At 31.9% G+C, this 144,179-nt stretch overlaps 1 protein-coding gene and 1 long non-coding RNA gene across 6 annotated transcripts; both read left to right on the forward strand.

The window, feature by feature from the left end:
- Positions 1-34,880: 34,880 nt before the first annotated feature.
- Positions 34,881-96,496, forward strand: LOC114332477 (uncharacterized MFS-type transporter C09D4.1-like). Of its 5 annotated transcripts, none has more exons than XM_050652306.1 (9): positions 34,881-35,120; positions 67,976-68,149; positions 80,263-80,365; positions 84,330-84,558; positions 87,532-87,669; positions 88,592-88,800; positions 89,636-89,742; positions 91,421-91,531; positions 95,860-96,496. In XM_050652306.1, the coding sequence occupies exons 2-9, from the start codon at positions 67,998-68,000 to the stop codon at positions 96,152-96,154; spliced, it is 1,344 nt and encodes a 447-aa protein (XP_050508263.1). In that variant the 5' UTR covers positions 34,881-35,120; positions 67,976-67,997; the 3' UTR covers positions 96,155-96,496. The 5 variants fall into 5 exon arrangements, with proteins under 5 accessions (XP_050508263.1, XP_050508264.1, XP_050508267.1 ...); XM_050652307.1 differs by having other exon boundaries at positions 34,888-35,029; XM_050652310.1 differs by lacking the exon at positions 34,881-35,120 and adding an exon at positions 36,630-36,637.
- A 6,956-nt stretch (positions 96,497-103,452) lies between these two features.
- Positions 103,453-104,452, forward strand: LOC126885649 (uncharacterized). The gene is made up of 2 exons (XR_007698414.1): positions 103,453-103,875; positions 103,964-104,452. It is a non-coding gene; the product is annotated as an uncharacterized LOC126885649 (long non-coding RNA).
- The last annotated feature ends 39,727 nt before the right edge of the window (positions 104,453-144,179 follow it).

A 144,179-nucleotide genomic window follows, 5' to 3' on the forward strand; every position in this document is an offset into this window, starting at 1 on the left:
ACCCTAGGTTGATGGAAGAGCGAACAAATTGGAAAAAAGTTGTACAGTCAGCCAAGACCCACCCAGTGGCGGCCGGTCAGGGTCGACAGGGTCGGCAGTGCCGACCCACACATTTATTGATGTTATAGATTTTTAATATTCAATTTAATCAGAGTTTATATAATTTTTTGTATCTGTGAAATAAAAAAAATCTGTCAGATAATACAGACTAAATTTTATTAGTGGTTTTTAAAAGGATTCGACCAATCCGAGCGTTAAGTGATCCATGCGTATAAGAGACTTTTTAAAAAATGAATGATCCGAGCCATGCCATCCATCTGACTGTGCCGGCCGGCTAGCCGACCCTAGTTCATCCCTAGCGTGACGATTTACACGTAAAACTCAACGAAGTAACAAGTCGATGAGCAAGCGAACATACATTTCTGTCCGTAGGCAGATACGGCAGGCAATGGTAGGTACGGCAAATAAAGATCTGCCGAGGTTTCATTTCGAGGCATCATCAGAAATTGTAAATAATAATCACGCCGTTTTACGTCGTTGAATTGATATTGTAATTTTTTTAAGTTGTCAGGAATTATCATTTATTTATAGATATATAATATATAATATCGTATAATCGTTATATATGATATAATTATAGATAACTAATAAAATTGTTTAAGAAATACGATTTGGAATTTTCTAATTTACTACTTTCTGATTCTAAGATATTTACGGCACATCTAAAACAGTACAGAATGAACTAATAAAAAATATAATCAATTAGTTACATTTTGAATAACGTTATTGGATCTGAGATTCAGAAAACAATTTGCTTTTCGCTAGAAGTAGATGAAACTTCTGATTATCATGTCATTCACAATAATTATCAATTGTTATCCGATACGCGTTACGTGATAATGAGAAGTTTTTAGGTTTTACAGACGTGAGTAAAAGCAATAAGGCAGAATATTCTTTTGGTGTTTTAAATAACAGATTAAAATTTTTTGATATCAAAAATAAATTGGTAGGGCAAACGGCCTCCAGGCAAACGTTAAAACTATTGCACCACAAGCTCTATTTACTCACTGTCATGGAAATAGAATGACTTTAGTTTTGCAGGATGCGTGTAAAAAAATTAAAGAATATCGTCTTTTCTTGCCAGTTAAGCTCGCCCGGACTACTGTTTTAGGACAATTTGTTTCGAAAAAAAAAAAAAATGCAAACAGTTTGTCAGACGCGATCAAATTTTAAACCTCGGTTAGTTTTCACTGTAGTAGATTTTCGTGAGCAGCTTTTGGAAGTTTTTTTAAATTTATTATCGAAGGCGACGATTTTGAAAGGTGTGATGTAATATCTCGATCCATGAAACAATCGGTTTGAGAACTTTTTAAATGATTACTCTTTTAATATTCTTTTAAATATTTTTAAGAAAGTGTTTGCCCAAACCGATTTGATATTCATTATTGTTCGAAATCAGTCAACTGACATTATTCCAAAGATAGAATAAGAAAACTGGTGCAAAATCTCAGAGATTTTCGTAATGATAGTAGTTTTCAATATATACGCAGTGACGTTTTGGGTTCGCTTGATATTTCCGAACCACCCAAAAAAGACACAGGCATGATACATATCTCGAAAAACGAGTATATTTTGAAATTTTGGATACCTACTATGTATTATGCAAATAGATACTCGTTTTTCGAGTTTTGAAGATTCGCAAATTTTTTACCTCTTTGACGATTCAAAATTTAAAAGTTAAATTCGCCAAAGAATTGTTAAGATATTTATTATTACAAATTTTTTAAGAATTACGCTGTTCCAAATATTTTCAGAAAGTTGGATAAGTTACAAAATATGTGTTATTTTATATAGTAAGTACTGAAATTCATTACAACAAACTGATCATCTTATTACCACCAACTTCTGCTTTAAATGAACGGTATTTCTCTTGTCTCAAAAGAATCAAAACATATTGTCGAAACACCATGAAACAAGAGATAATGTCAAGTAAACCAAACAAAAAAATCTCCTATGATGATTTAAGCCTTTTAATTAGATGGTATACCTATATGAGGAGACAAAAAGACCTTGCCGACCCTGTCTCTAAGGCCACGAGCCGCCACTGGACCCACCCAGTGTTTTGTTGCGGTAGTAGCGTAGTACTTCTTTTTTAATATGTAGTAGTTCGTAGTTCATTTTCATATAATTTTTAATTTTTCTGTTGTCTGATTCAGTACCATTTTATAGAGAATATGTTACAAATATTTGTATCTTTTATTGATCTTCCTTGTATAAATCAAAAGTGATTGGCCATTTATAGAATTTTGACAAAACGGTTTTTATAATCTATAGTCCTCCTCTGCACAAACTGGCTTCACTTTTGATTACAGACCCAACCAATTTTTACCATAGGTAACAAGATGTAGGTACCTACACAGTATAGGAGGAATGTACCTACTTGTAATTACAATAGAAAACTATTATCAAGAAGAACAATAAATAAACCAGCCTCTTGAGATTCCTTTAAATCTTTTGTTTAAAATCGACCCTCGGCATTATCAGTACATACCTATTACTCATTTCTAATCCGCTTTCCTGAAAGAAGGAACAATCAAGCTTTCAAGAGGTATTTGCATTATATTCGTTGTAAAATGATAATTTTCTTTGTCTATTATTTAAATAGTACTTGAAATTGGAAAAATATAAAGATAAAAATCAAAAAGCTGGGGTTTTACTGCACGTGACTTCAAGCCTCTATGGATATTTGGTTATTTAAATATATTTGTAAAACTCAAATTGTTTCTTTTGCCTAAAACACTACTCGGAAATAATGCTGCTGTTTTTAACATTAAAAACATTTTAACGATAGCTATATAGATACACCATTTCGGAGTTTCTCTTTAAAAAATAAACTGGATCTAGTATCTAGTAATTTCTTAAAAAGAAGGAACTTGCTGAAAGAAACAGTTAAAGGCGAAATTAGACGGTTCAACCGAATTGAATCACTTTGGTTGAATGGAGCAGAAATGAAAGCAATGCTATTGTTCAAATCACTAATGTTCAAAACTTAATTAAACAAATTAGCGATTTAATAGCATTTCCACGACAATCTCGGTTTTTATAACCCTTTAAACTCCTCTTTCATAATCCCATAGTTCCATTGATATGTAATAATCGTTCAACACATTCATTTCTCGTTCAACTGCGTTGAAGATTGAACACTAAAAGTGAAAATATTGAGCATGTTCAATTCTTTCAACGACAACATTCAATGACAGAATGGTTCACTTTTATTATAAGGCATTTCATTATTTATTTTATTTTTATTTCATCATTTTCATTATAAGGCATTTCATTATTTCATTATAAGGCAGTTGATGGAAAAATACAGGGGTAAAGAAACAAACGCTCATATGGTATTCATTGATCATGAGAAAGCATATGATAGAGTTCCTCGAGAGATTCTGTGGTAGGCACTCAATAAGAAAGGAGTCCCTGGTGAATATGTAAAGATTGTGAGGGATATGTATGAGGGAGTAACGACTAGTGTTAGGACAGCTGTGGGAGAAACTGATAAATTTCATGTAGAAGTAGGATTGCACCAAGGCTCTGTGCTTAATCCGTATTATTCTCATTAGTTTTGGACCAGATAACAGCGAAACTACAGGGTAACATTCCATGGTGCTTAATGTATGCTGATGATGTCGTGTTAGTAGGAAATAGTGAAAGAGACTTGGAACAAAAACTGGAACAGTGGAGGCAAGCTCTGGAGGAAAAAGATTTAAAACTTATTAGGACAAAAACAGAGTATTTGGAATGTTCATTTAAAGATGGTGTTACTACAAATAAAATGGTATCTTTGGATGGTGAACTGATTGTAAAAAGCAATAGTTTTAAGTACCTGGGATCGGTATTACAGAATAATGGAGAAATAGATAGAGATACATGCAGTAGAATTAGGGCTGGATGGATGAAGTGGAAAGAAGCGAGTGGTGTGTTGTGTGACAGAAAAATTCCTATGAAGCTGAAGGGAAAATTCTATAAAACAGCCATAAGACCGGCTATGATGTACGGAACTAAATGTTGGGAAGTGAAGAAGAAAGAAGAACAACGAATGCATGTGGCGGAAATGAGAATGCTTAGATGGATGAATGGAGTGACAAAGAAGGATAAAATTAAAAATGAGTATATTAGGGGAAGTCTAGGTGTGGCACCAATTGATGCCAAAATGAGAGAGCATAGGTTAAGATGGTTTGGTCATGTTCAACGTCGAGACGTTAATCACCCAATACGAAGAATAGCTGAAGTGCAGATTCCTGGAAGGAGTAGGAGAGGAAGACGTGGGGGGAGACGATTAGGCAGGACATGTTGGTAAAGGGGAATAGTGTTGATATGACCCAAGATAGAATTGTATGGAGAAATGCAATTAGGGAAGCCGACCCCGCATAGGGATAAGGCAAAGAGAATGATGATGATGAATGATTCACTTTTATGTTTACATAGAACAATTTAGTTGCTTCATCCAAATTGAAAGGCAAAAGTGAACCGTGTAATTTCGCCTTTAGGCGAAGGTTAGGGGCCAAATCTGCTGAATACGGTAGATGCTCCAACAATTCGAACTTTAATTCATGGATTTTAGCCATTAAATGGTCATTATGACACGGTGCATTATCCTTACGAAAAAGGATTTTGTCTTCTGCAAAACGGGTCTTTTTTAACGATTTTTTCCTTCAGTTTGTCCAAAATGTTACAATAATAATCAGAATTTATTGTTTACCAGTTTGCAAGTACTCCACAAACAAAATTCTTCTCGCATCAAAAAAAATGATGCTAACACCTTCTTGGCCGATTTCTGGACGCGAACTCTTGTGCTTCTACTAAATCTCTTTCAGTCACTCGATAATTTTCCATCATTAGAGTTGCACAAGTTTGACTTGAATGTTTGAACTTGACTTGAGTTTGACTTACTGTCAAGTCAATCGCAGGAGCGTCATTTGAAATTTTGTTTGGGGGGGGGGCAAGCACTATATATACAATACATTATATATGATGTTATGATGAATATTGATGTATTTTTTGTAAATATCAGTCATTTTCAGGGCCAGGGGGTGGGGCAAATGCCCCCCTACACGCCCACATGACGCCCCTGAGTCAATCCTTCCGATAAATGATTCAAGTCAAGTCAAACTGGTCAATCGTACAGGTTTGAAAATTCAAACTGTTTGTCAAACTAGTTTGAAAAATAAAAATTCACAAGGAAGAAATTCCTGTAGCTTAGGGGCGGTTTCTCCATTGGTTCACTTGTGCAGTGAACACCCAATCAAATTTCATTAAAACACATATTTTTAAAAATCTCATAAATATCATTAAAATATTTTTTCTTAAATCTCATAAATATCATAGTATCATTAAAATATAACTGTATTTATTAATCTCATAATTTACTTGCACAACACCGCTACGCTAGATGCACGTGGTAAGTGCAGAATTCAAATTGAACCCAGCCACTATACAGTAACCCTATAGAAGAACGAGAGCTCTTAAATCCGTGAACCAGTGATTCTCCTATCTTAAAACATTGACGATTTGTGCACTGCACACAGAGACCGGGGCAGAGCGTTTCGATTCACAGTTTGGCATTTTCTGTTGTGGGATTTTATTAAATATAATATTGGTAGGTAGTTTTTTTAGGATGGAGCCTTATTCAGTGAAGTTTATAAAAGAAAATGCAAATAGTTTTGAAAATCGACTTCTTATAAAAAGAATGGACTAACTTGGCCGGAGATAAACTTGGTACAAGAATGTGCAATAAGAAACAAAAAGTTTAAACATCGCTTTAAAGTTGAACAATATAGAAAAACTTCGTGATTATGTGGGTGTGATAAACTACATTCTTTATTTTGTTTTCCATGTTTAGTATTTTCAAAGAATAAAACTATAATTTCAATCTCGGTCTTTGGATGCCGTTAAAATAAATGGATTTTTAAACAGTTTTGACAAAGCCATTTCAATATTCGTAACTTCTACCTCCACCTTCACCACCGAAGAAGCGCCATCATTCAGTAGGTATCATATTCTGCACAAAACAAAAAAAGTGTGTGACATCCTGACTAATCGGGTCAAAGATAGGTTTCATTTTACAGAACATCTTTTGGCGAGGCCCCAAAAATTTTTCGCCTGCAGCGCTTATTCACCGTTTGTATAATTACATTCTTTAATTGAACACCCTCCTTAAATTACCACGAGCTGCCACTGCGTGTAGCTGGCTTTATACCATTAAATTACAAGTAAAATTTAATAAAAAATGTTTGTCCTGGTAAAAGGTATATTAGTTTAAAAAGCCCCTTAGGGCTACAAACATATAAACAAAACGTTTTCGCTCTGTAACAAGAGCATCATCAGTGTTACAAGCACATGGTGAGTCACCCAAAAATACAAAGGTTGAAACCTTTTACAAATAGACTAAAAGTCTTATATAAATATAAACATCCTAAAATCCAATTGATGGATAAAATTCCTATGGATATCCATAGGATTCTGCGTTTAAATTTTTCAAAAATACAGGATTCGAAAAAAATGAATATCTACATTTAAGCGAGCTCGCAAACCAAACGCAACACATACGATAAAATACATACGTAAAATGTTGCACATTTATTTCATAATAGCGTACATCTGTTTATACTCAACAGAGATAACGTCGCATGCACACATTTTATATAATGTAGAATACAGGAGCGTGCTATAATTTTGGAACTTCAGTAAGTATATCAAATATCAGTATTTGAAATGTCTTCAAGCGAAGAAGACGTTATTGTAGCTTGGCAATTTTTAAGAAGACGTCAGAGAAAAAAAAAATGGGTTCAGCATGTTCATGCTACACTATTGTTGTTAATATTTTTGGATAATCCTCTGCAACGACTCTATTTACCTCCCAAGGGTAATACTCTGATGAATTTTGACTTGAGGTTGAACATATTAACTTATTTACTTTTAGGACATAATATGCAAATCGAACAGGTCGATTTTTAAAACAATCATAGTATATTCGTGTGACAGTCATAACTAAGATTTTTTTGAATCGGAAAGTACATCATGTAACACCTCATTTAAAAGCTTTTAAAATACTGATTACAAAAATATACAATACTTGCGCAAAATTTCGGTCCAATACTTTTTAAATGGATTCATTTTTTTTAATCCTGAGAAAACTAATAAGAATTTTTGAAAAATTTAAACGTGCATGCACTCGTAATTAGTGACTAGTTCAAGCGTCAACTACAGCCCCTTCAAAAATAAGCACTTCCAACCGGTGAAACTTACCATATAAACAATAATATAAGTATACACGAGTAAAGCAACTTATGAAGTGGTAATGATTAATTTCACTGAGGATGCTAATTAGGGATTAATTTTCACAATTTTTTTACCAAAAAAGGAAGGGACCAAAGTTATTTTTGCTTACTTTTGCTACTAAAACAAAATTAAAGTTTTTTTTAAACAATTTAAAAAAGTTTTAATGAGTTCTTCCCAAAAAGTGCTTTATTTTTTGGTTATTTCACGTTGAAATATTCAATTTGAAATTTGGCGAGTATCAATGTATTTTTCATTACTTATAACTCTTATTTTACTAGGTAATCTCATACCTAAACCATTTTTTTCACTTTTTTATGGGATATATTTTTGCTAAGAGTGTTTTTTTTTTTCGATAAAATACTTACTTTTTGAGTTAGTTGCAAGAAACCGTCTGAAAATGTGTTTTTTATGAACATATTTACTCGCAAATAACTCGAAAATTTTAACTTAGTGAAAAAAATGCTATAAAACAAAAGTTGCTTAGAATTAGTTAGTTTATCCATTTCCGGTCTTATTTTGAGCGTATATTTTTTCACTCTCGAGAAGGGATGAAGCTGGGCCCCCATGCTACCTACATAATATGTATATGCCAAATTTCATGCCAATTTAAGCGGATCTTTAAAATTCATAGGTTTTGCATTATTTTACCGTCAGCGAACGGACTATCAATTGCCCATAAACTTTAAAAATATCACTTAGAAAGAAATATGAAAATAAACATGGAGAACATAAAGATAATGGTCATGGGAAATGAGGATACTCAAGTAAATATAGAGATAAATAACCAAAAACTAGAACAAGTAACAACATATACATACATACCTAGGTATGAAAATAGAAAATGGAGGAAGATCAGAAGAAGAAGTCAACGAAAGGATAACCATGACTCCAGAATGTACTACAGCTTAAACAGAGCATTCATTGGAAAGAAAGAAGTAAGCAGCAGGACGAAGATGGGGGTATATAAAATGATCTTCAGGCCGATTCTCACCTATACTACTGAGAGCTGGGTTCGAGAGACACAATCATCGAAAAATAGAATAAAGTCAATGGACATGAAGTACCCATGAAAAGTAAAAGGAATTACAAGACGCGATAGAATAAGAAACAGCATTGTAACAGAAGAACTACAAGTCGAACCAAAAACACAAATACTAGATAAGAACAAGCTTAAATCCTTTTGGCTTTTGTGTAGAATGAACGACAATAGACAAGTAAAACGCGTATGGGAGGCAAAACTACACAAAATAAGAGAGGAAAACGGAGACCAAAGAAAACCTGGAACGATGAAGTGGTAAGGATTCTGAAGAAGAAAAATACAACTTCGACTGAAGCAAAACGAAGGTCCAAGAATAAGCAAGAGTGGAGACGATTTGTATATGATATAATTGATATAGATGCATGAAATGTATTTTTCGAACACCTTAAGAAAGGTTTAGATATAGATTATATATATAAAATTATTTATACTACTTGGACTAAATAAAAAAGGGATTTGTGTACCAATTTAACAAATTTAAATTATACTAGAAAAAATTGATTTGTCAAAAAACTGTAAATATTAATATATAAACATTATATAGATAAGTCAACAAGCATGTCTATGCTTTTAAGACTTTTTTAAGTTTATTATGTAAGTAAACAAATTATTGTAAAAAATTGACCTATAATTGACCAATAAACCTATTATATCAACAATTATAATGCCCTATTATCCCTCTTATTGTACGCCCTCAATCCCAAATACACACATCTGGGCCTTTGGCACACAGCACACTCTACTGCCCTTTTTTGAGAATCCGATCCCGAACGAGCTTTTAAAGAATTCTAGGTAGTTTAAGTGCATTGAAGACATAAATTAACCGCAGATATTTATTAGACCATGCTGTATTGTTGGTCCCGTTAGGTAAATTATTCGGATTCGTTTTCTTTTGCACAAACTTACTGAAAAAGACGTCCTCATAATAAATCCACAGGGTGCCGGGAGGTGCCGCGGTCGGAAAATAGTTAAAACAATTTTTTTTAAACAAATTCAAAAAATCAATTTTTTCACTTCGTAAATTTTTTATATTCTTTGGGTCATTATGGACAAAAAAGGTCTCTTGTGATTTTTCTCTAAAATTGATTGTTTTCGAGTTATACGCGATTTAAAATTTGAAAAACGCCAAAATCACTTCTTCTCCTTTTAGTTTCTTGGCCTCCACTTCTTAGGTACTTGGCCAGTTCTCGTATTTAGACTGCAATTGGAAGGGAATACTCTTTTCAAGGGGTCTGGATTTTTCCATATTCCCTTCGTTAAATTCATTGTATTATGATTGTCAAATAACTATTTTATATTTTAATTTGATTGATCGTTCTTAAGATTTGGTCATTAATATTATGTAGACAATTTTATATTGAAATGGGGGTTGGACTTCCTGTATTAACAAGTTCCTGATACAGGTCAAGTTGATTTATTTTGTAACATATTCAGTAACATATGAGTTATACGTTTGTCCACATTCACAAAAAGGAGTATCACTACAATTGATTTTAAACCAATAATGATCTGGTATGAGGCATTGACCCAAACGCATTCTAATAATTGATGTCAAGTGCCTTCGATCCCCAAATGTGAATTTGTGGAACCAAGGGTTTGTAGAAAAATCACTTTATTTTAAACTGTTTTGTCCATTCAACTTTAAACTCATTTACAATTTTGTGTTTAATAAAAGGTAAAAAGTGAAATTTATATATTTCAATGTCTGCAGAAATGTTTAAAGTCTTGACTATATTTGCCAATTTATCAGCCTCTGTATTCCCCTTTACTCCAGTATGGCCTGGAATCAAAGCTAACATTAAGATATAGCTAAGCTAAGATATATATAACGCCAAAATGACCATTTTCAAGGCTTAATGACTCGGTTATAAATTATTATTATGAAAGTCAAAAAGTGACTAAATAAAAGTTTAAATCCCCCCCCTCCTCCCTACATGATCTTGCAGAAATTTGTGTCATTAATGTATTACTAAGCTGTTATTTTTAATTAGTCAGCGCTAATAGCGTATTGAGGCGGCCGTCAATGTGAGTGGGAAAGAGATGCACCATTCCGGCAACCAATGGTGCATCTTACTCGCACTCACATTGACGGCCGCCTCCATACGTTGTTAGCGCTAATAGTTAAAAATAACAGTTTAGTAATAAATTATTGACACAAATTCCTTCAGGATCATGTAGGGGGTGCTTTAAACTTTGATTTAGTCTTTTTCTGACTTTCATAATAATAATTCCTAACAGAGTTAAAGCCTTGAAAATGACCATTTTCGCGTTTTTCAAATTTTAAATCGCGTATAACTCGACAACAATTAATTTTAGAGAAAATTCATAAGAGACCCTTTTTGCTCATAATATTCCAAAGAATCTAAAAAAAATTGGTACGAAGTGAAAAAATTGATTTTTTGAATTTGTTTAAAAAAAAATGTTTAAACAATTTTCCGACCGCGGCACCTCCCGGCACTCTGTTTATTTGTTATAAGGACCTCTTTTTAAGAAAAACGTTTGTGCAAAAAAAATGATCGGAATAATTTACCTAACGGGGGCGACGATACAGTCTGGACTATATGGGATGTTGCCTGTTACAAATATCGTTCGGATATCGCTTTTGGTATGAGAGCTTCCTAAACCACATTGAAAATTTTGACAGGCGACATTTTGCACCTTTCCCCTTAACGAGAACTCGGAATAACAAAGCTTTATTCCTGTTCGAAAGTCAAACTATCCGTGTAGATTAATTTCTTCATATTACAAGTTGTAAGACTCCTGTTTAGTAATTCCCAAGTTCTTTATATCTTGAATGTACTAATCTAGTTACTGGTTAGTTTTTTTAAGTGAAACTTTTTATTAAATATAATATATTAGATTATTAACCTGGTACATTCCAGGTCAAATCACTCAGACAAAAACTTTTGGATCTCAGATTTGTCTGAAACTTAGTGTATAGCTTCTGCTTAATTCTTCTTTTTTTCTCTCAAAATACCATTTTAAGCAATTTTACAGTGATTTGGTATTTATTTAAACAAATTTGCATTTTTTATTGTAAAATATCAATAGAAAAAATAATGTGTTAGTAGTAGGGACTCAAAAATTCAATATAACGCATTATAACAAGTTATTTTAATTAAAAACAAGTTTTTGATCCAATTTTTGACGGCACAAAAAAATTATAATAAAAGAAATTATAGAAAATCATATTTTCAACAATTTCAGTCCTTAATCTTTTTGTCGAAAAGTTAAAAATGGCGGAGATATTGAGCAAAAACGGTTCTTCTTTAAAATCAAGGTGGCGGCTAACGTAACGGCGGAATTCATTCGCGATTTTAAATTTACATTACTATTGACCTCCTAAAGATTAAAAAAATAGAATCTTGCTTGGATAGCTCGGCATGCAAGATCAAATGCTAACCCGACTGGACTATATATAATTTTGACTCTGATATTGCATGTAACTTTTCTGGTATTGTAAAACTAGATAAATTCTTCGAACCACTTAAAGTCCTGTGTTTTGGCTATAGACCAGGGCGCATCTGTAAAAATATTAGTACCTTTGGACGTTGAGAGGTGACTAAAATTTTTTTGCAGAAATTGCTTGAAAATAACTCAAATAATAATATTTGAGTTATCCTCCCTCTCAAAAAGGTCCGGAACATTGTTTAAATAATCAAAATGTCAAAAAATGAAGGAAAAATTCGATTTTTTTCTTCGTTTTTTTGATTATAACTTTAAAATTATTCATTTTCGAGAAAAGTTGTACTGACATAAAAGTTGGAGTAGAATTAGTTAAAAGTTTAAAAAGTAGTCACCCTTGTTGCAAAATAGCAATAATTGCGAAAAAACCATACAAAAACAAGTATTCGCATTTTACGTTTTTCAACCATTTATGCTACACTTAGGACCTTCATATTTCACCCAGAAAAACTTTATGATACATTAAAACAACACTGTAAATTTCATTAGGATTGGTTCAATAGATTTTGCAAAATAAATTTTTAATAAATTTTGCAATCCAGCTTTCGCAAAAAAATTTATTTTTTCAAAATGTTACAGGACTGAAAATAAAGCAGATAGCAAGTTGAATTTTTTTTGCTTATAGAAGTGTACTGTACCTTTCATTTGCAATTTGAAAAACTAGTTTGCTCTGATTGGGCATTCCAATGACCTTTGATAATGATTGATACATTTTAATTTTTATTACGTTTCGATATAAATAAATAAATTTGTTTATTGCAAAATAAAAACACATACCCTGTCCTTTGAAATAACACTTTTTTTAGCAAAAACTTTCTTTGTTCATATATTTTAACTTAGAGAATAAAAGTTTATTATTGATTGGAAGAAATTTTGGTGGAAATCAACTTGTGTGAATCGAACACCGCTGTCCTGCGCGTAGCACCAAAAATTAATGTTTATTTAAAAAATTTTGTGACGCCGTGGTAATTAATCGATTTTAATTTTGCAAATTGCAAATGAAAGGTACAGTACACTTCTATAAGCAAAAAAATTCAACTTGATATCTGCTTTATTTTCAGTCCTGCAACATTAAAAAAAATGAAATTTTTTGCGAAAGCTGGATTTCAAAATTTATTTTGCAATATCTATTAAACCGATCTTAATGAAATTTACAGCGTTGTTTTACTATATCATAAATTTTTCCTGGGTAAAATATAAAAGTCCTAAGTGTAGCATAAATGGTTGAAAAACGTAAAATGCGAATACTTGTTTTTCTATATTGTAGGAAACAATATAGAAAATTGTGCAATTCTATATTGTAGGAAATTTAATTATGAAACTTTTATGTCAGTACAACTTTTCTCAGAAATGAATAATTTTAAAGTTATAATCAAAAAACCAATAAAAAAATCGAATTGTTCCTTCATATTTTGACATTTTGATTATTTAAACAATGTTCCGGACCTTTTTGAGAGGGAGGATAACTCAAATGTTATTATTTGAGTTATTTTCAAGCAATTTCTGCAAAAAAAATTTGAGTCACCTCTCAACGTCCATCTCAAAACAGATGCGCCCTGGATTACAATGAGATTATTTTATTTTTGACTGATAAGTTTCTAAAGAGAAGAAATTAAAATACCTTTTAAAATTTAATAATTATGATGTAGGTACCCGGTACCCCCTCAACCCCTCAACCCATTTCATGGACCTTTCAGAAACTACTTCCGGTGCGTGCACCGCGGTGGTTTAATCTCCCTTGTCGCCACTGTTATTTGTCACAAACATTACAGTATTACAATGAAAAATGACGATTTAAGAATTTGTAGTAATTGCAGAATAATGGGTCGTAAAAAAAATATGGCGAGATGAGTAGGTACCTATTATTATTGTAAACAAATGATTTTCGATGCAGACATAAAAATATGTAGATTCAATAAAAACGTTGTTTATGTACTAAATGAATAATTATTCGCACATAAACATTATATTATTGTATAATATAAAATATAAATAATAATAAGTGTCTTATAGTAGGGGAGCATTGGATGCAGTTACTAATAAAGCGTCATGGGGACCTATTGGGTTGTAAATATTAGGTTCTGAAACCATAAAAAGTTAAGTTAAGTCTTCCATTTTAGTGGATATTTTCCATTTTTTTAATTTTCCATTTCCAAAAATCGTTATTTCCGATTATTATAATCGGTATAATAGCGCTGTCTATCCATAATTCGAAAAAATGTTTGTAATAAAAGTCGCTTATATTTACGTAAGGAATGCAAATCTGCAATAAAAAATGGGGGTTCCTACTTAAGCTTTTAAAGTGACCCCCTACTTCACCTCCGAGGGGGAGACTCATGTTTGGTGTCATTCGATATATTTTTGAAAAATATTGAACACGTATTTTTCAGTGTATATTAATTTCGCGAAATATTTTTCGAATTATACACTGTACTTTCTGTACTTAACTTACCTTGTCTTAATCTGACGTTTTCGAGTATTTCTAAGGATATATTATTTTTACGGACTACCCGCAATGCACGCCCCTGTATTAAGAGTCCATATTGTACATTTACAGGGTACAAGGTTTCTCTCTGTGTGATTTTCTGACGCGCTCGAGTAACTGCAAAAATCCGCGCTTGGGCTCCCCTACCATTATTTGTATTTTGTTTGTTATCTTTCTACAGGATTATCAGCATCCAAAACAAGAGCAAGACATATTCGTTTAATTTTTAAATGTCTTACAAAACAAACATCACGTTTGTTGTTAAATAATTAAGGTGACACCGATTACAAGTGCACTAGTTTCAATAACGCGTTGTCAGCTATTCAATATTATTCTTAATTCACGGCCAAGCCGAGTCAGCATTAAAAACATCAACACTTTTCTAGTTTATTTATAGATACAAAATAACATCGCGGATCATTCTTTTATAATTCTTTTATCAATTATCATTCGTGATTCAGATTATTATTAGACAGTTAGACCTCAAACGCACCAACTAGTTACTGTGGTATTAAGAGTTGGTAAATAAATAAGTATTCAGCAAGTAGTGTCTACTTCATCAACCCCTATCATAGGGGGTAACTACCCCCATTAACCTAGGATGTTCCTGAGGGTGGAATACCACTATATCTTATTCATTGAGTATAGGTATATAAACAATTAAACCAATATTTTTGATGATACTTTTACAGCTCATTAATAATAGGTAGGGTTTATTTATTTTTTATTATTTATTTATTTCCGAATAGCTATGATGATTGTCGACCTCCCAGGCAGAGATGGCACGATTTATTTTTTAACTTTGAATGATATAAAAAACGAAAGGTTTTGTTAAATAAATGAATAAATATTTTTTCTTACTATTATATAACTCAGATAGTATAAATATGTATTGACATTTTCATCAAAATTATAAATGTGTAAATTAAGACACTATTTACAAGGCTCAAGATCTCAATTAAAATTTAAATATTCCTTTGCTGAAATTACGACTTTTTATTATTTTATCCTTGGAGTAAAAATGGAAAATATTAATAATATATGTATAGTGCGGGCGTTTGAGTTGGAATAAATTCATTTTCTCGAGAATGGGCGATTCTGAAGATAAATTCCGAAATAGGTCGATTTTTATTTTTAAATTGTAATTTTTTGGCATATATCTATATCATACTAGTGAAGTCGCCCATCTGGGCGTGATGACGTAATCGATGATTTTTTTAAACGAGAATAGGAGTTGTGTGATAGCTCATTCGAAAGGTTATTCAATTCTCTATTCACTAATATAAACATTAACAAAATTATTTGTACAGGTTTATACCTTGCTAGTGCGCACGGGATGAAATTATTTAATTAGTAAAAAAAAATAAAAAACCTTATTTTGTAAAAGGTATGTGTATTTAAAATCCCTAAAAAGGGCTGTATCACAAAACGTTTTCGTAATCAATATTCCATCATCAGTGTTATCACAGGTTTACATGCTTTAAGCCACCAAAATGTACGGGTAAAAACCCTTAAATTGATTTTAAACAGTTGGGGTTACATTATGTTATCTGATTTTGAAGGATGTTACAAATATTTCCGGATTAACCCCTGGAATCACATGACATCAACATGGTAAAAATATTCTGTTACGCAGACGACGCAATATTGATAGTTCAAGATAAAGATAGTCTGCAAAGATTAGTCCACAGATTTAACATAAGAGCAAAAGAATTTAATATGATAATTTTAAATTTTATCTCAGAAAACTAAAACAATAGTAATCAGTAAAGAACAAATCAGATGTAAAATAGAAATTTATGGTATCAGTATTGAACAAGTAGTGGAAATAAAAAACCTTGGAATTATATTGGCAAACTATACGGAGACCTGGACAAAGAAGTGAGAAATCAAGTATAAAAAGTAAATAGATTGGCAGGATGTCTCAATAACACTATATGGCGAAATCGACATATTAACATTGAGATGAAGTCAAGAATTTATAAAGCCAGTGTAGGGGGCGTTCAAGTATTACGTAACGCGATCTTTGAAGATTTTTGACCCCCCTCCCCCCTATGTAACGCACCTTAATAGGGCGTTCAAGTAGTACGTAAGTAACGCAATTTTTGAAGATTTTTGACCCCCCCTCCCACAACCTGCGTTACGTAATACTTGAACGGCCCCTAAGGCCGATGTCAGATTATGCGTTTTGACCGGATGCGTTTCCGCCGCATCCGGTGAAAACGCATAGTGTGACAGATCGGTCCGGTTGCGTTGGAAACGGATGCGTTTTGAGTCATCGGTATGCGCTTACAAACTGCACCAGACTAAACGCATAATGTGTGACAGGTAGGTCCGGTTGCGTTGGAAACGGATGCGTTTTCACCGCATCCGGTCAAAACGCATAATGTGGCATTGGCCTTAGACGAATAATGACATAATATGCATTAGAAACAAGACCCGATACAGCCACAACACAAAGACTACTAGAGACGACAGAAATGAGAGTCAGAGCTTATTTTACAAAGTCAGGCCTGACGCACTATGGGCCATTCCAAGAACATACGCCTGTTTTGGATTACTTCTACAACGAATATTTTACTGTGCAACATAAGAAGTACGAAAGTAAATGGCGCTAATAATTATTCCAATAAACAACAATGTAATTTTCAATTTACTTTCGTTCTTCTTATTTTGCACAGTAAAATATTCGTTGTAGAAGTAATCCAAAACAGGCGTATGTTCGTGGAATAGGGTATACACAATTTTCGGGCCCCTAAATATAACTTAATAATAATAGTAACTTTTTTAAATGAATATTAATTATTAAACAGAAATATGGTTACACCAGAAATTAAAATTTTTATTAAGAATATTATTAAAATTTACATTTAAACAATTAAACATTGTTTAATTGTCAAAGATGATATACTTTGTTGATTTAGAGAATTTCTTAAATACGACTTTATTTTTTTACAGCACAGAGAAAGAAAACAAAACGCTTATTCCTCAAGATGCTAACCACGGGTGGTGAATGGCTAATTTTGGTCTTACTTTATATTCTTGATGGTGCTTAAAACGAAAATGAAGTATATTTTGAATTTTAAGTGGGGGGAAAATTGTCTAAAAATAAAAAAAAAAGAAATTACGTTTTTGTGCGTTTAACTCGCTACAACTCTGTTCAGTTTTAATATTTTTTTCTGAAATTTTATAGAAAAAATGGTGCCACTTTTAATTTTAAGAAAAACGCAATATCATTTTTTTTATTTTTCGGGTAAAATTGCGATTTTGACAATTTTCCTCCACTTAAAATTCAATAGTATAGGTAAACTTCATTTTCGATTTCAGCACCATCAAAAACGTAAAGTAGGACAAAAATTAGCCATTCACCACCCGTGGTCAGTATCTCGAGAAATAAGCGTTATTTTGGAGGGTGTATAACGTCGGTATTAAAAGTTGCACCATTTTTTATCTATTTGATTTTGATCTAAAACTCCCCAGAAAATTTCTTTGTACTATATATTTTAACATAAACCTGATTAAAAAGCTACATTTCAAATTTTGTCACTCAACTTTTGCTATTTAACTTTGCAATTCATGAACCTGCTCCTTTTCATTTAAAAAGTTTTTATTAGATTTAGACTGAAGACATGCAATGTGTCCCACAGCCTTCAAAAAGGTGAAAAATAATATACTAAAAAAATTTCAGAAAAAAATATTAAAACCGAGCAGAGTTGTAGCTAGTTAAACGCAAAAAAAACGTGATTTCTTTTTTAATTTTTAGAGTAAAATTGCATTTTTGATAATGTTCCACCACTTAAAATTCAAAATAAACCTCATAAATAAACATAAAGTACGACCAAAATTAGCCATTCACCACACCGTGGTCAGTAGGTACCATGTCATTTTGGGGGTGCCTGCCGCTCGCCTATTCCCCTGAAGCGTTGCTAAATGGTAGAGTTAAATACATTTTAAGCAAGGTTTCTACATTTTGTACAAGGTCGATGTGGTGTTATTTTCAATCAAAAAGCTCATCATAATTTGCGGATTTTGTAAGATATTAGATGTGCTGGAAAGTTCTTTAAGGTTGATCTGAACCCCCCCAAAAATAAACTACACATTCAAAAAATTTGAAAAAAATTGAGAAGGTATATGTGATCACTAGAAGTATTTTGACAAATTTTGAGCAAACTTCATGTTTTCGTTTTCGAAAAAACTCAAAAAAACTCCTTTTTTTCAAGTATAAAGCGGGAAAACTAAACATACAATTTTGTTAATTTTCTTACAGCATAAAGATATAATCCTAGGAAATACTTATGAATTTTTTTAAAATTTTTGAATATACAGTTTTGCCACAGTAGGAAAAAATAATATGTTTCGGCTTACAATAAAGCTACCGGTAAGAAATTGGATAACATTTCAATAACAACATATATAAAACTGTAACAATGGAAAATATTTCCAATAAAATGTTGAATATTTTTTCCTAAACATATGAAAAATCTCGTTAAACAAGAATTATATCTTGAATTGCCGCTAAGAATTTGTGCCGCCATGACATTGCGCCATCTACACCATCGGTAATATTTATGTTCGATAGATAGCAGTGCCTTCTGCTTCAATCGCGTCACACACTAACAGCGTTGCCATATCAATTACTTTGTACAACAAAATGTTTTAATGTTAGTAGGTAATATAAGCCTACTACTATAACGTCTATTTATAACGCATCAACGTGACCTTCTGAAATTAATTTAACTACTTTTGTTGAAATATTTTCAGTCCCCTTGGCCGTATTAGATTTTGATATATTTAGGGCCGGTATTTTCTGTTTCGATTAAACCCGAGTTGGCAATTGGCATTTTAATGTTTTTAAGTACCATAAAGTTGTCTTTTTTCTTTGTATTTCTTCACGTATCTCTGAAGCTTTGTATTTGACTATATTTTAAATTGGAATTGGAGCATAGTCTTCATTTGTCAAATAGTGTTTCTAATAACTACCATCCATGGTATTTCTCTTTTGTCGCACTTTTATGTTTATTAAAGATTTTAATTGAAATTATTACTTTATTTTTAAAATTTTCATTGTTCATTACTTTTTGCATTTGTGGTGAGCTAAATTTAGGAGAAAACAATTGGACGATATGTAAATAGATATGAAGTAAGCGTAAATAACCACTTCTAAAATTAATTGAGGAGAGGTTAAAAATATTTTCACCTTCACATTAAAAATAAAAAAAGGATCAATATACAAGGAATAATAGGTAACAATCAATTTTAAAAATCTTACATCTATATTGATTTATTCTCTGTACAAAAACAACAGAAATAAATAAATATTAGCGAAGACAAAAGAAAAAATGTGTTGTCACTTAATAATAGGTATGTTAAATAAACGTATTGATTAGGCTGATGGAAGTAGAACTTAGAACTTATATATGGAGCTAATCTGGATCGGTATAAATTAAATGAGAAAGAAAAAAAATCTAATAAACAGTTTCTTTAAGAGCAGGAAGAGAAAGAGTATGGAATATTAGAAAATGAAAACGGCGCGGCAGAATAATCATCGATAAAAAAGTAAAAAGAGGAAACGCGATAACGATATCTGGAACAATTGTTTTATCTGATAAGAAACGAAGAAGAGCCAGAAATTGCTATCAAAATAAAAATTATAGTAAATAAAGCAGTGTGGATTGTTTCTGTGTTTAAAAAAGGTTATGGGTTTTTATGAGCTTCTCCGGACGGGTCAGTAGGTGACAATAATATTGTGGAAGTTAAGTGACTGTATTCATCCCGAGAATATTCATCTCTAGAGGCAGCCGAATCCATAAAAACATGTAGCTTGTTAAGTAAATGTCCCTAAAGAAAACAATAACTTCTTCTTTAGCCTGTTTGCATCCACTCCTGGACAAAGGCCTCCCATGAGTTCTTCACTCTTCTCTGTTTTGTGCTATTTGGTACCAGTTTCTCCCCACTTTTGCTTTGGAGTCATCTAGCCATCGTTTTTGTGGTCTTCCTCTGCTACGACTATGCTCGCGTGGTCTCCAATCTAAAATGTTTCTCGTCCACCTTTAGTTGTTTTGTCGTGGCACGTGTCCTATCAGTGGCGGATCCAGGGGGGCGATGGGGGCGATCGGTCCCAACTCTCAACCCAAGTGATTTATTTTTGAAGTTATACTTCTTTAGGCGCGATTTCATTGAGGGTGAAATTTTATTAATCTGCGCGTATGCGCACACAGGCAGTATGGAGTTCGTTACTAAATGTTTTAATTTATGTATTTATCAGTCCTGAAAAGGTGTGGAAAGAATATATTAGTGTTTTTAAATATATTTTTCTACAAACGTGTTAAAAATACAATTTATAGCACTCCATAGGAGCGTTAAAAATGCTACTTTAAAGCACCGGTGCTTTTAAAATTTTAAGGCACTGCAGTTAAAAGTGAATTGTCAAATTGTGAAACGTCAAAATATTTATATTTCATTATTAACATTAATAGATATTAATAATACAACTTGCGCAATTTGAAAAAGGTGGGTGGTTTAAAAGGCTTTTTAAAATTTAATTTAAACTGTATTGCATTTTTAACACGTTTGTAGAAAAAAACTATTAAAATTTGTTAGAATATACAAAAATAAAAGTAGATGTTATTCTGATTTACGTATTGACAGTATAGGCAGTTTTGATGTAATGTCAAGAAAAATATAAAAATGGAATGTCAGTCAAGTTCAAGTAAAAGTTTTTGTAGGTATTGTCCTGTAATTGAGAATGAATAAATTATAATTGTTCATATATAAGACGTTTGTAGAAAAAATATTGTATGATATAGGTACGTGTTAAAAAGTACATTTTTAAGGCACTCATGTGAATTGCAGAATGAGCGAAGCGAATCTTTCACACGAAACTTTCACATACGTGCCTTAAAATTGTACTTTTAACATTTATATCATAAATAACTATTATTACAATTTTTGTGTATTTGGACTTGTCTACCTCGGGAATAAGATAATAAGTAATATGTCTGTTTGTCACTATGTCTGAGAAATCTTGTAGCCTGGATAATTAAAAGGGTATAGCTCAGCGGTAGAGCGTTCGACTGGAGATCAAGAGGACCCCGGTTCGAATCCTGGTGTTTTCTAATCTTTTTTTAATTTTTGGTATTGTTTTAATAAAACTGTTTGGAAAGTAGTAAGTAAAAATTAATTTAATCTTTAAATAAAATACAAATAAACTGTCCGAAAGTATATTTATTTCATTGAAATCATATTTAGAAGTATAACTTCTTACGTGCGTACAAAGTACACACACATTTTTTTTATTATAATATAAAGATTATAAAAACATTAATTTATTTTTTCAAATGGATAATTATACATGTTTTAAAATTACAATATTATATGAATTATGAATTACATATAAATATATTTTATTAGTATGGGACTTGGCCAAAACGGGCCAGTGACGCCAGTGTATTTTGAAATGAGTAATTTATAATCCTTATAAATTAAGAAATAAAAATAATCACAATAAGCATAGGTATTTAAAAAAAATATATGTAATCCTATATTCTGTGAACGCATACTATCTCCACGTATAATTATAAAATTGTTTGCAGATAACTGATTGCAGTGTATTTTGGTTATCGATGCAAATAACATCTCTAATACTGATTCGTGCAGATCTTAGTTTGTATGTACATTGTTAGCGTGATTAATAGTATTTTGAGTTTATTCTTCTTTTTTTATATCAATATAGTTTGTGATTTACGAAGAGTTATAAGATGTCAAGGAAACGATCAACGAAAGGAATCAGAAGCTTCTACCGAGAACTTAAAAAGTAAAAAATTGAAATGTCGCAATATAATTGATTATTTTTTTTAAATCAACGTAATTTGGGTGATAATATTAATAGTAATGATGATAATAAATATGTACAAGGTACATCTTATCAGATAGATCATACTATGAGACCCACTGATCTTGGATCAAATTTAAGTTCTGAGAGAATTCAAAACAAGTCATGCGATTTTTCAGTGTGCCCGATACAAATCAACGATGATGCAGTAAATACCAATTCTACTTTCGAGAGGTTTATGGAAAAATGTATGTCTAAAAAGGGTCGTTTTCACGCTACGTCTTATTGTACGTTTTGTGTGTCATGCAAAACGTACGACCAAACATACGTTTTGTCAAGTGTATAGATACATATTAACGTTTTTCAAACAATGTGTTCAATCTTCGCAACAAAACAATTTTGCCAAGGATTTTAACTGCCTCCAAGGTAGTTTGACCTCCATCTCTAATCATCTCTTTTGTTATTCCGTCGTCTCTATATTTTCCATTTTTCATTTGATTTAGCATTTATAACTTCCTCGTTAGTAATAAACGATACCATAATAATAACGTTAGTAATAAACTATACCATTTATACTACAGCCAACGATCAAATGTGTAATTTGGAACAGAAGTGTCAGAAGAAATGGAGATAAGGAGAGGGGCCAGGCAAGGTTACATACTGTCGCCGTTATTGTTTAGTGCTTATTCTGAAGAAATCACACAAGAAGCTTTGGTAAACGAGACAGTCGGCATAAAAGTGAATGGAAATTTAATTAATAACATTAGGCATGCCGACGATACAGTCATAATATCAGACAACTTGGAAGACTTAGAAATAATAATGAACAAAATATTAAGATATATGTAGTGGAGAATACGGACTCTCTCTTAACATCAAAAAACCCAAATTTATGAAAAATAGCAAGAACAACAATACAAATGAAATATTAACTATAGACGGCCAGCAGTCTGAGAGAGTAAAAAAATATACTTACTTGTGAACGATAATCACAGAAAATAACGATTAGACTGCAGAAATAAGAGAGAGAATTGAAAAAGCACGTGCCAACTTCGTGAAAATAAAAAAGATTTTATGCAACAAAGATCTGATACTGGCCCTCAGAATAAGGCTAATTAAATGTTATGTACACAGTGTGCTTTGCTATGGAGCTGAATCATTGACATTAAATCGAAATGCAATAAATCGACGGCTCTCTTAGCAAGACAGAGACGAACTAGTTTTGGTGTGAAATAGTTTTCAGTATTTTTTTCTGTTAACAGTCATTTTTAATATCTTTATTATAACCTTTTGGGTCTTATTCTGCGGTATCTCATGAAACTGATTACGCAAAAAGATCTCATGGGAATATTTTTCCCAAGAAACGCGAGGTTTTCGCCTTGCTTAAACATATTTTGCTGAATTTAAAATCAAAATCCTATTATTACATCTACAGATGCATATGAAATATGCATCTACATCCATGGTCGTCGTCCACATGTTTACAAAAAACATATTGTTTCCATAAACTATAAGCGCTAAAACAAATTTAGCAATTTCCCTATTCTACTTTGCAAAATTCATATAGTGTCACACTTGATTATACATTTGACGCACTGTTCGTCAACGTATTAAAATTTTTATGTGTATAAACAAAATTTGTGCAATGCAATACATTTTTACTTTGTCGACAGTGAATGGAAGAGGTCGTAAAATTTTATTACCATCTGTGTGAGATAAGATGAATGCCTGACTAACTGGAATATTTAGTTACCGAGAAACATAATATGTAATTAGTCTATGTTGTGAGGCCGCTTCCGTCTGAAAAAGAATCTGATTTGGTTTCTTTGCGGATTCCTATTCAAAAATGTCCCCTTTAAATAAATCAGAAGGGTGCCGGCGAAATTTTTGGGCAGAAATTGTTTAAAAAATGTTTCTAAACAAATTCACAATATTACCATTTTTTGTCCAGGAAAATATTTTTTCTTGTTTTTTGGGTCATTCTAAGCAAGAAATATATGTCATTTTTCTCAAAAGTTGATAGTTTTCGAGTTAGAGGTGAATTAAAATCTGAAAAATGCGAAAATACACATTTTCGAGGCGTAAAAACTCATATTTAAATTATTATATTTAAGGTTGGCAAGTCCTTAAAGTAAAGTTTAAACATTCATTTTTGAAATTCTGAGTAGTAATCGGGTCTAACTTCAATTTAGACGGTTGTTTTTTAATTGTTAATTATGCGCGTCCATCCGATTTTAATGCCAATGCGGCAGGCTCTATTTCAACCATCTCCTATTTTGCCCTGTAATTTTTTAGGTTTTTTGTCTCCTTCTAAACAAAAAAGATATCTTCTCATTTTTCTGAGAAGTTAACAGTTTTCGAGTTACAAGGGATTTAAAATCTGAAAATTGCGAGAATACACATCGTTTGCTGAGAACATTAGTGACGTAACTTCAAAAACGTAGTTTGTAGCGCCGTAACTGTATCATGTATGGATATTGCACGGAGAATATAATATTATGTTTTAATGTAATACCGCCACATGTTGCGAGTTCTAGGGGTATTTTACAGAAACGTTTGCACAATATTCCGAAGTATGGGAGAGTTGTAGAAGGAAGTAATAGGACAATGAATTTATGTTTTTATTTAACTATAAACAAATTAAGGAGAAGAGCATGCAAAATATTTTTATGAATACCCTTAATATTGGAAATCGATTTCTTCGGAAATCGAAAGATAATAGAGGAAATCATCAAAAACTCACGATAGACGAGAAACTTAAGGAAACCGTCGTAAGAAAACACATAAATAGCTTTGAGCGCGTAGAGTCTCACTATTTAAGAGCTCAAACTCGTAGAGAATTCCTTGATGGATCATTAACCTTAGCTCAGATGTATAGATACTACAAAGAGTAACGAGAAGAAAAGCAGTTGCCATCTGTCAAAACATGTACATATGAAACATTTTCTAACACAGAATGTAATATCTCTTTTTTTAAACCGACGAAAGATCAGCGCGCAACTTATGAGGTGTATAAACAACGCAATCAAGAAGAAAAATACAACGGCCAAGAACAATACACACGTCACATTCGTAGTAAAGAAAGAAGCCGAGAAGAAAAAGCAAAAGATATTACAAAGCCTACATAAAAAATAATAAACTCATAGTAGCTTGCTTCGATTTGCAAGCAGTATTACCTACGCATTGCGGAGATATTTCTCTCCATTTTTTTATAAGTCCTGCCTCAATTGCTTTAATTTTACGATTTTCGAAGTAGCATCGCAAACGGTTCCTGCTTTTTTGGCACGAAGCCACTGCTATGCGAGGAGCAAATTAAATTGCAACATGCCTCTCTAGCTATTGGAATGAAATGGACGCTGAAGACTTTTTTGACTTCAAGTACCTTTCAAAAATTTTTGGACAAAAATTCACCAAAAATTCGGATAACGAGAAAGTAATATGGAATAATATACAAATTCTTAAAGTAGAAACGTGTTTTCCTACAAAAGTTTTTAACAAAACTAACTTTGACTATACAACCTATAAAACTATTGACCTTTCTACTCGACGTTTTTCTGATAATAATAATATTTTAGAGCAATATAACTTAAAACCAGCCTACGAAAAGCCTCCTACTGTAGAAGAGAAAACAAAAGAGCATTTACTGGAACTATGCAAAAAAATCTTATTGCAAATGTACACCAATCATTTTATTTCAATTTGTTGAGTTAATTTCTTGTAAGTGATTTTTAATAATATACAATTATAATTATTAGATTTATCTAGTAAACTACCATTTATAACTTTGTCTGTTTTTTCATTGTTAATCTGTATAACCATAACAGTAGCAGTTATGGTTAATGAGTTATTTAAAAAGATAATGCAATACGAATACCGCCATATCTTACAAATATTTATAACGGTTAAATATTACTTGTTTTTGAAAAAAGATATCCATTCGTGTGCTATTGAATTACTAATATTCTAATATTCAATTACTTGTCTTAAAATATCTATTTTGTAGAAGAAGAAACCCGCAGTTGTATCGGTATTGAATGGGATGTGCGATATATTAAGATAAATGATCTTTTAAGCTTCGAAAATGCGTATTATCGCATTTTTCAGATTTTAAATCGCCCCTAACTCGAAAACTATCAACTTTTGAGAAAAATGACAAGATACCTTTCTTTCCAATTTCTGGCCAAAAATTTCGCCCTCAGATTTCCTTCCGCAAAGAAACCGAAACATAATTTTCTTTCAGACGGGAGCGGCCTCATAACATGGACTAAATGTTTCTTGCTATTAACATTGTTATTAGGCGTTGATAAAATTACTGTTTAAACAATTTGGCATCATAGCCAATTGAGCCGATGGGTGTAACGATAAAAAAGTGTTCAGGTTTCTACATATTACTGAGTCATCATGTAGAAATCTACAATTAAGTTGAAAATGTTACCACAATGGCATGCTACAGTAGAGCCATCTCTAGGATCAGAAAGAAATTAATTGAGGGTTCATATCAACCTTAAGATGTGTGATTTCTTCCACTAAATCATCAACATCGACATGGTTCTCATATTCGGTAATAGTTTTCAAGACTACTGTTTCACTAATGCCTGTGAACAATATGTGAAAAATATCATTTACAGAATGATAAGCATCTTTTCGTATAGATACTTACGCAATTAAAGTATCACAAAGGGGTAACAAACTTTTGGTTTTAAAATTTTCATGTCCTTTTATAAAAATTTATCAGAACGGTTTATGGTTTATGAATATAACTCTTATTGTTATCATTTATCATTTCCTATTCGCAAAATGAAAGAAAGAAATGAAATTTATTTTGTTATTGCAATAAAAAAAATTTTTTGGTGATTTTTCGGGCCCCAATAAAATGCGGGCCCGAGGCAGGTGCCTCAAGGGCCTAGTGATAAAATAGGCCCTGATGAGAGTACTGAGAAGAATTACAGGAAATACGCTGAGAGATCGAAAAAGGAGTGAAGACATTAGAAAACAATGTAACGTACAGTGTATAAACGAATGGACACTAAATAGAAAAAAGAATAGAATAACCACATACACAAAATGGGGGGAGGGAGACACGTACACGTGTGATGAAAATAGCAAGAGATAAATCGGAGTGAAAATCTTCCATAGAGGTATCAACCCCCCAAATGAACAAGCAGAATTGCTTATAAAAAGGAAGAAGAAGAAGAAGATAGACAGATGATATTATAGGGAGATTCTTTCCCAATATGCATCACTACTACGGGAATGTCACCCTCTACACTTGAGCTTCAATTACACAAAACTGGTACTACTTCACAGACACTCCTGTGTATAACCTGATCAAATCTTGAAATTTATGAAGCATTTTAAATTTCCAATAAAAATAAAACGCTTGTTTTTGTTTTACTTTATATGTATTACCACATTATTATACCTCTAAGCGATAACACGGATGTTCAAAATCACTTCTCACTTGTCAGCTTAGTAAGAATATTAACCAGTTTTACGCAAAGGGCGCCAACGTATCGCCATTCTTAAACACCATTAGCCCTTTTTACGATGTCTGCTAAGACCATAAAAAATTACCTTGATCGATGTTTAGCTGTTATCGGGCTACTTGGCTAAAAGCTCACTTGAAAATGGCGTCACCAACAATAAAAATACATATAAAAGAGAAGATACAAAATTTAGAAGTTAAATCCAAATAAAATTAAAGTGGCTGTAAAATAAAAACTCTAGGTTTGGATTTTCATAAAACAATGATTTCTTTTCAGACTGTTTTTAAATAATATCTTAATTATTTTTGTAGTGATGTGGAAATGTAAATATGTTGGGATTTTTGAGAGCAGCAATTTGTAACTTGAAGTTTTAGAACACCTTCGAAAAACAGATGAGCAGTTAAATTTCGAAAAGTAATCAACAGACAATGTTATTACTGAGTGATATATGCACAAAAACACAATTTTTTTCAAAATATATCTTTATATTTCACCTTGGCAGAACATAATATCAATTGCTGAGGTAATCGTTTGATATGCTTCAGGCATTGCAGAGAGTAACTACTGTCATACAACTACACTATCTTTACTATGTTACTTGACCTCCCTCACTTTTAAATTTCCAAACAGTTGGACTGAAGGGCGGAGGTAAATTCCTCACCAACCAGTAAAAACATATAATCCGACAGGTATTTTCCTCACCAAATTTAAAGGTTCCTATTAATCCGGTAGGTATTTTCCTCACCAACTGACTCAGGTAATAAAATAAAAATATAGGTTTAATTTAAGAATGTCTATTATGAAAGCATCCGAAATCCGAATACAAGACATTAATTTCCTTACATTATAATAATAGTTTATAATATAGATAATATGCAAGACGTATAAATTATTATTTAATATTTACTGTAATAAGACAGACACTTTACAAAATCCATTCTAGTCATTTGATTAGACTGATATCTTATTAATAAATTTACTACATTTTTCAATTTCAGTTTAACTTGTTTATCTTTGATAGGTTTTGCAATATGCAAACTTTAAATTTTAACATACGTAACTACCTGAAACACTTTAATTTTTTCAAAGAAAAATATATGGATGGATGCGTATTACAAAACGATAAATTAAAATGCGAATGAAAAGATTCGCAAGCATTCGTAATACGAATAACAGAAGAATTTGCCTCTGTCCACAAATATGGGGAGAATATGTCATTTTCGTCTATATAAGTTTCAACTAAATAATCAACATATCAATCTTAAATTTCATTTCCTGGTTTGCATGACATTAAATCAAACACAAAACAATCTGATACGTCTTCTGGTTTTATATGTAAGGCCAAAAGTATGTTGAGCCACTTGCCTCTTTCAGGATAATTTTTATATTCTGATATTAAATCAAGAGACCAAGATATTTCTATACCAAGCTTAGTGTAGGTGAAATTTATAATCATGTATTTTAGTGTTCGGACACATTTCAATGATTGCATTCCTTTTCAAAATCTTCAAAAATTTTACTAACATTAACTCAATTTTGAGAGCTTTAAAAATTTCTGATTTTAACAAATAGAAAATATTGTTGTAAATTTCTGTTTTTTTGTTTGGCAGTAAACAGTATAATAAAGAAATATAATGCTCATTAATTAGCCCACGAATAATGAATAATTGCAATGTGCCATCCATATAATAAAATTCAATGTGGCTAAAAGTCTTATATTTGTTTCACAACTAAATACAATTATCCTACTTTTGACACAGTTTATAAAGAGAAAATTTTCCCTCTTGGTTGTTTTTTGAGCACACTCCGTCACAAATTCTTGAACCTCATCAATATTGGAAGGAAGTCGACCAGGCATCATTTTTCGTCGATAATTATATATTTTTTCTTATGTAATTGACAACAATCGTAGTAATTGTTTCAGACAAATTAGCTGCAGCTGCAAGTGCTTGGCGTATAATTTTTGCTGGTTTTTCAATTCTCTTCTGCTTTACGTTTACAATAGTTAGAAACAATTTTTCGATCTAACTTCTGACAATCTGGTTCATGATTATGTTGTCGGCTACTTCTAGATATTGTAAATGTTGCACCAATAGTAAAAAATTTCGCAACAAGTTGTTTTATCCTCCAGAACACTTCTTCACTTCTTAAAACTTTCACTTTATAAAAACTAAAATTTTCAAATACCAATACCGCGTAAGGTTTACCGCGATCACTTTCAACATGCCATTTTTGTCAAAATTCCAATTGTTACTAAAAATAAAATACTATAATTAATTAATTAATTATTCTAATTATAGGTACTTACTGTAATTTAATAGTAGATAAATAATTCAATTGAATGCCTTTTAGTAAAAGCTACCTGAAATAACTGAAATAACCATTTTGGTTTTGGTGAGGAAAATACCTGTGGGATTATGACATACCCTTATAAACGCAGGCAAAAGATTATTTTGGTGAGGAAATTACACCCGCGGAAAATTATATGCTCTAAAATAAATTATTGTTTTCTAATTCCTAGAAATCATTACGTACACCGACTAAGCCCCAGGTAGACACGGGACTCAATTTACCCATCTTCGGGACTCAACTCGGCTATTAGAAATACGGCTTATAAATTCTGGGACTCAACTAGGTTTCTCCGGTCGTATTAATTACGCACTATTTACTTCCTTTTTTGTAGCGATTCCATTTTTACGTCCTATCAAATTTGAATGATAAACGGGATATCCCAAAACTCCGTGAATCTTAATTTTTAATTAACCATTAGTCAGTAGAACCTTGAATTCTCGTTATGTAATAGATAAATAATTGAATTCAAATGTTATGCGAAGATATTAGGCCAGGCATCGAATACAAATATAATAACTTATGGTCGGATTTCAATAGAAGCCTAGCCTTTTAGATTTTATTAGATTTTATACCTTATGCCTTTAAGCGTACTGAAAGATGAAGTTAAGGGGATGGGTACGAACTTCCGGCTTCAATGCTATTTAAATGGGATTCATTTTTTTCGAATCCTGAGAAAACTAATAAGTATTTTTGAAAAATTTATAATATATGTATAACTCAGAATGAAAGAGTACGTTATTATCGAGGGCCGAAAGTCCCTGAAAATTTCTATAATGTTTATTTTATAAGTTACAGGGGTGAAAAACTGAGAAAAAATTTAGTGTGATTTTTAATGTCAAATATCTCATTCAAAAGAAACTTTTTATTCATTCTATGGGACTTTCGGCCCTCGGTAATAAAGTAATCTTTCATCCTGCGTTTAAATTTTTCAAAAATAGTTATTAGGTTTCTCAGGATTCGCAAAAAAGATTACATTTAAAATACATTGAAAATTTTGACAGGCGTCAAAATTTTGCATTTTGTTCCTTTCCTCTTAAGGAGAATAAAATGTGTGAAAACTCTGGGGTTTTATAGGGCTTTATGACCTAAACATGTAATTTTAATAGACCAGTGTCCGTGATTTTCCCCTTCATGCCATTTGAAAGTTTGTTAGTATTCACGATAATCAACCTGCAAAGAAGGCATAAAGGGGGTCCCGGTGAATTCGTAACTATTTTAATCCCCCATCCTAATTACAGGCCAATTGGTAACTCTGGCCCTCAGCTAATTTTTCGGTAACCAATCAACTACCGGTGAATTTGTAACTAAATAAAGGTATAATTTTTTAGACTTGAAATAAACATATGGAAAATCTCGTTGCTTTTAAATTATCAGATGGATTTAAATAATTTATCATTGCTAAACATCTAAATATTGAACTTACAATTACTTGATAAAAACCAAGTTCGTGTAGAGCTATACCTATTTGATTTAAATAATATTTATAACACATGTTAATGAAACACTATAATATTGTTTTAATTATTTTATTAAGATATTTCCATTTTTGCTATTTTTTATAGGTACATAATATAATACAAATATAATGTTTTTAAGCAAACCAAGAAACATTCGGTTTAGATTTAAGGTATTAGATTTAATCAATGGTTTCGAATTCACCTGAAGAACGTGTCGAGTTGGCAGGTCAGGTAATAGAAAAGTTACGAATTTGCCGGTGTACATTTTGATTTGAAAATTTTTGTCATTAAAAGTTACGAGTTGGCGCGTGTCCCATAAAGGTACCTAGGTCGTGAAAACGAAAATTTTAAACTTTAAACTTCAAAAAGGGAGAGAAAACGCACCCAAAAACTATAGGGGAATAACACTGCTTAACAGACTCTCAAAGTATTTACAAAAACTATGCTGGAAGAAATCGCCAAAACTATAACCATACGGGAAGAATAACAAGGTTTCCGAAAATATAGATCTACCTACCATTGATGCAATATTTCTTATGAGACAGATAGCGGAGAAATTAATAAAATTTAATAAACCTGCATATATGTGTTTCGTCGATATGACCAAGGCTTTTGACATAGTGCTATTAAAGGACGTGTTAGAAATAATGGGAGAAAAGGGCTTAACCACAGGCAAATTAACCTAGTACACGACATTAACAAACAATGTAAAACAAAAATAATAAGAGTAGGACATTTGACAACAGAAGACATGATATATCAAGGCGATTCACTGAGCCCTTTCATATTTCATTTATTAACGGACAAAATAATAGAAAACCTTCCCAGAACAGCTTTATTTAAGATGGGTAACACATTCTTTAGAGTCGTTTGCTACGCTGACGATGCTGTCCCTATCGCCGATTCTGAAGAAAATCCTTAAAGGCTACTGCATACTGCATGCATTTAATATTACAGCTAAAGAACTAAATATGCTCATCAACACCGCGAAGACTAAGTGCCTAATAATTTCCAAAGATCCGATAAGAAGCAAATTGGAAATTGACTTCAAACTGTGGAACAGGAGTGAAATTAATCACTTCAAATATCTTGGTGCGGAAATAACAAGCTATGGAAATCTCTCAAAAGAGGTCATATGGTCATACGAAAGAAATCATATGGAAGAACAATTAATATCTAAATACTGAGAGCAAGGTCAAAATATTTGAAACAACAATAAGTCCTATTATAACAAATGCGGCAGAAACAAGACCAGACACAAATAGAACGTTACAAATGATGAGAACAGTTGAAATGAGAACACTAAGAAGTATACAAGGCAAAACTCTAAGTGACAGAATAAGAAGTAAAGACACCAGACAAAACTGTGGAATACAGGACATAGGAAGGTGGGTCAGACAGAGACGAAGATATTGGAACAAACATATAAATTGAGGACAGCAGACTCGTTAAAAGCGCAAAAACGACTAACCCAGTAGGTAAAAGACCACAGGGTGGACCACCAAAACGATAGCGAGAATGCTGGACCTCATCGTCCGGGGAAGACTTGATGGAAATGAACAGGCAGTAGCCTACTATCATGATCGATCATGCTAAAAAGAAGAAGAAAAAGACAAATAAAAAATAATCCATTTAAAAAGCACTTGAGCCGAAATTTTGCGCCTACGCCCTTAAACACCAACTTCATTAATTCAAACAATCATTCATACATAAAGAATGCAGTGGCGGCTCGTACCACTTTAAGAAGGTAGTGCCAGAACTCGGGCAGCCGCCAAAATTTTTAGTGACGGATTCACGATATTGTCAAAAAAGGTATACTGACAACAAAAACTAAAAAAAATATGCGCGGATACTTTTATCTTATGTATTTTAAGTTTATTGATCCAAGGTGCCAAGCAATTGTCCAACATTGATCAAAACAGTTCCGTAAATTAATTAATAATAAAAACCTCTTAACCTACTACCAGCATTTACTGCTGATAGTGATAGTGCTTGAAAATTGTTATTACGATTTAGTCTCTATTTACCAATTTATAAAAATAATACTATTTCATTATTCACACACATGCACACATTTTTGTAATGTCATTTTTAAAGTTTACGATATATGAAGTTCATTCTTCTATTTTTTGGTTGCAAAGTTTTCAATGACTTTATAATTAAAATTATCAATACAATTTACAAAATGCTTTCCTGCAGATAGCATACCTAAAGTACTATGTTTTAACATCGAAAAACAGCGTTCTGCTTCAGATGTTGATATAGGAATGGTAACTAAAATACTTAAAAGTTTAATAGTTTCTTCAAATGTGCTTTTTAAACCTTCCCTCTACAATAAAACCGATAGCGAAACAGCCCCTGAGGTAGTACTTAATTCGTCTCGCTAATACAGTACTTACTTCTAATTCAGTTTTAAACCGAGTTTTGCTTAAAAATTAAAATTGTCTCCATGTTTCATTAAGAAATGATTCGAAAAACTGATGCTTATAAGCAGAAAACTTCTCCTACATAAATAAATTAGAAGCAACTAAATGTCCGGAGAAGGTAGATCTTTGAAAGATCTGGTACTTTGAATAATATGAACCTTTAAGTCGTTGTCTAATTCGGCGCTAAAATTGACCAGCTCCTTAAATATGCCTCTATTTTCTGAATTTTCTTTTTCGTCGTGACCTCTTAAAGCTAACTCAAAAGCTCCACAACACCTTATAACATTTACAGTTTTTTTTTCTATCGAAAAACCACCAAAAAATTTTTTAAGATACTAATCTTCTTTGTCAATTAATAAATTAAACTTAAGAAATAATCAAAATATTTTCAAAATACCCACGATCAGGATGCACTAAAAGTTTAATTATAAATACAAAAACTTTTTAACAGAAAATATACATAATAAAAGCGACAAACCAGCACGTAAAGGAACTCAAAATAAATAGACCTGGCATCATACCCTCGTGCCTGGCACAGAGATTCTAATTTTAAGGTATACTAATAGTCCAATATAGCTCTTTCTCTGTTACTTACATAGAATGCTCGTAAAATCTTTCTCTCTTTAGTCGTGCCAGTACTGACTTCGGCATGAAGGAGATTCTCCTGTCGAATACTCTCCGCCGTCGCGTCGGCAGGGATTGTATTACGCCCATAGTTGCTATATTTTATATAATTTATGAAGATCAAAAGAAATACACACAAAAAAAGTTAACAGGAATTAAAAAGTTTTGAAGATAAAAAATATGTTTCTGCATAGTTAGCAAGGTAGTGCCATGGCTCTAAGGCACTACCTCACACGGGCCGCCACTCAAAGAATGTGACAGAATTTTGTTACTGGTTCATATTCGGTACTACTTACTACTACCACTACCGGTCTATTCGGCTATACATCCGGTATTTTCTATCTATTCCAGCGCTGATTTTAAAGTAACTCCGATAAGATAAAAAATCGCAGTCTACTAAAACTGGTAAAGGTTTTGGTATTTCATATACTGGAGAATCCGATCACATATATCATAAAATCGTGACCATGAACGGAGCGCGGTACTAACTTGCTTTGGATGTCATTAATTGCCTTATTTACAACAGGTACTTGCAGCAGTTGAAAAATAGACACGTTTCTGTAGTTTGTTTATAATATTTTTGTTTGTGCACTATGAACTAAAACGACGGATCATTTGTAAGTACCTAGTTAATAATTGGTTATATTGTATTTTTTAATTTGACTTTTATTTGCTATGTTGCTAAATATTGATAAACAACATTCCTCACAAATTACTTTTTTGTACTAAAAAAGGTATAATTTTACTGTCCGACGAATAGGTACATTTTTCTAAAGAAATAATTACTGATCAACTAAGGATCAATTTAGGTACTTATTTTGTGTCTTTTTATTTCATGTAGTTATATGTTTCTCCTTTAAGTGCTTTATTTTCATTCAATGGTGGCTATAATTATTACTGTAGTATGAACTTTATCCACTGCTTTGCTTGAACTTCATACCATCATGAGGAAGATTTTTTAGAAAGAAATAAGTCCCTGGACCGCAGATGTCCTTCCTGAATTTTTCTTTTATTATACGTTTTAAGAGTTCGTACTTTATCACTTCTTAATAAGTGACCAAATACTACTATTTTTCAATATTATATGGTAAGTAAGACTCTCAGTTTTTTATTTATTCTGAAAAGAAAATCCAGATGTCGTATCTGTACTTCTAATGATTCTATTCTTCTTCTTCTATGGCACTACAGCCACAGCCCAAATTGAGCCTTGGCCTCCTTTATTTTTTGCCTCCACCCTTGCTTGTCTGTGGCTGCTCTTCTCCATACATGGACTCCTAAAAGGACTTGTGTGTCTCTGTTTACTGTGTCTTCCCAGCGCTTTCTTGGTTTTCCAACCGGCCTCTTTCCCTGCATTCTAGCTTTCGGTGTTCATTTTAGTAGCCTATCCTCTCCCACTAATAATAATATCGTATGGCATTTTTGCCGGGGAGATCCTTTCGGACAGTTCCGGCGCCATTTACATCTTTAACCCTGTTTTAAGTAACTAGTGCCGATGTACACTAGCCCAGGGGGACCGACGGCTTAACGTGCTCTCCGAGGCACGGTGAGACGGCTCGTGTCATTATTGGAAATGAAAATGGTTTGTCTTTGGCAGGGCTCGAACCCACGTGCACTGGCGCCAGCGATTATGCCGTTACTCCACTGCCACTCACATCCCCTCCCACTAATGATTCTATACTCGATATAAAAACGCACGATAGCACTGCTCAAAACAGAAAAATCATACATATCCCCAGACCTTCTTGTCTCAGTTTTGTAGCTTCTTTTTCTTCTAGTTCCATGACAGTTATCGACCGTTGGATATCATATTGGCTACCATATTCGCTATCGTGGCTTTATTGACAGCAGCTCTAAATAACGATGTAGTCGATTTTCGGTACCATGATTTTTCAGCCATGATGTTTTTCTTCCATCAAAACCATGTTTCCCATGGATATTTCCCTGAATAATCAAATGAATGGAGTTCGGTACTAACTTGCTTTGGCCTTTACATTAATTGCCTTATTTACAACAGGTACTTACCTTATTTGATTGTGACTGATAAACAGAGCAGTTGAAAGATAGACACGTTTCTGTAGTTTGTTTATAATATTTGTTTGTGCACTATGAACTAAAACGACGCGACGGATTCTTTGTAAGTACCTACTCAATAATTATTAGTTTTATTGTATTTTTTAAATTGACTTTTATTTGCTAAGTTGCTAATTATTATTGAATAACATTCCTCCCAAATTACCTATTTCTACTAAAAAGGTATAATTTTGTATACATTTGTAAAGACATAATTACTGATCAACTAAGGATCAATTTACTTATTTTGGTTGTCTTGTTACGTTTCTCCTTTAAGTGCTGTATTCTCATTCAATATTGGCTATAATTATTACTGTAGTATGAACTGTATCCACTGCTTGAACTTCATACCATCGACTAAGATATTTTAGAAAGAAATAAGTCACTGGACGCTGGTGTCTTTCCTCAATTTTTCCTTGTATTATACGTATACGTTTTAACGGTTCCTAATTATCTGGCAAAAGTACTACTGTTTTTCAATATTTTATGGTAAGTAAAACTTACAGTTTTTTTATTTACCCTAAAATGGAAATCCTGTGCATTCAATGATTTTATAGGGACTCGATTTAAAAATGAGCGATAACACCATTTTTATGACAGAAGATTTATCATTATCAACAAGACCTTTCATTCCTAATGGAATGTTTGTCGCTCTTACTTAGAGCTCTTTGATTATTTTTTTCTTCTTTTTCTTCTTCTTCTTAGCCGTTTATCGTCCATTTTTCGACATAGACCTCTCTTAATTCCTTCCATATCTCTATATCGTGAGCAACATACTTCCTATTATTGACTATTTTGTATATCTGAACAAGTTATTGTCCTTCATAGTTTATCTATGGTATCTCAAGTTTTTGGTTGATATTTGTCATATCAGCGATATTTGCTCAGGCACTTCTTTTCTTTTCTTTTCTTTTCTTATTTTTGCTATTCAATATTACTTATAAGTATATTCAAATTATTGAACTCTTTCAAAAGTGTAGTTTTGTATCTTGATTTCTATCGTCTTGTTATCTTCTCCTCTAGAGCTATATAATTTGATACTTTGTTTTTCCTTAGTTAATTTCTAGACCTCCTTTCCGTGCTTGATTTACCAAGATTGCTAATGCTTCTTCTAATCTTTCCTTATCTCTTCCCATAATAATTATGCTACTATTTCTATTAGTAGTTGACTCCAGTTCTTTTAATTCCGCCGTCCTTGATTGTTCCTTCTACCACTATGTTGAATTAGGCCGATCAGGGAACACAAAATTTTACGAAAACCTCCAAAAAAATAAAGGAAGGATGAAAATTTTGAGAATAGGTAGCTGAAATTGTCTATTATTATATAAGAAAAAGTTTACAATTCTACACCTCCTCCATTTTACAAAAATTGGGAAATACGGAGTGAAAAATTTTTTCTCGGGAATGAAAAAATATACGTTCAAACTAGCCCCGGAATTGGATAAAATGACTAATTCTAAGCAACTTCTGTTCTTATAGCCACTTTACACCATGCAACTAATTGCGCAATTAATTGCACAATTTCTTGCAGCAATAGAAATTGCATCGTGTCATACGCGAATTGCACAGAAAAGCTGCAACTCCTTGCTGCAAGAATAAGTTGCAGCTAAATAGAACATGTCCTATTTTTCATGCAATTTTTTCTGCAATTTGGTTATATTTTTAGTAACTTTTAAGGCTACAGTGTTTGTTTTTACTTTTCTGCTGTCAACAAATAAAAGATTTTGATGACATTGAACTTCTGTCATCTTAAATTTCAAACCAAACAATTTATTAACAAAACTAGAGGAACTTTTTACCAATTTCAAGCTTCACAGATAATATTATTCAGGTGAATAACTTTAATTATGCAACATAGGGATTAAAAAAAACTATTTTATTTCTTACAACTTGTTTCCTTTTGTAAATGAATAAATTTACATACTTGGATTAGGTATTAATTGATTTTGTTATACTTAATACATAATATTATAATTTTCTCAAATTATAATCTAACATCTTTAATCTAATATCTGATAATTCTACTCAAAAAATTACATTTAATTTGTAAAAACAAACATAACCTAAAATTTATGCTATTTTGTCAAAGTTTCTGTCTATTTCATTTGCACCGTGTAATCACTTTATTGCAGAAAGTTAGTTGCAACTTATTGCACAAGTTCTTGCGCAAGAAATTGTGCAATTAATTGCGCAATTACTTGCATCCTGTAAAGTGGCTATTAGATGTTCTAAAACATAATGAGAATGTTAAAAAAAAACTAACATGGAGATCAACTTAAATGAACTTAGATACAAATAAGTATAAAACGTACATAGATAAAAATTATCCCAAAAATTATTTTCTATTATATTTTTTTACACTGGGGTGCAAAATTAACCGGACACCTTCAAAATGGGTCATTTTTGATGTCTCGAATTTCGTAAACCTGTTGTCCGATTTAAGTGATATTTTAATATGTTATAGCATTATTCTTTAACAATATCGCTGTAGTAATATTGTTGCTAAACAGGTAAATTTTCATTATATACCGGGCAGGGCCGGCCCGTCCATATAGGCGAACTAGGCGGCCGCCTAGGGCGCAAAATCCGCCTAGGGCGCAAAATTAGGGACGTAGTACTTTCTCATGTAGTAGTTGTGTAACTCGCAGAGACAGAAAAATCACTGGGTAATGAAAGGTGAAGGATATTTTATTTTAGTTGTCTTATAAAATAAGAAAACGCAAAACTATAACTTAACGTTAACATTAATTACTCGTTTTGGCAACCTCGCTGAGCGTAAGCCTACTTAGTGGCGCAGTGGTCGCGGCAACCCCACACTCTTCACTTCAGTCAAGCCAGCAGTCATAGCGTGAACAGAATAAGAGTACTAGTCTGTCATTAGGGCGCTGCGTGTTATGCATTTTCACTTTTCAGTTTAGTGTAGTAGTGCAGTGTTGTTGACTTTGTTTGTGCATTGATTGACAGTAGTAGTAGTTGTTAATTTACGATAACAAAACTGCAAAAGGAAGTTTGAATTAACAAGTAAGTAGCTTATACTCTTCATATTTATAATTTTTTTCAGTCATCATATCATATAGGCCATTGTCATATTGTTGTTGTATATAGGCCTAAATCAAATCAAAATTGAGATTGTTTAATTATCATAACTTAAAGAAAACCCCTTGTGAACACTTGCCTCTGTTTCGCCTACGATGCCGATGTGATTGATTAGGAACTGGCTGCTGAGTGCTGGTCATGCTGGCTGCTGTTCTGGGATTTGGGCGAACTGAGTGGTTGTTTAATTTATTTAATATTACACAATATGAATGTTGAATGAATTATTAGTTTTGAAATCCACCTGGACATTTCTAATTTTGCTTCCAAATATTTATCAAAACAAATTATTTTTTGTTGAAAACAGTATAACTTGACTTTTTAAGCAAGAATGACCATTGGATTTTTTTGTAAAATTTTTTAACTTCTAATTTCTATCAAATTGATTTCAAAATTAGGCCTACTTTAAATGTATTTATAAATAATATTAAAATAATAGGCTATTAATGTAATTTTATTTAAGAGAAGTCCTTGCTTCTTGGGGGTGTAATCCTAATTTCATATCTTGAGTAAAGACATTCAAAATTTTTTCATTTTTTCAAAATGAAGTTAGCTTAATCCAATCATTGTTTTCTTTCCAGATATGATGTCAGGAAAACACTCGGGCTCTTGGTTTAAGAAAAGAAGACAGGAAAGAGAGGAGTCAGCAAAAAAAGCTAAAGGGTCTTTTGAAAAATATTTAATTAAACCAAATGACACAACTCTTAGGGAGGAAAGTTATAATGAATCACCTTCCACCTCTGGAAAAACCAACCAGCTCCTACCTCAAGAATATGCTACAGAGAAAACAGATACTGAATCACCTTCTACTTCTGGGGGAATCATCCAGATCCAACCTCAAGAATGTCCTAGGAGGATAACAGCTATTGAACCGCCATCTACTTCTGCAGAAAACAACGAACGTCAACTGCAAGAATTTCAAAATAATTTCGTTGAAATGGACGTTGACGTTACAGATAATGCAGTGGAATTACTGCCGGAAAATTCAATCTCACCCAAAGTTACGCTTGATTATGCTGATCCAGCGTCTTGGGACACTCTAAATATTAATCGCCAAACTTTACGAACCATTTTAGTAGAGCATGGACCTGACCAAGTAAAAGGAAAATTTCCGAAGGGTGTGAATAACAGAAAATTTTCTGACTTTCATTATAGAAGGAGGCTTCCAAATGGTGAATATGTGTACCGAGACTATCTTCAATACTCAAAATCTACCGACAAAGTTTTCTGTTTTTGTTGTAAGGTGTTTGGCGGCATAAATGTCTCTTCTTCATTAGGCAAAAGTGGTTGTAATGACTGGCACAATATGTCGGCCCTCCTTGAAACGCACGAAACATCAAATGATCACCTTCAAAACTTTGAAAAATGGAAAACACTGAAAAAAGCACTTAAAAAAAATTTAACTGTTGACAATGTTTATGAACAAAAAATAAAACAAGAGGAAATTTACTGGCAGAAAATTCTAGAACGGCTGTTTGCTCTCGTCAAAACTCTTGGGTCCCAAAACTTGTCATTTCGCGGCACGACAGAAAAATTAGATGTTAATGACAACGGAAATTTTTTAAAATTTATTGAATATTTGGCCATGTTTGACCCAATAATGAATGAGCATCTAAGAAAAATCAAAAGTGATGTCAACAGGCACACTCATTACTTAGGGAAAAATATACAAAATGAGATGATTCAAACTTTAGCTAATGCAATAAATGCAGATATATTGTCCTCAGTACATACGGCTAAATATTTTTCTATTATTTTAGACTGCACACCAGATGTTAGTCACGTAGAGCAAATGACAATTATTATTCGATTTGTTGAACTACCAAAGTCATCTCTGGCATCCTCAACAGAAGTATCTAGTTATCATCAAGTACTTGTAAAAGAACACTTTTTGGGATTTGTGCCTCTCACTGAAAGTACCAGTGGTGAGTATATGACGGAAGTAGTTTTAGAAAAGTTAAAAGAGATTTCTTTGCCTGTAGAGAATATTCGTGGGCAAGGTTATGACAACGGAAGCAACATGAGAGGAAAAGAAAGTGGAGTTCAAAAGAGAATTTTAGATGTCAACCCACGTGCATTTTATGTTCCATGCTGCTCACACACTTTGAACCTTGTTGTGAACGATGCAGCTTCGTGCTGTGTAGAGGTTACTACTTTTTTCGATGTGGTTCAACGAACATATGTGTTTTTTTCGGCATCAACTCGACGATGGGATGTTTTGCGCCGTCATGTTCCAGCTTTGACATTAAAACCCTTAAGTGATACAAGATGGTCCAGTCGAATTGATGCACTAACGCCTCTGCGGTACCACTTGTCTCATGTGTGTGATGCTTTGGAGGAGATTTCTGAGGACACTTCTCTAAAAGGATCAAGTGGCAGTATTGCGAAGGTAGAAGCACTTGGATTACTTAAACACCTCTCAGACTTCAAGTTTATTGTTGCCCTTGTTACATGGCACAATATTTTATTTCAGGTAAACCTAACCAGTAAGATACTACAAGAAAAGGATTTGAGTCTCCAGAAAGCAGTTAGTCACCTGAAAAAAACCGAAGAGTTTTTGGTTACAGCCAGAAGTGATGTACAGTTTCAGAGAGTTCTGGTTGATGCTAAGGAAGTAGCAGAAGAAGTTGGAATAGAACCAATTTTTGAGAGGGAGAAGGTCCGAATAAGAAAAAAGAAGAAAATGTTTGATTATGAATCAACAGATGAATCAGCAAATGTTGCCAGTGACCCGTCAGAAAGTTTCAAGATTCAATTTTATTTTGCTCTTTTAGACACGGCTGCTAATGCGGTAAAAGAAAGATTTTCCCAGTTAAATACAGTATCTGGTGTCTTTGGATTTTTATACAACATTACTGATCTTAAAAACAAGACTACATCTGAGGTTAAGTCGATGTGCAACAACTTAGAAAAATCATTAGGAATTCAAAAAGATGGACGTTTAATTGAATCTGATATTGATGCTGTAGGACTGTGTTCTGAATTGAAAGCAATTTCTCATCATCTCATCGACTCTATATCAAGCCCTGAAGAAGTCCTAAACTACATTTACCAACACAACCTTGAGAATGGATTTCCTAACATATGTGTAGCACTTCGTATTTTGCTTACGATGCCACTTTCTGTAGCTAGTGCAGAACGGAGTTTTTCCAAACTTAAATTAATTAAAACCTATCTCCGCAGTACAATGTGCCAGGAGAGACTTGTAGGTCTGGCGACAATATCTATTGAAAGTGAGAGAGCAAGACAAGTAGACTTAAAAGTTCTCATTCAAGAATTTGCTAAGCAGAAAGCAAGAAAAGTGCCCTTAGGACTTTAGTTTTTAGCCAAGAAATACTGTTAATTTCTAATCTGTATTTAAAAGTGACTTTCAGTCCGAAGTTAATAGAACAGTAATCCAATAGCAAACAATATTGCAATATGTTAGTCAGTGTATTGTTTAAGACAGTGTTATAAAAGATTTGTAGACTAACTTTGAGTCTCCGTTTTTTATGATGAAAATTATATGTACAGAATTCAACTTTGACCCATTAAACCCATATGCCTTTGGTTAAAGTACGTCTTATGTAATTACATTTGCTTTTTATGAAATTAAAGTTTGTGTTATGTAAAATAGCAGTTATTTTATTTATATATCCCAGTCATTAATCAAAGGTTTATTAAATTAAATTAAATTATTAACATAACACAGAGTTGAAATACCGTGTCCCGGTAAAGTGCTAGTTGAACTTTTTCAACTGTAATGAGGGCGCAAAATTTGTTTTCGCCTAGGGCGCCGCAAACCCTAGGGCCGGCCCTGATACCGGGTGTACCAATGAAACTGTGTTTTTTCTCAAACTTCGCATTACTCTGTGCAATATTCTAGCATGTATAAAATACTCAAATTAAAACCCAACCATAGCCTCATGTTTTCTTAACATTGTGTTGTTGGATTCATTCGCTTGTGTTGGACCATAATAAAGTTAGGCACTTTAACAATTAGCCATGTTTTTCATCAATACAGGATGGTTCTAAATAAGTGTGGCAAACTTCAATAGGTAATTCTACATAAAAAATAACGACAGTTTGCTTTATAAACCTATGTTCGCTAATGCTTCGTTTCTGAGATAGAGGGTGTTGAAATTTTTCTTACAAATTGACGATTTATTTATTGCTTTAAAAACGGTTGAGATATGCAAATTAAATTTGGTGGGCTTTAAGACGTAGTTATTGTAAATTTTTTACTATACAAGTAAGAATTTATTATTCACCATTGGCGCGCATGCGGGTAATATAGGCCGTCATATTACCCGTATGCGCGCCAATGGTGAATATTAAATTCTTAATTGTATGTCAAGAAATGTGCAATAACTACGTCTTAAAACCCACAAAATTTCATTTGCATATCTCAACCGGTTTTAAAGCAATAAATAAATCGTCAGTTTGTAAGAAAAATTTCAACACCCCCTATCTCGGAAACGAAGCATTTGCGGACATACCGTTTATAAAGCAAACTGTCATTATTGTTTCATGTAAAATTACCCCTTGAAGTTTGCCATACTTATTTAAAAACACCCTGTATTGATGAAAAACATGGCTAATTGTTAAAGTGCCTAACTTTTTTACGGTTTAACATAAGCGAATGAATCAAACAACACAATGTTAAGAAAACATGAGGCTATGGTTGGGTTTGAATTTGAGTATTTTTAACATGCTAGAATATTAAACAGGGTGATCCGAAGTTTGAGAAAAAAACACAGTTTCATTGGTACACCCGGTATATAATGAAAATTTACCTGTTTAGCAACACTATTATTACAGCGATATTGTTAAAGAATAAATATAATATATTAAAAAATCACTTAAATCGGACAACAGGTTTAGGAAATTCGAGACATCAAAAATGACCCATTTTGAAGGTGTCCGGTTATCTATCGTATGTAATGCTATCGTATGTATTTTTTTTTTGTATTCAATCAAAATTTCCATGTACGAATTATAAAAAACTTGTTTGTTACAATGAGTATGATAATTATGCAAAAAGATAACATTTTAGTCCCATATGGTTTAACAAGTATTCATCAATAATAATAATTATAGTCAAAAAAATTATATCGTACAATGATACAATAAAAAGATAATTATGTATAAATGTCAATATCGGTTTTAGTATACGTGGTGTGACAAAAAAGTACTTAATAAATTAATCAGTTGAGCTATTTGGTTTCAGAATATGTGGTTTAATTTATCACTTACTTTTTAATACATCCTGTATATTAGATTTAATTTTCAATTACTACTAATTGTATGAAATTTTAATGGGAATCATATTTGCAGTATCATCAAAAACAATTCTTAAGACAAATTGTTAAATTTTTTGTTTGTTAAATTTTATTTGCAAAGATTATATTATGCGTCATAGTCATAATATTAAATTATATAATATGAATCATACATTAACATAAAAAATTTGCGATCCACATAAACAGCTCATCAGTTTCAGAAAAAATCAATAAGTCAATAAAACGTCACAGAAAACGAAAAATTACTAATAGTCCTGTCGCCAGGGGGAGGGTACAACGGCCTCCTTTATTCAGATGGACTTACCCAAGTCTTTTTTATGTATTTTGACCCATAAAATACGAATTTTTTGGGTATCAGTTGATCCGGATGTCGATAAGATTGTTATAAACAAAGAACTTGAGGAATTACATAACAGCGATTTCTCGCAAAACAAAACAAGTTTTTGTATTTTTTGGGTCATTCTAAGCAAAAAATGTTGTGACAAGATTTTTCGTAGGATGCATAGTTTTCGAGATAAACGCGGTTGAACTTTAAAAAAATCGAAAAATTGCAATTTTTGAACCCGAATAACTTTTGATTAAAGAAGAAAATAGCAATTCTGCTTGCCGCATTTGAAAGTTCAAGTCAAATTATATCGGTTTTAATCATTATTTGTATTGCTAAAAATTTATTTTTTATTGTTAAAGAAAGCAATAAACACATAGTGTTTGAGTGATGTTTTCAATTATTTTCCATTTAAAATCGAACGAGTAAGTAGAGTAGGTACAAGTGCAAGCGAGGCAATTTCTACGTAGCATGCATTAAAACGCATGTATTGTCCACGTTTCGTTTTGTTTAGCAATAAAAAATAAATTTTTAGCAATGCAAATAATCAAAACCGATATAATTTGACTTAAACTTTCAAATACGGTAAGCAGAATTGCTATTTTCGTTTTTAATCGAATAGACAAGGCGAAAACGGCCGCCTAATACGTGCATGGCGCTTATTATTTTTACTTAAAAATAACAGCTTAATGATAAAATAATGACAAAAATTTCTTCAGATCTTGTAGGGCGGGCTTTAAACTTTTATTTGATCACTTTCTGACTTTCATAATAATAACTTAACCGAGTCATTAAGCCTTAAAAATAGTCTTTTTTGGTTTTTTTCAATTTGAAATTACTTATAACTCAAAAACAAGCAATTTTAGAGAAAAATTATAAGAGACCTTTTTTGTCCAGAATGGTCCAAAAAACCAAAAAAATATGTCCGGGCCAAAAACACTGATTTTTTGCAATTTGATTAAAAAAAATAAAAAAAATAATTGGACCACTTTTCACGTGGGCGACTTCTTGAACCTTATTCTGGGATGTCTCACGAATATGATTATGCAAAACAATCTCATGGGAATATTTTCTCCAACGAACCCGCCGGTTTCGCTTTGTCTAAAAAGTTATCCAAGTTCAATAATTGCAATTTTTCGATTTTTTTAAAATTCAACCTCGTTATCTCGAAAACTATGCATCCTACGAAAAAACTTGTAAGAACATTTTTTGCTTAGAATAGCCCAAAAAATACAAAAAAATGTTTTGTTTTGCGAGAAATCGCTGTTATGTAATTCCTCAAGTTCTTTGTTTATAACAATCTTATCGACATCCGGATCAACTGTTACCCAAACAATTCGTGTTCTACGGGTCAAAATACATAAAGAAACTTGGGTAAGTCTATCTGAATAAAGGAGGCCGTTGTACCCCACTGGCGACAGGACTATAACATATCGGGATTATTACTAACATATCAGAAAAGCAATTAAATCGCAATTGATTGTAATGAGAATTACATTTAAAATTTTTTTAAAAATATTTAAATTCTTTTGTAAAAGGTATATTTATAAAAAATCCCTAAAATGTGCTACATTACAAAACGTTTTCGGAATAATAATTCCATCATCAGTGCCTATTACAGGTCAAAGTACATTGTGTCACCAAGATATTTGGTAAAAACACTTTAAATGTTATAAAGTTTTAAATTGATTACAATTATGTTATTAAAATAGATGTGATGTTTAATATATTTCTGGATTTAACTTTAGGCATCATGGGCCTCTCCCCACGAAGATTACAATGTCTAGCTAGAGGATACAACTTCACGTAACGGACTTCCGACTTCAGTTGCCATGAAGTCCGTTATGTGAGGTTGTATAATATTCTGAACATTGCAACCCGCGTGGGGTGAGTCTTGTGAATCCAGGAATATTTTAAACATTACGTCTATTTTAATAACATAATGTAAAAAATTTAAAACTATAACATTTAAAGCGTTATTATAATACCTACATATTTTGGTGGCTCAGGCATGTATTTTAACCTGAAATAAGCACTGATGATGGAATTACTATTCCGAAAACTTTCTGTAATGTAACCCTTTTTAGGATTTTTTTTATAAATATACCTTTTACAAAGGAATTTACTATTTTTTGTGAGTTATGTATGGTGTACAGCCAGCTACAGAAATTTATTTCCCTCGTGTGTTTTTTAATTACATTTTACATTTTGCTTTGACGATTCTATATCCAATGTGAAAAACGTTTTCAAAAAGTTCAAATCGAAAAAAAAATTTCGATATTAGTTACAACTGGGGATATTAATGTTATCATTTTGACAATGCTCAAAATTTGGGTTGGCGCTCCGGTTTATTGGATTTATTGGCTACGCAACCACCGCAACATTTGTTGATAGTATGGGAAAATTATCGAAAAAAATGCCATTTTTGGGAAAAGTTATTTACCAGCTATTTTATTGCTAAAATCGAATCTTAAGATTGCATATATTAGTCATATGGGTATGACAAGTCCGCAGAAAGTGTGCCATTTTATTTATAAACAAATTAGCACTCCTCTTCTTTTTTTAATTAGTGCTCTGTAACTCCTAAGATTTTTCCTTTAAACCAAAAACAGTCAAATAAAAATTCACCGTAATTTAGTTCTGCACAAAGTTATTTTTTTTCCGATTTCCTTCAACAATAATTTTACTCTGAAAATCCGAGTTTTCTCAAAAAAATCTGCAATTCTCAATTAAAATTTTAGGGAAGTAATTATTTATCAATATAAATTGATGACATGAAAGATTTTTTATAGTAGATTATATATCAGGAGGCCGGCGACAATCTAACCAATAGTTTAGCAATAATTAAAATGTTAATTAAAAAATTTCGGCCGAAATAATAACCAGAAAGATTATGATATACCAGAATAACTATGATTTTCGTATGAAAAAAGCACTATACCTATTCAACGTACCTACTTTACAGAATTGAAATTGGACTATTTGAGCGGTCTCAGGAATGTTATAAAGAAACAATTTTTTGGCTTATAAACAAATAGAATATCTCGTAGAAAATATTAAATTAAATTAAATTAAGGTGATACGGTAGCGATCAACAGGTAGCTAAAACGCGTTCCCAGATTGCGGCTGTAATTTTGAATATTTTTTCGAGATATTTGGCACACGTATTCGTAATATAATAAAGAATGGCGGTACAGAGCCCAATTTGAAAAATATATTAATATGTGGAAATTACCCTGTAATTAAATACAATATTAAAAAAACGAGCCTGTACCGCCATTAAGAAGAACAAAAAAATACACTTTCTTCAAATAAACTTTTTTATCCGATGCCTAGATTTTGTGTCATTTTGGAACTACTAATGAAATAAAAAATTTTAGTAGTTTCAAAATGACACAAAATCTAGGCATCGGATAAAAAAGTTTATTTGAAGAAATTGTATTTTTTTGTTCTTCTTAATGGCGGTACAGGCTCGTTTTTTTAATATTGTATTTAATTACGGAGTAATTTCCACATATTAATATATTTTTCAAATTGGGCTCTGTACCGCCATTCTTTATTATATTAGGAATACGTGTGCGGAATATCTCGAAAAAATATTCAAAATTACAGCCGCAATCTTGGAACGCGTTTCCGCTACCTGTTGATCGCTACTGTTTCCTCTTAAGTTAACGCTGTTGAAAAGGGCACGGCTTCTGTGGCCTTTTCGAAGAAATAACAATTGAATTGCGAGGAGTGGTTCCAGGTAAAACCGGTCAAATTTGACCGGCATTTGCGACAGAGTTATTAACAACAGGATTTAAATCTTTGAACCATTACCTTTTTATTCCGGTCCACTTTGTACATACAAATTTTCATATCTTCAAGTCACTCATAACAAAAAAGATTTATGTCACCAAGTTGTTTAATTATTGATAAACAATTACTTCCCTAAAATTTTAGTTGAAAATTAAAGATTTTGTTTGGAAAACTCGATTTTCTCGAGAAAATTTTCCGCCGAAGGAAATCGGAAAAAAATATCTATGTGCAGAATTAAATTACAGTGAATTTTTATGTGAATGTTTTTGGTTTAACGTTAAAATCTTCTGAGTTACAGAGCAATAATTGAAAAAAAGATTTCGGAGCGCTAATTTGTTTATAAACCAAATAGCACACTTTCTGAGGACTTTGCATAGCTATATTACTAATATATGAAATCTTAAGATTTGATTCCAGCATGTTCAGCAATAAAATAGCTGGTACATAATTTTCCTTGTTTTATACTAATTTTCCCAGATTATTACCTTACGTATTTCATTGTGTTGATAATTCACGTTGTGGAAATTCTCAATTATTGAAGTTATACTTTTTTAGGCGCGATTGAGATTGAGGGTGAATTTATATTGATCTGCGCGCATGCGCACACCGACAGTATGGTATTAGTCGTTATACGGGCTCTGATTGGGTGTTGAAATGATCTGTCAATAATAAATAATTGTTCAATATGAAGGTAAACAAATGTATAATATATTAGTTCTATTGTTGTGAGGACAGAAACAAAAAAGTTTATAATTGTAGTGCCATTTAAATAGTTTTTAAAAGCAACAGGTACGTAATAATTGTAAATGTATCATAGGTACCTACCTATTTGAACCTACCAAAATACATAGTATGTAATACTTTTATTTACATAATTTGATTACCATCAAAATTTCTATCAATGTTCACCTAATATATTGTTTTCTTACTCTATGTTTTGTTGTATTTTTTCAATTCAAAATCAAAATAATTTAATTTAATTCAAAAATGTCAAAAGCTTAATCCGTTTAGTTAGTCGATCTTCGCACATAATGACACTTTGCCTCCGTGGCGAAGCGTTTAAGGCGAATGAACCCCAATATACCAACCGCGCTGATAGCTGGTTCGAATCCCAATAAAAACTTTTGTTTTTTTATTTTTTTTATACATTTTATGATTGTAAGTATATTTATTATATAATTTTATTTTCAGAAAATACGTATTTAGTTAAAAATTTTTCCGACAATTAATGTTCAGAAATCATTTGTGGCATTTTTAATGTGTTTGTGTGTGTTTTATTCTTTTATTATTTTAATTTTTGGCACTGTTTTAATAAAAATGTTTGAGAAGTAGTAAGTATAAATTAGTTTAATATTTAAATAAAATATAAATAAAAAGTATATTAATTTCGTTTAAATCATATAATAGAAGTACCTATAACTTCTTACGTGCGTACAAAGTACACACATATTCTTTTTTTTATATTTCTAATTTAATACTATTCTATCTAATTCCTCCAAAACCAGCAAATTTCCATAAAACCCAGCCAGATTAATACCTTTTGTTTTAGTTTTCCTTGCAAAAAACAAACAAAACACATCTTCTAAACTAAACCTAACCTCGCTTTCGGCCATTCATTCTTGTCCGTGTCACAATAATTTCGTCTCGAAATTATAATATCAACCACTTTTTTGGAGTCGCAATTAATTTCAAGTCGCTATTTAATGACATCATTTCGTTAGTTCAACTAAAATCCACAAGGCTCGCACAGTCGCATTTCAACGTCGCGACTTGTTTTGAGTCGAAATGTGAACTAGAATCAGGTCCCAAATAATTTTTAAATTCTGATTTGGTGTAGTGATGACTTTGACTGGAATAAGTTTAGGCAATCGAACAGATCTTGTATCTTGTAGCCATTCAGGATCATTATAACGCTTGACGTTATCATACCATCGCAGCATTATTACTTTTATACCAAATACACCGTGACCAAATACCAAGAGAGAATCTAACAATAAAAAACTGAAAACGTTTGTTTTCTATACTTCCACAAAATTTATTATATCTAAGTGACTACAGCTGTTTCGGCGGAGTGCCTTTCTAATATTAACTTGTGGTGACTGTCCGAAAACGTACATCGGTCAAACTGGCAGAACTTTTGACAAACGGATAGCAGAACACAAAAGGGCATTCAACAATAGAAAAACAGACACTTCTACATACGCACTTCACCTTCTAGATCATAATCATTCTTTCAATGAAGAGTTTAAAATTCTACATATTCTATAATAAACTGAAAAATACAGATATAATTCTGAATGACCAACTCGAGACAAACAGCTCCCCACTCCTCAACCTCTTCAGTTGAAGATTAAAAAGGCAAACACATTGTAAACTATATTACTTGAGAAAGGCACTCCGCCGAAACAGCTGTAGTCACTTAGATATAATAAATTTTGTGGAAGTATAGAAAACAAACGTTTTCAGTTTTTTATTGTTAGATAAAATGAACTTCCATCAAGTAACGGTCGAATCCATCAATTATTTACCAAGAGAGAAGTTGTAGCTCTTAAAAAAGGCCCCCATATGGTCTAAGAGCTAGCAACGTTTTCGAGAAATCCTTTTAAGACGGCTGATTCTTTCATATATTGTTTCCTATGCTTCCTCGAACACCGTACCGGCCATCTGGCTGCTGATACAGGTTGCGTTCATTACTGCGCAGCACACCTGTACAGGTAAACACAAAATCAGGGTGATTGATTAGTGTGACAAAGCTTAGTAGATCCGCTATAGTAATAGATAGCAAAAGCAATAAAAGTTAATAACAAAAACTGTAGCTAACTTTGCGCTTCACATTACAAAATTAGTTAGAATGTGATAGGGTGTTCGATAACATCGACACCTGATATGAAAAACATTGTAACTCACTTTTGCTTAGTTTACAGGAGAGCGATTTAAAGAAATTTCCAAAATATTTTATTTTTTTACTGGGTCAGCTTTTACATTTTTTGTGATGTTCTTAATCCATATTTTATAACTTTTTCTCAGCTTTTCACTTTTACATATCATATTGTTGTCAACATTACTGGTCCTAATTTAGGTCGAGTTACAATAGCAAATTTTTTCAGAATTTTAGGTGAAAATCATTGTAAGTGGTTCATACAATGATATTTCAACACAGTATGTTTCTTTGGTTAGGTGGATATAAATTGTAACTAATCAGTAAATATCCAAATAAAGAGATTATAATTAATTTATTTTACTGGTTTTACTTGAAACGTGATTTTTTTGCTCAGACAAGTAATATTTAAGAATTTACGTCATACATACTAACAAGAAGTAGGTAAATAAAATAATATCTTTTAGATTTATTTATTACAAAATGAACATTTACAAATTATAGAACAGTTTATATTCTATTAAAAAATAAACAAAATTAACCCCTTGCAAACTTTTATTCAGATTCATCATCCGAATATTCCGTTTGTTGAGAGTGGGGAAGATTTAAATAAAAACTGCAATATTGCTCTGGTGTAGCTTTACCAGAGCACAAAGCAACAAGATCTTTTTATTTTGAAGTGGTTATGGGAAGTAACCCATTATATGCTAAAGGAATTTTTACATTCTAAGTTTATAAACGATAATTGATCAGAAATAAGATCGTACTGCAAACTAATAATATGTGGTTGTTCGTTATATATTTTTACGTATTGTATTTTCGACCAGAAAACTTGGCGTTTATCTATATCTAAATCCCAATTCGGCATTTTCTTTAACATTGATATAAAGTCCAAGATGTCATTTTGACTTAGTTCTTTCAAATCGTATGGTTTTCCTGTGACTTTAGCACACCTTATCAGTGTATACCACTGTTGTGGTACATAAACAACTTGGTTCTTTTTTCTTCGCTTAATAAGGGTGTGCATTGAATTACCCTCAGATTGAGAGTGGCCCACCTCAAAAAACGTGTGTGTAATATTAATATTTATGATCTTAGCTGCATAAATATACATTAAAATATTATTCGATTTCGATTTTGTCCTCCACAACAATCTGAATAAACTCTAAACTCTAATGCTCCACCAGCAACTTTTCTCTTAATAAAATCAAATAGCGCACTACTTATTTCATTAGGCCCCTTTTTACCTGTGGTTTCATCCCATGCATAACAATAGCCTTCCGCAGATCCAAGATCAAAGATAGTAAAGTTATACACTTTAAACTTCCTTTTATAATAAAACAATGATACCTCTGATTGGAACGTAGTTAATATTTTTTGCAAATCAAAGCAGGGAGTTACAACCGTTTCTGTTTTCTTAGAAACCTCTTTATCGCGATTTTTGGCTTCACGTGCAACACATTTATTTGCAATATATAAAGCATATTCTTTTTCTATTTGGTCTTTCTCTGCTTTAGTGTTATGTAGATTGCAAGTAAGACACATATCTTTTTTCGGTGCAAAAAACCGATATTAAACTCAGTATTGAATATGTTTCTGTACTGACTTTTGGTGGTTGGTTACACATATCTGTTATGTTAAAAGTGTCCAAAAATGTTTTCTTACAAACTTGAAGTCGGTGTTCTTCCAACTGCAAATTATATTCATATGTCCAGTGTCTTCTGGACTCTTTTAGCTTTGCAACTTTCCTCTCTTGTCTGAGAACATATCTACATAAATATTCGCTTTGTTGGTCATGATCAGCCATTGCCCAAATATTATTAAATAAATTGAGTCTATCATTTTCAGATAATCTCGATTTACATTTTCTGATACATTTATCGTTACATCCAGGTCCCAGTTCTCTAATTTTCGATAATTTTCCAGTTTTGCCAGCATATTCTTGGCCAGAGTTCCTCAGTTTCTTCAAGACATTCATTTTCCAAACACTAGGATCCCTTTGTCTCTTCCTTCCAAGATTTTTCTTCTTGAGGTATTATTTTTTCTTAGCAGACGTATCTAATGGTGAACTTGTATCTTCGGTGCATGTAGAATGTTCCACTGTCGATGTATCTTGAGCATGCAATCCACTGTGACCATTGATTATCTGAGTTTCATCAGTAGAAGTTAGTTCAGCAGTGAATGATATAGGTGTTATTATTTTTGTTTGAAATTCTAAACTAGTATTTTTATGTGAGTTTTTACGATTTGAGGCATACTTACTATGCTCAGCAGTTAATAATATAGAATTTACCTCCTGACTATATTGACTTACAATGTTGTTCATCGTAATATTCCACTATCGTGCTCTCTTGTATCACAACTTAGAAAGCAGTTATATAAAAACTTACTCAATAAATGTTTCGAGAAAAACATTGTATCGCATGTTACAATGTTTTATTAAAAAATTTTCTTCAATAATAAAAAAATTTAATATTGTAACATTGGTTACAATGTTTTTTCCACCCAGTGATCAAAAATTTGCACTTACAATGAGGTTATTTTGTTAAATAACTTTATAATTACATAAGATAGGATAAAAGTTCTTAGACCAAATTGAAGGTTATCGTTTATAGATGCTATTTAGGCCATAGTTGAAAAACATTGTAAGTGGAGATACAATGTTTTTCATATCAGGTGTCGACATAGTGGCAGACCAAACTTTTGGCTTTTTAAATGGAACACCCCATATTTTATTTTATATTCGAAATCTTCTTAACTTCCCCATCACAAAAATATTATAAATGTTTGTTATGTTATACAGGGTATTTACAAAGTTATAACCAATATTCTATGAAAATCGTAATAAGTTCAGCTCCTTGTATAAATAAAAATAAGCACAACTGCAATGGTTTATTGGTCCCATTTTTTTTGTTGATTGTCAAAATTTATAAAAATGGTTGATATTGCTAATTTTCTTTATATCGAATACAGGGTGAGTCAAAACGCAAGTACAATATTTTCACAGTAATTTTAAATAGAACACTCTAATTAATAACTTGCTCTGAAAAATGAAAATATCTCGAAAACTGACAAATTTAGGCATAGGGAATATTATACAAAAATTAAAGTACGGCAATGATATTTTTCGATAGTAATATAAAATACAGGGTGTTCCATTTAAAATTTCTGAGAAAAGAATGTACTTGTGTTGTGACTCACCCTGTATTCGATATAAGGAAAATTAGCAATATCAACAATTCTTAAAAATTTTCAAAATCAACAAAAAAATATGGCATCAATAAACCATCGCTGTTGTGATTTTTTTGAACATATTCTTCTTTAGCGACGAATCGATCGAGGGTAAAATTTGATTTACCACGCGCATGCGCACACCGACAGTATGGTATTAGTGGTTATACGGGCTCTGATTGGGTGTTGAAATTTTGAAATGATCTGTCAATAATTGTTCAATATGGAGATTATCGGTAAACAAAAATATTGTATAATATTAGTTTTTATTGATGTGTGGACAGAAATAAAATCAAATTTAAAATTATAGTGACTTTAATAGTTTTGAAAAGCCGCAGGTACGTAATTCTAAATGTTTGAGTTGGAAATACCTAATAGTTTCAATACCTATCTATTAGGAAAATGTAAACAAAATAATGTAGTTACCTATTAGTAGGCAATGCTTTAATTTACATAATCTGATTACGAACAAACTTATTACAAATTTTTTTCCGACGTTCTTGGTCCAATACGGTGGATCTAGCTTTTCCGATGCGCTCTCTAATCTCTTGGTTGTTGATCCATTCTTTATTTATTCTGGTGTCGAGGTGATTGTAGTGCGTCACTCTTTCTACAGGTGTTTGGTTGATGTAGAGTTGACCTTCTGTTATATTTTTCTTGCTGACGATCATAACTTTTGTCGTCTTTACGTTTATTTATTCAACAAATTAATATTAAAAAGGTTTTTCATATGCCGTCAATTTACATAGACACATGTATAATATATTATGTATTCTAATCGAAAACTTGTATAAAACATTTTTAATAAACAGTGTTGCTTGTTAATCTAAATGAATCCACGTAGATACTATACTCAATATATCTATGTATCTCTCAAAATAATTACATTGCCATTGTTATTGACTAAATTATTGGCTGATATAAAACTGGAGTGCTCTGTGAAAGTCAATATGTAAATAAATGTTATTATAATGAATTAGTTTATCGGACGTACCGTTATCTACTTATAGTTGCCAGCATCAGATTGATTGATAAGATTAGTGAGATGAATAAAAAATGGTATTCGAACAAAAATTTAGTTGCAAGTAGTTCTACGAAATATTTTATCGCGTAGACCGTAGAAAATAGAACTAGCTATGCAGAGACATTGCAACCTTCCCACTGATCGTCTTCCTATTGGGGAACAGTCTCTCGCTGTTCTTACTGCTCTATCTGTGGTCATTCGGCTTATGTGGCCATTCGATTCTACTCTTCTGTTTCTTACCCAGTTATTATTGTTCTCCACCTTGCATCTCTGTCATACTTCTGTACTTATAACTCTGTCCCTTAGTGTCTTACCACCGATTTTTTGAAGGGGTTTCATCTCTGCTGTTTCCAGTAATCTTTTTGTCCTCTCTGTGTTAGGTCATCTTTCTGCCGCATATGTCATTATTAGTCTGATGACGGTTTTGTAAATTCTGCCTTTCATTTCTTTTCCGATATTTTTATTTCTCTAGATTGTTTCATTCAGACAACCTGCAGCTCTGTTTGCTCTATTCACTTGATTTTCCACTTCTGTTTCGAGTTTTCCGTAAATAGATAGTGTGATGTACGATATAGACCAGGGTAATAAGCTAGAAATAGACCATGTTCGGGACACTCAAATATCCAGGCAGCTGACTACTTTTTTAGTTATCGTATATCTATAGGATGAAAACTTACCTGTTTCCTGCCTAGAGTTCGTGTCCGTTTTTTAATTATTAACAATTTAGTGCAAAAATCGCGAATTTTCGATTTTTTGCACCCTTTTCAAAAGCTAAATACTTGACATAAAATTACAAAATTTAATTAAAGTTAAAAAGTTAATTTGTTGCTACGCAAACTGCAAAATAAGTGAAAATCGTTATTTGTTAATAACTTTTACTAAAACTACCTTAGAACTGTTAGAACTTTAGTGTTTCACCCAAAGTTGGATATTGGGGTACTTAACAAACCCTCAAAATTTGAGACCGATCCATTAATTAGTTTAAGAGATATTCTAATTGTTTATCTCAGAGACCTTTATTTTGCAATAACATAAGACAGAAAATAATAAAGATTGAGCAATTCTGAGTATGTCAAATGAAAGTAGAAAACGATAAAAATATTATCTAATATAGTCAAAAATCCTAATGCCAAATTTGTGAAATTATGTAGATTAAAAACATTTAGAATAACTTTAAAAATATTGTCTGTAGAAAAAGTCATTTTAAATATTAGAAAAGCTGGTATTTTACACGAATTTTAAAAATTGTAGTTTAATTGGTGACTAGTATAATCGTGGTAAGTGAAGGGAGAGCTGGGAGCCGACAAATGCGCGAGTTCAAAAACTATAGAAAGCAACTTAAAACTACTATCATTTTCTATATCTCGGGATCTACTGAATATATTTTGATCGTTCTTTTTTTATTGGTATGTAATTTTTCTGTACATTACAAATATGCAATTTTTAAAAAATTAATTTTTTCCCAAAAATCCGTGATTTTAATCATACTATCCATATTAATCATAGAAAAAGTTAAGGTATACTTTAATAAATAAATTATCTTCAATAAATAATTATCTAATAAAAATCATTTATTTATTAAAGTGTACTTTAACTTTTTCTGTGATCATTAATGATACTATGATTAAAAAATAGATTTTTGTAAAAAAAATATTTTTTCAAGAATTGTTTAAATAAATTAGACTGTTTATTAATTAATAAATTTAAAAACAAATTGCGTATTTGTAATTTACGTAAAAATTACATACCAATTAAAAACGAAAGATCAAAATGCACTGAGTTGATCCGGAGATACAGCAAATTATATTCGTTTGAAATTGCTTTTTCGGCATTTTAACTCGCTGGATTTGTAGATTCCCCCTAGTAATCGTTTGCACTACATTTTTGAAAAATCGTAAAAGGTGCTGTGAAGGTATGATATTTGTGCAAATTTTTTAAGAAAAAATACAAATCCCATTCTTTAAAATGGCATTAATGAGATTCCTTAATTATTATAAACAAATTAGCTGTGAATTAAAAAAATACATATGGCTAACTTTGTCCCAAATGAGCCCAGGCTAATTTTTTTTATTTGGGAATTCTTGTTAAAATACTATCTTTTCGAATATATAAAAAGATTGTTTCTACGGACAACATTTTTTAAGTTATTCTAAATGTTTATAAACTACAACATTTTAAAAATTTGGCATTGGGATTTTTGACTATGTTAATTATTTTTTATCTTTTTTTAATACATTTTGATACTAGCACTCTTCTACTTTCATTTGGCATACTCGGAATTGAACCATCTGCATTATTTTCTGTCTTATCTTATTGCAAAATAAAGGTCTCTGGGATAAACAAATAGAATAACTCTTAAACTAATTAATGGATCAGTCTCAAATTTTTAGGGTTTGTTAAGTACCCCAATGTCCAACTTTGGGTGAAACACTAAAGTTCTAAGGTAGTTTTAGTATAATTTATTAACAAATAACCATTTTCACTTATTTTGCAGTTTGCGTAGCAACAAATTAACTTTTTAAATTTCAAAAATCGGCATTTTGAAGGTTTTTCAATGTTCTAAAAAACTGAATTTTGTAATTTTATGTCAACTATTTAGTTTTTGAATCGAGTGCAAAACATCGAAAAAATCGCGATTTTTGCACTAAATTGTTAATAATTAAAAAACGGACGCGAACTCTATAAAGGAAACTGGTAGGTTTTCTTCCTAGAGCTCTACAATAACTAAAAAAGTAATCAGCTACCTGGATCTTTGAGTGTCCCGAGAAAATTCTTATTAGTTATTACCCTGGACTAATAATAGAACGTACTTGTTCTATTATCTGATCCCCCAGCTCTAATTTACATATTAGTAGATTTGCTGTTATAACCATGCATTTTGTCTTTGTGGTGAAATTAACATGTTAAAAATTTTCTGGCAGACATATTAAATTGGTGCAGTATACGTTGTAAATCATCTTCACTTTGAGAGATTAGTCTGCATAGCAGATTATTTTTCTCCAATTTGGTATCCTATTTTAGTTCTTACTCTTTTATTGTTTTATCCATGATCAGGTTAAGTAATAATTGACTCAGGAAATCTCCCTGTCTTATCCCATTACCAACTTAAATTGGGTCAGTTACTTCATCTTCTACTTTTACTTTTATTGTGTTGTTCTGGTTGATGTTTTCGATCGTTTTAATTATTCCTAGATGTACCTCTCGTGAGTACGACAAATGGATAAAGTCCTTTAATTTGACCCTGTCAAATACCTTCTTAAGCCCTACGAAACATAAATATGTCGGTTTTTTGTATTCTAATGATTTCTCTTGAACTTGCCTGATTATAAATATAGCGTCAGTGCATGATCTTCCCGACCTAAACCTTGTTGTTCTTCTGCTAATGTTATAATTTCATTCAGTTTGTTATCGCTTTATTGTGTTCCATAGAAGTCGTGTTCCATCTGTTTTGAGAAGATCTTGCAGAAACTGAAAAATATTGCTCACTTAAACAATAAATGAATTTAGCTTTTGTAAAGATTGTTTTATTTTTAAAATCGTAATGATTCTTCTTCATTCTCTAGATAAACTCTGTACTAATTCCTTACATTATCTTCTATTTTTTTGCTCTGTTTTTAACTTCAGCCCATCTTAATCCAATTTTTTCGTGTTCTCTAATAATTGTAGGTAGTCCTTTTCCAGCTGTTGTCTCGTCTTTCTCTTCTTTTATTATTATTTCCTCAAGGTATGGCCATATTTTCCAGTACATTTTTACTTACATTCTTTAGGATACTTACCTTATTAATACAATCAGACCATTGTCGTCAAATTTCTTCGTGTTCTGTAATTGTAATCCTTTTCCAGCTGTTCTCTGGTCTTCCTCTCTTTCTTTTCTCCCAAGGTGAGTATTCGAGTGCTATTGTCGCTATGTTGTTTGATATTTCCTCAAGGTATGGCCATACTTTCCAGTACATTTTCACCAGTGGCGTAACAAACTCCGTCGGGGCCCCCCACAGAATTGGAAATGGGGCCCCCTTTAAAAAATTACTAAATGCGACATGTGTAACAAATACCTATATGTGTTACAGCCCAGTAAATCAACGTAAAATTTGGCGATACCGTGTAATTTTCAGTGTCATCACCGAAGTGGTCAACTGAAGACTTTTCGAGTTATTTATGAGTCAAAAGGTTTATTGTTAAAAAAAAAACCACGTTTTTAGGCGATTTTTCGCAAATAGTTCAAAGAGTAAGTATTCGATCGAAAAGAATATTGTTAGCAAAAATGTATCTAGCTTATAAAAAAATGAAACAAAAATGAAGTCTATCGACTCAGCAAAAGAAAAGTTGTAGCTCATGAAAAGTTTTTCTTATTCGTCAAATTCCAAGTCGAATATTTCAACGTGAAATAACCAAAAAATGAAATACTTTTCGGGGAAACTCATTAGAACTTTTTTAAAGTGTTTAAAAGAAGCTTTATTTTTTACAAAACTTTCTAGCATCAAAACTAAGCCAGTTAAGCTCAAAATACAGTAACAAATAATTAACTTTTTTATATGACCTGTAAGTTTCACCGGTTCAAAATGCTTATTTTTAAAAGGATTCTAGTTGAAAGGGCTTGAACGATTCACTAATCACGAGTGTATGCAAATTTTAAACAGCCATATCTTAACCAATTTTTGTCTTACAGAAAAACAAAATAAAGCCAAAATATTTATAAAAGCAAGACCTACATTTCTTTACTCTGTGAAATTTTTCGTATCACTAATAATTTTTGAAAAAAAAACCTTTTTCCAAAATAAAAAAACTTTTTTTACTATGAAATCAAATTTTTTCAAAAATAAGAACTTTGAACCGGTCCAACTTACAGATCATATAAACAATAAATATTTAAAGTAAATGATAAAGCGCTAATGATAAATTTTATTTGGGGTGCGAAATAGGGGCAGATTTTCACGATTCCTTTTTACCAAAAAAGGAGCCATCTTTATTTTATAAAAAATTTATTTATTTATAAAAATAAAAATAAAGCTTTTTTTGAAACATTTAAAAAAAGTTTTACTGAGTTTTTCCCGAAAATTGCTCCATTTTTTGGTTATTTCAGGTTGAAATACATATTCGATTTGGAATTGGACGAATAAGAATAATTTTTCATAAGCTTCAACTGTCCATTTACTGTGTCGATAGACTTCATGAATAAGTACATCATATTTTTTGTATCTTATAAGCTACATTTTTGCTACAAATATTGAGATATTTGCGAATAACCCGTCTGAAAACGTTGATTTGTTGTTTTTTTTGTTGAAAAATAAACATTTTCAGTCGCAAATGACTTGAAAAGTATTAACATAGAAAAAGAAACTCTATAGAATAAAAGTTGCTTATAATTAGTAAATTTATATATTTCCGGACTTATTTTAAACGTATGTTTTTCACTCCAAGGAGGGGTGTCACCACCCGAAGTAAAAGCAACCAACGGCATAAATCCAACTTTGAAGTGGAGTGTAACTAGAACCTAAATACAAATTGTCAAGCAAATACGTCCGTTGTGACGCTGATAATTTCATTCCAAAACTGTCATTTACTGAGCTATTGGTGTATTCATGATTCATGCATTGTTTATGACGACTTAAATTTTTCATCTTTATTGGTATAGAATAAAATAGAACAAAAATTACTAAATTACATTAGTATTATTCTATGGGATGATCAACTTTCTTCGTGCACTATCTACTATCAGCGAATATATCTATAATTTTATTAATTCGGATGGACAACTTCATGTTCAATACTGCACTGCTTAAAAAACGTATGTATGCAAATACTATAACAACACATTTTTACATATATTAGACAACAAGATGGGGCCCTTGACATATTGGACCCCCCGTTAGCTTCATGGGGGGCCTCTATTACGCCTCTGGATAATTGTATCGAAATACTAAACGTAGGTAAAGAGAAAACCCATTTCTAGATTTAGAGATATTGTTCTAAAATTCGGCAAATTGCAATTCTCAAATCTTTCAATAGTCACGTACAAAGCATTATAATTTATTGTCGTCACCCATAAAAATTCGTGAGACCGGAAAGGATTAAGTTTCTAGATATGAGATGATTCACTTGCCGAATACGCCTATTTAGAAATTTACGTTTTTAAATTTAAACACACAAAGTAAAATCATATAACTATAACAGATTTTTACATAATATCGGACGACAAAATGGGGCCCCTGCTCGATTGGGGCCCCCCGCAAGTTTCACGCTGCGGGGGCCTCTGTTACGCCCCTGATTTTCACTTACATTATCTAGGATACTTTATTAGGTAATACAATCATGTAACCGAATTTTACAATCTCAAGGAAATAAGTTGTTATCTAATAGTAAAAAATACCACATAAAAATCATTTAACTGTCATTTATTTGTAGTAGATTTTTCGAAATCAAGTTTAACTAGTTTTTAGTGCACGTTTGTGATAATTGGGGGAAAAACGAAATTAGTCTTGCGTTAATTTGCACGAATTCTTCAAAACGAGTTAACGTGTTTAAATTTTTGGAAAATCAACTGTAAATTGGTAAATTCATTCATATCATATTAGTTTATTATTTTGTGTGTTCCCTGAATTTAGAACTACATAATAGGACTAGGACTATGTACCCATGCGATGAGGAACATAAACTACACTACATAGAGGTAACAAGGTAAACTAAGACAGAGTATTTGATTACTTTTTAATAACTCCTAGTGTAATTAAAAACGTGAAATTTCAAGAACTGCATACAGGGTGCGGCGTTAGTGCGAGGAAGTCCAATTACTGATTTGTAGTAAGGGATACTGCAGGGAAAGAGGCCGGTTGGAAAGCCAAGACAGCGCTGGGAAGACACAGTAAACAACAACGCACAAGCCCTTTTAGGAGTCCGTGTATGGAGAAGAGCAGCCACAGACAAGCAAGGGTGGAGGCAAAAAATAAAGGAGGCTAAGGCTCAATTTGGGCTGTAGTGTCGTAGAAGAAAAAGAAGTCGTAAGGGATACGAAAAAAAATTTCTGATGATTATTTCAATCTTAAGAAAATGAATAAATGTACCTAATTATTAGAGTCACTGAGAATCCACATATTGGTACGATGGTTCTCGCAATCTACCTGACTAGTGCATTGAAACCGTTCTAGTAAATTATAAAAAGTTTCTCTTTTTGGTTGTTGTTCATTAGGAAATTCCTACCGATCAATTCATATTTCTAATAGCATATTTTTGTTACACTCCCGTAAATCCATAATTATTATCAGTCCCTCCTTAGAAAAATTCATAAATTCACGTTAGTATACCTAGTAGGCTAGGAAATTCGCTAGAAAATTTAAACCGAATATAACAAAATTCGGCAACATTCGGCAACTTTTAGAGAACTATTCGGTAGCAAATCAGATTATTTTTCCGGGATATTTTGTGGTGATTTTTTGCCCGGGGATTATTTGTCCGGGGATTTTTTGTCTAGGGATTTTTTGTCCAGGGATAATTTGTGGGGATTTTTTGTCAGGGATTATTTGTCCGAACCCCGCCCAGGCCAACCCCCCTAGAGGAAAATTATGGGTGCGCCACTGATCTTATCCAATATTTATAATTTATAAATTAAAGATCAGTCTAGATTAGGGTGACCAAACATTCCGTAAAAACGTGATTGTCTCATTTTTAAGCTGCAAAATCCTTGTTTTTATTTATTCTACACCCCAAATTTGATATTAAATTACATATTTGTAAGTAAATTGAAACAGGTTTATATCTCAAAGCAGCTAAAAAGAGCAAAAGAGTTTGGCTTGAAGTATCACGAATAACTCACAAATTATGGGTGTCCCGAAAAGATTGGTCATAAATTATACCACAGATTCTGGGGTCAAAAATAGGTTGATTGAACCTCACTTACCTATATACAATAGTGCACACAAAAAAAGTTACAGCCCTTTGAAGTTACAAAATGAAAATCGATTTTTTTTTATATATCGAAAACTCTCAGAGATTTTTTATTGAAAATTGACATGTGGCATTTTTACGACAGCAATATCTTTAAAAAAAAATTAAGTAAAATTTGTGCACCCCATACAAATTTTATGGGGGTTTTGTTCCCTTAAACCCCCCAAACTTTTGTGTACGTTCCAATTAAATTATTATTGTGGCACTATTAGTTAAACACATTATTTTTAAAACTTTTTTGCCTCTTAGTACTTTTTCGATAAGCCAGTGTTTATCGAGATATTTTGAATATTTGTCGAATCCACCACATATTTGTATATGGTTAAGTACTGTTACAGAGACTTGTTAATAATCTGAAAATTTATTTATAATTTACATTTTTAGGTATATTTTGAAAAAGAAGCTACATCTCGATAAAAGGTGACTTATGAACAAAAGACTAAGAGACAAAAGTTTTAAAAACACTGTGTTTAACTAATGGTACCACAATAATAGTTTAATTGGAACGTACACAAACATTAGGGGGTTTAAAGGAACAAAACCCCCATAAAATGTTTACGTAAATATATTGAAAAAGAAGCCGCATCTCAATAAAAACTGGCTTATCGAAAAAATACTAAGAGGCAAAAAAGTTTTAAAAACGTTGTGTTTAACTAACGGTACCACAATAATGAACTAATTGGAACGTACACAAAAGTTTGGGGGGTTTAAGGGAACAAAATCCCCATAAATTTTTTATGGGGTGGACAAATTTCACTATAATTTTGTTTTAAGATGTTCCTGACATAAGAATTATACATGTCCATTTTCAATAAAAAATCTCTAATAGTTTTCGATATATTGAAAAAAATCGATTTTCATTTTGTAACTTCAAAGGGCTGTAACTTTTTTTGTGAGCACATTTGTACTAAGGTAAGTTAGGTTCAATCGAACTATTTTTGACCCCAGAATGTGTGGTATAATTTATGACCATTCTTTTCGGGACACCCTGTATATTAACTATGTATATTAAAAATTTAATTTAAGACAACTATAATAAAAATCATTTGAACATAAATAGAGTTTTTATAATTAATTAATAATAAATTAATTAATAAAAAGACAACTATAATTTAATCTACTTCGTATAATATTGCAAAACTTTATATTTCAAGAAAGAAAACACCGAGAGAATTCCAAAAATGTATACCTACAGAGTGTTCGATTAGAGAAAGATAAGTTTGTTTCACCCTGTAAATACGGCTAGTTAATTTTAATTAAAAAAGCTGTCATAATTACATAAAAGTAGATAAAGGTAATAGCCTAATAAAATAAAAAAAAGTCAAGATGTAAATTCGTACAGGTTAAAACAAATTTTATATCAAAGTTTAGGTGGGTACAAAAGATATTTTCAAGAAAGTATTCAAATCATACAAGGGGATCATTGTTTAAATAATTAAAAAGGGGTCATTTTTGCAAAAAAAATACTTTTTTAACTGCTGAGGTAATTCACTTATTAATGAAGGTCTATAGGATTTTTTCTGCAAAGTTGAAGGATAAATTTTTCGCATAAGTCTTACTAAATTAAATTTGACCCCCTATTTATTTAAATAATTGTATATAAAACTTTAAAAAAAAATTTGCAAAAAATTATTTTTAGTGTTTTAAATAAGCACCATAAAATATTTTATTTTACAGACTAAGTTGCACTATGATACCAGTATTAAGCAAAAAAAAATTGGTCGAAAAATATTTAATATTTTTTGAGATATTTAATTTGTTTATTAAATGTTACTATATTTTCAATTGCAAAAACGCGGTTGTTGCCAAAGAAATATTCACCTGCTTAAGATCTCATTACTTTTATTTTTATGTATGTTTTAGATAAATGTATTGATAAATTCAAATTTCAATTAAACTCCCCCCTGAAATGGCATTTGAAAATTATTTCAAATTTGTTTATAATTTGTTTTTTTAATAACGTCGCGAGGATTAAGTATTTTGAAATGCCGTTTCGATAATTGGGTTCCTGGGAATTTTTTACTAATTAACAACATTTTTTTGTCGTTTTTTCTTCTTCTTTTTTTTCTTGGAGTTATACTACTACGGGCCCTTTTAGGGTTAAATTTTATTAAGAATGTCGAATCTCTGAGTTGTAGATTCTAGACCTAAAAATATTAAGATTTAACTAAAATCTCTTAAATAAAATGTGGCTACTTACTGAGTTACAGGGTGTTTTATTTAAAAATTTAAAAATTATTTTTGCCAAGTACTTTAAATCTATTTGACGTATCCTTACCATACTTGTCAAAAAGTGAGGATATTATACACCCTACTAAATTGTGATTAATAAACGTTTCTAGCTAGTGCCAGAGGCGTACGACAGGGGATAGTGAATGATTGACCCTTCTCAAATTCTACGCCACTGAGTGAATTACTATTTTAGCGAAATTTTTCGATTCTCCAATACTTTGTATGTAAATAACTTTATTGGTATCGATAAAGTCATCAGTTTGAGAGATATTGGAAGTTTAAAATGAATGAATGAATGAATCAAAATAACTATGCCGTTTCATTTTTAACGTCCAATATCTCGAAAACTAATGACTTAATCGTTACCAGTAAAGAGTATATTATTTACATAAAAAGTATTGGAGAATCGAAAAATTTCGCTAAAATAGTAATTCCCTCAGTGGCGTAGAATTTGGGAAGGGTCAGCCATTAACTATCCCCTGTCGTACGTCTCTGGTAGTAGCTAGAAACTTTTATTTATCACAATTTAGTAGAGTGTATAGTACCCACACTTTCTGCCAAGTATGATAAGGATATGTCAAATAGTTTGAAAGTACTTGGTAAAAATAATTTTTAAATTTATAAATAAAACACCCTGTAACTCAGTAAGTAGCCACATTTTATTTAAATGGTTTTAGACCAATCTTAATATTTTTAGGTCTAGAATCTACAACTTAGAGATTCGACATTCTTAATGAAACTTAACCCTAAAAGGGCCCGTAGTAATATAACTCCAAGAAAAAAAAAGAAGAGGAAAAAAAGACAAAAAATTTGTTAATTAGTAAAAAATTCCCAGGAACCCAATTATCGAAACGGCATTTCAAAATATTTAATCCACGCGACGATATTAAAAAAAAATTATAAACAAATTTGAATAATATTCAAATGCCATTTTAGGGGAAAGTTAATTGAAATTTGAATTTATCAATACATTTATCGAAAATATACATAAAAATAAAAATAATAAGATTTAATACAGGTGACTATTTCTTTGGCAACAACCGCGTTTTTGTAATTGAAAATAGAGTAACATTTAATAAACAAATTCAATATCTCAAAAAATATTAAATATTTTTGGACCAATTTTTTATTGGTTAATACTGATAATATAGCGCAATTTCTCCTGCAAAATAAGATATTTTATAGTGCTTATTTAAAACGCTAAAAATAATTTTCTGCAAATTTGTTTTTAAAGTTTTATGTATAATTATTTAAATAAATAGGGGGCCAAATTTAATTTAGTAAGTCTTATGTGAAAGATTTACCCTTCAACTTTGCTGAAAATAATCCTATAAACCTTCATTAGTAATTGAATGACCTCAGCAGTTAAAAAAGTAATTTTTTTGCAAAAATGACCCCTTTTTAATTATTTAAACAATGATCCCCTTGTGTGATTTGGATACTTTCTTGAAAATATCTTTTGTACTCACCTAAACTTTGATATAAAATTTGTTTCAACCTGTACGAATTTACATTTTGATTTACATGTAGTGAAATTTTATTTTACTAGACTATAAATCAATATTTTATATTTTATTACATATTACGTATTTTTTTTTCAGCTTGCTCTGCCCCAAAACGACTATGAAAATGCATCAGGAAACAGAAGCAGCTCAAGATGTAGAAATAAAAGTTTTTTCGTACCGATGGGTCCAATTAATTATATTTTGTTTATTAGGTGTGATAAATACAATGCAATTTTTGCAGTTTACTATAGTAGCAAATGTGATAGCTGAGTAAGTATATGCATACCATCTTTTGTTTAGACTCCCCTTTCACAAGAAAGCGTCTAACGGGGAGACTCTTTCTGTCACAAAAAAAGTCTATCGGGGCCAAATCACTTAATTTCATTGGCCAGTTCACATCACCTTCGAGTGAGATAATCATTCCCTCAAATCGCTCATATCCAAATTGTCGGTGTCTACAGGGTGATCAACTTCTGTGACAAAGTTCAATATATCTGTTATTATGAAATATATGAAAAAAAGTTGTTAATAAAAGTTATAGACAACTTTAATGTACACATTTTAAAATTAGTGAGAAATATACAGGGTCCTCCATAACACGGTGCCAAACCAAAGTTATGTTTTTTTAAATGGATCACCCTGTATTTTATTTAAAATCTGGTTTCTCTACATTTTTTTGATTAAAAAGATATAACACTTGTCTAGGGTTATACTGAGTGTTTCAAAGTTATGAGCACTTTTATCAAAAAATACTGATTTGATCGCCCTGTATGATTCTAACAGTATAATATAAACTTATTGTCTTACTGCTGTTGATTGTCAATATTAAAGTAGTTTTGCAACAACGTACAATTTTTTTATCACTACACAAATTGTATACAGGGTAAGTCAAAATGCAAATAAAACATTTTCTTCATATTTTTAAATGGAACACCCTGTATTTTATATTACCATCGAAAAGTTCTTTCATTATACTTGCATATCTTTTAAATATTCCCTATACCTAAAGCTATTAGTTTTCGAGATATTTTAGTTTTATTGTTGATAACTCATAGATATGTTTATTACAGTAAATTAATTACCCTTAATATTAGAAACCTCCAATGAGTTTGTTAATGATAATTAAAATTAGACTGCATTTCATTTTTTCTCTAAGTTTATGGAAAATTCTATACAATAACGACAATTTTATATTTACTAACAAAATGATATCAATTAATTTTCCGCGAAGAAATGGGAACTATAAATTGTTGCAAGTTTTTGTTCAAGGTGGCTTTGAAATAATTGTCACAAGAACTGTCAGATGCAAGATTTTAATTATCTGTACGTTTTTATTTCTGTTATTGATTATAATTGTTTGTCATATTGTTATAATTGTTACCTAACAATGAATTTTAGTCGTGAAGAAATGACAGACATGATATGGATTTTAGGAGAGTGTTTCAAAAACTTATTAGTTGCCACAAGAATTTATAAGAAACGGTGTCCATAGCGTCAACAACCAAATAAGAAAGCATTTGACAACTTATTAGACAGGTTGAATCGTACTGGTTCTGTTTATGAAGCAAAGGAAAAAACAAAAATCATTATTACGGATGAAAATGAATTAAATGTTTTACTGCCTGTTACAGAAAATCCTCATACAAGTATTCAAAATATTACAAGAGAGCAAGATATTAGTTATGTATCTATCCAAAACATACTCAACAAAAACAACATGCACCCATATCATATACAATTACATCAGGAACTTGTTGGCAATGATTTCGAACGAAGAGTACAATTTTGTCAATAGTCACAACAACAAATAGTTATACAGAGAGATTTTTTTGAGTTTGTTCTTTCTTTTGGAGACGAGACAACAATCCACAAAAATGGTAGTGTAAACAGACACAATTTTCATTATTATTCCACAACCAATCCATACTGTGCTCAGACACATAGTCAAACGAGATGGTCCCTTAATGTTTGGGGTGGAATCATAGGCAATTACGTTATAGGTCCTTTTTTCTTTGAGGAATCGGTAAATGGTGAGGCTTATTTAAATTTTCTAGTGAATCATTTACCTATTCTACTTGAAAATGTACCAGTAAACATCCGCCAACATATGTGGTACCTTCACGACGGAGCCCCTACTCACCACAACGCACTTGTCAACGGTGAACTCGATGAACTATTTCCTGAAAGATGGATAGGAAGAGATGGGCCAGTTCACTGGCCACCCAGATCACCAGAATTAAACGAAGTTGACTTCTTTTTCTGGGGTTATATTAAAGACGTAGTGTATAGGACACCTCTAACAATAAGTTGACGATATGAAAATAAGGATTCAAAACGCCTTTCAAAGTGTCACACAACAAATCCTTACAAACATCATTAGGTCTTTCGAAACTCGTTTCCAGGCTGGTGTAGACGTTATGGAAGGTCATTTAGAACACCTTTTATAACAAAAGAAGTACGTTGAACATTTTTTTTTATTTAATTTAGTTTTTTTTAATAAATTTTAATAAATCAGAGTATTGTTATTAATAACTAAGCAATACATGTTGTTATCAACAATAAAACTAAAATATCTCGAAAACTAATAACTTTAGGTATAGGGAATATTTCAAAGATATGTAAGTATAGTGATAGACCTTTTCGATAATAATATAAAATACAGGGTGTTCCATTTAAAATTATGAAGAAAATCTTTTATTTACATTTTGACTTACCCTGTATACAATTTGTGTAGTTATAAAAAAATTATACATTGTTACAGAACTACTTTAATATTGACAGTCAAAAGCATTAAAAAAATAAGTTTATATTATACTGTTAGAATCATACAGGCCGATCAAATCAGTATGATTTTTTGATAAAAGTGCTCATAACTTTGAAACACTCAGTATAACCCTAGACAAGTGTTATATCTTTTTAATAAAAAAAAATGTAGAGAAATTAGATTCTAAATAAAATACAGGGTGTTCCATTTAAAAAAAAACATAACTTTGGTTTGGCACCGTGTTATGGAGGACCCTGTATATTTCTCACTAATTTTTAAATGTGTACATTAAAGGTGTCTATAACTTTTATTAACAACTTTTTTTCACATATTATATAATAACAGATATATTGGACTTTGTCACAGAAGTTGATCACCCTGTATATCATCCAATCTAGTCCAAAAGAGATGGTGGCCTGATCAACCCCATTTTGAAAGAAATAAGGACCGATGGTGCCGCAACCCCAAAATATACACCAAACAGTGACTTTACGGTATACATTTGATGCTCTTTGATGTCATCTGGATTGTTACCGTCCCAAATTAGGTAATTCTGTTTGTTGCAGTATACACCAGGATAGAAAAATAAATATGAGCGATTTCAGGGTAAAAATCAATACAGGTATTTGAAGGTGCTAAATCGTAGGAGGATATAGTTAATTAAAAATATATACAGAGGTACTCGACCTCATTTTTTTATAAACAAAGGCCAAACTCAGAAAATATTATTTTTTGCCTATCGCATTTTTAGTATCACATTTACAGCAAAAGTTGTATTACGAAAGTTGTGTATCATGAAAAAACGATTAATTTGAATTTTTATGAGTTAAAATTCATAAAAAATTAACCGAGATAATTGCAAAAACGACGTTTTTTGCGCTATTTTGTAAATGTTAATAACTTTTAAAAAATAGGCCGTAAGGAACTTATTATACCTTGATCATGAGGTAATTAAGCGCCTTTATTAGTGTACAAAATTTTAAGAATATCTGTTTGTTAGTTTACGAGTTATGTTAAATGTTTATCCCAGAGATTGAATGTTTAAACAATCATTCTTGCCCAAGGAGTATTTTCAAAGCTTTTTGGCAAAGTGCAATGAGTTCTTAAAGACTGAAAGTACTAAGAAAAAATAATATATTTGTTTTTTAAATGTTGTTAAACAAGTCGATTACAAAATGGTGAGTTTTTTCCTTATAAACAATTAGAATATCTTTGTAATTTTTGCTGATAGACAATTATGATTGGTTGTACCAAAAAGCTGGTAAAAAACACACATTAAAAAAGAAAAATAAACTTTCTAGGACCAATAATAGCCAAGTTATACTTTTTTTTTTTGAAAAATCACATCTCTATTGTCTGTAAATATTAAGAGTTGAAATTTTGACAGAAAAATAATAAATATCTATATTTTATATTGCAATTGATAAGTACGGAATATTTTCTATTTAAAACGAGTAATAACCCTTTAAAGTGAAGTTACTCACGCTGACTGAGCTGGGACCGTGTGATGGGTAGAATGTCGGAGTCCAGTATCGCGCGTCGAGATTTTGCTATAGAAAGTTCAATTTGGAGCGCTTGAAAAATTTTACAATATCTCAGCTTCCAAGAACATAGAGCCTTCATTTTTTTTAAATTGGGAACTCGACTAAAGAATAACAACTAGCTAATTTTTATTTACCGGAAAAATCGGAAAATTCTGGACAATGGACTTTTTTATTCAACATTCATTTACAACGTTAACACTACTATATTTTAATAAATATTTTCATAAAATATTATGAATTTGTGAATAAATATTAAAATATAATTATAGTATATATGTATTTATATACAGGTGGTTCATTTTATTCTCCTTGGTGTCTGTACGGAAAACGACTTGATTTAAAAAAAATTCCTCATAGAAATATACAGGGCCATTAACACTACAATCTAAAAATAATGTGAAATATACAGGGTGCTTCAAAAAAGAGTGGTATATCAAATATATATTTTTTATGTAACACCCTATACCTGATGAAATTTTTAAATTGCCCTTAACAAATAAGCTAGACTATACCTAAGTACAGAGTGTTCTGATTTATTTCAATTTTTATAAAAATGTAAAGTTTTAGAAAAAAAAATATTTACGAATCTAAAAATCGGTGACAATTTTTTTCTTGGATCTTTATAATAGACTATTCAGTATGTTTAAACAGATGTTTATTGTAACAAAATTTATAATTACTTAATCGTACATTTTTAGATTTAAAAGTTAATTGAAAACAAAAACGTTCTCAAATTGAAAAAAAAAATATGTATAGATTATAATTATTGATCTTCGTTAATTCTACACAGTTTGTGTTCAGGTTCATTAATTTCTTCCACATTATCCATAATTTCTTAAAATAAATCAGATGTACCGAGCTATGCATAAATTGCAAAGATGACACTGACGAAAAAAGATGCTACAACATTTGACAGTTATTATAGATGACGAAAGTGAAGCTGAAGATTGGTTTAAAAAAATTAGGGATAATGTTGAAGAAATTAATGAACCTGTACAGTAACTATGTAGAATTAACGAAGATCAATAATTATAATCTATACATACATATTTTTTTTTCAATTTGAGAATGTTTTTGTTTTCAATTAGTTTTTAAATCTAAAAATGTACGATTAAGTAATTATAAATTTTGTTACAATAAACATTTGTTTAAATATGCTGAATAGTCTATTATGAAGATCCAAGAAAACATTTGTCACCGATTCGTAAATATTTATTTTTTTCTAAAACTACTTTTTTCTAAAAATTGAAATAAATCAAAACGCCCTGTACTTAGGTATATTCTACCTTAGTCTTTAAGGGCAATTTAAAAATTTCATCAGGTGTAGGGTGTTTCATAAAAAAATGTATCTTTGATATATCACTCTTTTTTCAGGCACCCTGCATATTTCACATTATTTTTAGATTGTAGTGTTAATGGCCCTGTATATTTCTATAAAGAATTTTTTTTAAATCAAATCGTTTTCCGTACAGAAACCAAGGAGATTAAAATGAACCACCCTTTATATAAATAGATATATACTATAATTATATTTCAATATTTATTCACAAATTTATAATATTTTATGAAAATATTTATCAAAATATAGTAGTGTTAACGTTGTAAATGAATGTTGAATAAAAAAGTCCATTTTCCAGAATTTTCCGATTTTTCAGGTAAATGAAAATTAGCTAGTTGTTATTCTTTAGTCGAGTTACCCCAATCTAAAAAAAATGAAGGCTCTATGTTCTCTGGATGCTGAGATATTGTAAAATTTTTCAAGCGCTCCAAATTGAACTTTCTATAGCAAAATCTCGACGCGCGAAACTGGACTCCGACATTCTACCCCATCACACGGTCCCAGCTCAGTCAGCGTGAGTAACTTCACTTTAAAGGGTTATTACTCGTTTTAAATAGATCTTCCGTACTTATCAACTGAAATATAAAATATAGATATTTATTATCATGCTGTAAACATTTCAACTCTTAATATTTATAAACAATAGAGATGTGATTTTTCAAAAAAAAGGCTATTATTGGTCCTAGAAAGTTTATTTTTCTTTTTAAATATGTGTTTTTTTACCAGCTTTTTGGTACAACCAATTATAATTATTTATCAGCAAAAATGACAAAGATATTCTAATTGTTTATAAGGAAAAACTCACCATTTTTTTATCGACTTGTTTAACAACATTTAAAAACAAATATATTATTTTTTTAACTTTCTTAGTACTTAAGAACTTATTGCACTTTTCCAAAAAGCTATGAAAATACTCCTTGGGCAAGAATGATTGTTTAAACATTCAATCTCTGGGATAAACATTTAACATAACTCTTAAACTAACAAACAGATCTTCTTGAAATTTTGTACACTAATAAAGGAGTTTAATTACCTCATGATCAAGGTATAATAAGTTTCTTACGATCTATTTGTTAAAAGTTATTAACATTTACTAAATAGTGCAAAAAAAGTTGTTTTTTGCAATTATCTCGGTTAATTCTTTATGGATTTTAACTTATAAAAATTCAAACTAATCGTTTTTTTATGATACACAACTTTCGTAATACAATTTTTGCTGTAAATGTGATACTAAAAATGTTATAGGCAAAAAACAATTTTTTCCGAGTTTGGCCTTTGTTTATAAAAAAATGAGATCGATTTACGAATACCTCTGTATGTATTTTTAATTAACTACGATTTAGCACCTTCAAATACCTGTATTGAATTTTTTTCCGGTTTTTATTTTTCGACCCTAGACTAGTACACTTCTTCTTCAGTCCACTCCTGAACATAGGTTTCTTTCACATTTCACCATGTTATCCTGTCTTTGTGCTATTTAAAACCACCTAGTTCTACATATTTATGTATTGTATTGTTTATTTTTAACATTTATTTACTTTTACCTTGGAATAATATAATTTCTTTAATTAGTTTCGTTTATCTCGCTTTTCATATGATTATTTATGAAATTAAAGTTATTCACAAAATGATTATGCATTCATGGCAAAAACGATAAGGCGTGTATAAGTATTTTTTTAATTCTAATGATCTTTTCGAAGGAGACATGCATGTTTCTAGCAATTTTATATGATACTGTCGATGATAATACATAGTCATAAACATAATGCAATTAGACGAAAATTGAAAAATAATTTGAAGCGTTTCTCTAATTGTAAAAATTAAACATAATAAGTAGTAGTTATACGGTCTCTGGTTGAATATTGACCTTTCAACCCACATCTCAAATAGTATGTTATATACAGGGTGTCCAGAAACTCTCCTGATAAACGAAGACCGGAGATTCCTCTCCTCAGATAATTTTAAGACAGTTTAAGATCTTCCCCATCTTCTAAGATAATCTCCAGAACGCTTCTATTAAAAAAAAAACGAAAACTCCAGAAAAATCCAGAAAATTCCAGAGATAAATCGATTCCATCAGTTGCGAATTTCTAGCATAAAATCAATTTAATTTAATTCTTATACCGGTCATAGGCGCCCGTTTTGGATAGGGCAACGGTTATTTTATCGCAAAATTTTTTTGTCTTTAACTTTTATGCATTTTTAACACTGAATTACCAGACGTCAGCATTTAATACCAGACATCATCTTTAAAGAGATGTAGCTCCTTGAAGGGGCTACAGCTTGTATCATTAAGGGGAAAGGAACAAAATGCAAAATTTTGACGCCTGTCAAAATTTTCAATGTATTTTAAATGTAATTATTTTTTTTAATCCTGAGAAAACTAATAAGTATTTTTCAAAAATTTAAACGTAGAATGAAATATTACTTTATTACCGAGGAGGGCCGAAAGTCCCTTAGAATGAATAAAAAGTTTCTTTTGAATGAGATATTTGAAATTAAAAATCATACTAAATTTTCTCTTTTTTTCTCACCCCTGCAACTTATTAAAATAAATATTATAGAACTTTTCAGGCACTTTCGACCCTCGGCAATAATGTAATCTTTCATTCTGTGTTTAAATTTTTCAAAAATACTTAGTAGTTTTCTCAGTATTCGACAAAAATGAATCCCATTTAAATAGCATTGAAACCGAAAGTTCGTACCGATCCCCTTAACTTAACAATACTATTTAACATTTTTTAGTTTGGGTCTTCTAATTTTGTTATTTACTAGGTATATTTCTTGGATTTGATACTAAGAATTCTAGTAGGTATTATTTCTGTCTCAAAGTTCACATTTGCACAAGTGAACATTGTGTTTATGAATATACTCCGTATATTATCTTTTGACTTAAAATTTAGTACAAACATACTTCTTTATTTATTTAGGATCAACCCTTGTTCTCATCACTTTGCTTGTTTATGTAAATTCTTTCTTAACAGTTTAAAATAGACACATATGGCCTAGTTTCACAAATATTTCAAATTGAACGACAATGATAAGGGTAGTAGCTTTATATAAAGTTGGTGGTTTTATGTAGGCACATCATAAATAATCCTAAAGCTGGAATCCCGTGGAACGTGGCGTGGCACGCCAAGAGAAATACAAAATATGTAATAGAAAAAGATAAAAAAACTAGAGACGGGAATCAACGCGACGTGAAATAGCACTATGTCCTTCAAAATTTGTGATTTACGATCCGTGGGCTAGAACCTACCCTCTATTTATGGGTATATCTACCGTGGGTTTTGGTTGGAATGGATTGGCGTGAAGTTTCCCATCGTTTGTCGGTAAATGAACACGGTTCAAAGGAAGTCAGAAGCTGATACAGACTAGGTATGTACCCCTCCAATCCTTTCGACTCGGCTAGGAACTGGAACGGTCAGTGCCGTAGTAGTTTACTATCTTCTTCTTTGTGTGCCGTGCCAGAGAACGTGGTCGTTGTTCTCTGGCCGTACTTGATTTCAAGCGTTGGTTTCTTGCTTAGGGAGCCTGTCCGTTCCGAACGTTGGCGATCATTCTGGCTATGATAATTTTGTTGGTTGCTATACGGAATAGTTGTGTTAAGGTCTTCCTATACCATGCTCTCAGGTTAGCAAGCCAGGATATTCTTCTCCGTCCGGGAGCCCTTTTTCTTTCAATTTTACCTTGTAAAAGGCACTGGAGTAGCTCGTATCTGCCTTGATTTCTCATTATATGCCCCAAGTACTGCAGCTTACAGCCCTTCACGATGTTGACTAAATCTGCGGTTGTGTTCATCCTCCGTAGTACTTCTTCATTGGTGACTTTGTCTGTCCATGGTATCTTCAGGATCTTTCTGTACAACCATAGCTCAAAAGCTTGAAGTTTCGATAGAGTTTCCGCCTTTAATGTCCACGTTTCTACTCCGTATAGAAGCACTGAGTACACGTAACATTTAAGGAGCCTTATTTTTGTTTTGGAGTGATGCCATGGCTCTTGAATACAGAGCTCATAGTCAAGAATGCACTCTTTGCCTTTCCGATGCGACATTTAATCTCTTGAGTATTGTCCCACGACTCATTGATTATAGTAACCAAATAGTTGTATTGTGAGACACGTTGAATTCTCATTTGAACATAAACAATTCCCCGACCGTTCGACCTGTCCATTGTCTAATGTCTAATGTTACGCAGCCAAGACAGTTGTTTTCTTCCAACCCAGCGTTTTCCTTCGATTTTGCCCTGAATGATTAACCGGAGTAAGCTATATTTAGGTCCTCTCATTATATGACCGAAGTTTTGAACCTTCCTCATTTTTATGACGTTGATCAATTCTCGCTCTTTGTGCATGGTCTCTAGCACACGTTCGTTGGATATGTGTGCTGTCCACGGGATTCTGAGTATGCGACGGTAATACCACAACTCGAATATTCTTTCGAATATTTGCTGATATTCTTCATTTTTGCTGTTCAAGTTTCACATCCATAGAACAAAACGGATCAGACGTAGCACTTCAATATTCTTAGACGTGTTGTGGTCAATGGCAGACTTCTACTGCACAATACAAATACAGAACGCCAGCAAATAAAGCTTTTTCGTGCAACTGATATTCTGGTCAAAATTTCCTCATCGATTTCAACCCTGCAGTCAATCCAGCTACCCAGATATCTAAAGTGTTCCCCCCCTTTCCATGATTTTGTTATCTTATTTTAGTACTGAGTTTTCGATATTAATTTTTTTTCCGACCACCATCCATTTTGTTTTTGTTTGCGTTGATTGTTAAGTCCTTGCAATACATTCGTTGTTTACAGCGTTCAACAGGGTTTGAAGGTCTTCCAGACTCTCTGCCATTATGGCGGTGTCATCTGTATATCTGATGTTATTAATGATTTCACCACCGATTTTAACACCTTCGCGACGATTATTCAACGCTTTCTCAAAAATTGGTTCGGTGTAGGCATTGAACAATGTCGGTGACATAACACATCCCTGTCTGACACCACGCTTAATAGAAACTTTAGCTGAAACTTCTTGGTCCAACTTAATACAAGCGGTCTCACTGTAGTAAGATTTTTGAGCAATCTAATGTCGTACGTGTCTAGCAACTAAGTCCAAGCATTGAAATATTAATGTATGTAGTACTCTATCAAAGGCTCTTTCGAAATCTATAAAGCATACGTAAATATTTTTCCTAAATATCCGTAGTTTACTATGGAGTTTTTATTGTTTTTTTTTATTGTTTTATTGTTTATACATATGACCTGACCTCTAGTGACTAATCCAGGTCGTTTTTTCCTGATGGGATTACAGATATTTTTTTATATTTTTACATTTTTTACTAAACTACTTAATCTATTTTTACAATTTATTAATTAATTTGCCATAATCTATTAATTACATTTAACAAATTTAAATAAACAATATACATTTGTTAAAATATTTTTGGTACTATCAACTCCCTTCTAAGTTATAAAGACAGTCCCTCTATTTTCAGAAGAGAGTTGGTAGTCTTTTTTTTTTTTAATTTAATGAATTATTTATTGAATTATTATTTTTATTTATTTATTTTATATTGAATTTATTATTATTATAATTGTAAATATCTATTTTTGAATTTATATTTTATTTTATTTATTTTAACTTTATCTTACTCAACTTCATCAGGGTTGGATTATTTGTTGTCTTCTTCTATTATTATAGTTTTCTTGTTGTTTTTTAGATATTATTTCTGTTGGATTGTTTAATATTCCAAAATATTCTTCATTTTGTAATATATCTTTTATTTCAATTCTTTCTAATCTTCTTCTCATTTCTCTATGTTCTTCATTTTCTATAGTATTTTCACAATGTAACACTATATGTTCTGGTGTACCTAGTTCTCCACATTCACAATATGCATCATCTTTTAATTTAAATCTTTCCAAATATGTTGGGTACGGTCCATGTCCTGTTAAAAAGTGTACTAATCCTTGTTTTGGATTAAAATAATTTGGAATGTTTTCTAATATTGGTATAAAATTGTATAAACGTCTAGATTTTGTTGAATTTTCCCATTCATTTTGTCTTTTTCTATTTATTATTTCTTTTAATTCTCTTTTATTTCTTATATCTAATCCTATTATTTGTATTATTTTTTCATATTTTTCTTTTTTTAGCCAATAATTACATGCTCTTTTTTGTGTTTCTAAATGCATTGGCATTACTCCAGTTAAAACTGTGAGTGCCTGTGTTGCAGTTGTTCCAAATGCTCCCGTCATTCTTACTTTCCAATCCTCTCTGAGCTCTATTTAATTTTTCTGCATTTTTTTTTATTTATTAATATATGTGCTCTTACACTTGAACCGTACCCTACAATTGATGCAAGTATTGTATGGAGTGTTGGAATTGTGTTGGAATTTTTATCATTTCATGAATTTTAATTAACTAACCAACTAATATACTTAATTTACTAAAATTTCTACCGCCAACACTGGTGGTGTACCCTCGAGACTCGAAGGAACACGTTCTATCGAAATGGTCCGACCGAATGTATCAGAAAGTAAATATTTATTAATTTCACAGTAACGTGGGGTGCCAACCGCGCTCTCTTTTCTTTTCATTATTATATACATATTTTCTATTTCTGTTTATCGACGTAAACTGGTGAAGAGTGTCAAGTCTCACTCCATCGGATCCCGGCTTAACACTTAAGTTTTATATTGAAATTAAATTTTGACATACATTGTTTGTTTTAGGTATTATAATGTAGATAGTTCCTTAGTAGATTTGACTGGATTAATATTTTTTATAATAAATATAATATTCTTTTTACCAATTAGTTATCTTATTGAAAGATACGTAAGTATTAAAAACACTTTATACATTTCTTCACACTTTTACATCTTCTATAATTCTTAAATTAATATCCTTCACATGTTTTTTGATCCTCTAGAACCGATCAGTTCTACAAATCCATCCATTATTTCTAAAAATCTTTGATATCCACCTTGTACGATTTGCTCTTCTCACGTGTTCATACCAGATTAAACGTTTTATTCTTAATGTAAATGTCTTGTTTTACTGTCATTTTTCTTTTTATCTACTCATTTCTGATACGATCCAATCTTGTTTTTCGGTTGCTATAATTTTGGACCTATTTCGTTTGTTTATTAGTCCTATTTTTTTTAAATACTTCGTTTATTTGTTTGCTACATGTTCCTATCTGTGTTAATTTGCTTATTATCTCTTGCTCTGTGGTCCCATTCTGTGAGATTATGAATCTTAAGTACCTATTGGAAATTTTCAGTGCCGTTAGTTTCCCTATCTCCGTCCATTTCCAAGTTCTTGTTTTGTTGTTAAACATTCAGTGTTTTCTAGGTTTAGTTCTAGTCCATTCTTGTGTATACTTCTTCAAGTTTTGGGAGCATATAGGTACGAATAATTTTCCCCATGTTGAAGCGTTGCCAATTGTTCATCTGCAAAAACTAGTGTGTACAAGAGATGTCGTTTCGAATTGGTATTCCCATACTACCTTCACTGGTATTCCCATATAGTACATTATTTCACGGTTTTTGCTCTAAACTTTAAAAAACCGCTTGGATTGACATGATATTTGGCATACGTATAGCTTACATGTCAAAGAAAAAAAGTGATATTGTGCCGATGTATGCTTTTTTCCTGGGGGTGACTTTCACCCCCTTTTGGGGGTGAAAAAATATATGTCCAAAATACTAATTTTAAGTAACTTTTGTTCTATAGAGCTTTTTCGCCAAGTCAACACTTTTCGAGTTATTTGCGAGTGAATATGTTCATTTTTCAACAAAATAACCACATTGTTAGACGGTTTTTCGGAAATAAGTCAAAAGTAACTGTTTTGGAAAAAAACGTTCTTATCAAAAATATAGCCTATAAAAAAGTAAAAAAAATGGTGTACGCGTTAGGTCTCTGGATCTCGTAGAACCAGAGTTATAGGAAATGAAAAATAGATTCATATTCACCAAATTTCAAATAGAATATTTCGACGTGAAATATCCAAAAAATTAAGCACTTTTTGGGGAAAACCCATTTTAACTTTTTTAAAGTGTTTAAAAAAATATTTATTTCTGTTTTTACAAAAAGCTTCTAGATGCATAAAATGCATCTAAGCATTAAATTTATGCAAGTTGCGCTCAAAATAAAGTTGGTCCCTTTTGTTGTTGCAAAAAAAATCGGGAAGACCACCCCCTAATTAGCAACTTAAATTAAATTAATCGTTACCGCTCCACAAATTATTTTACTTATGTTGTGTTTATGTGATCTGTAAGTTTCATCGATTCAAAGTGCTTATTTTTGAAAAAATTTGGTTTCAAAGTAAAATTTTTAAAAATATTAATTTTGAAAAATATGCTTTTTTCAAAATAACTTAAAAATTGTTAGAGATACCAAAAATCTCTAAAAACAAAAAAAGTCAGCATTATTTTTCTGAATATCACGTATTTTTTTGTTTTTCTGTTAGACAAAAATTGATTAAGATTTGGTGTTTCTAAATTTGCATACATTCGTGATCAGTGACTCGTTCAACCCCTTTTAACTACAGCCCTTTCAATAATAAAGACTTAGAACAGATGAAACCAGATCATATAAACAATACATACACGAGTCAAGAAACTTGTGAAGTCGTAACGATTAAGTTCATTTAAGATACTAATTAGGGGGTGATTTTCTCGATTTTTTTACCAAAACAAAATAAGACTGACTTTATTTTGAGTGTAACTTGTTTAATTTTGATGCTAGAATTTTTTTTATAAAACAGAATTGAAGCTTTTTTTAAACACTTTAAATAAGTTGTAATGAGTTTTCCCCAAAATGTGCTTCATTTTTGGTTATTTCACGTTAAAGTATTCCATTTGGAATTTGACGAATATGAACCTATTTTTCATTAGCTATAACTCTGCTTCTACTAGGTATAGAGATGTGCTATATACACCATTTTTTAAATTTTTTACAGGCTATATTTTCGCTAAGAATGTTTTTTCGACAAAATACTTACTATTTGAGTTATTTGCGAAAAACCGTCTAATAGCGTGGTTATTTTGTTGAAAAAAATGAACATATTCACTGCCAAATAACTCGAAAAGTATTGACTTGGTGAAAAAACTCTAAGGAACAAAAGTTACTTAAAATTAGCAAGTTTATCCATTTCCTGACTTACTTTGGACGAATATTTTTTCACCCCCAAGAGGGGGTGAAAACCACCCCAGGCCAAAAGCACATATCGGCACAATATCACTTTTTTCTTTGACTTGTTAGCTATGTGTATGCCAAATTTCATGTCAATAAAAGCGGTTCTTTAAAATTTAGAGGTTTTGCAATATTTTACCGTTAAAGAACGGACTAATATACCTTCACATTTTCTATTCCATGGGTTTAGTATTTGTTCTAGGAACATGTTGAACAGCATCGGAGATGTAGAGTATCCCTGCAGTAAGCCTTTTGTGGTCTTAAATTCTACGACAAAACCTCTGCATCATGCGACATGACTACAAGAAAGGCTTGTCGGTCCCGTAAGAAATAAACACAAACATTGACCAAATAAAATTACAAAAGGATATACCTTCCATTTCTTAAAACTTAACATCATTCTTTTATCTATTCTTCTTGTTCATGTGCCTCATCCTTTAAGGACATTGGCGATCATCATGACCCATTTAACTCTGTCTGAAGAGTTCTATCGTTGTTTTTCCACTCCACTGCTTTAAAATTTTCAACCAAGACGTGCTTAATCTCCCCGGTCCGTTTTTTCCTTCCCCTTTTCCTTGTATAACTAATCGCAGCAACTCATATTTTTCATTTCTTTCCTTCATATAGCGTTATTTCTTTTTCTTTTTTCATCTTTCTTAATATATCCGTGATTGCTACTTGTTGTGTCCATGGAATTTTCCACATTCTTCGATAACACCACATTTTAAAGATGGCAAGTCTTTTTTCATTTGCGTCCATAATTGTCCAGGCTTCAACTCCATATAAAAGGACAGATGATATATAGCATCTCAATACTCTAGTTATATGTAATTTCTATTCCCAGCTTTCCACTGCATAATACTGTTTTCATCTTATTGAAAGCTTTTCTGGCAATCTCTATGTGTTGTTTTATTTCGAGGCTGCGGTCCGATTGTTCATTTAGTTCACATCCCAAATAATTGTATCTGAGTACTTTCTCTAAAGCTTTTCCTTCAACGTAGATTGTTTCATCTTCAATCTTGTTCTTACTGACCACCATGATTGTTTTTTTGTGTTCAGATCCATTCCATACGTCTCGCAGTACTGCGTAGTGCATTCAACCAAAATTTACAGCCCTTCTTTGCTGTCCGCAAGGAGGAGTATTGTATCGTCTGCATATCTGAAATTATTCACTAATGTTCTGTTAATTGATATGTCTTCATTGATGTCTTCTAAGGCCGATGTCAGATTATGCGTTTTGACCGGATGCGTTTCCGCCGCATCCGGTCAAAACTCATAGTGTGACAGATCGGTCCGGTTGCGTTGGAAACGGATGCGTTTTGAGACATCGTTACGCGCTTACTAACTGCACCAGGCTAAACCCATAGTGTGACAGGTCGGTCCGGTTGCGTTGGAAACGGATGCCACCGCATCCTGTCAAAACGCATAATCTGACATCGGCCTAATGCTTCTTTAAACATTTCTTCTGAGAACATATTAAAAAGTAGAGGGGATAGTCCACATCCTTGTCGTACTGCTCTTATTATAATATTACCTATTTAGCATCATAAATTTATTTTAATATTTCAACAGTTTATTTGATAAAAATGTGTTATTATTTCAGAGTTTAAGAGTGACAGCTATAGTGAGTTCAGTATTGACAGTAGCAGGTTCGGCAGTGAAGATACTTGGTAATGATCCTTCCCGATTCTATGCCTTAATAATCGGCCAAGGACTTTGTGCTTTTGGTCAAGTATACATATTTAACATTCCTACAAAGTTTGCATCGGCTTGGTTTGGACCAGACGAAGTATCCACTGCTTGTGCGTTGGCAGTATTAGGAACACAGTTAGGTATAAGTTATCCTGTGATTTTGGGTTAAAAATTTACATTATCAACATTTTACTTTCTGCTATATATTTATTTTCCTTTATTCTTTTATAATGCCTGGTTCACTTTATTTGAGTCCAGTAATCCAGCGAGTCCTCTAACCAACGAATCTCTAGATATAACTGGGAATATAACTCTGGACAGCAATACTATAGAAAAGGTTGAGTCATATTTAGGACAAAAAATAGAACTATTAAAGCTTAACCTAAAGGCTGATTTAAATACAAGATGTTCCTTAGCATGAGTAGCAATCCAAGCATGAAACTTGGGCTTTTAACAACAGCGTAGTCCACACACTTCAAGTGATTCAGAGAGCTATGGAACTGAGAATGCTTAACATTAAGCTCAATGATCGCAAGTCCAATGAAGAGATAACAAGACGATCAAAAGTAACAGATATAATCCAGAAGATAACCATGTTAAAATGGAACTGGTCAGGATACATAGGAAGAATGGAAGATAGTCGTTGGACAAAGCGAATTCTCGAATGGCTACCAAGGGCAAGCAAAAGAAGTAGAGGCAGACCTCAAACAAGATAACTGATGACATCAAGTGAATGGCTGGTCATGAATGGATGCAAAAAAACACAAACAGAAATGAATGTATACACCTAAGGAAGGCTTACATTCGACGATGGATGGAATAACTGTTAATAATGATGATGAATCCAGCGAATAATCCAGTCCAACGCTGGACTGGATAATATCGTCCACACTATTCCAGTCATTTAAAAGCATAACAACTATTCCAGTCATTCAAAAGATCGGTAACACTGTAGTGACAATGCTTTCAAGAAAGAAGTTTAGAAATTGTTTTGAAACTCTTCTTTTATTCCTGTTAGAAGAAGTAACTGATGTAATGAAAGAAGCACAAAAATGAAAAAATATCAAATAATCATGCACTGGATTGACAGTTCACACTATTCCAGTCGCGTTGGAATGCGCGATCTGGAATGAGAAATAGACCGCCTTTCTACTCAATTGGATTGTATTGATCACTGGATCAATCTATATTTCAGTGCAGGTTCACATTATTCCAGAGTATAGGCGTCCATATAAAAATTTTTAGGGGGACGGGCAGACGTGAAGATATTGCACATTACATTTTGTATAATTTGGATGACAATATATAGTTTAAAGCACCCGAAAAGCTAGGGGGGTGTCACGGTCTCCCTGCCCATGGGTATGGGCGCCTATGTTCCAGAGGTATTCCAAGAGACAACTGGAGTGCTGGACTAAAATAATATCAACTTCTTCTTAAAGTTCCCTCTCCTATGGAGGTTGGATATCATAATGGCTATGGTCACTTTGTTGGCTGATTCTCTGAATAGTTGTGATGAACTACAGTTAAACCATTCTCTAAGGTTCCTCAACCAGGAGATGCGTATTCCTATTCTTCTTCTTCCTTGGATCCTTCCTTGCATAATAATTCTCAGCAACTCATATTTTTCTCCTCTGGTAATGTGACCCAAATATTCCAGTTTTCTAGTTTTTATACTTTTCATAATTTCTAACTCCTTATTTAAACGTCGTAGCACTTCAACATTGGTAATCCTTTGAACCCACTGAAATTTCCTTTGGGTAAACCCACTGAATTTTCAATATTCTTCTGTAACACCACATTTCGAACGCTTCTATTCTTATTATGTGTTGTCTCTTCAATGTCCAAGCTTCCATTCCGTGTAGCAATATAGAAAATATGTAGCATCTTAGAGCCCTCAATCTGAGAGGCAACTGAAGGTGTTTGTTTGTAAGCAGTGTCTTCATTTTTATAAATGCTTGTAGGTCTGGATCCCGCGTATGAAAAAAAAGTTGATTAATAGCAAGCTGAAAATTTGTTAATATAATTTGCTGAAAATAGCTTAAGGGTGTCTAGTCGAATAAACTTTGATATATGGAAACACTGGAACAGGGGCAGTTTTAATTGTGGAACAGGTTAAAAATTTGGAACGGTCACACCACGAAAACGGCACATTTATTTTGTCCGACAGAATAGACTTAAACTCTCTGAACAGAGATTAAACTTTCATGCAAAAATCAGACTGCTATTTATCGCCTGTCATAATTCCTGTCATTTGACATATTCTACATGTTCCACTCATTAAAACGCCCATTTGGTGATAAATAGCAGTCTGATTTTTGCATGAGAGTTTAATCTCTGTTCGGAGAGTTTAAGTCTGTTCTGTCGGACAAAACAAATGTGCCGTTTTCGTGGTCTGACCGTTCCAAATTTTTAACCTGTTCCACAATTAAAACTGCCCCTGTTCCAGTGTTCCCATATATAAAAGTTTATCCGACTAGACACCCTTAAGCTATTGACAAATTTTCAGCTTGCTATTAATCAACTTTTTTTTCATACGCGGGATCCAGACCTATTACCTTGCAGTTTCAATTCGGACTTTAATTTCTTTGCTTTGGTCATGTTTGTCATCAACCAAGGTTCCCAGATATTCTGTTTTTGAGACAATCATAAATTTAGTGTTTTTCTTGTTTATTTTTAGTCCGTATTGAATGCAATAATCGTTAATTCTATTTAACAACTCTTGTAGCGATTCAAGGGTGTCTGCCATTATAACGGTGTCATCAGCGAATCTTATGTTATTTACTTTTCTTCCATTTATAGAGATTCCATCACTTAGCTCCGCTATCGCTTCCTGAAATATGGCTTCACTGTAACAGGTTAAACAGAAGCGGCGACAGAACACAACCATGTCCTCTCTTTATATAAATATTCTCCGATTCTTGGTCTTCTATCTTTATCTTTATATTGGCCTTTTGATTCCAATACAGATTGATGATAATTGGTAAATCTCGTCTGTCTATATCTCTGTTTTATAGGCATGTTTATAGGCATGTGTATCTCTGTTTAATATCAACTGGGCATAACTAATGAATGAAATGTAATAATTTAAACAAAATGAATGTTATGTTTTTTAGGAGCTGCTGTTGGAGCTATTATTCCGCCGTTTATGGTGGTGAAAGGAGAAACCAAAGATGAAATTGGAGATGGAATTTTTAACATGACTTTGTATAATACTATCGGTGCTGCTGTAATTTTAATACTAATAATTTTGTGTAAGTAAATTTGTGATAGTATTTAACAAAACCTAGAAATGATAAACTGTATTTCCGTTTTCTGGGAGTATGTATTCTGATATTGAAGAAGTCACAAATATCTAAAATCTTTCGACATCAGCATAGTGGGCGCAGAAAAGTTCGAATCCATATGTCTCTTCAGTCCTGACCCCCGGATGGACTGTATGGTCATCGTGATATCGTGTATTATCCGTCTCCAAAGATCTTTATATCCGGTCATTTCTTTTAACGTATGCATATATATTTCTATAATTTGTCCGATCCATCTTCTGGGATATCTGGGGATATTCCTCGTGTCCTCGTGATCTTCAGCCTTCTACCTTTCCTTGAGTGTTTCCGAATTTTCTGTGTCTGCTCTCATAACATGTCCAAAGCATTTTAATTGTTGGAGATGGAGTTTGCTGGAGAGCTTTTGCTGACCTTTATCCATATTCACCATCATCATCACGTAAACAGATAAATTTATAATTTCTCTGGCCATTCCCCTTCCAGTAGCTTCTTCTGCTGTTAGGTGTATTTTGATTTTCATGTTTTCATATCGTTCTTTATTTGTTTCCTTGTACATCTTTAGTTTTTTATTCTCTTCTCTTCTTTAGATTTAGTGTCTCAATTTACAAAGAAAAAAGATCGACTCGTCGTGTAGATTTAGAAACAGCTTTATAAATTCTCATTCCGTTTTCCAACTTCTGATTTTTGCGAAGGTGGATTCAGCTAGTGATATTCCTGAACTTTATGGCCCACAGTTCTACTAATGGTTCTTACTTTTTCACTTTTCTTCCAGAAAGAAACGTCTTTCATTCTTCTCCTTCTATAATGACATAATTTCCGCATTGATTCTTCTTTTACTTATCTTGAATTACAAATAAATATTTTCTTTTATCTATACTTTATGTTGTTTTAGTTTTTAGAGCCAGACCAAAACTACCACCCAGTCAATCTCAGTTACAACTTTTAACTTTAGACGAAGAAAAGACGAATTTCTGGAAGGACTGTAAACTTTTAATGAAAGACAAGAACTATATATTACTTTTAATGTCATTTGGAATTATAAATGGTCTATGGAATGCTTTTGGTATTGTTATTAATACATTTTATATAAAATACTTTCCCGTAAGTATTGTTGTATTTATTAGTGAAACGTTTTATTAAATGCTTTTATTAGATAAGTATATGATTACAGACATTTTATAAGAGCATATTAATCAGAAATTAGTGTGCTACTGTGCAAATGAAATGGAACTTGGTAGGGCACGTGACAAGACAAAACACCGAAAGGTAGACGAGAAATATTGTACATTGGATACTACGTTAGCACAGTCGTAGTAGAGGAAGCTCACAAAAACGATGGCTAGACAACATCAGAACAAAAATGGGAAGAAACGGGCACCAAATTACACAAAACAGAGAAGAATGGAGAACTCATGGCCAGGCCTTTGTCCAGGAGTGGATGCAAACAAGCTGAAGACGAAGAAGTGTGCTACAGGAATGTAGGTAGCTTAGGAAGGCGAAGCAATGAAGCAATAAACCTACCAAATTTTTGCAGTTGAATGTATCTCAATGAAACTTGTTGCATTCGATTCGTAAAGGCCTTTGGAAACCAAAGTGATGATGACGAAATAATGAAAATTGTATTATTGCACAAGGAAAATGCATTTTCTTCGAGGTGATGAAAAATGATAAAATAATTCCGAAATTATTGACGCAAATGAGTTCAATATTACTACTCAGGGGTTTTTGGGCTCGTTGAATACCAATATCATGACGGCGATGGTCTCTGAAGCAACTAGTGCTCAGGATGAACCTCGTCTCCTGGAGTTTTGTGGAAATTCGATACAAAATCGGTGCAAAGTCGTTCTTCGATGGTTTTTGGATTATTTTCGAATATTTTGACTAATTTCAAAAATTATTTAATTTTAAATAATTTATTAGTTTTATTTCTTTTTAGAATGGTGAAACTGACATAGGTATAATCTCCCTAATAGCAATCATTTCTGGTGGTTGTGTGGGAAGTGTGATATTTGGTTATATCTTAGATAAGACGCATGCCTTTAAGTAAGTTAATATTTGCATTTATTATTAGTCTACACTTAACAGTAACTTTTCTGAAATATGTCGCCTAATTTCTAATTTATAAGAATAATCTATAAGGAAGCTATAACAAAGAATACTTCGGTTTTCTTATTATTAAATTTGATTGACATGTTTCAAATGTTTAAAAAAGACGACAGGTAAAAAAAACAATAAGTTTGGCAACAATGTTTAACCTCTCCTCTTGAACTACTTCCACTATTAAATTTTCGACAATGTATTTCGGGGACCTTATATAGCTATGCTGTTTTAAATATGTTTTTTTCAGTTCCTACCGTTTAAAGTGCCTACCTACATTAATAAATTATAAATTTTTACTGATACTATAATCCGTCTTGAAAGTATCCGGAAAAAAGAATGCAGAATTATAATTTTACGGTATTTATTTCTATCACTTGAAATATAAAATTTCAACAATTGATTCATCTCATTTACTTATACAACCTCCATTTAAATCTAAACACTTAACTAAACGTCCAGGTACACCCAAAACTAGGTCAAGGCCACAATTTTCGGTAATGGTGTTCCAGGCCTGTAAAACTGACCGAATCAAACCTTCTTTATTTCGTGGCGCTGCTCGTTCCACTTCAATCTTCATCAGTCCCCATATGTTTTCAATGGGGCTAAGATCTGGAGATGCTGCTGGCCACGAAATTGTTGTCAATTCGTGTTCTTGCATCCAAGCTTGAGTATAAGCAGAAGTATGGCATTTTGCATTATCTTGCTGAAAACGCCACCCCTCTGGATATAAAACATGAGCCGTTTCAAGAAGAAAACCATTTAAGATGTCACAATATTTTGCACTATCAACAGTACCATTAACTATACAGAGAGGTGTAGCACCACGCTGAGATGTTGCTCCCCAAACCATTATTTTAGTGGGAAATTTGGAAATTTGAACAGTAACATTTTCTATTGATAGGACTTTTAGGTGATTTGCACCAAGCTGGAAACAACTTTCATCATATATAAAGACATTATTAAAATTATCTTCTCGAAAAGGTTGACAAAAATTTTTCTTCGTTGTCTTTGCAGAGGTGTCATTGTAGGGATTTTTTTGGATTCCTTGGTATGTAGCCTTGCTTTTTCAGTCACATGCGGACAGTTTCTGGGCACACTTTTATTCTTCGTTGATTTGTAAATCTGTTCGCTAATTTTCGAAACCCTAGGCGCGGATTTTGTCGTCCTAAAGCCACTAAAGCATTTAAATTGTTTCTGCGAATCTTACGCGGTCTACCCGGAACTGGTCTATGTCTCATATCTATGCCATTTTTTATCCCCTTTATTGTCTCATACACTGCACTTTTTCCGAGTTCAGTCAATTGCACTAATTTTTTAACGTTTCGGACACCTTTTCTATACAAATATTCCACCACTTTTCTTTTTTCTACTTGCGACAATATTTTCACAAATCTTAAGTCTGTTTACAAACAACAATATTTGACCGATGGTGTTGTCATGCGATTTTGTCCATAACCTACTATCGGCACAACCTACTTGATGCATTACTTTTGTCTTAAAATGTTACAAAAAGGAAATCTATTAAAATTAGGAAAAATCTAAAATTCCGGATACTTTCTAGACGGACTATACATGATAATATAGGTACATACTATACAATTAAATATTTTTACTGTTTCAGGACAACAAGTTTTGTCGTTGCTGTATGCGTATCAGTAACGTATATTACCAATGTGCTCTCTATGGTATTGCAAATTAGAGTCGCCACCTTCTTTGCTATACCAATTTTTGGGTAAGTAAAGTGATTGAAATTACGTAACTGATAAATAAATTCAAAGAAGATTGGTAGGTTGAATATGTTTTATTAACGTTCCATTACTACAGCTTTATAGCTACTGAAACCGTTCTTGTGGCATGTTTAAGTTAAATATTTTATTTATATGGGATTAAATCACAATTGATTATAAGGAAAATTACATTTTACTGCTGTCTACCTCTGCTTCTCCTGTTTGCTCGTGGTCTCCACAGTGTATTTTTTCTGGCCCACCACCAGTTGGTCAGAGGTTGATGATGAAAGATTGTGACGACAAAAAATTATGCAGTTGGTTCTATTGTGAAGACGTGGATATGTCTTAAAAAAGATGGAACATCTGCTCTTTATCTTCGAGATATTCGTGAGTTTCTCGACAATACATCTCTAAATCGTTGGATTGGAAGGAGGGAAGCTATTGAATAGCCATAGCCACCAAGCTTTGCGGATTTGACACGTCTAGATTACTTTTTTTTTCGGTTGAACACTACCTTTAAAGTTTTTCTTTAGGCGCTTTCTGTTTATACAGCAATATCAATTCCCTTTACAAGCAAATTCCCTAAACAAAATGTTTTTGCTTATTAATGGACAATAATGGCCATTAACAGATTATATACTGCATCGCCAATAAAAAAACTGTAATAAAAGATTATAAAAACAAAAAATACACATATTATAGAAACTGTACATTTGACAACGTTGATAATATACAATTTTAAATCGCCGGTCCATCTAATAAACTTAACCAACGTTTTGTTACTATATCTTCGGGGTGTCACAGATATCTTTATAATTCCATACTTTACGCACGCACTGTATAGTACTTTTATTATTGTCTTCTTCTTTACGTGCCATCTCCGCGACGGAGGTTGAAAGTCATCATAGCTATTCTGATCTTAGATGCTGCTGCTCTGAATAGTTCGATTGATGTGCATCCGTACCATTCCCTCAAGTGACGCAACCATGAGATTCTTCTCCTTTCTACACTTCTCTTGCCCTGGATTTTCCCTTGTATAATTAATTTAAGTATGTTGTATCTCTCATTACGCATAACATACCCCAGGCAATTCAGTTTTCGTGTCTTGATGGTTTCCAATATTTCCATTCTTTTGTTGACACTTCTCATAACTTCGTTGTTTGTAACATGCTCATGATATCTTCCGGCGGGTGTAATTTCCTCACCAAAATAATCTTTTGTCTGCGTTTATAAGGGTATGTCATAATCCCGCAGGTATTTTCCTCACCAAGACCAAAATGGTTATTTCAGTCATTTCAGGTAGATTTTACTAAAAGGCATTCAATTGAATTATTTATCTACTATTAAATTACAGTAGGTACCTATAATTATAATAATTAATTAATTAATTATAGTATTTTATTTTTAGTCACAATTGGAATTTTGACAAAAATGGCATGTTTAATAGAAAGTGATCGCGGTAAACCTTACGCGGTATTGGTATTTGAAAATTTTATTTTTTATAAAGTGAAAGTTTTAAAAAGTGAAGAAGTGTTCTGGAGGATAAAATAACTTGTAGTGCGAAATTTTTTACTATTGGTGCAACTTTTACAATATCTAGAAGTAGCCGACAACATAATCATGAACCAGATTGTCAGAAGTTAGTCAAAAATTGTTTCTAACTATTGTAAACGTAAAGCCGAAGATAATTGAAAAACCAGCAAAAATTATACGCCAAGCACTTGTAGCTAATTTGTCTGAAACAATTACTACGATTGTTGTCAGTTACATAAGAAAAAATATATAATTATCGACGAAAAATGATGCCTGGTCGACTTCCTTCCAATATTGATGAGGTTCAAGAATTTGTGACGGAGTGTGCTCAAAAAACAACCAAGAGGGAAAATTTTCTCTTTATAAACTGTGTCAAAAGTAGGATAATTGTATTTAGTTGTGAAACAAATATAAGACTTTTAGCCACATTGAATTTTATTATATGGATGGCACATTACAATTATTCATTATTAATGGGCTAATTAATGGGCATTATATTTCTTTATTATACTCTTTACTGCCAAACAAAAAAACAGAAATTTACAACAATATTTTTTATTTGTTAAAATCAGAAATTTTTAAAGCTCTCAAAATTGAGTTTAATGCTAGTAAAATTTTTGAAGACTTTGAAAAGGAATGCAATCATTGAAATGTGTCCGAACACTGAAATACATGGTTGTAAATTTCACCTACACTAAGCTTGGTATAGAAATGTCTTGGTCTCTTGATTTAATATCAGAATATAAAAATGATTCTGAAAGAGGCAAGTGGCTCAAACATACTTTTGGCCTTACATATAAAACCAGAAGACGTATCAGATTGTTTTGTGTTTGATTTAATGTCATTCAAACCAGGAAAGGAAATTTAAGATAGATATGTTGATTATTTAGTTGAAACTTATATAGACGAAAATGCCATATTCTCCCCATATTTGTGGACAGAGACAAATTCTTCTGTTATTCGTATTACGAATGCTTGCGAATCTTTTCATTCGCATTTTAATGTATCGTTTTGTAGGCTCCCGGTGAATTCGTAACTATTTTAATCCCCCATCCTAATTACAGGCCAATTGGTAACTCTGACCCTCTCAGGTAATTTTTCGGTAACCGATCAACTACCGGTGAATTCGTAACTAAATAAAGGTATAATCTTTTAGACTTGAAATAAACATATGGAAAATCTCTTCGCTTTTAAATTATCAGATGGATTTAAATAATTTATCATTGCTAAACATCTAAAAAATATTAAATTTACAATTACTTGATAAAAACCAAGCTCGTGTAGAGCTATACTTGATGGAAATAATATTTTAACACGTGTTAATGAAACACTATAATATTGTTTCAATTATTTTATTTCAATTATTTTCAATTATAAGATATTTCAATTTTTGCTATTGTTTATAGGTACATATAGTACAAATATAATGTTTTTAAGCAAACCAAGAAACATTCAGTTTAGATTTAAGGTATTATATTTAATCAATGGTTTCGAATTCACTTGAAGAAAGTTTCGGGTTGGCAGGTCAGGTAAAAAAAAGTTACGAATTGGCCGGTGTACATTTTGATTTGAAAATTGTTGTCATTAAAAGTTACGAGTTGGCGCGTGTCCGTTTTGTAATACGCATCCATCCATATATATTTTCTTTGAAAACATTAAAGAATTCCAGGTAGATACGTATGTTGAAATTTAAAGTTTGCATATTGCCAAACCTATCAAAGATAAACAAGTTAAAATGAAATTGAAAAATGTAGTAAATTTATTAATAAGATATCAGTCTAATCAAATGACTAGAATGGATTTTGTAAAGTGTCTGTCTTATTATAGTAAATTTTAAATAATAATTTATACGTCTATTATTATAATGTAAGGAAATTAATGTCTTGTATTCGGATTTCGGATGCTTCCATAATAGACATTCTTAAATTAAACCTATATTTTTATTTTATTACCTGAGTGAGTTGGTGAGGAAAATACCTACCGGATTAATAGGAACCTTTAAATTTGGTGAGGAAAATACCTGTCGGATTATATGTTTTTACTGGTTGGTGAGGAATTTACCTCCGCCCATATCTTCAGGATTCTTCTATTACATCAACAGTTCAAATGCTTTCAACTTTTTAGCAGTCGACGCGTTAAGTGTCCATGCGTCTATCCCGTAAAGCAGAATCGAGAAGATATAACAGCTTGCCAGCCTAACTCTTAAGTCTAATTGTCTAATTTCAGTTCTCTTGCACAAAGTACCTTTCTCATTTTATTGAATTTTGTTCGTGCTTTCTCTATTCGAACTTTGATTTCTTTGTGTAATCGTTTGTATGATTAATTAATTATTGTGCCAAGATAGTTGTAGTTTTCAACATGTTCTAAAGTTTTACCGTTAATTGTCAGGCTCTCACCGTTATTTTGGGTTTTTGATATCCTCATAACCTTAGTTTTCTTGATGTTTATTGATAATCCATATTCTTCTCCATACTCGACTATTTTGTTTATTAGCTTTGGGAGGTCTTGGAGGTTGTCCGCTATTATGATAGTATCGTCCGCATATCTAATGTTGTTAGTTGATGTTCCATTGACCTTTATTCCTGCTGTTTCTCCCTAAAAAGCTGTTTTCATAATTTCTTCAGAGTATGCATTGAATAGTAGTGATGACCATACACACCCGTGTCGCCCACCTCTTTTAATTTTGAACTCTTCTGATGTGTGTTCATTAATGCGGATGTGTGCCTGCTGTTTATGTATAATATATATTTGTTAAAATTTATTACTGTAGGTATGTTATAGTGGTGTTTTCTATTTTCAGGTTCTTCACAGCCAGTACCTTATTAATGGCCTTCGAATTCGCCATTGAATTGACGTACCCAATTCCAGAATCAGTGAGTTGTTCGGTGGTGAACGCCTTCATTTTCCTCTTCGCCATCATCGGCACTTTTGTGATAGAAACCCTTCTAGACGCTATTGGACACGTCGGCACCCACGTAACCATCTTCGTCATATTTGTTATTTGCACAATTATGATGCTGTTCATAAAGGGACGTCTGAAAAGAAGAGAGGCCAATTTAAGTCAAGGACAAACGGAAAATGGTATAACAAACTAAAGAAAAATGAAAATAAAAAAAATACGTGAAAAAGTTTTTTAGATATTATGTATTATATACAGAACAAGAAGTAACAAATATTTTTTTGAGTACATTTTTTATAACCTCTGAGCACTTGCTTCCTGTTGAATAGTGTTGAAGGCTAATTAAATAAAAATCGCTTAGAAATAAGTCGGTGGGATCAGGAGGATAACTAGCACAAACAGTTTTTGTTTGTATGTCTTTTATAACACTTTTTTAACTTAAATTATGAAATCTCATAAAAAGCTATTGACATAAAAACGTTGTTTTTGCAGATACTATATTTTGTTAAAATTTTTAATAAAACCTTTACAAATGTGATTTTATGTACATTTATCTACCTCTGTTTCTTCCTTTTCTTTCTCTTCCGGTCTACCTGAAATATTACTCATAGTAGCTTGGGTAATAACAAGGTAAGGGTATTCACATCGATGGACATAAACTAAATCATCTCCGATATGCCGATGCAGTCCCGGATTAAGAATCTTGAGACCCCTAGGCAACCCAAGCTATGAGACCCCTTAAGAAACCTAGGCCTTCTCCGTTTTGAATCATTTTCATTTTGACCATGTCCATTCGCCTCTTGCGAAATAACCCAAAATGACCGTGAATCAGGAATAAATTGTTTTCCCTGCAAGTCTGGAAGATGGGCTATAAAATATTTGAACTGGTCTAGTTCATGTTCAAGTTCAGATTCAATATCATCAAAATAGTTTTCATGTAGTTTTGAAGCACACTCATTTTGAGTATCATTCAATTTTGGGAAAACACACAAAAGACCAAATACTGAGTTCACTGACCCGTACACTGTCAGCCGACGACTCAGCTCAGTAATTAGCTTATCGAATATCGGTGGATACGTTTTAATCTTTAAATTTTGTTCATTCTGTAGAAAAACTTCATTGGAATTAGCATCATCAAAATGTAGTTTTCTTGCTCATTTTCGTTTACTCGCATCGGAATATTCAGAGTATTGTAGATCGCAGGTCTTCTGCTCGTAGTAAGCAAAATTATGTCTTTGGGATACAGTAGAGTCTCGGTTATCCGCCCTTCGGTTATCCGCCGTTCCGTTTTATCCGCCGCAGCCGCACCATTTAAGCAAAAAATTTTTTTCAAATTTATATAACTTTGAAAATATTAAAGAATGAGTAAACAAATTTTAAGATGAGATAAAATACGCCAGTAACAAGAAGCCAGAGCAGTCGATATTATGTTGCTACAAGATGGCGAGTATTGGCAGCAACAAAACGAGATACATCGGCAAGGCAGATAAAAATCGCTAGTTTTTTTCGTTCATCCAAAATCATTCTATCTACAATGTCCAATGTCAGTCAAAATTAAACTGATTCTCTTCTTCTTCTTCTTCTTCTTCTTCTTGTGGCACTTCTATCGAAGACTGGAAATCATCAAGGCCTAAACTTGTGTTTCATTTAACGCTCCCTATTATCCGCCATTTTTGCTTATCCGCCCTTTCGTCGGCCCGTTTATGACGGATAATCGAAACTCTACTGTATTAAGAAGTTTAAAAGTGAATTTAGAAGTCGAACTGTAGTTTAAAGTTCAATCCACTTCTCTCTGTAATGATTTACTGACAGCGTTGATGCGTTCTAAAATTGTTGCCCAAAACTCATTCATTATTATGAATGTTCCTTTTTTGGCATTTCTTTCAACAAACACTTAGTCTCGTGAACTGTTTCAGCTTTCTGATTAGTGTCTTCAGCAAAAGTATGAAGAGCAGATTCGAAAACGTTGTAACCTTTAGACAAAGGTTTTGTTGTATGTGCCCTTGCACTCCATCTTGTGCTGCTTGTTCTTTTAAGGACTAGATCGTGGCGAATGAGATCGCTTAGTAGGGTTTCATTTAAGCATTTTATCATATCTTCCCAACGGTGGGTAGAGACTGAAAAAAAGTTTTACTTACACGGACTGAACAAACCTAAAATACGATATTCCATTTGAGGGAGAATACGTTAGCCAATCTCTTTTAATCTTTGTTCCACTGATATATTTTCGAAAAACCATAGATTGTGTAAAAATCTTGTAATGCCTTCAAAATTTCTTTTTGATGCTGAAAAACTACCATCACGATTTTTACATTCTGAAGACCTTTCGCAATCTAAAATGCCCGTACTTCATCAGTTATTGTATTCCGTAATCTTAAGTCGTTTTCCAAATTTAGGACCCAATTTATCTTTAACTTCAATTTCTAACTTAGTTTCGGTTTCTGGTTCTTTAACTTCTTGAACTGGAATAGAGCTGTCGTTACAGGTTTTTCATCTTCTTCAATTACAGAAGCTATGTTTTCCTGTTATTTCTGTTTCATCACGTGCATTTTATTGGTTACAGCTTCACTAGCAATGGATTTCCGTGTGAAACTGAGGTTAAATAAGTTTTGGTTCTGTTTTCGATCTTGCTTAAAGATATTTTCTTTCTCTTGCTTTTTCTTGAGTTTTCTGCCCTACTCTCGAATTTTTTTTTCTTATATCTATCTGTAGTACTGTTCCTTCTAGCAAAGGGCATTTATTAGCGATTTAGTCTCACAACATAGACTTTCTATGTGAACAAAAGTATGCATTGTAATGTAAACTTACGTGCATAGAAATCGGCCCACCTAAAAATTTGGTCATTTTTGAAGTCTCGTATTTACTAAACCTGTTGGCCGATTTAAGTGATTTTTTTTTAATATGTTATAGCCTTATTCTTCATCAATATCGCTGTAATAATATTATTGCTAAACAGGTAAGTGTTATTTTTTATACCGGGTGTAACAATGATAGTGTGTTTTTTCCTCAAAGTTCGGAACACCCTGTGGAATATTCTAGCGTATATAAAATATTGAAATTAAAACTCAACTGTAGCCTTAGGCTTTCTTAACATTTTGCTTTTTTATTCTTTCGCTTATGTTGGATAATAAAAAAGTTAGGTATTTTAACAACTAACAACGTTCTTCATCAATACAGGGTGTTTCTAAATAAGTGCGACAAACTTTAAGGGGTAATTCTGCATGAAAAAATAATGACCGTTAGGTTTATAATCATATGTTCGCAAATGCTTCGTTTCAGAAATACGGGATGTTGAATTTGTTCGTACAATCTGACGATTTATTTATTGCTCTAAAACCGTATGAGATATACAAATGAAATTGGGTAGGTTTGAAGAGGTAATTATTGCGCATTTTTTAGCATACAGTTAATAATTTTATATTCACCATTGGCGTGCATACGGGAAATATGACCGGGTAATATGACCCGTATGCACGCCAATGGTGAATATAAAATTCTTAATTCTATGTAAAATATGTAAAAATTCTATGTAAACTACTTCTTAAAACCCACCAAATTTCATTTGCATATCTCAACCGATTTTAGAGCAGTAAATAAATCGTCAGTTTGTAAAAAAAATTCAACATCCCGTATCTCGAAAACGAAGCATTTGCGGACATATGTTTATAAATGAAACGGTCATTATTTTTCATGCAGAATTTCCCCTTAAAGTTTGTCGCACTTATTTAGAAACACCCTGTATTGATGAAGAACGTTGCTAGTTGTTAAAATACCTAACTGTTTTATTATCCAACGTAAGCGAATGAATCAAAAAGCAAAATGTTAAGAAAGCCTAAGATTACAGTTGAGTTTTAATTTAAATATTTTATATATGCTAGAATATTCCACAGGGTGTTCCGAACTTCGAGGAAAAACACACTATCATTGTTACACCCGGTATAAAATAACACTTACCTGTTTAGCAATAATATTATTACAGCGATATTGATAAAGAATAAGGCTATAACATATTAAAAAAATCACTTAAATCGGTCAACAGGTTTAGGAAATACGAGACTTCAAATATGACCAAATTTTTAGGTGGGCCGATTTCTATGCACGTAAGTTTAGTTTTATAAATCCACCATCACTTTTATGGTATTGCTGAATTTTTTAACATTTATAGTTTTTATTTAATTGTAATTATTATTTTTTCGTTTTGGACCCTGCGAGGCCCCCTTTGAGGCCAAGGCCCCTATAGTCCAGAAAGCCACTGCGCATCCGCTAGGAAAAATATTCTAATTCGGATTTTTTGCGCAATCTTACTCAAAAAGGACTCCTGTTAACAAATTTGCATGTTGCCAGGACCAAAAGGTGGTCAAAAATTTTTTAAACGTTTTTTTTGTTTTTTTCCTAAAATTATTTTTTTTGCATGGAAAAAAGTTTTTTAGGTTTTTTGGATCATTCCAAACAGAAAAGGTCTTTAGTGACTTTTCTCTAAAAATGATAGTTTTTGACATATAAGCGATTAAAAATTGAAAAATTGCGACATCGGCCATTTTTAACCCTCAAAAACTATGTGAAAAACTGAAAATTTTAATGTTGGCAAGGTAGGTAGATATTCTTTAAACATCGATTGATGAAATTCCGAAGAGTTTTTTGCAATACAATATTAAAAACTCCTTTGTTTATTAATTGCTAATCAAGCGTGCGCGACACTATTTTCCATCGACAATATGGTGCAAATGAAAGGAATAAATTCGTTATTTCGTAAACCGGCGACTTTAAGGAAAAATCCCGAAACAGGTCGATTTTTATTTTTAAGTTATGATATTGTGGCATATATGGTATACTAGTGACGTCATCCGTCTGGGCGTGATGACGTAATCAATGATTTTTTTAAATGAGAATAGGGGTCGTGTGGTAGCTCATTTGAAAGGTTCTTCAATTCTCTATTCAGTAATGTAAACATTTACATAATTATTTATACAGGGTGTCCTTCTACTTCTTTTTTTGTCAAATAATTTAATTTAATAAAAATTTTTTGGACACCCTGTATAAATAATTATGTAAATGTTTTTATTACTAAATATAGAATTGAAGAACCTTTCAAATGAGCTACCACACGACCCCTATTCTCATTTAAAAAAATAATCGATTACGTCATCACGCCCAGACGGATGACGTCACTAGTATACCATATATGCCACAATATCATAACTTAAAAATAAAAATCGACCTGTTTCGGGATTTTTCCTTAAAGTCGCCGGTTTACGAAATAACGAATTTATTCCTTTCATTTGCACCATATTGTCGGTGGAAAATAGTGTCACGCACGCTTGATTAGCAATTAATAAACAAAGGAGTTTTGAATATTGTATTGCAAAAAACTCTTCGGAATTTCATCAATCGATGTTTAAAGAATATCTACCTACCTTGGCAACATTAAAATTTTCAGTTTTTCACATAGTTTTTGAGGGTTAAAAATGGCCGATGTCTCAATTTTTCAATTTTTAATCGCTTATATGTCAAAAACTATCATTTTTAGAGAAAAGTCACTAAAAACCTTTTCTGTTTGGAATGATCCAAAAAATCTAAAAAAAACTTTTTTCCATGCAAAAAAAATAATTTTAGGAAAAAAACAAAAAAAAACGTTTAAAAAATTTTTGACCACCTTTTGGTCCTGGCAACATGCAAATTTGTTAAAAGGAGTTCTTTTTGAGTAAGATTGTGCAAAAATTCCGAATTAGAATATTTTTTCTAGCGGATGCGCAGTGGCTTTCTGGACTACTAGGCAACTGCCTACTTTGCCTATTGTTTAATCCGGCACTGTGCCGATGATTATGCTACAACAACTACAGCATACAGCAGAAAGTCGGTTTAAAGATACCTAAACTATGGGAAAACAAAAATGATGAGGAATCTCGTCCCCAATAAGCTAACGAAAATCGAGAAATCGCCCAAAGATGTTGAGAACTGATTATGTGTATTTGGGAAATAAGATTAACGAGAAACAACCAAACTTGTGAGTTACTCAGAATAGTAAGTTTAGGTTGGGCTATATTCGGAAAGACAATGAAGCACTCAATATTAATAACATCATCATCATCATCATCATCATCATCATCATCATTAGCTCATAGTCGTCCACTGCTGAACATAGGCCTCCTCGAAAAACTTCCATTCAGATCTATCCTGCGCTGCTGCAATCCAGTTTGTACAAATCCTCTTGATGTCGTCAGTTCATCTTGTGGGTGGTCTTCCCGGGTTTCGTCTATCCGCTCTCGGTCTCCACTCCAAGATTTTTTTGGTCCACCTATCATCTCTCATTCTAGCGACGTGTCCTGCCCACTTTCATTTAATTTTGGCTATGTGTTTTATTATGTTTTCTACACCACTTCTTCTACGAATTTCTTCGTTTCTTACCCTATCTCTTAACGTTATGCCCAACAATGATCTTTCCATTCTACGTTGCGTCACTTGTAGTTTTCGTGCAGATGTCCTTGTTAGGGTAAGTGTCTCTGCGCCCTATGTAAGAACAGGCAGGACACATTGATTAAAGGCTCTTCTTTTTAAGCTGATAGGTATATCACCTTTAAAAATATCACGTAGTCTTCCATATGCTGCCCATCCCAGAGTTATTCTTCTTAGCAGCTCAGCAGTTTGATTGTCTCTGCTAATTTTTACCGTATGTCCAAGGTATATGTAGCTGTCAACAACTTCAATTTCGACGTCTTCTACCTTTAAAGGATGGCTCGGAACTAAATTCGTCATCATTTTGGTCTTTTGGTAATTAATATTTAGACCTACTTTACGTTCTGCATCGCGGAGTTCATTCAACATATCATTGGCAGTTTTTTAGGTCATCTGAAATCAGAACAATATCATCTGCGAATCGTAGATGACTAAGCATCTCACCATCGATGTTTATTCCATTATTTTCCCATTCCAGTGACTTCAAATCATGTTCAAGTACAGTAATAAACAACTTAGGCGACATAGTATCTCCCTGTCGAATACCTCTCCTGATATATATCTTATTGGTAGGACCTTGCAGATTTATAGTTGTTGTAGAATTTCTGTATATATTTTCTATAATATTGGTGTACCTATGATCAATTCGACACTCTTCCAATGCCTTAAGTAGTGCGGGTAGTTCGATAGTATCAAACGCTTTATGGAAGTCTATAAGCGTTAGAACTAGAGGTCTATTGTATTCAATTGATTTTTCAATCAAGACTTTTATGCACTGTAGGTGGTCATTTGTACCGTAGTTTTGGCGAAAACCAGCCTGTTCTTTTGGTTGGTACAGTCAAATTTTGCTTCCAATCGATTGGTTATTATTCTGGTGAACAGTTTTTATAAATGGTTGAGTAGATAAATTGGCCTGTAATTCTCTATGTTCATGTTGTCACCCTTTTTATGCAGAAGAATTGTAATTGAGTTATTCCACGCTATAGGAATTTTTTGACTATACAAGCAGAGATTGAAGAGTATTACGGTTGAAAATTTAGTAGTAACGTTTGTTGAGTTTTGGTTGTTTATAACCGATTATTTTGTCCTTGTAGGATGTATAATTTGTATGTTTGGATGTATATGCTTTTTGTGTGAGTCAGTGAGAGAAGATTTTTGTTGTAGAGTTTTTTGTTTTGAACGCCTTGTTAGAAAATCAACAACGTTCATTCTTTTCAATAAACATTTTTGAGAAAGCACTTGAAGCTTGGTCGGCGATTTGGATTCCCAGTTTTTTTAATTGAAATGGTACTTTTTCAATCCTTTGGTGGGATGTACTGGGAATTCTCTTATTGAGGTATCCGTTGGTGTGCTGGAAATTTGGGGCACGTAAAGATTTGTCTTGGAAAATCCTCTAGAGATTAATTCGATGTTTATTAATGGCCAGGCTGAGAGTCGTGTAATAGACCCTTTTGTATGTTAAAGGTAAGCTGAAGTCATTTTTGTTCAGTTTATTGGTTCTCAGTTTTAAGAAGTTAGTTCAGTTATTTTTATTTTCTTTTTCTTTTGCTAGGGTGTTCCGGTATTCAGTAATTGTATTTATCGATCCTGAGGCTTTAAAGAAGTAATAGAAGTACATTTATTTACCAGATTTACATTTATTCAGTATATTGGAAATAATACATTTGGCAGATTTATTTAAAAGTTCGATATTTGACGTTTAACCTTTTGACATTTTGACAAAATTTAAGGAAGATTGCAGTGTGTTTATCCAGGCAAATGATTTTTTTTATTGAAGAAAATAAGGACGGTAATAGATTTTATTTTATTTTATGGGAGAAAACAAGAAAGAACAAGGTACAATTTAGATTGGGTTAAGGGGTCTAAAAAGGGGACTAAAATACAATGATTTTTATATTTATGTGAAGGAAACAGCTGGTTCTGGTTTATTTTTTTTTAATTAATTACTTACTTTTGTTCTTATAAACTATTGAAATCAAAATTAATATTTGTATGTAAAAAGGGACTTAAAATTTTGTTGACATTATATTCTCTATAGTTATCTAGTGTTTTATTTGAACTGTCATGTCTCATGCTCATCTAAATCAAACCAACTAATTAAAAATAATAATTCCGACTGAGAAATAGCTGTGGTAAGTAATTTCTGGAATATCCTCAGATCCCTGGTTTTGTACCTTGTGTCTATTTTCTGGATTTATGACATTGTTAACTTGGTTTGTGCATAATATAGTGTAGAACTCTTCGACTATTCCTAGTATTTTCTGTCTGTCTGTTGTTATCTCACCCTTTTTATCCCTAAGCCGGAAAATTTCTTTTCTACTTGTCGCCATTTTTCGTCTCATTGCCTTCATGCTCCGGTTTTTGTCGAGAATCTATTAAGAACGGTCACATCTTTAAATATATATTTTTTATCTGTAATATAGTAATCTATGTATTTCGTTGCGTGTATTGCCGTCTGGGCTCCTCCATGTCCAGCGTCTGTGTAGCTTTTTGTAGAAAAAGCTATTCATTTGATAAAGATTATTCTGTGGTAGAAATGACAAAAGCATTTCATTTCACCTCTCTCGTTTCTACCCGGACTTCCAAAATTTACATGAGATACTTCCGATGCATCTAACTGTGTTCCCATTTTTGCGTTGAAATCACCGCCCATGACAGTGTAGTGGGCATTGTTCTCTCTTATGGCTCTACCTAAATATTGTTCTACCTCTTCGTCACGATGGGTTGATGTTGGAGCATAGACTTGTGTGAACTTAACAGTACATCTTTTATTTAACTGTATATTAGTATATTTATATACATTACTCTCTCAGGGCTTATCCCTTACATACCATTGGCCACTGAAATAGGAAATTTTATTTACAAAACACAATCCTGTTAAAGAAAATTTCTTTCATCAGTAATAATATTATAAATTGCCCAAAAAATAAAAAAGAAAAAGTATCGAAAACCTCCACTTTTCACCCTCCGTAACTCTGGAACAGTTGATTTTATAACAATTATGTGTAGGACCTTTTTGTTTTAAATTTTAATGACCCAAGATAGAATTGTGTGGAGAAATGCAATTAGGGAAGCCGACCCCGCATAGGGATAAGGCAAAGAGAATGATGATGTAAACATTGTTTACGCTAAAGCATAGTTTTAGAAATATTGACAAAAACTACTAATTTACCGACTTCTCCCCCATCTCCCCCATCTCCCAAACCGGACGCTCAAAATGGTGTAACTTTTTACTGAACAATATGTGGACCATATAGAACAATTTGCTGTTGGAGGAAACCTTTTACTTTGGATGTTTGGGTTAGGTCTTTTTTTGGACCAATTACACCTCCGTAACTTTGGAAACGTTCATTTTAGAAGAATTATGCATAGGGCCTTCTTTATTTCAAATTTAATGTAGAATATTTTTGTATAGAAGATTGTTCATGCTAAACCGCATAGTTTTAGAAATATTGACGAAAAACGTAAAAAACTACGAATTTACCGATTTCTCAATATGGTGTGACTTTTTCTGAACAATATGTGGACCATATAGAACAATTTGGTGTTGGAGGAAAACTTTTACTTTGGATGTCTGGGTTTGGGTCTAGTTATACCATACTAAACATTTCGATGGATGAGTAACGTGACAAAAAGGGTCCAATTAGGGATGAGTATATTAGGGGAAGTCTAGGTGTGGCACCAATTGATGCCAAAATAGGAAAGCATAGGTTAAGATGGTTTGGTCATGTTCAACGTCGAGACGTTTATCAGTCAATATGAAGAGTTGCTGATTTGCAACTTCCGAGGAATAGTTGGAGAGGAACACGAAAGAAGACCTGGTTCAAGACGCTTAAGTAGGACCTATCGGTAAACGAGATTGATATTGATATGACCCAAGATAGCAACTTGTGTGTCGGTCACACATATCTTAAGAAATCCGTGTCTCCATAATATTCGTTATTACGTCCTCTTGTACAATAAAAGAATATCCTCTACGCTCATCTCAACAATAACCAACAATATTATTTGTTAGTGTAAATTTGTAAGTTGACTATGGTTCCCCTTGATTACTATTTATTGACAAATAGTTGATTCTTCCGAGAACCAATAAGGGACTAAATAACTACTTATCAGCACCTTGTAAACGGCAACGTAGTTGTTGTAAACAAATCAATAAATATTTTGCTATTTTTCTGCCCCAAAAAGTAATAGATGATAATATACAACTTAGTCAATCTGTTTGGAACTTCTAGGTAATATTTTTTCGATAATATCAGACTTCAAAATCCATTACATCATTCTATTTATTTCTTATTGATGAACTTCATTCTTACGTTAGATAGGTAGATACCGACAAAACAGAATTGTTTGTCGCTTATAAGTTGTTAATGAGGTTCCATAATCAAATCAATAGGTATTATTGTATAATTAATTAGAGGTAATGGCGCGCTTAAAATAAAGGTGTAATTATTAATAAATTAGTAAATAGTAATAAATAGGTATCGTATAGTATTAGATGCAGCTGTATTTTATACGCCATAAAAAGTACATTTTAAATTTATTACAACAAAAAAAAAGCAGGAAATCTCCATATTTAAAATTTTAAAGTTAATTTGATTTAAATGAATTATTAAAGTACCTAATGTTAAGTAACTTTTAATACTTATCTTTGAACATTATCATCCACGAATTTTTTTGGTATTTTTACTGGAATTTACAAAATGGAATTTTAGGTACTTTTAGAATTACAATTACAAAATTTTTTGTATAGGATCTAAAAAAGGCTTTTGCCTTTTTATCATTTTATCACCTTTTAAATATGTCTCAATATACCTCAGACATCAGATTATCTCAGACATCTCAGTTAAGGTTATTTGTTTATTTGATATATCGGTAACAGTCCGTTTTTAATATACATTTGTCTTTATATTGTAAACTGTAAACAGTCTTGATAAAATTGATATAAAACCAGCGATTAAAGGGCCTCGACCTTTCTGCGTCATTTTGCTCTGTCCCTTGCTTGCATTTTCTAGTTGGCATCACCGATCTTATCAGAATCCTGTTTTACCCGGTCTATCCATCTCAGCTTTGGGGTGTATGTTCTGCCCACTGCGGCACTGTAGACGGTTTCGATTGATTATAGTGTCAATATTTTTTCCATCAAACTTTTGCTTGTAAATATTCTACAGTTCAAAGTTATATCTACGCCTCCATATTCCGTTCTCATAGACGGCTCCGAATATCTTGCGTAGACGCGTAGTACCTACCTTTTTACGTATCTGGGGGTTATTATAGATCAAAAATAAAAAGCTGGGAAGCTTAAGACCACTGATAAAATCCAAATATGTATCCAGAAAAACAAAGCTAAGGATTTATAAAACGGCAATAAGTCCCAAAATGACGTATGGACAATAAAAAAAGCAAATACGGAGAAATCGAAAAGATGGGAAAGAGAGATGCTCAAAGCTATATATTGAGACAAAAATACGGAGGAAGGTTGGGTGCGGGTGCGACGAACAAACGGAACCAGAAGAACTGTATAACGAACAAACGAACCAAGCATCAGTCACTCCACAAAAGCACAGATAGTGAGATGGATGAGAATGGAGAGGAAGAGGATGTCAAAGATATTTTTAAAACGTGGCCCAATCACGAAAAGGAGGAAAGGAAGACCCAGAAAAAGGTAGTTTGACAGCGTACAAGAAGATCTCAGAAATGAGGGAATTATTGGTTGGAAAGAAAGAATAACAAAACAGGGACAAATGGAGGAGAATGGTAAGTCAATTTAGTAGGCAAGGAGAATGGTTTGACAATAAGCCACCCCACTTAATGCAAGTTTTGTAATATATATTTTTAGCTGTTTAATTGTATTTTTACGAGCATACGGCCACGAGCCTCCCTTTTCTATGCTTTTACTCCAGGGTAATAAGCTAGAAATAGACAATGTTCGGGACACTCAAAGATCCAGGTAGCTGACTACTTTTTTTGTTATTGTATACTAGGCTATTGATTATATTCAAAATAAGATAGCTAAAAGGAACTACAACGTTAACGGGGTTTTATTATTTCATATGGTCAATGGACATCTATATATGAAAAAACCGCGGAGTGCTACCATTTAAAGGGGTGCGTTTTTGAGAAATGGGTGAATTAGTCCCTGGGCACAGGTTACATTAGGGTGAGTTCTATGCACTTTTGGTACAAATACGTCTACATAAAAATTGTTCCTGGTTAAATTTACTATCTAAATATAACTTTTTAAAGTCAAAGATACTTTTTTTTACAAAAATATATTCAAAAGAAAAAGCACAAAGAAACCCAAAAGAAAGAAATTTTGTTTTTTGTCCCATAACTTTTGTCCACGGAGATATAGGTATAGACATTGCTTCACAGAAAAAAAACTTACATATTTTCTCTTTAAAATGATGTTTGGTATAGGTCATTAGGATTTACAGTTTTCGAAATATGATTTTTCAAAGTTCGCCACGCACAGCAACTTTGGGCAATTTTCCTTGTTATTTCGCAAATATTGTTCTGTAACTTTTTTCTACGTAACTTTAGGTATATGCGATGGTACACGTAATAGGAATAGAAATCAATTATCTTTAAAATGGTCTACTGTATAACGTTGTACGACTTTTTTTAAAGAGATTATGGTTTTTCAAGATTTTATACTTTTAACGATTTTTTTATAATATAATATAAAAATAAAACAAAATTATTATATAATATATTATATATTATATTATACCTAATATAAAAAAATATTATTTTTTACATTTTTTACGATTATTTTTGAAATGTCTCATTATAACTTTTTTTTCTTGTACATGAATATTGCGCAACAAAGAGGGTTTACTTTCTGTTCTTTAAAATGGTGTATCATCTATATTTAAATACATAATGGAAACCTAGTGATTCTTTGATATTTTTTTACCTGTATTATTTAAAATTATTTCTTTTACAAAAATTACATAAACATTAGTCTTAAAAAACATCACTTTAGTTAAAATTATTTAAAAGTTGACATTTAAGAAATTTTCAAAATCAAAGTCCATCTCTTCTTTAGCATTAGCTTCAATATCATCCTCTGACACCTCAGCTATCTTAGAGTTCCCACAATTAGTACCCATGCACATGTACCCTTTGCAGAATATTGAACAACTAATTCCTATCTTCCTACAACCGCAGTTTTTTGTACATCCTTTGGTACATTTACATGCTATTTTTTCAAGCAAAGCTTGTGGTGCAGGAGCTTTGACAGTAAATATTGGAATTAATCCATATTTTCAAGTTTTCCCGACCGAGTCAAGTGGATCCAAAGTCTTACCTATAAAAAATAAGATTCAATCATAACACACAATCACATAAAAAAGTTATAATGAGGAATTCAAAAAATAATCCTAAAATCAAAAATCGTTGCAAGTACTTATTACAATTTGAAAAAGCATATCTTATTCAAAAATAACCCTAGAATTTTTATAATACATACACCATTTTAAAGTAAACAGGTTAAGCTTTCTTTTTATTATATAATATATACCTAAATGTAGAAAAAAAGTTATAATGGGAAATTTAAAAAATAATCGTAAAAAATATAAAAACTCGCTAAAAGTCTTGAAAAAGATAACCTCTTTAAAAGAAGTCGTACAACATTATACAGTAGACCATTTTAAAGGTAATTGATTTCTGTTCCTCTTATATGTACCATTGCATATACCTAAAGTTACGTAGAAAAAAGTTACAGAACAATATTTGCGAAATAACAAGGAAAATTGCCCAAAATTGCTGTGAGCGGCGAACTTTGAAAAATCATATTTCGAAAACTGTAAATCCCAATGACCTCTACCAAACATCATTTTAAAGAGAAAATATGTAAGTTTTTTTTCTGTGAAGCAATGTCTATACCTATATCCCCGTGGACAAAAGTTATGCGACAAAAAACAAAATTTCTTTCTTTTGGGTTTCTTTTTGCTTTTTCTTTTGAATATATTTTTGTAAAAAAAAGTATCTTTGACTTTAAAAAGTTATATTTAGATAGGAAATTTAACCAGGAACAATTTTTATGTAGACGTATTTGTACCAAAAGTGCATAGAACTCACCCTAAAGTAACCTGTGCCCAGGGACTAATTCACCCATTTCTCAAAAACGCACCCCTTTAAATGGTAGCACTCCGCGGTTTTTTCATATAGAGAGATTCATTGACCATATGAAATAATAAAACCCCGTTAACGTTGTAGTTCCTTTCTATAGTACATAATCAATAGCCTATACCTATAGGATGAAAACCTACCTGTTTCCTGTCTAGAGTTCGCGTCCGTTTTTTAATTATTAACAATTTAGTGCAAAAATCGCGATTTTTTCGATTTTTGCACCCCATTCAAAAGCTAAATAGTTGACATAAAATTACAAAATTTAATTTTTTAGAACATTAAAAAAACTACAAAATGCCGATTTTTGAAAGTTAAAAAGTTAATTTTTTGCCACGCAAACTGCAAAATAAGTGAAAATCGTTATTTGTTAATAACTTTTACTAAAACTACCTTAGAACTTTAGTGTTTCACCCAAATTTGGGTATTGGGGTACTTAATAAACCCTAAAAATTTGAGATCGATCCATTAATTATTTTAAGAGTTATTCTAATTGTTTATCCCAGAGACCTTTATTTTGCAATAACATAAGACAGAAAATAATGAAGATAGGGCAATTCTGCGTATGCCAAATGAAAGTAGAAAACTGATACTATCAAAATGTACTAAAAAACGATAAAAAATTATCTAATTAGTCAAAAATCCTAATGCCAAATTTGTGAAATTTTGTAGTTTAAAAACATTTAGTATAACTAAAGTTGTTTTTATAACCTATGTTTATAAATAAATCAATGAACGCTCAATGCAACATCAATATCCTGCTTAAGAATATACAATTTTAATGAATGATAAAAGTGAGTCAGAGAAACAATTTTTCCAAAGTTTTATCTAGTTCTAAATATACATTTGTCACTATATAATCAACTTTCTACAAATAACAAAGTATCTGACAGTTTGTTTTGTTAATGTACCAGAGAAATATAACAATTAGGTACTAAATAAACTACGAAGTGATAAAAATATTACTAACATATAATATTTTTCACAGACCAAATTTTGTGCTGTTATTCTCCCTGGGCTAGTGTACATCACACTATACTAAATTTACAATCAAGATGCACTCCCGAATCATAATTTACAATGTATAAACTTTTGAAATCATGATTTGGGATTTACAATGTATATGTTATAGTCAAAGCCCGAATTTCAGGCACTCCTAGGTTTGACTAGGCAATCCTCAGGTCTGATTGACGGTCTTAGTCAAAGCCCGAAATAAATTACAGTTTCGGCCTTTGACTAGTCAAACCTAGGAGAGACTACGTCGGTCAGGCAAAGGTCGAAATTTAATTTTATGAAATCGGGGCTTGATAGTCAAACGCCGATCAGCTATTAAAATTTGTTAGATTAGGTTTAATAGAACGTAATTTTTTAATTGTAATGTTGATTATTTTTATATTGTCGTAATTATAATTAGTCTCAGCATCCGTTATGGCTTGCAAATTGTAGAAGCCCCGGAGGTGTAACCAGAGAAGGTTCCCATTGTTTTCAGTCGTGGGATGTAGAGTAACATTATGTTGTTTTACATGCCATTAGATTGAAAACTTGAAGACTAACTCTTGCAGAAAGTCTCTTTTCCGCAACTCGACTGCTTGCCGAACTCCCGCTTCGCGTCGTTCGGCAAACTGCAGTCGCGTGCGGAAAAGAATGACTTTCTGCACTTGTTAGGAAAATAACTATTATAACTTTAAAAACAGTGCTGAGGCCGCTTAGATAATCCGATTTTAATTCTGTAAAGTGTATTAGATCGGTAGGGAGCCTCTTTATATGTCAAAAAATTAGCAAACTTCTAAATGGTCTACTTTCTGTTCAGAAAGTTTTTAAAAAATTTGAACTTTTTTAAAAAAATTTAGATTGCAAAATTATTATGCAAAATCTATCAGGTCGATTTTAATGAAATTTGGTGGAAGATTCAAGTATGTTATAAGGATTTTCTATGCGAATTACGAAGGTTCTAAGTGCATCCAAAGTTGTTGAAAAACACTGAATAAAAAGAGGCTTATTTTGCCCCCTTATTTTGTATTTATTGGTATTTTGCAGAAAGGGTAATAATTTAAGACATTTTTAACTAGTCGTATATCATAAAAAATTCAATTATCTTTATTTTAATTCCCTACGACCTTGCTCCAAAATGAACCATTTTAAAGTTATAAGTAAGCAAAGAATGTAGAAAAAAATTAATGTATTTCGAAATTTTTAAATATTTTAATTTTTTTATTAATGTTCCGGGCATATTTGAGAAGGAGCAAAGTCAATTATTATTATTGAAGTTGTCACCTAACTTCTGCATCTGCAAAAATCCGAATGCCACCTCGCACATCCACAAATAGACGTTTTATACAGATCCGCCCTGGTCTATACATATAATATTGTTTCAATCAAAAGAGATTTCAATTTTTGTTATATCAATGTTGTTTTTATAAGTACATATAATACACAACATGTTTTTAAGCAAACCAAGAACCATTCGCTTACATAATAATATGGTATATGCCCCGTGTTGGCTTAATCCGTTATTGTTCAAATTTATTTCTTACCTTTTAACCTAAAAACTACGTGGGGTATTAGAATTAAACAATGGTTTCGAATTCACCTGTATAAAGTTGCGAGTTGTTCAGGTAGTAGAAAAGTTACGAATTGGCCGGTATACATTTTGATTTAAAAAAGTTTGTCATTAAGAGTTACGAGTTGGCGCGTGTCCAAACTTTTCAAAAATTATCTACAAAACTCGTTAATTTTCTAAGAATTCAAGAACAAATTAAATTAACTTAAAACGGCATTAGAACATTGTTCATATAACCGTTATATAACTATCCACTTCAGGTAAGATAGCCCCCATTACAACAGTAGCTTTCTAATTGAATCCAGATGTAACACCTGCATTGTCTCAATTACTGCATATGGAGCTGAAACATGGACTTTATCCCAAAATAATGAGCGACTACTTGTACCTATCTTTGAGAGAAATATACTTCGAAAGATTTTTGGGACAGTAAATGAAAATAGTCTATGGCGTCGAAGATATAATTTTGAATTATACCAGCTATACAAAGAACTACATATAGGTACATACTCTGGGCGTCTGGGTTAATTAGCAAAGTACAAGGGAAAGTTATTTACCAGCAATTTTATTGCTGGAATCCAATCTTATGATTGTATATATTAATAATATAGGTATGCAAAGTCCGCAGATAGTGTGCTACTTTTTTTATAAACAAAATGGCGCCCGAAAATCGTGTTTTTTTTTAATTTTTGCTCTATAACTCCAAAGATTTTAACTTTGCACCAAAAACACCAAAATAAAAATTCACCGTAATTAAATTCTGCATAGAGACGTGTTTTTCCCGATTTTACCCGGAAAATGCGGGTTTTTCCAACAAAATCTATAATTTTTAACTAAAATTTTAGATAAGTAATTGTCTATCAATAATTAAATAACTTGGTAGTATAAAATCTCTTTTCGTATAGATTATAATTCCAGAAGCCGATGGAAATTGAATGAAAAGTTTAGCAACAATTGAATTGTTAATTAAAAATTTACGGACGCTATAAGAATAACTATAATTTTTGTATAAAAAGACACTGTACCTATCTAATGTACTTTACAAGCGGCTTATCAAGCGGCCTCAGGAATATTTTAAAATTACAAACAATTTTTTGGCTTATAAACAAATTAATAGAATATCTCGGGAAATATTAAATTAAATTAAATCACGAAAACGGTATTGGAAAAAAGCGACAGGACGCTTCTTTTAAAAGAAAAAACGTTTAATTGTGATGAGTGGTTCCTGAGATACCACCGGTCAAACTTGACCGGCATTTACGGCAAAGATATAAAAAATAGGATCATAATTTTTGAACCGTCGCCTTTTTCTTTTTATCCTCTTTCTTCACACCAATTTTCATATCTTTAAAATAATCATAAATAACATATATTATTATAATAAAAACTATCGATATTACGAGTGAAAATTGCCAAAAATAACAAAATTGCAATCAAAAATTAGGTTGGAGAAAATATAATCTCAAAATTCAAAATCGGTATACGTTAAAAAAAATGCATTTTCTCGACTTCCCATAGAGCAATTTTCTTCATTCTTCTTTTGTTCCCAAGTAACTCCAAGATTGTGGTCCAATTTTTTTTAACAATTTTTTTTAATCAAATTGCAAAAATCAGTATCTTTGGCCCGTACAAATTTTTGTTAGGTTTTTTCGACCATTCTGGACAAAAAAGGTCTCTTGTAATTTTTCTCTAAAGTTGATCGTTTTCGGGTTATAAACAATTTAAAATTGAAAAAAACGAAAAATGCCGATTTTCAAAGCTTAATAAATTGGTTAAAAGTTATTATTATGAAAGTCAGAAAGTGACTATATCAAAGTTTAAATTCCTGCTACAAGATCCTGAAGAAATTTTTGTCATAATTTTATGACTAAGCTGTTATTTTTAAGTAATAATAATGAGCGCCAGCACGTATTAGGCGGCCGTCTATGGTGAGTGCGAGAGAGATGCCATTCCGGCAGTCCAATGGGGTATCTTACTCGCACTCAAATTTACATCCGCGTCAATACGCTCTTACGGCTTATTGTTAATAATTAAAAATAACAGCTTAGTAATAAATTAATGACACAAATTTCTTCGGGATCATGTAGGGGGGCTTTAAACTTTGATTTAGTCGCTTTCTGACTTTCATAATAATAATTTTTAACCGAGTTTCGCTCTTTTCAAATTTTAAATTGCTTATAACTCGAAAACCATCAACTCTAGAGAAAAATTAGAAGAGATCTTTTTTGTCCAGAATGGTCTAAAATACAAAAAAAATTGTCCAGACCAAAAATAATAAATTTTTGTAATTTGATTAAAAAAAATTGTTAAAAAAAATTGGACTACTTTTCTCGTGGGCGACTTCTTGAAACTTATTCTGGGGTGTATTACAAATGTGATTATGCAAAAAAATCTCATGGGAATATTTTTTCCAACGAACCCTCCGGTTTCGCCTTGTCTAAAAGGATTTTCGAGCCAAATATGATGAAGACTAATACTCTAAATTTGCACTCTTTTTATACCGCGGCCTCAAAAAACGCGGGCAGTCTGAGAACTCGTCTCGAAGGGGTAACAGTTTTTTGATTATCTTTTAAGCAAAGCAGTTATGTTAAGATTGTGAACTTGACAAGCTTTTTTAACGAGTGGTTTAAATACGATCAATAGAACAGTGTTTCGATTGCTTTAATTATCCAAAACAAATAAAATGAATCTACGATAAGTCTCCTCTTTTCGCGCGAATAAATTCAAAAATACCATTTCGGTCTAGGGAAGATTTGAAAGATTATTTCATTCATAGGAGATTCTGACCAATAGAAAGCTACAGAAATCTGAATTAAATCGATAATTTTTGATAATCTCCCGTCGTTAAGTATATTACGTCAGATGCCCTTCGTTGCTACGAAAAAATACATTCAGTGACATTAATGACAATTAATGTTTTAAAAATAATAAAAGTGATGACTTTCAATCGTCAAATCTTTATAAAAACTGTGTGTTTAATGGTACTTCATAAATAAATTACAATAAAATTTTGGTTTTAAACAGTTTTATTCATGAAATAATCGCAACAAATTGCACTCGACCTCTGAAATTAATATAGAATTTTTGCTCTCGTGACACTTTGACATAATTTCACTCGCCTTCGGCTCGTGAAATTAAAACTGTCAAAGTGTCACTCAGGAAAAATTCAATAATTTCAGAGCTCTTGTGCAATTACTACTGAATATCTTTTCTCGCCGATTAGAGTAAAATTATAATTTAGGCCCGTTTATATTATTCCGTTACAGAAAAATATTGAATGATCTAAATTGCCAGTTATAGATATAACAATTTAGAAATATAACAAATTAGAAGAAAAATATTTATTTTTAAAACTTTTAATACTTATTCTGATTTTGCTCCCTTGATGGTTCAAAATTCCCAAAAGTTTTCTACTACACTCAATGTTTTTCTACAAAATTATATTTTCAAAACCAAGAAAAAAATACATTTAACGATATTCGATAATTGTGGGAATTTCCACTTCAAGTCAAGTGGCATCTAATTAACCCATCCAGCCCCCAAAACAAAAGACGTTTTCTAATTTCAGTGCTAATATACGACACCTGTATACTCGAAAATAGGTATTAGTACTCGAAGAATTGACCTTGAGTGTCCTTGAGTACCATTCCTGACTTGTAAAAATTAAAATTTGAGTTTTCTATGTATGTACACTCCTGGTCAAAAAAATTCGGCCACTTGCATTTTGTATGTTATTTTAAATTCTGTAGATGTTAAGTGGAAAAAGTAAACATTAGAATTACATTTAATTATTTAAAATTTTTAATGTTTATTTAACAATGTTCAGTAAATATAAATTCTTTATACTATATAAATAATCTAAACAAGCTAGAAGCTTTTTCTTCTTAAGCTGCCGTTCATTGACGTGATATGTTAGATAGTCAGGATTAAATTATTCTGTTTTTAGCAGCATTGCGAAGAATTTTGTAGCTCTGGATTCTTGTCCATTGGCGAATATTACGCGCTAGACTCAAGAGTGGAACTTCCAAACGTTCTAAGTGCCATTTTTTTCAAAATAAGATATTTCTATTAAATATGTTCTATGTGCCATCGCTAATAGCCCTAAAACATTCCAAGTGCCAAACCCCTGTTAAGCGTGGTGTGTTGCCTACCTAAAGAATGACAATGTTCTAAGCACGCGACCTATGACTTAGACAGTTTTTTTCCTTTCCTGACAAAAATAGCGAAAGGCACTTAGAACGTTTGGAATTTCTACTCTTCCTATCTTTCCTTCGAGTAGCAGTTGCTGAAAAGTGTATCGTTCTCCTCGTAGTACGTGCCTCAAGTATGCAGTCTCCTTACTTTTTACATAATTACATAAATTACAAAATCCCGCTCTTCTTAATACACACCTAGGTAATTTCACATTTATGACTCTGTCCGTCGGAGTACACTAGTTCGCTCCCAAGGTCAAAAAACCCTCTTAATTACATACTAGTTCGCTCCGAAAACCATCTTTTAAGGCTATCGGTACATAATTCGCAAATATTTTACGTGTATCCCTACTTTTTCTGTCTTTACACGGCAAATTACGTGTAGTAAAATTCACACTGGTATGGATATGTAAACATTACTAGAATGTCATTCTACTTGAAAATGTCATCATTAATTTAAAGAGATGGGTTTTGAATGTTATTGGATAACTGTTATTTTTATAATTGCAAATATAATTCAGTTAATAAATGTGATAATTTTTTCACTAACTATGTATTCAGTGATTGTAATGATTTATTTGTACAACAAAAACTAATACTCAATCGAGAAAAGAGGAAAAGTGTTAAAGTGATTTTTTAATAATATATTGTTATGGAACGCTTACAACTTTGAACATCTTTAACAACAAAATACTTGGATCACAGAATATATTATCCTGATGTATTCTCTGCTTGGATCTTCCACAAATAATACACAATAAATAACTTTTTAATAAGTTCAAGTCTTAAATCAATTATTTATCAAATACACTATATATCAATAATATTTAATCAATAATTCAAAATATTCCCGATGCAATGTCAAATATTTAAAATTGTCACTGATTGTCAGTGTCTGACTGACAATATTATATTCGGCTGAGGGCGTTGTAAAACAAAGATAGATTTGGAAAATATTACCACGGCATTGTGTTCATTTTTTTCGAATCCTGAAAAAACCAATAAATATTTTTGAAAAATTTAAACGCAGAATGAAAGACTAAATTATTACCGAGGGCCGAAAGTCCCTTAGAATAAATAAAAAGTTTATTTTGAATGAGATATTTGAAATTAAAAATATCACTAAATTTTCTCTTAGTTTTTCACCCCTGTAACTTATTAAAATAAACATTATAGAAGTTCTCAGGGACTTTCGGCCCTCGCTAATAACGTAATCTTTGATTCTGCGTTTAAATTTTTCAAAAATACTTATTAGTTTTCTCAGGATTAGAAAAAAATGAATCCCCATTTGAATAGCATTGCAGCCGAATATACGTACCGATCCTCTTAAGTTCTAGGAAAATTAATATCGGAAAAATTAGTACTGTGACTTTTGTATTTTATATAGAAATAATATTTTTATAAAATATTGGTTGTTACATATTTATATAATATAATAATAATAATAATAGAGTTTATTTGTAGCAACTAACAACATAATAAATAAACCCAGTTTCTCACTGAAGTTGTTAGTCACATAGACTACAACTTGTGCCTGAGGGTTAAATTTTGATTAAGCATATTAAATAACATTAATTTATCTTATAGGTTAACAAAAAGGAATAAAATATAGTCTTTTTCGATCATCTGATTTCAAATTTGGGCTCCTCTTCTCACCTAATTCAGTGTTAAATTTTGTTTATGGGACCTCCGAAAATCTTTCATATTATTCAAGAACGGATTGCAAACAATTTCTGATGGGATTCTTCTGACGAACTTCATTTTCTATGAGAATTATAATGATTTTTTGAAGGTGTTTTATCCATTTTTACCATAGTTTTCACAATTTAAACATTTATAAGTGACATTTGTAATAAATCATTTTTGACAAACAAATATAAACAAAAATAAAACTATAAATACATAATATGAGACAGTGCAATTAGATTATTTAGATTTAGCTCAATAAATGACCGTTTTAAAGCGTAATTTTACTCGTTACGACGGATTTGCTTGAAAATCTGGATTCAGGTTCTACTTGCCCTCCACTTCAAAGTTGTACTTGTGCCGTTGGTTGCTTTTACTTGAGGGGTGAAAGCCACCCCTTCTCATGGGTGAGAAAACATACATTTGAAATAAGTCCAAAAATGGATAAATTGACTAATTCTAAGGAATTATTATTTTAGAGAGTTTTTTTAACTGAGTTAATAATTTTCGAGTTATTTGCGAGTAAAAATGTTTATTTTTCGACAAAAAACACGTTTTCGGGCGTTTTTCTCAAATAACTGAAAAAAAAGTATTTTGTTGAAAAAAGAATATGCTTAGCAAAAATACAGCTTGTTTAATTTCGCTGTGTATCAACTTCAATGGTTTTTCACACAAATCGTCCATTGCCTTCCGCTTAGCACCATTACTGAATTTTTGACGGTTTAACGCTGTTTTTGATAAACTTTCATGGGTGTGGTTATCAATATATTCAACTATACTGTTACAAATATATAAAGTTTTAACAAATGCTTTGCAACTTCCTTCTACACACTGCCAACGTTATTAGCAAGTATTTTATGGAAGTTATACTTGTAATTGTCAATAAATGACATAGACTTGCCCTTTTCGCTTAACATTTCACTAATTTCAGATTTCTCTATCATGAACTAAAGACATTCAAACCGTATGTAACTAAAGTATTATGTTGAGATTTGCACCACCCCTGTATCTTATCATAAAATTTCAGGTGACTACTAATTACCAATATTTTCAAAGGAGTATATACCTTGCAATTTATTATAGGAAAAAACCCAATCAAATATTGAACATATATGGCTATAATTTTAAGGCTATGGGTACATAATTCGCAAATATTTTACGTGTATCCCTACTTTTTCTGTCTTTACACGGCAAATTACGTGTAGTAAAATTCACACTGGTATGGATATGTAAACATTACTAGAATGTCATTCTACTTCAAAATGTCATCATTAATTTAAAGAGATGGCTTTTGAATGTTCTTGGATAACTGTTATTTTTATAATTGCAAATTATTAATTCAGTTAATAAATGTGATAATTTTTTCACTAACTATGTATTTAGTGATTGTAATAATTTATTTGAACAACAAAAACTAATACTCAATCGAGAAAAGAGGAAAAGTGTTAAAATGATTTTTTAATAATATATTGTTATGGAACGCTTACAATTTTGAACATCTTTAACAACAAAATACTTGGATCACAGAATATATTATCCTGATGTATTCTCTGCTTGCATCTTCCACAAATAATACACAATAAATAACTTTTTATTAAGTTCACGTCTTAAATCAATTACTTATCAAATACACTATATATCAATAATATTTAATCAATAACTAAAAATATTCCCGATGCAATGTCAAATATTTAAAATTGTCACTGATTGTCAGTGTCTGACTGACAATATATGCTGACAATATTATATTCGGCTGAGTGCGTTGTAAGACAAAGATAGATTTAAAAAATATTACCACGGCGTTGTGTTCATTTTTTTCGAATCCTGGAAAAACCAATAAATATTTTTGAAAAATTTAAACGCAGAATGAAAGATTAAATTATTACCGAGGGCTGAAAGTCCCTTAGAATAGATAAAAAGGTTATTTTGAATGAGATTAGGGATGGACTCGAGCCGAGCCAAGCCGAGCTTTTGAAAAGCTTGTGCTCGGCTCGAAATTTCGAGCCGAGCTCGAGATAGAAGCTCGGCTTGAACTTCGAGCTTGCAGGTTGAGCTCGTGGCTCGTGCCGGCTCGGCTCGAATAGTTCGAGCCGAGCCGAGCCGAGCTCAAAAACATAATAATGAATGTAAAATATAACATTCGTAGTAATTTTTTTTACTTATAATAGTCAAATATAAGAAATAATAAGAAATTCACTAAATGCTTTTCACATAATAGCTACATACTCTGTCATAGTAACGTTAGGAGACAAGAAGAGCGAGATATTTTTTTTCTTAGATTAATGAACAAATAGGAGAAATTAAAAATGTTTATTTCACAGTTTGTCTTAATTTCTGTTTAAAAAACTATGATAATGTATGATTTTAGTGTTCGTCCTGAAATAATGTCAGTCTTTTTAAAATAACCGGATTTAAAGGAAGCCAAGAAAATAGTTTTATCGCTGAGAAACTATATAGGTAGATATATTACGATAGTTTAATATAAATTTCAAATAAGATGGCATATTTGTATTAAGTATTATGACAAGATAGTGGATGAATTGTTTGATAACACCCGGATTTCGTATAGTGTAGTGATAATAAATAATACAAATAACAATAAAAAGTAAAGTCTAATACGACCAGACTAATCCATAAATAATCGGAGTAGGAAAAAGCAGCATATTTTATGAAAACATTTTTTTAAATATCAATATTCATATGTACATACAGTGTGGCCAAGCCAAATGGAATAAATTTATTATTTCGTGAATAAGCGCTTTTGGAAAAAAAATCCGAAACAGGTCGGTTTTTATTTTTAAATTACAATTTTTTGGCATATACTCGTATATGATAGTAGCTCATTTGAACGGTTATGAAATTCTCTATTCAGTAATATAAATATTAACATAATATACAGGGTGTCCAATTTTTTTTTAATTAAATTAATTGACACAAAAATGAGAATGTATATGTAATTTATTTAATTCAAAATACATTTTGCTACTGTCAGTAAACAGAAAGAATGTTCATTTGACAAATAAACATAGCTTTTCACTTAAATTCAATGTTCAAGATGCCACTCACCTGCCTCTTGGTAGTTTGAACATTTAATTTAAGCGAAAAGCTGTGTTTATTTGTCAAATAAACATTTTTTATGTTTTCTGACAGCAGTAAAATGTATTGTGAATTAAATAAATTACATACATTCTTCTTTTTGTGTTAATTAATTTAATTCGAATTTTTTTTTGGACACACTGTATACATAATTATGTTAATATTGATATTACTGAATAGAGAATTTAATAACCTTTCAAATGAGCTAGCACATGACCCCTATTCCCATTTAAAAAAATAATCGATTACGTCATGACGCCCAGATGGATGACGTCATTAGTATGATATATGTAGGTATTATATATGCCAAAAAATCGTAATTTAAAAATAAAAATCGACCTGTTTTGAGATCTTTTTCCAAAATCGCTCATTCACGAAATAATGAATTTATTCCATTTGGCTTTGCCACACTGTATAATACTATTGGTAATATTGTAATGTAGTACCTACCACCTAAAAGGCCTGCATAAATAAATAAAAAATATAAATAAAAAGTATCAAGTATTTTATTGTCTTATATTACTAGATTCGCATAAAATAAATCTTTCACTAAACTTAATACAGATGAGTTGTAACTCTTTTTTTTTTAATTTAAGTAACTAAAAAACCTGTGTCACCTGAAAAATATTTTTGTACACTTACAGTCAATTATAAATAGGTACATAGTATCTCCATTAACATTTTATATCGGAGATACTATTTAAAAAAAATTACATTGTTAATAAAAATCATTTACAAGAGGAAAGGAGGAAAGTGTAGGTATATATTTAAAAATAACATTATAACTCTATTCTTACCAAATTATACATATACGACTCTACTTCAACAATAAATAAAATTAAACCTAGAACTAATTTAAACGATTAAAATTTAAAAAAAAATTGTTTTACACATTTTTCAAAATTGGGTTTTCTACCCAAGAGTTTAGACATAAGAGGCACTTAGCCGATTCATTAGTCAATCTATTGCGTTGTTTTCGAATAATTAAGCCAGCTTTCGAAAACAATCGCTCAGATGGTACGGACGTAGCAGGAATACTTAGTAAGTCTCTGGCCATTTCAGCAAGAACAGGAAATCTTCCTTTATTTACCTGCCACCACTTTAAAATATCTTCGTTGCCAGTACTTTGCGGGAGTGCTATGTAGTCATAGAATTCAGTACTTAAGTCTTTTGGTTTTGTTATGACCTTTGATTGATAATAGCTTTCGAAATTGATTTCAAGCTCATCTTGTACTTCCATGACCACCGACGATTCAGATGTACTTTGCGTTATATTTTCTACAGCTTGCTGATTTCCTTCATACTTTTTTAACAGTTTTTTAAACACTGAATACGATTCGTTCTTTAAGTCCCTTCCCCAAAGTGAGTTATCAAATGCTTCAAGTTTATGTCTTGGGTCTAAAATAAGTACTGCACAGTAAATCCAATTTGTTTGTCTGTAATGTTTTAAAATTTTATCTCTGGCCTTTTGAAATGCAGTTAAAAGTTGTTCATCTACACAGGAACGATTCGGTTTATCGTCAAGCAACTTTGATTGTAATTCGATTTTGTCTAACAGTATATTTAAACTGACTATCACTGATGGAAGCGTTGCGTATTTGTCTCCTCCAAGGTTTTCGCTTACTATTTTAAACATCTTTAAAAATTTACAGACGGAAGCTAACATCTGCCATTCGTTTTGGTGTAGTCGAAAATTGTTTAATTTATTGACACTGTCGCTTGCACATAGACAGTCGATCCCCTTTTTTAACTTTAATGCGACATCCAACATATCATGAGTGGAGTTCCATCTTGTTGGAACATCCAGAATAGGTGAAATCTGTGTAGATGCCCCAGCAGTTTGGCACGCACTTTTAAAACGGATCCGTAATTTTTCAGATTTTTTTATTTTCTTAAATATATAACGAATTTTATCCAAACAGTTAGTTGGTGTTTGAATATCTTCATCTAGAACATCGTTGTGTTCGAACTCAACCTCTTCATCTACGTTACTGCTTTCTTCATCTTCAGCCTCCCCTCCTACGTCTTCTTCTATTTTCAGAGATTTTAAGCAATCTTGAACAGCCAAGTTCAGAATATGTGCTACACATTTAAAATGTTGATTAACGTCATCAAAAGAAGGAATAAGCTTTTTTAACTCCTGCATGAACGTTGTATTTGCTGCAGTGTTGTCAACAGTTATGCCTTGAATTTTCGATGTGATGCCATAGCTCTGCAAAGATTCATAAAACAACTTGGCAATATCTCTCCCAGTATGAAGCCCATGTGAAGGTGAGAAATCGATAACTACAGACTGGAGTTGCCAATGGTCATCAATAAAGTGGGCGGTGATCCCATAATAAGATTTTCCATTAATTGCCGTCCAGCCATCAATGGTAAAAGATATTCTTGATGTGTTTTGTTGTAGTATATGCATAACTTTTTTTTGATCCTGTTCAAAACGGGACACAACCATTCTCTTTAAAGCTTTTCGTCCAGGCAGGTTTATTCCAGGTTTGATTTGATCGAAGAAGTTCCTTGTTGCTTCGTCGTCAAAAAACGAAAAAGGTAGGTATTTAGTGGCCACCCAATCAACGATAAAGTTTTCATCTTTAGGTTCATTCACGGATTTCTGCAATAAACATAAACGAGTGTAAATTACTTGATATTTGAATGTAAATTTGAATTATTTTTAAAATAAAGCTATTATTTTATTGTATTTATTTTGCTATTTATTATTTCCCAGCCAACATGAATTCACACTAAATTACCAGAGCCCGCTAATAGTTAAAATAGGATTGGAGGTCGTTGGGTAGGTACAATGAACTGCACACTAAAGGGATTACCGAATTGGGCGCTGAATTTTTTGAACTTTTTTTTTGGTTTTTCCATAAATAAACAAATTAAATTGACCTAGTCTTTTAGAAAATTATGAAATATAAAATATTTTAATTATAACTTTTATTTGTTCTTTAAGTCAATATCATTTACATTGTTAAAAAACTAAATCATTGAGAAAAGTAGTAATAGATAATGAGAAATTATCTAATTGTTTAGAATTATTATAGCAGCCCAGCGGGTAAACAAAATTATTTTTACCAACTTTACGGCAATTGAACCAACAAGAATATTAGCAAGAATAAGGAGACAATGGTTGTTAAGTGTTAAATGTTCTTTACGTATTTTATATTTTAATTTTTGGTTCCTTTCAGACTTTTGTAAGCTTTGGTTTCAAACAACACAAAAATAGAAGTAATTAAAAACTAAATTATGGACGAAAACGGCAAGAATTACTTGTCGCAGACGGAAAAGTTTTATAAAAGTAAAATGAAAGTGATAAAACATGGTAAAAAACATAAAAGGGAGTTTGGGTGTGGTACCAATTATTAAAGATAAAATGAGATAAGTTTAAGGTGGTTATGGCGCGTACAATGCGCAAAGGTACCATTTCATCCAAAAAGCGAAAATGTGTGTCGCACCTGGAGCTAGTAAGAGAGGAAGAAGAAGCCGTTATGGTAAAGTTAGGAATGACATGGCGGTAAAGAATATTTATTCTGATGTGGCTCAAGACAAAAAAGGCAAATATGTATAATGATGATGATGTAATAGAAGAGAATATATTAGGCTATTGATTATGTTCAAAATAAGATGGCTAAAAGGAACTACAACGTTCACGGGGTTTTATTGTTTCTTGTTTCATATGGTCAATGGACCTCTAAATATGAAAACACCGCGGAGTGCTTCCATTTACAGGGGTGCGATTTTGAGAAAGGGGTGAATTAACCCCTATGAACTAAGGTGCATAGTATGAGTTCTATGCCCTTTTAGTACATACATTTCTACAGCAAAATTGTTCGAAATTAAATTTACTATTGAATTATCACCTTTTAAAGTTTAAAAGTGTTTTTTAAAAAATATAATAAAAAAATGCAAATTCATCCTTCCTCTTTAAAATGACGTTTGGCAGAGGTCATCGCTTATAACTCGACAACAACTAATTTTAGACAAATATCACAAGAGACCTTTTTTGCTCAGAATTATCCAAAGAATCTAAAAAGACCTTAATACTATCAATTTCTTTACAGGGCTTCTCATAAAGCCCTTATTTTACCATAATTTGTTAATAACAATTAAACGGACCATATTTGGGCTTCCAGACCACTTCCATTGGATTCAGCGACCCAAAAAACTTATAATACCACCATTAAATCACGGGGAGCTCGAACTTTCCCACGGGACCCCCTCTGTTGCGACTAGACAATGGATCTCGGATTTGCATTTTAGGTTAAGTAGGTATATCAATTTTCATTATAATTAATGCAATTGTTAGTACTGAAAACTAACAGCTTAAAATTTTATAATTTTACTCAGTTTGACAACATTGTTTAACGTTAAGCAATTATTTAATGCCAAATATTTATCAGATTATTACATCGACCAAAATTTTATTAAGAAAATTCCCAAAAAAACTGGTTATGAACAAAAAATTTTATTACACTTTTTTTTCCAACAATAATAAATAAAAACTGAAACATCATGCAAAAAAATAATAAAATATTATTTTTGAATATTTGCATTGTTTTGGCACATCGAAAACTTTGGCGTTAATACTTTGAATATTGACATTACAATAGTAAAATGTGTTCTTACCTTAATTGTTAAGAAATTATGAAGTGGTCCAGCTTTGCTAGTTCCAGGTTGAGAGAGCTTTGGAAAAATAGTACCATATTCCTTTGGATGTTTACTTAATAAGTGCCTTTTTAAAGTAGTTGTAACGGAAAGTTTTACTTTAAACTCACTTTTAATTTTTCGTTTGTTACATAATTTGCATGTCGCTAATTTGTTTATTTTGTCAATAATTTTAAACTCAAAAAAGCATGTAAACTTGCTCCGAAATGTCGAAGTTTCGTCAAGAGTATAATCGCCGCTAACGCTTTCAGTCGACTTAGTTGACACTTCACTATTTTCACTTGGACTTGGAGAAGGAAGATTTGTGTCCATAAAACTATCATCACTATCGTAATTAAACATTTTAAAAACGCGAAAAATTTGGAATTAGGTTCCTAAACAGAAATGGACGAACAGCAACTTCAACTTCTTTCTCAAGACTGAAAAGATTGTAATAACTATTAGATTTCTTTCCTACTACCCGTAAAATACAAACGTGCTAGTTTTCTTAAAATCGGAATTATTTTCTTAATACCTACAGATTTAGCAAAGTTTATACTGAGAAATAAGTTACAATAAAACATTCAACTGTACAGATTAACAGTAAATTTCTATTGTTAAATTCATATCATTATGTCCAAAACCATTCAAGTATGGAGGTACGAGGTAGAATCCCAATTTTATAATCCTCCATAAACTTAAACTGCCTCTTGTAACCTTCTTAAGAATTTGTTTATCAAAAAGACTAACTTCTAGGAATGCGAATATTTACATTTTACCATAACAAAAAAATATGTTCATTAAAATTTTTACCTCTTCCGAGTAACTATAGTAAAAATGAGAAGTACATAACTGCATTTTATAAATCCTATTCAAATATTTAGTGACGATATTAGGGATAATCGAAATGCAAGAATATTATTTAAAAAGGAATTTATACAGAGTGTCCGTAAAATATGTAATAAATTAGATACTTCCTTAATCCTTTTTAAAAATATCTGGAATTCGTGGAGTTTTAATTTTAATGTTCTACCTTCTACCATAAAATTTGATTATACAGGGCGATATACATTAAGCTGATATGTATGAGGTAAATGTACACTCTGTACCTACGTTGTGACATTTTTAGATCGAAAAAATGAGCTGATGTTAAAAAGGTATGATACTTGGGGTCTAACGGACAGAATTTCAAAGATATGCGCTATGAAAATAAATTTTATTGATTTCAAATTATTAATCTAAGAATTTGAAAGTAATCCAGTAATTGATACATGACTTTATCTTAAATTTTCACACTCCCACGTCTTCCAATCCACCTGTTCGGAAAAATTTCGTCTACGTACCTTGGAACATCTACAGCATAATGCGGAGGCGCAATATCCTATTGAAACCATAAACTTTCATCAAAACCTCCAGGATTAATTCTACTGGGAAATAAATAAATTAAAGTAGGTGCGAGATACCCCGTTAAAGACTGATGTTATGCGACTCGTTTCAATTACCTTTGAAAAGTAGGGTCCGATAATTGTTAGCCCACATATTTACCTTTTGCAGGTATTGTGTATGAAGCTGTTATATTTACAAAAAATCCGATGGCGTCATCACCTTTATGTGTATCACTCTGTGTAATTAAATTTGGTTGTAAAATGTAGATCATTAAAATTAAAAATCGACGTGTTTTAGATTTTTTTCAAAAGACTTTTAGTTTAGGAAATATCCCATTTATTTAATACATTACGGACACACTGTATATTGCAAATACATATTTGTCGTCTAAATTACTTATTCTCAAACAAAAGTATCAGTGGTATCAAAAATAAATAGAAAAAATATTAGAGTATTAGCTAAAATATTGACAAGCTCGTTAAGGAAAGCTCGGCTCGTTTCCAATTCAGCTCGGCTCGGCTCGAAAAAAATTTGGCTCGGCTCGAAGCTCGGCTCGCAAGAAACAAACAGGCTTGAGCTCGAAGCTCGGCTCGTCAAACGAGCCGAGCCTCGAGCCGAGCCGAGCTAAGCTCGAGCTTGTGTCCATCCCTAAATGAGATATTTGAAATTAAAAATCACACTAAATTTTCTCTTAGTTTTTCACCCCTGTAACTTATTAAAATAAACATTATAGAAGTTCTCAGGGACTTTCGGCCCTCGCTAATATCGTAATATTTCATTCTGCGTTTAAATTTTTCAAAAATACTTATTAGTTTTCTCAAAACTCGAAAAAAATGAATTCCCATTTGAATAGCATTGTAACCGAAAATACGTACCGATCCTCTTAAGTAAGAAGTAGTTTTATATTTAGGTAAATACAAAGTTTCAGAAATATTTATTAAACATTCTATTAATAAAATGTATCAAAGTACCTGCTTTATGAAGGAAACATTGTCTATATACGCTGACCCGGCTATTCATTATTATTCATTATGTACCCAGTGAAGGCATTTTTAAACTATCTTTTCTAAGAAATATATGGGCGGAGCGAATTTACCTATGCCCCTTTTCTATAGGGTATTAAAATCTGACCGCCGGAGCGAACTAGTATATGCCCCTGTCCGTGCATGTTCTCAGCATTCGGCGTAGGCACCACATTTGAAAGACTTTAAGTTTGGAGCTGGCCTTTAACGTCCATGCTTCCATTCTGTACAAGAAAATAGGCCAAACGTAACACTTTCACAACTTGTATCTTAGGTTGAAATCCAACTTACGATTAGTCAGAAATTTACGAAGTCCGAAGAAAGCATTTCTTGGTTGTTCTGCTCTGCTCTTTATTTCAGCCTTACGGTCCCAACACTCGTTCAGCAGACAACTCAAGGATTTAAACTGTTTAACTTGTTCGATTTCTTCTTCAGCAACAACTATCTTTACGTTATGTAATTATTTCTACCTATAACCATTGTTTTGTTTTCTTAATATTTATTCTCAAATCTAGAGCTTCACTTGCACGATTTAGATCATTTAAAAGTCATTGAAGGTCTTTGACGTTATCTGCCATTATCGCTGTATCATCGACAAACCTGATGTTAATGAATATGCCGTTTACTTTAACACCCTTATTAGAGTCTGCCATTGTTTCTGCGAAGGCTTTTTCTACATATAAGTTAAACAATAACGCCTTTGAGCTAGAAGAAGAGGTAAATGATGGACCAAGAATATTACAGCAGAAAGTTTATTCTGCTACAACACAGCTAAAGGGTTGCAAAGCAGCAGGTCCTGATAATATACAAGCAGAACTACTCAAACTGATGGACAACGAATCAATAGCAATAATCACACAGATATTTAAAAACATATACAACTCTGGACAAATACCAACAGAATGGCTGAAGTCTGAGTTTATTGCACTTCCAAAAAAACCAGGAGCCAAAAAGTGCGAAGAATACCGTACGACAAGCCTGATGAGTCATCTCCTAAAAGTGTTCCTAAAGGTAATCCATGCAAGAATTTACAAGCTATGTGAAAATCAAATTTCGCCCAACCAGTTCGGGTTCATAAATGCTGTTGGTACGAGAGAAGCTTTGTTTTCAATACAAGTCTTATTCCAGAGATGCAGAGACGTAAATTGCGACGTATACGCATGTCTGGTTGATTACGAGAAGGCGTTTGATCGAGTACAACGCGCCAAGATGATGCAAATATCAAATGAAGCAGGAATTAACAACCAAGATCTGAAAATAATTAGAAACCTTTACTGGAATCAGACTGCAAACCTCAGAGTTGATATGTCAAAATCATGCGTGGAGTGAGGCAAGGCTGCATTTTGTCCCCCCTAATTTTCAATCTTTACTCTGAAAGAATATTTATCGAAGCTTTGCACGAAACTGAAAAAGGTATTCTACTAAACGGGTACCGGCTAAATAATATCAGGTATGCAGATGACACCATAGTATTTGCGGACAACCTAGAAGACCTACAAGTCCTCATGGACAAAATCACGTATTACAGTCAACAATATGGACTCAATATAAACGTAAAGAAAACAAAGCTTATGATCGTCAGCAAGAAAAAGATAACAGACGGTCAACTCTATATCAACCAAACCCCTGTAGAAAGAGTGAGTCACTACAACTACCTCGGCACCATAATAAATGAAGAATGGACCAACAACCAAGAAATAAGAGCGCGCATCGGAAAAGCTAGATCAATCTTCAACAGTATGGGGGCGTTTTTCAAGAGCCACAACCTTTCTCTTGGTATAAAAGTAAGAATGTTGAGATGTTACGTCTTCTCTGTCCTTTTTTATGGTGTTAATCATGGACCTTGAACGAAGATATGTGGCGAAATTTGGAAGCATTTGAGATGTGGCTATATCGGAGAATTCTTAAAATCCCGTGGACTAATCGGGTCACAAATGAGGAAGTTCTTAGAAGAATGGGGAAGAACCGAGAAGTACTAACTACCATCAAATCTCGAAAATTGGAATACTTTGGACACATTATCCAAAATGAATCCAGATATGTCCTCCTACAAACCATCTTGCAAGGAAAAATGTTTAGAAAGCGAAATCCGGGAGGAAGAAGAACATCCTGGTTAAAGAACCTCAGAACCTGGTTCAACACAACATCTGTGCAGCTTTTCCGCGTTGTTGCAGATAAAGTGAAGATTGCCATGATGATCGCCAACATTCGTCACGGATAGCACATCAAGAAGAAGAAGAAGTTAAACAACATTGAAAATAGTATACAACCTTGCCTTAGCCATTTTTTAATTGAGAAAGCTAGAAGCTAGAAGCAACCAAATAAAAAATCGAATTTGCATACCCGATGTAAAAAATATGCCTTTTACTTGAATACCCTTATTAGAGTCTGCCTTTGATTCTGCAAATAATATATTTTCTACATATAAGTTGTTACTACATACAAAAGCAGGGCCGCCGCTACCATGTGTGCAAAGTGTGCATCGCACACGGGCGGCCGATTATAGGGGCGGCCAAAAGCAGGTCACTGATGATAATATTTTTTTTAAAACGAAAATAAATTCAAAAAATTAAATAATAATGATTCAGATATTTCTATAAACTCTAATATTCCAAACAATCTAAAAAAATGCCGTAAAATGTTATTTATTATAATATGAACTGCCCTCTTGCAGCTGTAGTCATAAAGTAGTTCCGGGAATGCTTTTTAATTCAAAGTGGCTGGCGGCTTTCGGGTTGGCGAAATATCGGAAGACATTTTTATCCACGTGGTCCATATGCGATTTTTTCAAATTCTGAACATTTATGATTTGTTAAGAGAGTACGATACGACAATAGGATACTTTCCGAGAACTTAGATAACTGCTTGTTAAGTTGCTGTCACTGAGTAATAAAAAAAGTATTTTTTAATACTCGATGGTTTAAAAAACCTTTTTTATTACTCGATGGTTGCTCTGTTATAAAATTGTTCCTTTATGCTTATGTATGGTTATATGTAGATGGGTTATAGTTCAGACTAAGTTGAAAATTTGATGATTTTAGACAAGCTTTTGATAAACGATTTTGTTTGTAATATATAGTAGTGTGCCCGTTTCTTTTGCACACTACTGTATTTCAAATGGGCCTGGATCCCGCGTACCAAAAAAAAGTTGATTAATGGCAAGTTGAAAATTTGTTAATAACTTAACGGTGTGTAGTCGGGCAAACTTTGATGTACGGGAACTCTGGAACAGGGGAAGTTTTAATTGTGGAACAGTTCAAAAATTTGGAACGTCAGATTATGAAAACGTCCCATGTATTTTGTCGGACAAACATTCAATTGCTTTGTTACCCTTTCATTAAACTCTCATGCAAAAATCAGACTGCTATTACTAACCAACAGGATTCCTGTCATTTGACATGTTCTTCGTGTTCCACTCATTAAAATGCCCAGTTGGTGATAAACACCAGTCTGATTTTTGCATAAGAGTTTAATGAAATGATAACAAATTAATTGAAAGTTATGTCCGACAAAATACATGGAACGTTTTCGTAGTCTGACGTTCCAAATCTGTAACCTGTTCCACAATTAAAACTTTCCCTGTTACAGTGTTCCCGGACATCAAAGTTTGTCCGACTAGACACCGTGAAGCTATTAACAAATTTTCAGCTTGCTATTAATTAACTTTTTTTGGTACGCGGGATCCAGGCCTATATATTTAAATATATTAGTAAACAATTAAGCATGCCGAAGGTTGTAAGTAGTCTTGTAAAAAAAACTTACACATGCACTGTCTTGTAAACGACTAAAGTGTTGGAAGGGGGCGGCAAATATTAAGTTGCACACGGGCGGCCAACACTTTAGCGGCGGCCCTGTACAAAAGTTTCTACATATAAGTAAACAACATTGGATTAAGTAGGTATAAGTAAGTACGATCTTGCCTTATCCACTTATTAATTGAGGAAGCTAGAAACTAGCAGCAAATAAGTAAAATAGAATTTGGAATTAAATTAAATTATCGTTGCTGTCCTCAGTATGTCTATGAGTCTGAGAATATAAAATATGTATATTCGCTATATAGGCTATTGATTATGTTCAAAATAAGATAGCTAAAAGGAACTACAACGTTACCGAGGTTTTATTATTTCATATAGTCAATGGACATCTATATATGAAAAAACCGCATTTAAAGGTGTGCGTTTTTGAGAAATGGGTGAATTAGTCCATGGGCACAGGTTACATTAGGGTGAGTTCTATGCACTTTTGGTACAAACATATCTACATTAAAATTGTTCCTGGTTAAATTTACTATCTAAATATCACATTTTAAAGTCAATGATACTTTTTTTTACAAAAATATATTCAAAATAAAAAGCACAAAGAAACCCAAAAGAAAGAAATTTTGTTTTTTGTCCCATAACTTTTGTCCACGAGGATATAGGTATAAACATTGTTTTACAGAAAAGAAACCTACATATTTCTTCTTTAAAATATTGTTTAGTAGAGGTAATTAGGATTTATAGTTTTCGAAATATGATTTTTTAAAATTCGCCACTCACAGCAATTTTGGGCAATTTTCCTTGTTATTTTGCAAATATTGTTCTGCAACTTTTTTCTACGTAATTTTAGGTATATGCAATGGTACACGTAATAGGATTAGAAATCAATTACCTTTAAAATCCTGAAATCAAAAATCGTTGCAAGTACTTATTACATTTTGAAAAAGAATATCTTAGTCAAAAATAATCCTAGAATTTTTTATAATACACTATTTTAAAGTAAACAGAATAAGCTTTCTTTTTTGTTATATAATATATACCTAAATGTAGAACAAAAAAGGTATAATCGGAAATTTAAAAAATAATCGTAAAAAATATAAAAACTCGTTAAAAGTATAAAGTCTTAAAAAAGATAACCTCTTTAAAAGAAGTCGTACAACATTATACAGTAGAACATTTTAAAGGTAATTGATGTCTAATCCTATTACGTGTACCATTGCATATACCTAAAATTACGTAGAAAAAAGTTACAGAACAATATTTGCAAAATAACAAGAAAAATTGCCCAAAATTGCTGTGAGTGGCGAATTTTAAAAAATCATATTTCGAAAACTATAAATCCTAATTACCTCTACTAAACAACATTTTAAAGAAGAAATATGTGGGTTTCTTTTCTGTAAAGCAATGTCTATACCTATATCCTCGTGGACAAAAGTTATGGGACAAAAAACAAAATTTCTTTCTTTTGGGTTTCTTTGTGCTTATTATTTTCAATATATTTTTGTAAAAAAAAGTATCATTGACTTTAAAATGTGATATTTAGATAGTAAATTTAACCAGGAACAATTTTTATGTAGATATGTTTGTACCAAAAGTGCATAGAACTCACCCTAATGTAACCTGTGCCCAGGGACTAATTCACCCATTTCTCAAAAACGCACCCCTTTAAATGCACCCCACTCCGCGGTTTTTTCATATATAGAGATTCATTGACCATATGAAATAATAAAACCCCGTTAACGTTGTAGTTCTTTTCTATAGTAGATAATCAATAGACTAATAATAGAAGGATAAGGATCTTCACCTAAATTAATAATAACATGATAACTTTTAATTAAATTAACCGCGTCTGGATTTATGAGTTAATAATTTAAAAAGAATCTTCGCCAATCTGCGGAAACTGTTCTGTCCCGTTGATGGTGAAGCATTTTCTAATTGAAGAATAAAGAAGAAAATATGGAATATAAAATTACATAAAAATCACCTTTATATAAAAGAGTCTACCACAGGAAAATTTGATAAAATATAAGAACTTATACACGACCTAAAAAAATAAAGATTTAAGGGATATAAAAAATGATATGAAAGAAATTCGAAAAGATCAAAAAGAAATCACTGTGGAGAATACAATCCGCATAATCATCACGAATTTCATCCTTCGATAGAAGATGGAACATGAGGATTATTGGAATTGATGGAATTGATATAGAATTATTGGATTGAAAAGGAATGTATTATCATTTACATGTTTGAATTTTTAGAATTAAAATATACAGGGTGATTGATTAGTAGGGTAAAGCTCAATAGCTCCGCTATAGTAATAGATAGCAATAAAATTAATTCGAATGTTATAGGGTGTTCGATAACACAGTGGCAGACCTAACTTATGTTTTTTTAAATGGAACACCCTATATATTATTTTATATTCGAAATCCTGTTAACTTCTCCATCACAAAAATATAAAGGTTTGTAATGTTATACAGGGTATTTACAAAGTTATAACCAATTTTGTATGAAAATCGTAACAAGTTCTACTCCCTGTATAAATAAAAATAAGCACAACAGCAATGGTTTATTAATGCCATATTTTTTTATTTATTGTCAAAATTTTTAAGAATTATTTATATTGCTAATTTTCGTTATATCAAATACAGGGTGAGTCAAAACGCAAGTACATTATTTTCTCAGTAATGTTAAACGAAACACCCTGTATTTTATATCATTATTGAAAAGTAACATTAACGTACTTTAATTTTTATATAACATTCCCTATGCCCAAATTTATTAGTTTTCGAGATATTTTTATTTTTCAGAGCAAATTATTTTAGGTGTTTAAATTTATCTAAATTTTAAGTAAGCCATGACTGAATTGACAATTGAAGATTACCGATTATCAATCCGGTAAGCAATGTAACACTGTAGAAAATAAAGAAATAAAAATAATTTATTAGTAATACATTTTACAAACAAAAACACAACCACTACTGCACCATTTTTGAAACAATTAAAAACTATCTTTTTATGTAAATGCAACAAATAAACAAAGAAAATTAGTAATAAATTTTACAAAAGAAACACACAAACACAAAATACAATATTTTGTGAAGACAATTAAACACTACTTTTGTATGTAAATGTAACAATTTAACAAATAAAGAACGAAACATAATTTATCAGTAATACATTTTGCAAAAAAACATGTTTGAAAAAATTAGAAGCTACTTTTAATAAAATATGTTTAATATTTAATTACATAAGGTGTTTAAAATTATCTCCTAACACCTTTATGTACGCCTAAAAACGATCATTGAATGCGCTACTTGCTCTACGGAGCATTTGTAAATAATTAACACATCGAAATACACTTTGTATTCTATTTTTCATCTCATCCCTTGTTGTTGGAGATATTTTATAAAGTTCATTATTAACGTAACCCGTAACCCCAAAAAAATCAGTCCAGTTTATTAAATTCTGGTGATTTGGGTGGCCACGCTATTGGTCCATTGAAAAATGAAAATATCTCGAAAACTAATAAATTTAGACATAGGGAATGTTATCTAAAAATTAAAGTACGGTAATGGTACTTTTCAATAGTGATATAAAATAATTACATGGTGTTCTCTATTTAAAATTACTGAGAAAATAATGTACTTGCGTTTTCACTCACCCTGCATTTGATATAAAGAAAATTAGCAATATCGACCATTCTTGAAAATTTTGACAATACGTTAAAAAATATGGCATTAATAAACCATTGTTGTTTTGCTTATTTTTATTTATACAGGGAGTTGAACTTGTTACGATTTTCATATAAAATTGGTTATAACTTTGTAAATACCCTGTATAACATAACAAACCTTTATATTTTTGTAATGGAGAAGTTAACAATATCTCGAATTTAAAATAAAATATAGGGTGTTCCATTTAAAAAAACATAAGTTTGGTCTGCCACTGTGCTATCGAACACCCTGTAACATTCTAACTAATTTTGTAATGTGAAGCTCAAAGGTGGCTAAAATTTTTGTTAATAACTTTTATTGCTATCTATTACTATAGTGGAGCTATTGAGCTTTACCCTACTAATCAATCACCCTGTATATTTTCCTATAAAATATTATCTATACAATTTTTTTCTATCAAGGATTGCTTTATGCAATTTGTATAAAAATATTCTCTTCAAGTGAGGTGCTGATATTCTTGAGTTTACACGCCATTTTCACTCCCCACTATCACCTTTAAATACCTGCTATATTTCTCAAAATTGGGTGTAATGTTGAGTTGAATTATGATAACACCCTAGACAGGTTCGGAGTGAGCGAACGAAAGCCATTCCATTTTGGAATAAAAATTGTATTTATGCTTTTTCTATTCATGTGTATTTTTCTTATCAACTTATGTTATTATGGAGCTATCTTTTGTAGCATCTTTTTTCTCTGGATCATTTTTGTCTGTTCCGGGAAGTACCGGGCGTACTTCAGTCAATCGGCTTTGAAGCTATTACTATTTTTAGTCGGAATAAACCACAATTTTGGTTTAAAATGAGCTGCTTATCGTTGACCTTTCAATTTTCACTTCTGAAATCGATTTCAAAATACAAATTTATATTCGTTAGCTTCTTTAGATTTGTCACAATTTTTCTATCTAATTATATTTTAGTGAAATATTGTAAATTAAGATTTCTAAAAGGGACTGTTAGCTTCTTCTTGGAATTCATTTTTTAACTACTCAAATTATTATTCCTTGTTGAAGAGTTTCTAATGTGCCTCGTTACTCACTAAGATATGGAAAGATAGGAATATATAGGTAGTGTAGGAAAATGGATATAATTTTGGATTATGCAAAGCATACAAAGAACCCGCTATCATAAAATTTATAACAATTGGACATTTGCTCTGGATATAAACTGGACAAACACGGAAACATTAAGAAAGATGAAAAGGATAAAGGAAATAGGTAGGTACCCAACACTGTGACGAAAAGAAAAATGAGCTACTTTGCTCACATACTAAGAAATGAAAAATATGAGTTGATGCGATTGGTTATACAAAGGAAAGTGGACGAAAAGAGAAGATCGGGGAAACAACCCACGAACTTTTGAGAACTGTTGCAGACAGAGAAAAATGGACTGTGATGATCGCCAATGTCTTAAAGGGTGAGGCACACGAAAAAGAAGAGGACACTTCTAGTGGATGCAGGAGAATCAAAATATAAAAAAATAATAAGGCAGACACCACTACGGAGAAGTGAAAGAGAAACCACACTTAGGTATATGGGACAAGTGGAACGAACAATATCTGAAAATTATAAAGATTACCAACTAAAAACAAAGCAAAGAACAGATCAGAATAACGGAAAATAATATAACAAGCTAAGACTCACAAAGAAAAGATGCATCCATAAAAAATCGGAGGCTTTTCACTTTGAGATCAAATGACAATCTTTCAATGGAATATTGGCAAAAATAGGTAGCATCTTTAATTTTCGAGACGCGTCTTACCCAGGCATATTATGTTGGCCATCTTTTTTTCATAATAATTATTTTTGTGTTTTTACGTATAGTTTATATATGTATCGTTATGTAGTCATAGGAGGAATTAACTGTTTGGATTAATTTGTCTTTTGGTATTGAGGATATTTCTACTGGTTGTTTGTCTTTAAATGGTTTAATTATCTCCTCCAAATACAGTACGAACGTTTGAATATACAGGGTGTCCAGAAACTCTACCGACAAACGAAGACAGGAGATTCCTCGGGTAATTTTAAGACAATTTAACCAAATTCACCTAGTCCGAAAATGCTTCTCAAGGGAGCTAGAGCTCTTTGAAAATGGCGTCTTGTAATTAGTTTTTCTTAAATATCTCCAGAACGCTTCTAGTTAGAAAAACAAAAATTGGTACACCTATTTATCTTACAGAGATAAATCGATTCCATCTATTGCGAATTTATAGTACCGGTCATAGGCGTCCGTTTTGGGTAGGGTAACAGTTATTTTATCGCATAACTTTTTTGTCTTTAAATTTTAAGCATTTTTCACTTTGGATTATTAAATTGTGAGGCATGCTAGTACTAAAAGGTACTCTTGATTTAAGTCGGTAGGGCATACCGTTTTCTAGAAAAATCGATTTGAAAATTTTTCGGCTCTTGAATTTGAAAAAAATTAAAAAAAAAAACTGTGTATTTTCCCAACTTAAAGCAAGAGTAACTTTTACTACTAGAATACCTCATAAATGAATGATCTAGTGTCAAAAATGCTTAAAATTTAAAGACAAAAAAGTTATGCGATAAAATAACCGTTGACCTACCCAAAATCGACGCATATGACCGATAAAATTCGCAGTTAATGAAATTGATTCATCTCTGGAATATAATTACACATACAAGTTTTCGTTTTTCTAAACAGTTTTTTTTTGAAATTTTATTTTTTAATTTAAAAAACGAAAAATTTCCAAATCGATTTTTCTAGAAAACGGTGTATCCTATCGACTTAAAACAAGAGCACCTTTTAGTTTAAGAATACCTCACAATTTAATAATCCAGATTCAAAAATACTTAAAAGTTAAAGACAAAAAAGTTATGCGATAAAGTAACCGTTGCCCTACCCAAAACGGACGCCTATGACCGGTAATAGAAATTTGCAATGGATGGAATCGATTTTTCTCTGAAAGAGAAATACGCATACCAATTTTTGTTTTTCTATATAGAAGCGTTCCGGAGGTATTTAAGAAAAACTAATTACCAGACGCCATCTTCGAATAGCTGTAGCTCCCTTAGAAAGCGTTTTTGGACTAAGTGAATTGGGTTAAATTGTCTTAAAACTATCCGAGGAATCTCCTGTATTCGTTTGTCGGTAGAGTTTCTGGACACCCTGTATATTAAAAACAACTGACTCTACAGCAAATTTTCGTTTTTTAAAATTCGATTGTCTATTTAATTTTGACGGAAAAAATAAATACGTCATGGTGACGTCAATCTCTCGAAAGCGCCTACACAAGATGCTATAGAAAGAAAAATAAAGATTTGAAAGAGATAAGTATACGCTTGATAAAATAAAGCATTAAAAGTTATTAGACCTATAGCTGTAGCTAGTTAGCAAACTATTAAAAACTTTTTGATAAAGAAGAAGAGTCGATAACTGGAAGAAATCATAAAAGATGTATCTAAGGTCAAAACGCTATTCAGTAATACGAAAAAACGAAGAAAATTAGCTTTTAAAAATGTACAGAGTCCATGCAACACTGCAAAAATAACAATAAACACCCTTTTTAAAACTTTCAATTCAACGAACTTTGTTCCTTTAGGGGCTCATAATTTCCAAAAATTATTTACCAACATTTGACATTCTTCGAAAAATTTTAACATTCAAAGGCACATACAACGACATTAAATGAATGCCATTATAATATAAACAAATAACCACTTCAAGTCAAGCAGTGGCGTAGCTAGCATGGGTGACACCCGGGGCGATAATCTCAGGAGTCACCCCAAGTCCTAAAAATAAATATTTTTAAAATCAACGAAAATCCGATAAACATATGTTTTGAATAATGAAAAAATTAAGAATTATAGTTAATGAAATTGCACTAAATAATATCTATAAGAGTTCATTTATTTTTTGTTTTACATTTTGTGAGTTAAAATATTTTTTTTTCTAGCTTTAATAGCGGCAAACTTTGAAATCACATTTTCTGTGTTTATGTTTTGTGTTGCTTCATATTCGATAGTTGATAAACAGAGGTGATTTAGCTTTGTTTGCATCATTGTTGCTCGTAAGTAATTCTTGATTAATTTTAGCTTACTAAAACTCCTCTGACATAAAACAACCGATACACAAATGGTTATAAACAATTTTAATGCGACCATTAAGTTTGGGAGAGATCCCATGAATTCCCATTCCACAAAAAATTTTAAAAAGTCTATAACTAACCATTTAGTTACTGTAATATTGGCCGCTGGTAAATGTCTTCTGAGCCTTTCTGCTTCTGATACCTCTTCATGGTAAAAGCACAGATTATCAGATCATGTTCTGATAATCTGTGGTAAAAGTCACAAAATGTTGAAACATCTTATTTCAACTGCTCATTGTGCGTGAAAAGCAAAGTGTTTGTCTACACAACCGCGAACAATGAAGCCACATCATGAACACACTTTGATCTGGTTTCGAGTTCAACATTGAATAGGTCAAAACATTCCAGCGTATGTGCTGAATTGGTAAGTCTAAGTATGGGTCCTGTATTGGTAAGTCATCTTTCATTCGTTTTTGACGTCGAATTCGTTTTTCGGTGGGAATGTCGTTGTCCTCATATTTTTTTTTGTGGCAAAATCTATTTCTTCGCGTCTATAATATGAGAACGTTTTCTTCAATATAAAGACGAAGTGCCCCTATTTTGGTTGCTGATTGATCAACGGTTATGCCTTTACTTTGCAATTCAATCTGACAAAAATTTATTTCTCTTGTAGTTGGTACATCATTACAAAAGAAAATATAACAAAGAAATTTGACAAACAGCGGGCAAAAGGTTATGTGTTATGTGCGGCTCCTCTGGTAGCTAAATTTTCTTGTTGATGACATAATTCATCAACTGTAGCAGCAATACTGTCAAAATGTTCTGCAAATACTTTAACTGCAACATAGTGAGCACTCCAACGCGTTGTAGAAAGGCGTTTAACAGATACTTTGCTGTGTTTAATAAGCACTTCCCAGCAGCTAGTTGGAACAGAACAAAAAATTTAAAATTGCCTCTACAGTTCCGAAAAATGTTACATAAGATGTATTTTGTGCAAAAGAGTGTTGGTCACATATCTAAATTAATTGAATGATCAATACATCCAAAGAATTTACATCCATCATTTTCAAGCTGCTTGAGAATTTCGTTACTTAGATCAACTGATGTTTTTCCTTTTAACGGAATAAATCCGAGAAATTCCTCTTTGACTTAGACTTTTCTATTATCAATTTTCACATATCGAATCACTTCAGACATTTGATCGATATGGATCGAGACAGAACATGCAACGTTGCATCGAGAAGACGGTAAGGAAGCAAACCGCACTGATTCTCGAGTATTTTTCAATTTAAGTGGATGTCGCGAGTGGGTTTGTCGAATTTTTGTCCACACTTGGGTTGTGATTTTCCTGACAAATAACTCGGTTTCGTGTGTTCACAAAATAATATCGAATTGTATTTTGATTGTAAAGTGAGTAAAGTTACAAATTAACGAGTCAATCTTTTGTGATCGGGTCTCTCGAGTGTCACCCTCAAAAGGGTGACACCCGGGGCGGAGCTCCCCCTCCGCCCCACCTTAGCTACGCCACTGAAGTCAAGTACTAACAACCCCTAAAGACAAAAGGCGCTTTCTAATTTTTGAATCCAGGTATTACCTACAAGACCACTACCTGCTCAATTTGATATATCGCGGAATATTCCTTAATCACCATTATTTGAAATTTTTAAATTATTTTGCCTATTTGCCGCTAGTACTCCAGGGTAATAAGCTAGAAATGGACCAAGTTCAGGACACTCAAAGATGCAGGTAGCTGACTACTTTTTTAGTTATTTTAGAAATATAGGAAGAAAACCTACCTGTTTCCTGCCTAGAGTTCGCGTCCGTTTTTAATTATTAACAATTTAGTGTAAAAATCGCGATTTTTTCGATTTTTTGCACCCGATTCGATTCAAAAGCTAAATAGTTGACATAAAATTACAAAATTTAGTTTTTTAGAACATTAAAAAACTTTCAAAATGCCGATTTTTTAAAGTTAAAAAGTTAATTTGTTGCTACGCAAACTGCAAAATAAGTGAAAATCGTTATTTGTTAACAACTTTTACTAAAACTACCTTAGAACTTATGAATGCTTCAATATATGAATTTGAACTTATGCTTGAACAAAATTATGAAAAATTAAAGACAGCTTTTTGAAACTGTCAAACTATTTTTTTGAATTTTAACACCTATATCAAAAACTTCTAACTTTGGGTCAACAATTATACATAGTCGATTTTAAAATTACATTCTCTATTCATTTTTGACCCAAAAATGTAGGTTTCTTTATAAAAAAAATGATAGTGTCATCATCGGTCTCAACCGTTTTTACTTAAATGGTACAACAGAGAAAATTTGAGGTTTCTAATCCAAACGTTCACACTTTTATACATAAAATTAATTCAAAACTCAGAATAAACATATAATTAAGCTCAAAAATTTAAGTAATAACGGCTTTAGACAGATTAAAACGATAAACACTAAAAAAATGGAATGTGTGTGTACTTTGTACGCACGTAAGAAGTTATACTTCTATTATAATATAATTTCAACGAAATAAATATACCTACTTAACAGTTACAATACAAAAAATTAACAATAATTACCAAAAATGAACCAAAACTTAACAATGCCAAATATTAAAAAAAAAAAAAGAAAAAATATGAATCGTCCGGGATTTGAACCCGCAATCTCGCGATTTTTTTATCTCTGGTCCAATGCTCTACCAACAAGGCCATCAAGCCGCATGCTACTTACCTTTCAGATATACATAATTATACATCACGGTGACAAGTGAAATATAAAAATAGATGTTTTATTATTTTTCCACCTACCTCTACCGAAAGTATACTTTTCCGGACCTGATTGTAGGGAGCAAAGTTGTACTTTTCCTCCCTAGGGAGGAAAAGTAAAAGTGACGTCATTCATGAAATATAACTTATTGACGCCCTGTACAATATCTATTTTCTATTACGTAAGTATCTATACATTTTAACGTTTATTTATACAACACCCAGTATTTTGCAGAATGGTAAAAACAGTAAATTGTTATTTTGATTTAATAATGTTTACATTAATAATTTGACTTATATTTGACAGTTGACAGTTATATTGTACCTACTTGTTAGTTTTAGTTTTAATAAATTTTGTTGGTTAGTTACATAAATAAATTAAGTAAAAATGAAAAATGACTTGTTATTAATTTGAGGAAGTTGGAAAAACCATATGTATAACATGGGAGTAAAGTGCCTTTTCCTCCCTTGAATGATTAGGTACTGCCCTCCGCTACGCGTCGGGCAGTAAACTTCATTCTCGGTAGGAAAAGTAGCACTTTCCTCCCTTGTTATACAAATAGCTATTACGCCCAAGGAAGACAAATCCAAAGACACAAAATTATAATAAAAAAACCTTTTAAACCACCTTTTTCAAATTGCGCAAGTTGTATTATTAATATTAATGTTAATAAATGAAATATAAATATTTTGACGTTTCACAATTTGACAATTCACTTTTAACTGCAGTGCCTT

The sequence above is a fragment of the Diabrotica virgifera genome, chromosome 5 (assembly GCF_917563875.1).
Source record: "Diabrotica virgifera virgifera chromosome 5, PGI_DIABVI_V3a".
Classification (NCBI taxonomy): Eukaryota; Metazoa; Arthropoda; class Insecta; order Coleoptera; family Chrysomelidae; genus Diabrotica; species Diabrotica virgifera.

What these genes read in the sequence shown, in the direction of transcription:
- LOC114332477 (XM_050652305.1), top strand. Translation starts at nt 62,830, where the DNA reads ATGTACCCATGCGATGAGGAACATAAACTACACTACATAGAGGTAACA. An exon ending in TTTATATAAAATACTTTCCC is followed by an intron (nt 88,801 to 89,635) that starts GTAAGTATTGTT and finishes ATTTCTTTTTAG; the next exon opens with AATGGTGAAACTGACATAGG. An exon ending in TTTGCTATACCAATTTTTGG is followed by an intron (nt 91,532 to 95,859) that starts GTAAGTAAAGTG and finishes TTCTATTTTCAG; the next exon opens with GTTCTTCACAGCCAGTACCT.